This window comes from Myodes glareolus, chromosome 2 (genome assembly GCF_982192425.1).
Source record: "Myodes glareolus chromosome 2, mMyoGla1.1, whole genome shotgun sequence".
Taxonomy (NCBI): Eukaryota; Metazoa; Chordata; class Mammalia; order Rodentia; family Cricetidae; genus Myodes; species Myodes glareolus.
This window is the reverse complement of record NC_142027.1, coordinates 15230521-15374699: the sequence shown is the minus strand read 5'-3', so window position 1 is coordinate 15374699 and position 144179 is coordinate 15230521. Positions and strand designations below refer to the sequence as shown.

The 144179-nt window shown below is 38.8% G+C and overlaps 1 protein-coding gene across 1 annotated transcript; it reads right to left on the bottom strand.

Moving 5' to 3' along the window:
• Window positions 1-25726: 25726 nt before the first annotated feature.
• Cyyr1 (cysteine and tyrosine rich 1) lies at window positions 25727-123877 on the bottom strand. Its single transcript, XM_048422531.3, has 4 exons — window positions 123459-123877; window positions 118483-118585; window positions 44779-44936; window positions 25727-30275 (listed from the first exon to the last, which is right to left on the bottom strand). The coding sequence occupies exons 1-4, from the start codon at window positions 123529-123531 to the stop codon at window positions 30109-30111; spliced, it is 501 nt and encodes a 166-aa protein (XP_048278488.3). The 5' UTR covers window positions 123532-123877; the 3' UTR covers window positions 25727-30108.
• Window positions 123878-144179: the final 20302 nt, after the last annotated feature.

Below are 144179 nucleotides of genomic sequence, written 5' to 3'. Positions count from 1 at the left end.
CAGCGTTGTCAGTCCTAATAGATTCCTGTAAGAATTCATTGTAAAGTGAATAGAAAATGTAATTCACTGTGTGAACTGGCTATTTGAGACCATATTCATTAATCTTCATATAAAATGGATCCTTTTTAGACCTTACAGCTTTTGCTTAAAACATAGGAGAAATTTTTAATAGAAAAAGCCACTGTGCTTCCTTATAGACTTGGTGAGGGTATACTCTTTCCGTATTTCCTTTTGATTTGTTCTGCCTCTTCAATGAACACAATTCTCTAGTTAAATATGAGGCTGGAGAGTGACAGAAGACTTCTCTGTTTCCTTCCCAGCCAAGCTGTCCTCCAGTCCCAACCTGTATTTAGATACAACTTTGCCCACTAGCGCTCAGGAGTATCAGGGTTAGGTTGTGTACAACCCTGAGGCAGCCACACTCAGCCACCTGTCATGAATTTGTCCAGGCTTTTTGTAGAGATTTCACCCTGCTTTTCTAGTTGCTGTCATGTGAGCTCTGTGGGGCAAGCTGATATTTTCAGGAAGTGGTGTAGCTTCCATAGAAGGAAATCCTGTCATTGACTGCTGGAGACCTCATTCATGCTGACTTCCCAGGAACTGGCCAAGCTGCCCGCATTCCTGTTCCATCCAGGACACTGTAGCTTGTGTAGATCTATGCCAATTGGCCTGCAGATTTGAAGTAGATGAGCATTGTCTATCTCAATAAAACAAAGCAATACAAGGAAGAAAACAAGTCTGGTATATATGTGGGCAGGGAGGAAGCAAACTTACCATTAAAGTCAAACTTTAATCTTGACTGTGTGTCCAAGCTATGCTTGAGTCTTCCATACAGTGTCTCATAATGAAAGGAAAAATGACAGCTTATAGAATTTACAGAGTTGATAATTTGAAACTGATGATGGGTGGGATAATTGTTGTAAATTTTATTATAGAAATGAATGGGAAGGCCTAAAAATTGTGCTTACTGGGACTATAGGTACATTTATTCATATGATAATGTGGTCCTAAAGTAGGAACATCCGTGCTTTCTCAGATGATGAGGCATTGTGGTCTTCAGTAGCTGTGGTGGGACGAATACTAAGATTGTCACCCCTGGAATTGCTGTCATCATTAAGTAGATTGTCGGGGAAGGCCTATTCTAATCATGAAAATTTGGAAACCTTGAGCTTCTCAAGCTGAGAGTAGAAGAGGATAGTGAAGTCTGAGAAGGAATTTTCTGTTATCTATCTTTGGAGATGGAGGGGCCATTTGTGAAGTCCACAGAACAGTCCTTAGGTCCTGAGTGTGATTATGGGCTTACAGTTAACAGGATAGTGGGACCTCTGTCCCACTCTTTCCATCACTTAGACAAGATTCTTTCCCAACAAATGCAGAAAAATGTCAGGGCGGAAGCAAGGCTTCAGTTCCAGCCTTGTGACGTTCTAAGCAGAAAATGCAGCTAAGCACCCCATGACTTAACAAATGAATGTGATGTGCGGCTGCTAAATTGATGGTGACTTTCTCTATGGCATAAAGATGTATATATGTTGACCCTGTTCTTATTTGGGCCACTATTGTATTGAACAGATCACAAAAGGGAAGATACATTGTTAGGAAAGTTCTAAAAGTCCCCTTGTTGCAGATATATCTCCTGGGGTGGAGAGGGGTGTGTAAAAAAAAAAAAAACCACCAACAACAAAAAGTTCCTTGTAATTTAAAGCCTGAATGGAAGAGAGTGCTGAAAATTTTGAGTCATTGCTTTAATAGCAGGTCAATAGAACTGACTTTCATTCTGGAATTCCGAGTATACTTGTGTGGGAGAATGAATAATCCAGCTAGTCTTGTTGATACAAGTCTTTCAGCTTTTGGACTAGCTCATCTTCAATGACAGTAAATTTCCTAGCTACAAACTTTTGATATTCAAAGCAAAAACAATACCAAAAAGAAGAGGAAGAAGAATATAAGTCCCACATAAAACATTATTCCAGCTAGTATAAATTCTAAGCAAGGTTGACTCATGGTGAGTTTTGTAGTCAAATGCTAATGGCGACTCATGGTTTTATATTCACGCTTTGATATGTTGCTGGAAGCAAATTAGGTCTTTATCTTCATCTCCCTTTCTTTTGAGAAGTCTACCTGAAAGAAAGAATTGTTCCTCTGACATTACCAGACAGATTTTTCTGAATAGAATTGAATACTTTCCAGACCAAGGCTTCCATACACAAGAACCTGTGTGTCCTGTGTGTGTGTGTGTGTGTGTGTGTGTGTGTGTGTGTGTGTATAAAATACCCTTGTTAATTTAGCATTGTGATACAGAGCTGTTTTAGTTACATTGTTTATCACTGTGGCAAACAGCTGAGAAAAACCAAAAGAAAGTGGAGGATTGCTTGTTTTGTCTCAGTTTCAGAGATTTCAGTCTGCACATGCTTGGCTCTCTGTGCTTGGGCAGATCATCATGACAGCAAGGACATGTAGTAGGTTAAATTGTTGTTGAAGACAAGAAACAGAGAGAGAAAGAGAGACAATTGGAGACCTGGCCCAATGTGTAAAGAATAGCATACCTCCAGTGATGCATTTCTTCCAGCTAGGCCCCTCCCCACAAAGTTTCAATAAGTGACCAAAATTGCATCACTATCTATTGAAACAAGTATTCAAAACTCAAGGCTGCTGGGGTATTTCCCATGGAAATATAATAGTGATAAAAGTACCTTTCTGCTTTTTGATGTATAATAAACGTTGAGAGTACCAGAAGCAGTTTCTAGTCTACAGTTTCCTGGCCTGACCTAGCCAACTTTGTAGTCTCTCAAATTCAGCAAAAGTAAAGCTCTCACCACGAAGGAGAGGCAGAGTGAGTTATCACCTGCAATGAGTCTTTGTGAAATAACAACTGCCATTAGAAAGTTAAGCCAAGGCAGGGCAGAAGGGACTTCCGTCACATGGGACATGGGTATGATTACACAGAGTCCACAAAGTTAAAGAGGGGATGGGAAAATGCAGTTACTTAGATTTTTGGGCAGAGAAAAATATTACTAAGCTCAAATAATTCTAGGAAGAGATTCAGATTGAAAAGTTTCAATTTTGGGCTTGATCTTTCCTGGGAATTATAAACAATACAGAATTGATCGCTTTGACAATTTTAAGCTCAGATGTCAGCAGCAGGAAGTACATAAACATTATCATGCAACCCTGTGGGCATTTGCAGTTGAATAACATGGCAGAAGTTTTCAAAATTTCACTAACACTGAAGTCTGCTGTTTTATGCTTTACTTTGTCACTTACATTATTATGTAAAAGATATAGCTTTGAAGAGTTTTGTTAATTTCCATTCTACAGATACCTAGCTAATAGATGGTATTATGTGTGCAGTGCTAAATCTCCAGAGATGACTAAAATCTCTTGGAGCAAAATAATTGAAAATATTCATTACAAATTATTCCTAACACACAATGATTTGACTTAATGAGTTTGACTTTATAATGGTGTAAAAGTCATATCCATTAGGATTTTGAGTTTAGATCTCCTGAGCTAGTGAATGGTAGTTACATGTTTTATTATGTTGATGCAAAGTGGCTGTCAGCCATAACATGGAGTCAGCCTCACAAGCATAGGTATGAATGACCGTTATTCTATGGTGTGCTGTGTTGCTAAGTGATGATGCTATTTGAAAGTTTATGCATGTTACATATATTTTCAACTTATAATATCTTCAAATTAAGATTTTTTGTGTTGTGGGATATTTTTACACTGTATGAAAATGTGTCACTGTGACTGGTTTAATAAAGAGCTGATTGTACAATAGCAAGGCAGGAAGAGATTAGGTGGGACTTCCAGGGACAGAGAAAACTCAGGAAAAAAGAAAGGTGGAGTTACCCACCAGACACAGAGATGAAATAGGAGGTGTAAAATGGAAGAGAGATAATGCCACGTGGCAGAATGTAGATTATTATAAATGAGTTAATTTGTGTTATAAGAGCCACTTGAGACAAGTCTAAGCTAAAGGCCAAGTTTTCATAGTTAATAAGAAGAAGTCTCATTTATTTATTTATTTATTTCTCAAAGTTTATTATCTATGTTGTTATTTGAAGCTGGTAGTACAGAGAAAGAATGGTTACACTTTTGGGGTACATAACTCAAAATATAAAGGTCAAAGAGTGACTGTATCTTGTGTCTGATATTTAAGATGTGTTATTGGTATGTTAACTTTTGGAACATACTGAACTGTGTACAAATCATGCCCAAGTAAAAGATGGATCCTGGTACACAGATTTCATTTTTTCTTTGTTTCTTTCTTTGTTTCTTTTGTCCTCCCTCCCTTTCTTCCTTCCTTCCTTCCTTCCTTCCTTCCTTCCTTCCTTCCTTCCTTCCTTCCTTCCTTCCTTCCTTTGTTCCTTTCTTTTATTTTATCCACTCTAGGTTCCTAGACCAAGGAACTGGGCAACACTTAGGGTAGATCTCATCTCAATTAGTTTAATATAGACACCCACTACAGAAATGCATGGAGGCCTGTCTAGATATTGTCAAGTTGTCATTGTTTACCTTCATACAAGTGTATTCTGTTTATATACTGAGTGGTACAGACACTATTTTCCCTTTAAATTGATAATTCTTGGGTGTTGAGGAACAGAGGGTCCCTTTGTTTGTCCTGGGCTGCTAGCTTACACCTGAAATAATCACACAGAAACTATATCAATTAAAGTACTGCTTGGCCCATTAGCTCTAGCCTCTTCTTGGCTAGCTCTCACATCTTGATCTAATGCATTTCTACCAATCTGTGTAACACTACAAGGTCGTAGCTTACCGGGAAAGATTCTAATCAGAGTCAGTCTCAGGCAGGAGCTTCATGGCATCTGCCACTCAATCCTTCTTCCCAGCATTCTGTTCTGCCTACTCTGTCCACCTAAGTTCAGCCCTATCAAAAGGCTGAGGCAGTCTCTTTATTCAACCAATGAAAGCAACACACAAACAGAAGGACTTCCTATACCACTTGGGAGCTAGAAAGATGGCTCAGAGTTTAAGAGCACTAGTTACTCTTCCAGAGGAACTAAGTTCAACTCCCAGCACCCACATGGCAGCTTACAACCATCTGTAATTCTAGTTTCAAGGGATACAATGCCCATTTCTGGCCTCCACAGGCAACAGACATGCATGTGGTAAACAGACATACAGGTGGACAAAACATCTATATGTAAAATGAAGATTAAAAAGAAAATCTAAATGCACAATTCTTTAAAGTGGTTTTTGCAAAAATGTCTAGACAATATACAATAATCAGTCATTTCTAAGAACATAAATCTAAATTCTCGAATAAGAAAGTTTTTGGTGAGAAAGAAGAAAATGTTTATGGTGAACAGGAGTGTTAGCAGCTTCCAAGGTATTTCATGTTTTGTCATTTTGTATTGAGGTGTTTATTTGGCATTGAGATATCAATGAATTCAATAAGAACTATTATTAGAAGTCACTGTTACAGCAGTGTTTCTCAACTGGGGATTGTTGACATTTGGGGTTAGATGATTGTTGTGTAGTCTATAATATGTTTACCAGGAGTTTTGTCCCTACCTACTAAAAGGTAATAGCTCCCTCTTGAGTGTGAGCAATATTCTTTAGAAGGTCTTGAAATGCACACATGCAATAATCAAGCCTGAGAAAATATACCCATGATTAGGGCATTTCCAGAACTAACCACAACCCTAGTTACAAAACCCAGGGTGTAGTGAGAATGAGGGGCTCTAATTTATGTTATTCTGAGCCCAACAAATTCTTCTTGTGTTCTCCCCTGGCTCCAGTCCAGGCTCATTACCACCTTCTAAGTACACAGAAACTCAAAGACTAAAGTTTGGATAAAGCACAGAACCTTTTATATTTTGCTGAGTTTTATCGACTCATATTTATTGATTTTATCCTGGTATGATTAATCTTGATTGCCAGCTTCATTGGTTCTGAGTCAACTAATGTCTCTGTGGGGTCTTAGAGTTAATCCTGAAAGGATTAATGGAAGGGAGTGGAAGACCCTCCCTCAGAGTGTACAGAGCTTTCTGTCTGTGGCCCAGGTACAGAGGTACATGAGAGAAAAGTGGTGTTAATTTCTGTCCCCATTTGTACTTGTTGGTGCATCTAGCCATTTTTGTTGTTGTTGTTGCTACTGCTACAGTCCTTTAGAACCCAACTTCTTCGGGCTTCCAACATAAACTGAAGACCAGGGATTCTCTAGGAATCTTCCAGACCTTCCCCACTAGACGGGGGCTGCCAAAGCATCCACTTCACAGAATGAGCAGCTACAAGAGTCAATGTAGACTGCAATCGTGTGTGCATCAATCCACCAAATTTCCTGTTGAAATATCTGCTCTGTGTTTCCAAAGCACCCTAGTTCAATCTCTCACATTTTTTTTACATGACCCCCCCCCTTGCAACTCAGAATCAACTGTACTGATTGCCCTGGTCAATCATATTTGAATGCCTTGAGCAGAAAATGCTTGGTGTGATCTGGCAGGTGTTCCCCGGTTTTGCAAGCATCCGTCTTCTAAAATGACTGAGTTCTTTATTATCCAGTACATGACAGGGCATATCTGACTTGTGGTTCATATTTTTTTAGAAGACCTTGTTTTGAAAATCAAGGGGGAAATATCTAGAGAGAAATCTCTACACCAGCTAACAAAGTAAAAACAGCTCCAGCTGAGATGGTAACAAAAGCTTTGTCAAAGTGTACAGCAGAGTCACAGCAGACAGTGGCTGGAGTCGGTCCTCGTGACCCCTAACCGGCTCATTGACAAGACACTGACAAACGTGCTTGGGAGCTCGGTGAGACCAGACAGTGTTCTCATTCGGAAGATTATTAAGCACTTGATTTCAGGGAACTTTGTTTAGTTTTAATGGGAAAAAGATTCTACTCCTGTAAGACATTAATTACAAATTATTTTCTAAATCTTGAATCTTCTTCAAATGGAAGTATTTATTTAATGTACTTAAAAGTGAAAAAGTGTTTTTATTTGAGAAAAAAAGGTAATGATCTATTGCTTTTATTATAAATGCCAATGATTGTTTTTATCTAGATTATTATTTGCTAAAAAGAATAGAGATATTTCATCCAATGGATTAGACATAATATTTTTCATTAATTTTTTGAAACTAAAATATAAATACATTATTTTCTCACATTTTTCATCCTTCCAACCTTCTCCCATGCACCCCTTGCTCCCTCTCAAATTCATGGCCTCTCTTTCTTTAATTACAATTGTTACATGCCTAAGCATATAAACACAATTTGTTCATTCTATTTAGAGGTACTTGTCTGTATATGATTTCAGGGCTTACCTATTAATTAGGATTGGATAAACAATTGGGCAACTCTTCCTTGGGGAAGACTCATTCTCCTTTTCTAAGAATTTCTTAGTTGCCTATGGAATTTCTGTGTTTAGGGGTGGCACCGTGTGAGATTGCTACCTTCCACTTTTGTTGTTGATTGTTTTTACTCTTTCCTCTATAGGCTTTGTACTGTTTGGGGGTCTGCCACCCAGCTCCCAAATAAATCACACAGCAGATGTTTCATTACTTATAAATGCCCAGCCTTAGCTTGATTTGTTTCTTGTCAGTGCTTTTTAACTTAAAATCCTGTCTACCTTTTGCCTCTGGGCTTTTACCTTTTCCTATTTTTGCATACCTTTCTTTGCTTCTTACTCCATGGCTTGCTGTGTAGCTGGGTGGCTGGTCCCTGATGTCCTCTTTTTCTTCTTTTATTTCTCCTTCTATTTTCTTCTCCAAGATTTCCCCTCCTATTTATTCTCTCTGCCTGGAAGCCCTGCCTTGCTTTCTCCTGCCTTGCTATTGGCCATTCAGCTCTTTATTAGACTAATCAGGTGTTTTAGACAGGCAAAGTAGCAGGACTTCACAGAGTTAAACAAATGTAACATAAAAGAATGCAACACATCTTTAAACAATTATTCCACAGCATAGACAAATGTAACATATTTTAAAATAATATTTCACAACACATGTTAGCAAGGACTTGTATTTAATCAGCTCTTATTTAGGTAGCCATATTGTTGAGGTATCCTGAGTGTAGCTTTCCTGTTGTATCTGAGAAACATAAACACATTTTCTGATCCTCCTGTTCTTACCATCTTTCTACCTCCTCTTCCACAATGTTCCCTGAGCTTTAGATGCAAGACTAACATTGTATCTTTTGGAGCCAGACTTCCCGTATCAATTGTTATTTGCCCTTTGACCAGTTGTGTTTTTTTTTCTGTAATGTTCTCCATCTGTTGCAAATAAAAATTTCTTTGATGAGGGGTAAGAGTTACACTTATCTGTAGGTATAAGGAAAAATGTATAGAATAGGATAAGGCATTATGTTGGCTTATTAAAGAGGTGACAGAAGAGTCTTCTCGAAGATCCATGACTTCACTAGCCTGGCAAAGTTGGGTAAGTTTCCAGTAGGAGGCTTGCTTTTCCTTCTGTTGGGTCAGGCTTAAGTCTATTTAGACAGCGGTTGGTTACTACCAAGCCATAAGTGCCACTGTTGCACCCTTAGTGTTCTCTTGCCATATTAGTCATTGTTGTTGACCAAAGCATCACAGCTAGGTAGAAGTATTGATTACTTCCCTCCTTTGGGAGCTTGCATGGCACCTATATGTCCCTGTCTTTTTAGGCAGATGATAGAATTTCTGTTAAACACCAGTAAACTCTCCTTTTTCTGTTTTGTTTTGTGAAGCATGTACATCATGTAGTTTTATATAGCTCCATTGTGGTAGATGTAGACCATTTATGATGTGGTTCATCATAGTGTGTAACTTTGCTGATTTAATGTTACATTCAACATTGTAACTACAGGACTAATGAGAACGATTTTGCATATCTGTCCTGTTGTTTCCTGTAGCCGTCTACTCGAAATGGAGCCATAGAGGTGACAATGGCACATTTTGCACTGCAGAGTTGAGGTGTTGTCCTCCAAAGACATGCTGCCTGCATCTGTCTTCCGCTTCTCTAGACACATATTTATTGGCAGGAAATTTGTTTTCTTAGCATTAAGAAGACTGCCCAAACTGAAGTCTTGAATTGATTTAATTCGACTGCAGAGTTCCGTGACAGTGTTCTAAAACAGTGATTACATCAGTGTTTTCTCAGGTGAAATTTCCTCAGTCGAACAGACAATAGGAAGTTGTCAAGTGAGGAGAGAATCAAGTTGTGTTTATTGGGTAGTCACACTGCATCCATCAATCTTATAAGATGTGTCACCCCTGGAAGGGAGCTAACTTCAGTTTGAGATTTTCCTTGGATTTTTATGTCGAGAGGTGAGGGTGTCCAGGGAACTGTATTATTTTTATTGCATTTGCTGACAAAGAAAACCTTGACCTCACTTTTCAGTATTCCTTTGATTGGACTATTTTTGAAATCCTTCTCTTTTTTTTTTTTTTTTTTTTTTTTTTTTTTTTTTTTTTTTGAAGCCAGAGCCCAAGTGAAGCACAGCTTGGTCCTGAACTTGATGTGAGCTGATTTTCAGAAACTGGGCCAACAGCTATCTCTTGAAATCAGTGGCTGTAGCCAGACTAAGGCCCTCTCTTATGGTATTATGATACCTTGGTTGGGGCTGCTGATTTCTGGGTCAAATGGTGGTTAGTGACACACTGACTTCATTATTATTTTTTCCTTTTGTCATGAGCAGCCCCTGTGGAAGCACAGTGGCAAAAGACAGATCGACCCCTGTAGTTATTTCTTCATAGGACTCCCTAGAACGGAATCTTTCTTCTCTTCACACCTTCCCTTGATTCCCCTAGGAAGACAAAAAGGCAAAGCCAGTTTTCATGCGGAGATGGTTTCATTTGTGTTAGGAGTAGGCAGTAAAGCAACCCTGAGAACTTACGATAGCCTTACATTATATGGATCAAATAGCAAGATCAGACAATGTATTACTGCGTCTACAGGAAACAGATGCTGTTGTATATGTGTGTGTTTTCCCCATTTATTTTTGGAGAACTTCACATGTGAGCACTCCATCTGTACCACTCCTGCTCCCCCTCTCTTCTTTACCTCCTGCTGTGTCCCCCCAATTTACAATCTCCTCTTAAATTTTTATTGTACATATACATGTGTATAGAAAACTTACTGATTTCATTTCACGTTACTCACCTGTACACATGTCCAGGGCTGGTTGCTTGCGGTTGGACATTATATGCAGGAACTAATCAAAGAAGGGAACTGATTTGGCTTCTTCCAGGAGCCATTGGCCCCCTGCAACTCTTCATGTACTGGTGGGACAATGTATGTATTTAAAAATAGAGGATCATGTGATCATTAGGGCTGCCAAGTTTAAAATGTTCCATGTGGAGGTTAAAAACTCTTCACAATCTTCATCTTGAAGTCTAAGAATTCCTTCTTCCTCAGGATTCCTATTTGCTTTTGTGTCTTCAACAGATTAGGTGAGGCCAGCCCATACCTAATGATCTGCTTTGCTTGCAGTCAATTAATTATAAATGTCCATTTCATCTACAAATATTTCCAGAGTAACATACGTTAGTGCTTGAATAAACAACTGGGTACCATAAATAGATGAAAATCATATAAAATTAAATATCAGACAGCTGGGTATTGTGGCCTAGGCCTACAATTTTGTCACTCCACTTACAGGAGGACCTGAGAAACATAGCCAGGAAAAACAAAATCACAAATAGCTGTTAGAAATATAAGCCAGACTACGATCCACACTATTTGGTTATAACTCACAGAGGGATAAACTGAGGCTCTGGAAAGTTTTGTCACTTCAGGAAGGTCCTGAAGCATCTCAGGGATGGAACAGAGGTTTGGATCCATCTCCCATTGATTCTGGAGATCCTGGTGTGCTCATTGGCTCATATGTGCTGAGTCTGATGCGTATGCAGCAATACACTTGGTTCTTGTCTGCTTTCAACTACTTCCTGCAGAGCTTACGGTAGAGTAGAAGAAACCTGTCCCAGATTGCCTCTTGTTGCTACAGATGTCTGAACTATGGGGTGGTGCTACAGGGTGTGCACCAACTGAATCAGAGAGGAAGATAACCGCCACAGGTAACACCACATCCAAATTTTGTTTGGGTCCTAATTTTATAAGCCCCTCTGACAAAGATGGAAATAGTTCAAGGATCTGAGGTGATTCTTGTAAGCACAGAGCTTGAGAGAAAAAAATACTACTTACAACAATGGGTGGCAACAACCCACACTATGCCTCTGGGAGGAGTGGACTAGAGTTGTCTGAAGCACTTTATTCTGGTGAGCCATTTAAATAACCCTTGTATAAAATCCAGGCTATTTACCTAAGTCCCCTACTCACAGTGCAAATGCACAGTTCTGAGCCCATTGCCTGCAGGAGCTTTTTCAAGCTGTGTTGAGACCTCAATGACTTCTAGGCTTCTGCGGTCCTTCGCTGCCCTTGTATGAGTAGACCTTACTTCCTGTCATGTGCCTTGTTGCTAGTGTGTTCTGCATCACAGGGCAGGAAAACAGGTAGGCAGTGCACAGTCAATAATACTTTCCACTTTTGCTTCATGTATTCCCAAAGATATGCACAAAAGATATTAAATATATCACAAATCACAATACCAGTGTAAATGAGGGAACAGAGTTATAAACTGTTTCTATCAGAAAGTTGACAAAAATATTCCATTTGAACATTTATAAAAGCCACAGAATTATCATTCCTCACTTTATCTTATCTGGCATAAACTTGATTATCTTTATCTACCATTGACACAATGAATGAAACCAACCACATGTTTTATTCAGGAGCAAACTGCCCATACACAAGTAGATACTAGGTAGAACCCACAGAAAGGGACCTGGTCTTTGGTCCAGAGACAGCAAACAGGCTGCAGACATTTCAGAGAGAAGTCCTAAGTAAATTACTTTTTTTCCTTCCCCTCTCTCCCCTGTCTTCCTTTCTTTCCTTCCCTCATTTCTTTTACCTCAGACAAGATGGAACCCAGGGCCTTGCATGTACTTGGCAAGTGCTCAACCACAAAGTTACCTTCCTAGCTCCCCTTAAGAAATTTGAAAAAGTGAAAACACACAAAACGCAATTTTCAAACTAGTCTTGTCTTGTTTTGGAATTTTATTGCTGGACACATACACATTATATATATATATATATATATATATATATATATATATATATATATATATATATGGCTCAGAAAGTTGATAAGTTATTATTAAATTATTATAACATTATTTATTTGGCATTAAGGGATATTTAAATAAAATCTATTTTCAGGGAGCTGTAACTCTTCTTGTTAAGAATTCCTTATTTTATTACAAGAATATATTCCTATCTCCCATTCTCAACCACTACTCCAAAATCTTCCTGTGTCTCTAACCTCTTCAAGGTCAAGCTCACTGAATTTCCTTTATCTTCTGTAGTATGCAATCATTATTTGTAATATTGTGGTGGTACAGATAGTCAGCAACTGTCAAATAGTCCCTGACTACATGTTTGTATTAACTCAGTTTCTGTGTTCTCTCTCTCTCTCTCTCTCTCTCTCTCTCTCTCTCTCTCTCTCTCCATCTCCCTCACTCTTGTTCTCCCTTTCATTCTTCTCCCTACTTCCTATCATCTACTCTTCTCTCTCTATTATCAAGCACCTCTATGAGGATAGTGGTGATTGTAACTAGAACCCCACTGGCATCTGAAGAACAATATACAAATACTGCATATTAAAATGAAGTAATATGTATTTTCCAATTTTATCATTAAGTTGAACACATTATTAGTAATAGATTATATATATCTTTCATGTATCTATCTTTCATCTATCTATCATTTATCTGTCTATTATCTATCTTCTATTTTTCTCTTTTGTCTCAATACTGTCTTGCTGTGGGAAAATGGTCTTTTATCCTGTCACTTGTATTATTTTTAATAAAATGCTGATTGGCCGGTAGCCATGCAAGAAGTATAGGCAGGGCAGCTAGGCAAGAAGTAGAGGTGGGGCGACAAGAACAGGAGAATTCTGGGAAGAGGAATGGTCAGTCTGCAGTTGTCACCCAGATGCAGAGGAAGCAGGAAGAGAATGCCTCACTGATAACAGGTACCAGGCCACATGGCCAATATAGACAAGAATTATGGGCTAATATAAGTTATAAGAGTTAATAAGAAGACTGAGATACTAGGCCAACCAGTTTATAATTAATGTAGATCTCTGTGTATTTTGGGGGGACTGAACTGCTGCGGGACTGGGTGGGACAGAAACCTTTGCCAACAGAATGGAAGGTGCTGTGGGAGCTCCTTCTGCTCCTTCAGTCAACAGCCTTTAAGATACCTACCCACTTGGGTGTGGTCTCTTATACTATAAGTGCAGCTGTAAAGTATGCAATTGCTTTCTTTGCTTCAGGCTCTTGCTTCTGGCTGCTAGACTCTGTTCCTGTCATGCAGAGGACTGTGATTTAGGGCAGTGATCTGTGTATCTCCCCTGAATAAATAAGCCTCTATTATATGTAATTCTGAACTAGTGTAGGGTTATTTTGTGTCTTCTACCATCACTGTCTGTTGTGGGAGGTCACTTGTTTGTTCCCAGCTGCTCGGCCCTGAAATAATCACACAGAAACTATATTAGTTTTTATACTGTTTGGTTGATAGCTTAAGCTTATTTCTGGCTAACTCATATCTTAAATGAACTTATCTCCATTAATCTGTGTATCACCACGAGACTGTGGCTTAACATGTTCTGGTATCTGTTCTCTGGCAGGGCTACATTGCTTCTCACTGTCTCTGCCTTCTTTCTCCCAGCATTCAGTTTAGTTTTCCCTATCTAGCTAAGTTCTGCCTTGCTATAGGCCAAAGCAGTTTCTTTATTAACCAATGGTATTGCAGCATACAGAGGGGAATCCTACATCAACCGTCCATTAATTTTTCCATTTCACTCAGAGTAAACTCCTAAATGCTTGCCATTCTCTTACTATCTCCAACCTGATTTTCTTCAGCTTATTATGTCCCAGCCTTAAAGGACTCTTTGCTTTTCCTTAAATAAGCTGTGTCCCAGCCTCAGGCCTCTCAACATGTACTGCTCCTTTTTCCTATGGGCTCTTGCACCACTATGTCTCCCTCCTCACCTTTAGTTCTCTGTTTAAAAAGTATGGCAGTGAAAGTCTCCCCAATTTCCTACCAAATGCAGCCTGCTATTTTTTACACTAATTGTGGTCTCTCTTCATCATTACTTTTTGTCCCCTAGATATTTTCACAATGGATACACTACTTTTTCTTTCATTTATTATCCTTTTTTTTAGAATGAAGTGCTAAGGATTTTTGCTCTCTGGAAGATCACAGAACCCACAGCTGCAATTGTCACACAAGGTTCTCACTTGGTATTTTTTATATAAACCAAAAAATGCTAATGAAGATTCACCTTTGTAGTACATGTAGCTCTTTTTTGGTTGCTGAGATGATGGTTTATGTCAATTTTCTATTTAATTGTGTGTGTGTGTGTGTTTGTGTGTGTGTGTGTGTGTGTAACAGCATGTGTACCAAGGCTTGTCAGTGGGTAGGTCAGAGGCCTACTTTGGGAAGTCAGTTCTCTTCTGTAATCTCTGTAATCTGGAGAGCAAATTTAGCTCATTATGATCAGACTTGATAGCAAGCATCATTACCCACTGAGACATCTTGCTTGTCTGGTTTCAATCTTTATAAAATTTTTCATAACCTGCAAAATAGATGAGTCTTTATTACAAGTAAGCAACCACCCACCCAGACAATCAACAAGCAAACTATAGCTTTATCAATCAACAGCTAAATAAATGAAATGGAAACATTATTGTATTTAAACCATAAAAAGTGGAAAATGGTTAGGTAAGAATATGGTGTTAAATGAGCATTATCTAAAACAAATATAAATCTCTATTTTGCCTCCAGGGTCCTGCCAAGCATGCACACAGAATATTCCATTGTCTTCTTTCATGATGCCCATGCACTAGTACATTTTTGTTCTATAATGAACTATCTGAGGTTGGGCAGCTAATAAAAAAATGAAGTTTATTCGGCTTACATTCTGTCACTTGGACTGTCTAAGCAATGTGAAGTTTTCAATCTCTTGGTTAAATTCCAAGATGGAAAAGAAGAAAAAGAGGAGCTATCTGCTTGCAGAGTATTCTGTGTTTGGAGTACCATGTTTTGTAACAACTCATCCCTGTGAAACTTCCTTCTGTGAGGTCAGCACCAGTCCCTACTCAGTATAGTGCTCAGACCTTCTTCCTTCCTGCCAGGCCCCAGCTATCAGGGTGTCACCTCATAGTGTCAAATTGCCACACTGTGAATGGATTTCCTAGAGATTGCAGTAAAACCACTAACACATACACATGCACTTACATATGTGCACGCCTGACACACACACACACATGCACACATATACACGCATGCACACAGGTTTTTACCACTCTTGCCTTGGAGATCATACTTTGAGACTTGGTGACTTTTGGGACTGCCTTGTAGATTGACCTGCAACTGACTGGAATTAACTTTTTCGTAATTATTTTGGGTGTAATTCATACACGTTCTATTTCTGTTAGTCAGGATGCCATGGCCATTTTCTTCTTTACTATTACTCTAGTCTCAAGGTCTAGTATCAAATAGGCTCTAGACTAAAATCTGTTGATTGAATCATTATTCAAAGGCATGACATGAAATGAATTTTACAAGCTTAAAGAGACTATCTGTAGAGGTACCAGACTGATTTTTTGTAAACTTTCTAGAAAAAAGGCTTTATCTTGTGTGGATTCTATCAACTTCATTTTTAAATTTATTCTCAGAGATTTCGTTTTACCAAATGATATATATTACTGAATGTTTCTTCCTAATATGAATAAAAACGTGACTTTTTATATGTTAATGGTATCTTAGAGTTGCCAGGCTTAAGTCATTTAAGCCTATTCCTAGAAGCATGTATCAGATCTGGAGCCAGGAAACAGCACTGCTGGGTTGGAATTTCTCTTCACAAATGAAAATCCCCAAATATTTTGTCCAGTATCAGCTATTCATACTCCAGGATCTCTCCAATAGTAAAGTGTAGCTTCTCCTGGAATAGAATGTAGCTTGCTGAAAAAAAAAAAGATCCTGATTTGATCAATGACGCTTTGTCTTTTCACCTGGGAGGTAGTGGTGTGGAGCCATGATTTGGGTGAGGCATTGTTGTCATGGTAAAACTGTAGCAAGAGCGGGGAAGGCACCACTAGGGGTGTTATCACCACGTAACTACCAATCCCTGAAGCCTGAAGAAGAGAGTGGAACTTAAACCTCTCTCAGTTCTCCTTTGTTCTCCAGATCAGCACAATCAGAGAAGCACAGGGTTACTAACGACACATTTATGGTCATTCATTACACATTGGTAACATTTCTACAGCAATGATGTCATAGGAATTAACTGTTAATCTTTCAGGTTTTCTTCATGGTATCTTCAGAAATCAAATCGTGAAGAAAATGAAGCCCTCACCCCTTGGTACCTAGATAGGGTTATGTTTCATGGTCTATTATGTATTAGTAATATTTCTCTAGGTAATGTACCGATTAACGATCTACCACAGGGTTCCGATACCTGTGGTTGTGTGGGTTGGTCAATCCCTCCCTGTGAGCTATGTCTAGATGAAAGGCAGCATGGAGGAAATTAGGGGAAGGGAGAGATCTTTTCATGATAAACACTTCGAGTATGTGTGCCTGCATGCATTTGTATATGAGTGCCTTTGCCCTTGGTTGGAACAGATTTTGTTGTTCACAGCTGCATATGTCAGACCTCCCATCTCTCTACTAAAGGACTGGACATTACAGACGCATGCGATCATACCTAGTTTAACCTGGGTCTGGGGCATTCAAACTCAGATCCTCCTAGGTACATAGCACGTGCTTCACACATGGAATCATCTCTTCAGCCTGTGATAGAAACTTTTCATGGAAGAAGTTTGAGCTTAAACTCAACTTTGCTTCTATTAGAGCCAGTATTATAGTTCTGTTAGACACATTAGATAATTAATTCAGCATGTTCTGTGTTATTTGAGTGCCTGTATGGCGTCCCTAGAGCTATGCATTCAGCAGGCATACCCTCATTCTGCTATCATGGAATTTAGAGTCCAGTGGAGAGAGAATACAGAATAAAAACAAATAAATGCTGCACATTTGGTTAAACGCCTATATCTTTGGGCAGCACATTAAGGAGCAGAAAGGAGTTGTTGGAGACCTATTCAGATGGAATGTACGAACTGCAGGGAGTAGAGAAAGCCTCCAGTGAATGAAGTCCCGGAGGAATGTGTGATGCAGACAAGGGCACGGCCATGTCAAGGATCCTCGCCTTAGGACCCACATGGAAACGCAAAGTCTTTCCCCCTGGGTACAACTCTGAGGTACCACAAAGGTTTCCTCAGGGCCGTGTGCAGGTGTTGACAGCATTTGCAGAAAATGTCTACCACAGTTTTTTTCCCTGGATGTTTATGGCCTGAAGACTACTCTATATGCTTACAGAGACTGCTCCTTCTGAGATTAGCTAAATCTGGCTCCTTGTTTAGTCAAATCCCATAAACCCTGCCTCCATATTTATATGTATGTAATAGACGGCCTTGTTCAGCTGCATGTAATAACACTGTATCCCTGATAAACTCTATATTAAAAAGCATGTTGAGCTTCTGGGGGTGATGTGTTTCTCCCCTAGAGAGGCCAGTCTACCCAGCTCTAACTTTTCCACGTGTCCTTGTGTTTCTCCCTTCTTCACCTCCCCATTCAGGTCAGGACAACACTAGACAGGATACAGATACACACAAGTCCTTAGTTTTCAACACTCCATGAGCCAGTTTCTTACCCATGGACAACTGATTGTTTTATGACCAAATGAGATGATGCTTGTTGAATGCTAAACGCTATGTGTTTGTTAAAGATGAGGTAAATAAGAAATGGAGTAGATAGGTAAATAATCTTCATCAGGTTCGTCTTCTTATTTAGCTTCTCTAGGATCACGAATAATAGGCTCAAAGACCTTTAATTATGGTTAGAATCCACTTATGAGTGAATACATACCGTGTTCCTCTTTTTGGGTCTGGCTTACCTCACTCAGTAAAGCGTTTTCTATGTCCATCCATTTGCATGCAAAATTCAAGATGTCATTATTTTTTACCGCTGAGTAAAACTCTAATGTGTATATGTTCCACACCTTTTTTAACCATTCTTCTATTGAGGGGCACCTAGGCTGTTTCCAGGTTCTGGCTATTACAAATAGTGTTGCTATGAACATAGTTGAACAAACGCTTTTGTAGTATGTTTGGGCATCTCTAGGGTATATTCCCAAGAGAGGAATTGCTGGGTCCTGAGGGAGGTTGACTCCCAGTTTCCTGAGAAACCTCCACACTGATTTCCAAAGTGGCTGCACAAGTTTGCATTCCCACCAACAATGGATGAGTGTTCCCCTCATTCCACATCCCCTCCAGCATAGGTTATCATTGGTGTTTTTAACTTTAGCTATTCTGACAGGTGTAAGATGGTATCTCAAAGTGGTTTTGATTTGCATTTCCCTGATCGCTAAGGAGGTTGAGCATGACCTTAAGTGTCTTCTGGCCATTCGAAGTTCATCTGTTGTGAATTCTCTGTTCAGATCAGTACCCCATTTTTTAATTGGGTTAATTAGAGTTTTAGTGTCTAGTTTCTTGAGTTCTTTGTATATTCTGGAGATCAGACCTTTGTCTGATGAGGGGTTGGTGAAGATCTTCTCCCAGTCAGAAGGCAGCCTTTTTGTCTTACTGACACTATTATTCGTGATCCTAGAGAAGCTAAATAAGAAGACGAACCTGATGAAGATTATTTAGCTATCCGCCAGGAGGTAGGAAATTGTCAAGAGTCCCAGGTAACCTTGGGTGCATGGGGGGTGGGGTGGGAGGGTTGTTGGAAGGGGAGAGGGTTAGAGAGAAGGGAGTAGGGGAGGAATGGAGAAAGCTCGGTTGACCGGGATGGGGGGAAGGGAGGAAGGATGAATGTGGGATCAGGGAAGAATATATTTCAACTAAGGGAGTCATATTAGAGTTTACAGGAAACTTGATTATATATGGGATCCCAGGTCCAAGGAGAGATCCCCAGATTGTTCTCTGGACAGAGGAGGGGGTGCCTGAACCGGCCTTGGCCCGTGACCATACTGATGAATATTTTGCTTATCACCATAGATCCCTCATCTGGCGTTGGATGACGATACAGATGGAGGCCCGCGTTGGAGCACCGAACTGAGCCCCCCAAGATCCAAACGAGGAGCAAAAGGAGGAAGAAAATGACAAAGGACTGCGAGGGATACTATCACCCACTGATACAAGGGGTCGGATCTAATGAGAGTTTACCAAGGCCAGATGGACCGTGACTGAACGAGCATGTGATCCAACCAGATTCTCTGAATGTGGCCGGATTTTCTGAATGTGGCTGGCCTGCAGTCTTTCCGAGAAGCCATTGACAATGACACTGGGACTGGTTCCCTCTGCATATACTGGATTTTTGGGATCCAGTCTGTTTGGATGCTCACCTTCCTGGACCTGGAGGGAGGGGGGAGGAACTTGAACTTCCCACAGGGCAGGAGACCCTGACTTCCCTAGGGGACAAAGAGGGAGGAGGAGAGGGAGGGGGGGAGTGGGAGGGCGTTGGGAGGAGGGGCGTAAATGGAAACTTTTTATAATTTAATAAAATTACAAAAAAAAAAGAAAAAAAAAGAAAAGGCATACACTGCAAAAAAAAAACAAAAAAAACCAAAAAAAAAAAACCAAAAAAAAAACAAAAAAAACAAAAAAAACAAAAAAAAAGAAATGGAGTAGAAAGAAGGAGGTGCTGGAGATACCACACCAGGACTTGCTCAGCCTTGGTCTTGACTTCAGTGACTGCATTAAGGTCACTGTCCAGGGCTTGTTATAATAGTGGATCATGTCCTCTCTTCTTCCGTTGTTCCTTTGTTCTCGTATGTTACCTTCTACCATAGTTGATGTATCTGAAGGCCCTCACAAGAACTGCGGCAATTCTCTAGGAATTCTCAGACTCCTGAATTGTGACTCAAATAAATTTCTGTTCACTACAAATTACCTAGCCTCAGGTATCCTGTGGCAGCAGCAGAAGACAGGCTAATGTGGTTATTTTTGAATTCTGCTATTTGTGTAAAACTATATGTAAAACTAGTTAGCTATTACTCTCATCTTAAAGTTACTTCTTATCTATAGTAATATCTAGTGTTTTGGTATATATGTACACACATACATCGATATTTCTTTTAATATTCTTTAATGATCTTGAACTTCTAAAAATGGATAACACAATGCCAACTACTGATTTCACAGGAATATTTGGACAAATTAGACCTGCCATTCAGTACATGTCTGAAAGTACAGATAAAACTAAACTATATAGTCTCTGCTTTTACCTATAAATACATGCATGCATATATATATCGTTCATTCTTTGTGGTATCTAATATTCAGGTATTGGACACCTGGGGAAAAATTTATTAAAGCTGGGTGTTGGACCCAGATGCTGTCTCAGAGGCAAGAGTCCAATCACTCTCTTGTCTTGCCCATATTGCCATAAAAATTGGAACCAGTGCAGCAAAAGGAAGATTTACAACGGATGAACAAACGGAAGGATGTGAGTCATTAAGACTGTTCAAACATGTGCAGGAATTTACTTGGAATTCAAACCTCTCCACCAGGCCCAAGTCTCTCAGGGGCAAAGTTTCCCAAGGAGCAGGTCTAGATGTATTCATTGATTTACTTACTTTTATTTATTCTTACTGAAAGAATCTATTCTTTCAGTTTATTCTTACTGAGCATTTATTATTACTGAAAGAAATGCGTTTTCTTTTGAACTGCAAAGTCAGTGCAGTTTTTAACTGTGAAAACCTGAGGATGTTCATAGAGTTGAGCAGGGTCAAATGTAATTTGAATGTGAAGTGTGTTAGAATAGTGCTTAGCATACACCTGCCCACATCCACACACACAGGTGTTTGTCATTGTTGTTGTGTGGTGTGACATTTGGAAGGATGAGTCTATTGAGAATCATTTTGCAAGGGGGGTTCTGCACTTTACAATGTGGGTCGACACACTATTGCTCTCCATATACTCAATAATAGCACAAAAGATGCTTGCCATTCGTTCCTCATTTCCAGCCCGTTTTAACTGATTTTGCTTCTTTTCATAATATTCAGTTTTTTTCAGTTATATCCGTAAGAAATGGCAATGAGCGAATCATGGTGTCTCATTTTTGTACAAATACTGCAGAGTGAGTCACTTGTACACTGTCACTTAAGTCTGAGTGACACCAGATTCCATTCTATGGAAATGTGACTTATGAAGCAATTCTTTTTTATGTGAAATATGAAAACTCAATTTCAATGTAAAGAATTAGATAAGTGATTCTCCCAAGCTGGCCTGTAGTTTTTTTCCCCTTTAAAAGGAGTCAGTCAGGATGAGTACCTTCATTCACATGGATAGGCATGGACATTGTACTTAACCTCACAGCTCACTCATGTCTGGGTAGACATATCATCAGCTAGAGACTACTAAGCTCCAGCATTGGTCCATTTCTTTGATCCACACCTCAGAATCTGGACACCAAGTAGACATGTAGAATATTCTATTTACCATTAGCTCGCCCCATTGAAACCTCAATTTTTGTGTGTTTGTGTACAAGTGTTCATGTGTGGGGGTGCCCAAGTGCATATAAGGTGAATGCCCACACGTTTTCTTGTATGGGGAGGCTAGAGACAACCTCAGATGTTATTCTTCATGAGCTGTCCATGTTGTTTTTGGAGACAGGATCTTTTGCTTTCATCAGTAACTTGGGAAATGCAGGCTGGCCTCTGAGCATCAGATCTGCCGGCCTCGGCTTTCCCAGTGCTGGAATCATGTCCTTGCTATGATGTCTAGTTTTATTCTTTTATGTTGGTTATGAGGGTGGAACTACGCTCTTTACACTTACACAGCAAGTAGTTTACTAACTGAGATCTCACCCCAACTCAAAATTAACATTTCAAAATGTCAAACACACTTCTAACTGGATATTATCACTCTTGCGTCATGACCTAAATGTGTGGTTGTCCCAGGAGCCTACAGAGAATGTCCAAGAGACAATTTTTGCTTTCAGAGAATTTATAGGCCAAAGGGGAGAGAGACAGATAATCCTGATGATGAAGAATACAAAATGGGTACAGAAGTGGGCAGAAGAGGAATTCTGATAAAACAAACACAAAACTACTAAAGTCTTCTCAGAGTTTGGGCCTTTTAGTTATATCTGGAGGAATGAAGGCATTTCCACAGAATAAGCAAGAGAATTATCTATCTCCAATGCTACCATGTAAGGAAACTAATGTTCTATGTTCACATGGTGGTGAAGGGCTCTGAGGGTTCTTTTCCAAAGCATTTTCAGAGGTGTTGAATTCAGATCAGCTTCCACCATGATCATCAGAGAGTGAGAAGGTACAGAAAGGGGAATCATCTCATTTATGTCTCTGGATTTTAGTCGGGAAAAATCAAACTATCCGTGTTTCAGTCCATAGAAACAAGTCCAAATCTCTCATTCATTTACCACCCACAGCCAAATACATGTAAAAAAATGATGTCTCTCCACACCCAGAAGTCACTCATCATGGCTTAGAAGAGGAGAAGCCCAACAGAAGGAACCAGATTTGTAAGCCACTTAAGAAGACAAAGATTCCTACCACATTTGTACAGTCTCAAGCCTTTCCCCGACTTATTGTTTCTATTTTTACGGATGGTATTCAGGCTTAGGCTAAGGAACAACTTGATGCATGAACTTCCATCTAGAAGCTTGTCTGGGAGTTTGCTTGGTAAAGATGACATACGCATCCTGGAATGAACTGAGAACAAGCGGTTAGAATTTGGACCTGTGCTGAGACGTGTTTGTAGAGGTATGTGTGAGCTGCTATGTGCTGTACTTTGTCCTCTGCCAAGTGCAACGTGCAGAGCAGATGAAACTTAGGAGAAACACAAGCCTCATGTGTCTCCTTCAATATTACCTACGAACATGGTATTTAGTTAGCACGGCCTTTGATTGTTGCCAGATCTTTCTACGATTGTCACTTTAATAAAAGTAGTTTGATTATAGCTGGACACAGCCCTGGGATTTCTTTAGCTGTTGACTCACTATGTTCTTGTTAGCAGGAAACATTTGTTTTTCTGTGTCATCTGAAGTACAAATAGCCACCACAGGAGACCGTGATAAAATGCCTGGCTTGTGGGAAAGAAGGCCCCTGGCACTCCCCACCTATTTCTTTCTGGGCCCGGTGTGATTCCTCTTTTTTCAATGTGAACTGAACCCTGTACCCAGATTCTAAGCAATAGCTATTTAGATATGGAAGTTTCAAAACCCTGTGATTTCAGTCCTCCTGGTACTCTGTATTTATTAATACCTTGGATTCTCTCTTTTGCTTGCTCTGTGGGGAGGCCCAGAGGGTGAGAAAGTGAATGCAACCTCTAGCCAATGGTCAATGTGCTGAGGAGGTCCTCAGTCCAAATGCCTTCCAGGAACGTATTTTCATCAACAGCTCTGCCTGGGAGAGAGCTTGAAGCAGACCTCTTTAGTTGTGTGTTGTTACACTGCAGTTTGGGAGAACTCCTGTGCCCCAAGACGCAGGGGAGGTGACCTGGAGTCCTGATCTGTTGAAATGGATTTCATGCCACTCAGTTTTGAGATGCTTTGTCACACAGCCACAGGTAATTGTATCATTGATTATAGCATGGCTTCACATGGGCCACAACGCTGGAAAGTGAATCTATCTATCTATCATCTATCTATCTATCTATCTATCTATCTATCTATCTATCTATCTATCAATCATCTATCTATCTGTCATCTATCTATCTATCTATCTATCTATCTATCTATCTATCTATCTATCTATCATCTCTGCTTGTATTAATTGCAACAACCTGGCAATGGTGATATTGATTATATTTTGATACACACTGATGATATATACGTTTTACACACACACACACACACACAGAGTTCAGAACATATAGTTAAGACATGGTAGAGACTGAAACGGAAATCAAAGAGTCTCTGTTCTCAAGCTGGGCTCTTAATTTGAAGGGGGGATAAGAGCTGGGGACAGGGTTAGTGAGGGTAGAAAGCAGGCTTCTTGAGTGAGGGTCTATTTAGTCACCCAAGTCACTTTCCTTTCTTAGAGATCTGGATATCTTGAAATGAAACCTAACATAAAGGAATTGACCATCATGAAAACACAGCCTTATCACATACAGACTATGTCTATAAACAGTTAATATGTATTTCACTTTCTAAGCAGCCTCTGACTGAAGAGCTGAAAGTCCTTAGACACTTCTATGGTGATTAGCAAGGGGTCCTGTGGTTTAGAATCTGGTGTTAGATTGTTTTCATGAAGCTAAAAAATAGGACAACAAAATATCATGAATAATAAATATATGAAACAAAAATTTAAATCAAAGAGAAATAATAGCATCCAGCACTCATACTTTGATACTGATATTGTATTATGGGTGCTAGACCTACATTATCTACAACCAAGATTTGTCAAAATGGGCTTGGCTAGACAAAGACAAGATTGGATAGTATAGAGGCTTGCCATGTGCTGTTTTTATTGTAGAAGAATATAGAAAAGAGAAGAAATAATATAATGATGTTCCCTAAGAAGGCGACGCTGGCCCTGAGTACTCCTGCTGTATCTAGAGCTGAGCTGGCATTTGCAGAATTTATTTGACTCTGAGTAGTTGCTGAGGTTGTCTGACCAGCTCCAACATGAGACCCATGGTCTCTCTCTGGCCATTAGCTCATTAACTCTTGCAATAGCTTCCCCAACTCCATTCTGGAAGGAGCTGAGAGGCTATCATTGCTCATGGCCTCTGCACAGCACAGCCTGTAAGTATTGCAATACTTTATTCCAACAATATTTAAGGTCGCTACAATTAATTGAGCAAGCTCCCCAGTTGAATGTGATTGAGATCTTAGAGTCTCATTGTTACCTCGCAGTTTTCACAGATATTTCTGTGAAATATCTGTTTAGAAGGGTAGACCCTGGTCACACAGGTGTGGTGGTTTAAATAGGTATGATTCCCTTAGACTCATGTGTTTGAATGCTTTGCTTACAGGAAATGGTACTCTTAGGAGATGTGGCCTTGTTGGAGGAAGTGTGTTACTGCTAGGGTGGGTTTTAAGGTCTCAGAAGCTCAAGTCAGTTCACTCCCTGCTGCCTTTGGATCAAAATGTAGATTTCTAAGCTCCTTCTCCAGTACCATGTCTGCCTACATGTTGCCATGTTTCCCACCATGACAATGATGGACTAAGCCTCTGAAACTAAGCCAACCCCAATTAAATGTTTGCCTTTATAAGAGTTGCCATGGTCATGATGTCTCTTTACAACAATAGAACTAAAACTAAGACATAAGACTATACATCATGAAGAATTTTTTTCACTTAATTTAATTTTAATTCATTTAAATCTAAATGCACAGGTCTAGAGGCTGTTATTTTATTGCAAATTTAAAATTTAATTTGGGCTCATATGGATAGTATATTTTCCAAATCCCAGGCTCCAAACTAAAAATTTTTGCATATATTCATAGTTTTCAATAAACCCATTGAGACCCATTATTTTATTCATATTTCATAGAGCAGAAATTTAGCTATCACAGGTAAAATAGGCTTCCTCAAATCAGGTGAGAGGCAGGATTAAACAGTCAGTGTGGGTCCATACCTATTTCTAGTGCAGAGAAATAAAAATGACAAAAGACAGTTTAAATGAGGCTCTTGCTACAATAAGTTCTTTAATTTTATTCCTTACAATAAACAATTTAGCCATGACAAATGTTAGTTTTTAAATAATTATAATCTGAAATTTTACATCAAATATTGTTTTCCTCCATATACATCAGTGAACTTTAAACATCAATGATATATTTGTTTATGGTATTATAACACTAAATAAAAACAGTAAAATACTTCATCGATTGTAAATGTATAGGCTTGTGGTATACCTTAGGGGAAGCCATAAACCACTCGAAGAGAGATGGTGTGGACAGAAATGGTTTCTGGGCAGGTAATACTTACAGACCATAGGAGGCACAGGGTGGATCTACATTAGCGTGTCGATGAGTATTCCATTTCAACAGCCTTGCCTCTTCATTTTTCCTTAGGAACGTGTAGTGCATTTGCAAACAACATGCTCAAATCCCAGAGAGTTTGGCATTGTGAATTATAGCTGTAGAGTAGACACTAATCACATTTGCATGGGAAAAATAAATTAAAGCTTGTGGACTGTTAACACGATGCTAATACTTCCTGCGAGACATGGAGCCTTTCACCAGAACAGTCAGGAGCCCCTGAAGGCTTCTCATCTTCCTAAGATTATCCTCGCCTAAGCCAAGCAAGTCATTCCAAACAAATCGAGCCTTAATACCTCACTGCAGACCAGGTTCAGACAGATCAACACATTTCTAATACAGATATTTGTTACAATAAAAGCCACTGCTCACTCATAGTGTTTCCCCAACTATTTCTTTTGGTTATTTGTCAAGTTTCTTAGTGTCATTTTGGAATGTCAATGAATTATAATCATGATATTGTATTAAATGTTTTAGGCTCCCTTTTAAAGAGACAGAAAAGTCTCATCATCTATACCCAGTGTTCAGCAAACAGTTTAAACATACACAGAAGGACCGCCATAAAAATACAAATGTTAAGGCCACTGGCAGTAGACTAGAGCACATTTGAATTATTTATTGACTGCCTTTACATCCAAAGGTAAGCACTTCATAAAAATCTGTACTTGCATAAAAGATAAGGGTGCCTCCTTATTTTTTCCATTAATTATGTAACTTTTCTAAAAGAATAGATTATTTGAAGTTTATAAAATATAAAAAATTGGCTATTACATTTGAGCATATTTCTATAGAAAGAAATCAAATTTTATTTTCCCCTTTAAAAAAGTCTGTTGTATATGGTCAAATTCTGGCATTTTATTACTGATATAAAATCTCTGGGAACATGGTTCTCAACATTTATTCCACAGTTAGAGCAACTTCATCACATTAAAGACTAAAGCCAAGGGGTTTTTAGGAGGGGTTTGTAATAATTAAGGTGATTTTAGCTCCCAGAACCTGTTGGGCACCTTTTATTTTATTTAATGAATTAGATTATTTAGTGGATTCACAAATCTTATTTAGTGAATAAGATTAATCTACTGGAGATACAACCGGTCATTTTATATCCTCCTAAAACATAAGCAAAAAAAAAAATTGAAGTTGAAAGGACTAATCTGCTCTTTAGAAATCCTTTCTAGAATATTTCTTTACTGCATAGCTAGACTTTGTTTGAAATCTTAATGGGATGACAGGGATCTTCACAAAATTTATAGTCAACAATAATCCTGCTGCAACTGTTTGTATTTTTTACAGGTGGATCTTAGAGACAGCATTGGTTTGATCATCTACCCTTATCAGCAATACTTCTTCCATGTCCCCAGTGAAGCTGCCTGAGTTTCTTGTAAGGCAAATTTCACAAGAGAATCACAGAATTCACAAAAGAACACTTTCTGCTTTCCCAGCGCACATTAAAGTTATGTTTAGACTGCATTTATTAAGTTTCTTCAAAGTATTGTATACACCTGTATTAAAAATATTTTATGGCTGATAAAAGGCCTGGTGGTTGCTGAAGCTGGATGGCTGTTAGTTCCTTCAAATGACAGTGAAGCCTGCTGTCTACAAATGGCTTCTCTGTAGCATGTGATGCTCTTTGGTAGCTTTTAATAAACAGTGTATCTTCCTTCAAATTAGTAGTCATCTCCAATTCTGCTGCTGACTTATCAAATGACTTAAAAGCCAACCCTGTACTATCATGTCATCTCTGCCCACAGCACTTTCTCCAGGAGTATATTTCACCCAAAGAAACCACTTTTCAGGGCTCACTCATAAGGAGCAATTGTTCATCTGGCAGTGATATCACAAGGTGTAATTGAGTAAAAACCTTTAAATTCTATCTCTAATTCGGCTCCTTTGTGGTTCTACCATATCTGTAGGTTCTTCCTCCACCAAAGTCTTCAAATTGCCAAAATTATGCATGAGGGTTAAAAGCAACTTGTTCCAGATAAATATTAATATTGACATTCTGATCTGTTTTCATGAATCATGGATGATTTTAATGGTTTGTACAATGGCGAGTTTTTTCCAGGATGCCTCTAATGTATTTTGTCAAACCTCCAGAAGATCCCATTTTTATGTCAGCTATGACCTTATAAAAGACAGTTCTTAAGTAGTAAGGCTTGAAGCGTGAAGTTACCCATAGTCTATGGGACACAGTAGGCCTTGAACATGAGTAACATGAAAACATCTTTGTCTCTTCTACATCTCCATGTGAGCTCTTGGTTGACCAGTGCCTTGCCAATGAGCAGGAACATTTTGAAATGAATCTTGTTTTCCCCTGAGCAGTAAATCCCAACACTTGGCTTAAAATATTCATTAGACTACATTGAAAATTGACTTGCTTGTTCTATATATAGACTGAGTAGATTTAGTATATTCTTAAGAATTTTTGTCTAGTAAATGAACATTGGGTATTGGCTTTATCTGAAGGTTGCCATTTGTGTCGTAGACACTAACAAGAAAGGCAGCCTATGTTTCAAGGCTTTGGAGATAGGATGGCTTCTTTCTGCTGAGTGTGGAAGTTCTAAAGGCCTTGTCTACCGACAGTAGTGCCCTTTACTTTCATCTAGACTTCATTTTATTGTAACTATCTTTATGTGCAATCCTAACTTGGTCTGTGGGAGAACAGGCTGAGGCCTACACTTTGCTGTTGGAGAGGAAGCTCCTCTACTTCACTTCAGGACCTGATCTCTTGACCTACAAATCTCTCTCTTACAGCATTTTCACCCCTGCCCACCTCTGTAGGAGGAAGAGAGTTCAGTCCTAACTCTGAATTAAGCTTTATGACTTAAGGGAATGTGGATGTTTTGATCTGCTACCCATACCACTAAAGAGTCCTCCTTATGAACAATGGGTCACCTGTCTCTTTCTTTACACGTGCTTGGAAAGAGATAAGTTTAGTTTCCTTCAAGAAATCCCCATTTATGTTTGGAGCTTAGTTTACCATTTATGTTTAGAACTGGTATAAGACACCAACCTTTCAGCCTATCCCAGACCAAGCCTTTCTCACCGAGATGAATCATTTCCAGCTTTGAGTTTAAAGCAAGAGCTACATTCCTCTTCTTTTAGCTTCCACACTTAGAGTTAATTGTTGGATTAATAATATGCCTAATTTCAATACTGTTCTCAGAAAAGAGAGGGGAAGGGTGGAGAAAGAAAGGGTAAGGGGAGGAGTTTTTCAGTGGAGCAGACACAGTGCACACAATACTTATGAATGTACTAAGCTCGCTGTCTTATAGGGACAGAGTTCAAAACAAAGCAGAAGACTACTATGGCAGCATCAACTGTTAGCCAATCACAGATCACCATAGCAGACATAATAACAACAACAATGGCATTTGAAATTTTGTGAGAATTACCAAATGTGATACAAAGATAGGATGTGAGCTCCTACTGCTAGGTGAATGATATTGTTTGGTGCAAGGTCACCATGAACCTTCATGGTGTAAAAAATGCAACACCTGGAAAGTGCAAAAGGGCAAAGTGCAACAAGATGAGGTATGCCTGTGCTAAAACCAAAAGTTCCTTCTGGTTTCTTCCATCCAGTGCCTCTAATGGTGCCGACACAGAATAGACTTGAAGGCACTTAATGCTTATGTGTGGACAAACAAAATTATGAGCAATTATTGTTCTACTAAAGCTATACGGAATACACCTGTTTCCTGACAGAATTCAGACTATCCTCTTTTCTTCTTTCTTCCAGGTTCAATGTTAAAATTTCCTTCAGGTAGTTCTAAAGCAGCAAGATTAGCTGAGGGCCTGCCAAGCGCATTGCTCTAATCTGATAGTGCTTGTGTGGATCAGTAGATCCTGTAATATGTGACTGCAGAGAACCAAGCAGAAATCTACACGTAGGGTCAACTCTGAGCAGGGTAGAAACCCTGGTATCCACATGGGCATTCTGCCTGAGATATTATCTGTCCTTAACCAGTAGACAATCATTTGCTTTACATGTTACTAAATCAAGGCATTCCGTTCTGGCAAAAAATTGCTAATTAGCACATATTCTGTTGTGGGAGGAGGAATGTTTCCTTGAAGTTCCAGGATAAGGAGGAGGTGGGGAGCGCTGGGCTGAAGCTTGAGGGGTCGGAGAGTATGGTGGAGGCAAGTCTGTACAATATTCCATCTCGTGGTCATAAGTATAGGGGGGTGGCGCCACTGAAAAGAAAAGGGAAAAAAATCAGGCATTTAGTAAATATGTCAGTTACTGTTTTAAACCAGTGTGCTAGCTACTTTGAGAAGGGAAACACCCTTTGCTTCCCAAACTATTAATATTTGTTTAGAATGTGCACAGGTATGGTCGAACAGATGTGCTTTCTGTAAGATGCTACCCTGGTGAGGATATTTGGAGTTGGGGCTTATGGAAAGTTTCTTGGAAATAGGATGCTGAAAGGGCAAAGAGTGGAGATGCAGATGGGAATTTGAGATTGGCTGAAAGCACAGAAGCAGGAGGGTTTGTGTATTTCAGCAGAATATTGAGAAAAAGAGACCTGGAAAAGGAGGCTGGGAGCTGGGTTCACGATTAGCATGCTGGGCTTGATGTCATGGTAGATTCGGTACTGTGATTCTTAGAAAAGAAATTGTAAAATTTACTTCTTTACAGTTTTTTTCCTTGTATATATTCACCGAGCCCAATACTGTTTATGAAAGGACATTTTCATATAAATGTGTATAGTACACTGAACATGTTCTTCCTTAGGCTTCACCCTCCCTTTATTCTCCTTTGTTGTGCTGTGGGACAATGGTCTTGTATTCTGTCACATGTATTATTTTAACAAAATGCTGATTGGCCAGTAGCCAGGCAGGGCAAACAAAATCAAAAAAATTCTGGAAAAACAAAACAAAACAGTCAGTCTACGGTCATAGCCCAGACTCAAAAAAAGCAAGATAAAAATGCCTCACTGATTAAAGGTACCAAGCCATGTGGCTAACACAGACAAAAATAACAGATTAATGTAAGTTATAAGAGCTAATAAAAAAGCCTGAGCTAATAGGCCAACCATTTTATAATTAATGTAGACCTCTGTGTATTTCTTTGGGACTGAATGACAGTGGGACCGGGCAGGACAAAAACCTCTGTCAACACACCTTGTTTGATTTCTGCTTTCATGTCATAGACAATGTAAGGTTTCTATATAAAATGTAGGAATCACAAATAGGAGCCATGATGTCTTTCTGAGATGGGCTGAGTTCCCTTAGTAGGATGCTCTCCTGTCATACCATTTCCTCCCAAACAGTGTAACCTAGCTCTTCATTGTGACTTGATGCGATCCTACTGCCTGTGGACCACATTCCGTCCACCTCTGTGTTGCTGGGTGCTGGTTGGTTTCATAACCCTGGCTGTTTCATACCATGGATGTGAAAGCATCTCTGTGGTACTTAGAAAAATAGATTCGTGAATGTGTTTTGGTGAAATTACTCCCTCAGAGGGCAGAGGCAGACTGCAGAAAGGTGAGGTGACGGGATTTAGAAGACCTTCATGACAGCAAGGAGGAAATGTTCACAAAACCCCCAGTGGCTGAGTATAGGTCATTGAGAAAGCAGGAAGACGTAAGACGTTGAAAGTGGGCGGCCAGCACAAGGGCTTCCAGAACTTGCAAGACAAACAAGTTTGGGAAAGAAGATGAAGTATTTCCAGAAAATCTGTCTTAATTTTATTTACTGTAACGTATGTCACCACATAAAATAATCACATTCACTATACTTGATAGTGATTTCTCCTGCATGCTTATATTGTAGTGATCCTAATTCTGTCTCCAGGGGAGGAAGAGAACCACCTGGGAGCTGAAATTCATCCATGTCTTCATGATGATAAACCAAAAATAAAATCACCCCCAGGACTCAGATCCCACTTGGCAAGTGACAGGCCTTAACTGGTCACTGTGAATGTAGCACGGATCTCAAGACTAATGTCACGGTAATGAGACGAAATCACCAAGCTTTTGGCATTGCAGTGACAGCAGAAAATAGCTAGCATTTCAGCAAACTGCTCTTTCCCCAAGGACTTGACAGCTTTCTGCAAAACAGGCACACAGGAGGCCTCAACCACTAACAGGCACACGTGTGCACACAGGAGGCCTCAACCACTAACAGGCACACGTGTGCACACAGGAGACCTCAACCACTAACAGGCACACATGTGTACACAGGAGGCCTCAACCACTATGAACATGGAAGCAATGCTTCTCCTGGATCCCTCTGGTGTGCCTCTTTTTACAAAGACCTTGCCCTTTGGAGTTATGTACTTACTTCCCTATAGACAGAGGAAGTGAGGAAAGAGAGTTAAAGAAAAGAGAAAACATGAATACAGATGCACCCAAGTGAGTGGCTTGTTCCCAGAGAGGGCCCTGCTCTGCCGAGAAGGTGTTCCCTAGTGCACGGGGGATACAAAATCTTTCGTCAGTCAGGGAAGTGGGCTAAGTGATGATACCAGCAAAGATGCTCTAAGTTTCTTTAACCTTCCTTCAGACTGGCCTGACTGTACACTCTGTCTCTACAACAAAATGGAGTAATTCCTGGGGAGAGCAGACACATTCTCCTGGGATTTTGTGCCCATTTCCTGGCTCTGTTAAATACAAGAGGGCTGATAGAAAGGTTTATGGTCTCGAGCATACCAAGAACGGAGGCCCTACAGCCTTCACATGAACTAGCAGATCCCAGGAGGCTCCCCGTCACACTGGCCCTTGGAAACAGGTGGTTTCACCTTGATATTATGCTGAAGTTTCTCCTGCCCTTGGTGATGTTAGAGTATCCTCTGTGTGCTGTGATTACTGTTATTGAATAAAGAAACTATCTAGGCCTGTTGATAGGGCAGAACTTAGGTAGTCAGGGAGGACTGGACTGAATGCCGGGAGAAAGAAGGGTGGAGTAGGGGAGAAGCCATGGAGCCACTGGAGACAGACATGCTGGAACTTTGCTGGTAGGCCATGACCTCATGGTGATATACAGATTAATAGAAATGGGTTAAATTAAGATGTAAGAGTTAGCCAGTAAGAAGATAGAGCTAATGGGCCAAGCAGTATTTTAATGAATATAGTTTTATGTGTGATTATTTTGGTTCTGGGCAGCTGGGATGAATATGAGGTCTCCTCCAACACCCTGGCATAAGGAACACAGATTGACTTAGTCCACAGACTGCCTCCCCTTAATCCTCTGTCACAAACCCATGACGTGTGTTTATGCCTCTGGGACAGTGCACATATGCTCTGCCACAGCACAACGCTGCTCATGGAGAGTTTCCTGACAATCCTCAGGGTTCGTGCTGCTGTGTGTTGAACATAGCAGTCTCTGCTATGAAACAGAGGCCTCTGAATCACAAACCTTTGAGCTCCGATGAGATGACCACAGCACTGGGGCCTGGCGCTTTGAGTGCTAATAATCATGAAAGCAGCACATCTTTTGTAACACAGTCACTGGAGGGCATTTCTGAAATCGTGTCTAATCGACAGTGTCATCTTTCTTCATGAGAGTAAAGTCTCATGAGGAAGTAAATATTCAAGGTATCAGTTTTGGAATTCCTAATCAATCCTAAGGGGTTTGGTTCTTTTCAGTTGGGAATATGATTTCTGGAAGGTGAGTGGATGGCTTTCTAGAGACATATGCAATATGACTGTTACATAGATGGTATTCCAATCCCCTGATGTAAGTAGTATAAATATGTTATTGCTCTTTAATGTCACATATGGGTGTCTATAATATTTAAAAACAGATGTTGAGTGCGGTCACCTGTAATCCCAGAATTTGGGAGGCTGAGGCAGAAGGATCTTGATTTTGAGGCCAGATAAACCTTGTCTCAAAACAACTGGCTACATAAATGAATAGATGAGTAAGCATATAGATACTGGGGGAAGATATGAATTTCAGAGAAGAAATACAGTGTTTTCAATGTGTTCAAACAATGTTTCAAAAGGGGCAAAAAAAATAAGGATGCAGAAGAAAATCATTCTGAATTTTGCCCCCTGATAATGAGGTGTCACCCCTATAGCTCTGGGGTATTTACACCTTTGCAGTCACATAAATGGCGCCATCTTTGCCACCTTGTATCATAGCATTGCTTGGATTGCTGTGTAATCTCACCAGTGTTTTATTATTCATGGGTGTGCATTATTCCACTTTACTCTGAAAGTGACATCTTTATGATTATAAATGACTGACAAGCATCTTCTCACAGGAGACTTCATTGCTGGGAATGATTCCTTTGGAATAAAATTCTAGAAATCTTCTGGATTAAACAGTGCCTAAGTGTTATTATTTGCAAATGCAGGCCATGGTGAATCTATTTACGAAAGACACTGGCATGGCACGGACAGGCTGTCATTTGGTATTAGAAAATTCATAAATGAGAAAACATGTCTTTTTATCCATCATTTCTCTTATCAAGGCTGGAGTTTGCAGCATCCACATTCTATTGTGTTCCTTGGAATTCAAACTGGGTAGTTTATGTATTTACTCACCTTTGTTTCAGTCTGGCAACTTATAAATAGATCTCTTAGAGTTAAGAATAATAAATAACAAACATATAAATTGCACGTTTTCATTTTAAGAATAATTAGTCGACTGGGTGTGGTGACTCACACCTTTAATCCAAAGGGTCAATACAAACAGGCAAATCTCTGAATTCAAGGCCAGCCTGGTCTACACAGGGAGCTCCTGGTAACTCAAGGCTTCTTAGTGAGGCTTTATCTCCAAATTCAAACAAACTACAAAACAGAGTAATTTATTAAGGCTGCTTATTTTATTACATAATTTTGGACATTTCAGAGCTTAAAGTTGTATATAACAAAATGTTTTTTTACCTTTATTTATCTGTGATACGAAAGTATAAAATCAGTCTTATTTTCACATATCTGATTCATAACCATTTTATTTCTGAGTTTACCCTGCTTATTTTATATAATTATACTTTTTTGAGGCAGGATATTTCTGTGAAGTGTAGGCTGACAGAAACTTAGAACATAGTCCAGGCTAGCTCTGATCCTCCTGCCTCAACTCTCCCCTGAAGGCTAGGATTATCAAGGTGTGGGCCACAGTTTTGTGTTTGGTAGATTTAGTGAAATTTAAGATTTTTATCTTGTCTGAGCCATATATCTAAATATCTAAGCCTATTAAATAATCCTTACCATTCACATTGTTATATATCTGTTAGAGAATCTACTTGCTCTGTCCCTATGGACCAGGTGTATCTGTACCAGACATGGCTTATCATAATTATTATTGATTTTAAATGGACTTACTATCTGGTAGTACTAGTGAATCACATAGTGTGTATGAGTGTGTGTGTGTATGCACATGTGTGTCTGTATATATGTGTGTATGTGTTTGTGTGTATGTGCAGTGTTGTATGCACATAGTTTATATATTTGTATACACTTTTTTACATTCAAGTTTTAGTACTGTCCCGGCAAGGCAGTTCTTCTCTATTCCATCCTCATGCGCCCCACCCAGACCGGAAAGTTTACACAAAGGCTCCTGAGTGGCTGGCAGGATTTCCACAGCTCCACCCTCTGACACATCATACAAATACAGCTGTTTCTCCTCCACATAGGTCCAGAATGCTATTCCCCTTCCTCCCAGATAACATCAGAACAAGTCAACTCATGTCCTGCATCCTTGTATCCCCATGAGAAGGACAATCTCCTAGGCTGACATACATTTTAAACTTATAATGCAGGAGGGCTTTACACACCTCGTCTGCCCAATTTTCCAAGCTCCCCACACCCATTTTGCTGTGTGCTCTGTGGAAAACAGAGCTGGGCATAGAAGAGTCCTAGGTGTTGGTTCTTCATCCGTTCAGCTAAGGAATGAAGACATTCTTTTCCAACCATGTCTCTTTGGTGCTGTGTGCATGCATGCATGTGTGTGTAGATCAACCACACACGTGAAAGAGACACATAGTGTCTCCTCCTCACTCACTGAGATGGGCTCTGTCACTAGGACCTGGAGCTCACCATTGACTGGGTTAGGCTAGCTGGCCCTTTATCAGCTGCTGCCATTGCTCACAGAAATGTGAGCTGTTGAGCAGAGATTTGCTGCAGGCTCAGGGGAGTTTTGAGTTTGGGGAAGGAAGAGGAATGGAAGACTGTTATCTGAAGGGTATGGATGTGAACAATGGCTTCACATTTGTTTCAAATTAAAAATTTGATTTTTGCATTGACAAAATCGGTTAAGGTAATAAGGGTGTTTGCCCCAGAAACCTGGCAACTAAGTTTGATCCCCAGAACCCACCAAAACCTACCTAGGAGAGCTGTCCTCTGGCCTCCACATGTGTAAAGAGACATGAGCACTCACAAATATCACAGAAACATATATAATAATAATAATAATAATATATTTTTAGGTATCTGGTTTTCCTGCCAAAGATGGCTTCCTCTGCCCCACTATCAAACCAGAATTATGATTTTTTTTTCTCATACTACAACCTGCAGGGCCAGAACATATACACACTTATGATGTTAAAGCCGTTTTTCAAACCATGATCCTATTATCTTTTTAAATATCTGAGCTCTTTTCAACCACACAAGCCATGGGAATCTAACACTTTCATCTGAAACCTGTCCTGTCCCACATATGTGTTCACTGAGGACTTAGCATAAGATCCATGGGTAGTGATGGCCTCTAAAATGTCCATGTGAGCCTGCCTCTCATCCCTGGGACATTTACGCTTTTAGTCATCCTTTTCTCCCCCTTAGCACTGGCAATTGTAGTAATATTTTATAAATCTTTATTTTAAAATACGATTTCTGTTTTTTATTTTTCTGGTCTATTCATTCCACTAAACTTGGTCCTTATGTTGATTTGTAACATATTGAGGACAAAAATTAAAGAAAACTATTTAAATTTGTATCACCTCTCTTCTGCCCGCTTGTCCTTTATCAGCTGGTATTTATCTACCATTACTCAAATGGCTCCTTTGCATCTGTTGTCCAGGCTCTTATGCCATCCTGTCTCTATGGTAACCATGGTGGGAGGAATGATTAAAGATAGACACGTGTGAGTCTTCTTAGACGATCACTGTGTCAAAACATGGACCACTAGGAATTGGAATTTCTCCCCAGGGATCCTTAGCTGAGAGTCCAAGGATGAAGCTTGATCTCAACCAAAGGAGGAACTTGACTCCTGGAAAGAGGTTTCACACAATTTTGGCAAGTCATGATGTCACCTTGTAGGAAAGACTGAAGCCAAGACAAGAATGGTTCAATGATGGGTGAGACCACACCTTGGCCAGGACTGCGAAGCTGTGCATAATTCTTGCTCTCTATTTAAATCTAATCCTTATGTTAGATGCCTAAGGATGGACTGATGGTGAGTGGGAGAGATCCTTGACTCCCTTTATTTTTCCCCCTCTTCTCAGTCTGGTCACAATGAACAGATACCCTTGTTTTGTTTTTCATGATTGTCTATTTAATTGGCCCATTGAGGACTGATGGCCAAGCATAGCTTGTTAGGGCTGCCAGGGCACAGGATCTGAGAGTAACAACTCTAGCAACATGACTGCCTGGCAGCACTCAGACTCTGATGAAGTCCAACATTTAAATTACCCTTATGTGTATGTAGGAGCTTAATGCTGCTAGACAAGAAAACAACCATCCAGCCTGAGCTCAGTTTAAAACAGTTCTAGAAACTGTTCTAGAAAACATGTTCTACAGCAGGCATTCTACACACCCCACATCCTGAGGTGGGTTTTATGCTCTCCTCACTCTCTTTTCCCTCAAACATATCCTTATCCCTCTTTACTCTGTGCAAAAGACTGGGTTCTTGTTTCAAGGGGAAAACGGGAACAAAGTGAAGAAAAGATTCTCATATCTGACCACTAAATTTATTGCCTCTAAGAGAAAGAGAGTACACCTTACTAATATATGAGATCCTACTCTCATGCTCAGACTCTTATTTCTAAAAATTAAATACATCATTATGTGTCTATGATGTATATTTGAGCGTTGTGGGCTCTGGCATACACATGGGTCAGAAGACAACTCGGTAGAGTTAGTTCTCTCCTACCAACTTTGAGTCACAGGGATTAAACTCAGGTCTTCAAGTTCATCACACTCTAAGCCATACCTCCAGGTAAGACTCTGATCTTTACTAGTGCCTCCTGTGCTCTACACTCACCAACTTCCTCCTTTTTATTTTATATAAGTATATTGATTGCTAAAATACAAGATATCATGAACTACAGTTCTCTCTGGAAGAAATCTAGCTCCATCTCTATCTTCTTGATCCACTTTAAAATAAAAGCTAAAGAAATTTGTGCCTATTTCTCTACTTCATCACACAGTTCATTTGTGGTGGCCAATATAGACACCCCCGTATAAACTCATGACATGACTCTTCCATGGTCGGGCTAAGGGGAAGGTTTTTATTATAGATATAAGAGATAGCTAGAGCCATAAAGATGGAGAGAGAGAGTAAGAGAGAGGGCAGAGGGAGGGTGGGGGTGAGAGTGAAAGAGAGAGAGAGAGTGAAAGAGAGAGAGAGAGAGAGAGAGAGAGAGAGAGAGAGAGAAAGAGAGAGAGAGAGAGAGAACATTTATAGGCATCTGGAGGAGTCTAAGCGAAGAGAGAAAGAAGTCGGCTGAACATGGCCAATAGACTGCACATGGCCAGGGCTATCTGTGAGAGAGGAGAGCAATGGGGGATAGAAAAGAGAGAAAACATAAAACAGCAGGTGTAGGAGCCTAGGGAAGAGCCAGATTATAAGGAGGATGAGTAGTTGCTGGGTGGAAGGGTTGGTAAATTCACATGCTGGAGGGACCTTAGGGTAAAAGACTGAATGAAAAGGTGGTAGTTTGAATGTAGTTGACCCTATTAGCTCATAGAGAGTAATACTATTGGGAGGTGTGGCTTTGTTGGAGTGGGTATGGCCTTGTTGGAAGAAGTGTATCACTGTAAGGGCAGGCTTTGAGGTTTCATATGATCATGATACTGCCTAGTGTCTCAGATGACTTACTGTGGTCTGTAACATGTAGGACTCTCAGTTACTTCTCCAGACCCTTGTCTACCTGCATGCCACCATGCTCCCTGCTATGTTGATAATGGATTGAACTTCTGAATTATAAGTGCTGAGTTATAAGCAGGCCATTCCAATGAAATGTTTTCATTTATGAGAGTTGCCATGGTCATGGTGTCTCTTCACAGCAATAAAAAGTGTGACTAAGACAGAAGGGTTAGGATGTCTGTAAGGACATAAAAATGCCGATAAGTGCCACAGGTGCGGGTTAATTATAGAGCCATCTGTCCCTTTTGCTGGAGATAAGGGAAATGAGTCTTTTGGTAGATGGGAATGAGCGCTACACAATCCTGAGGAATTCTGACTTTTATCTAACCACCAGACATCCTCCTAGAGTCCAGATTGGGCTGTGCTAGACTTGGTATTGAACAAGACAGTAGGTCTGCCCTTTCTTGGGGTGAGGCAGGGTACCCTTTGTGTCTGACAACCCCACAAAAAGGCTCTGGTATTTGATTACTTAGTCCCCAGTTGGTAGTCTTGTTTAGGTGGCTTAGGGAGTGTGGCCTTACTGGAGGAAGTGGGTCACTGAGAGCAGACTTTGAGGTTTCAAAGCTGCTGTGGTTACCAGTGCGTTGTCTCTGCTTCCTGTGTGTGGCTAATGAGCTCTCAGCTGTGCCTGCTGTCTCCTGCCTCCAGCCATAATTCTGTGACCCAATGGATTCTTATGCATCTAGAACCATAAGCCTCAAATGAGCCCTTACTTCTGCATGTTTCCTTGGTCATAATTTTTTATTATAGAAATAGAAAAAAGTAACTAATACATTATACAACACAAAAAACTTTGCTGCAGCATCAGTTTTGGTTGTATAATTAATAAAACAACAATGGAAGCTTTTCCAATTCATGCTTTGGTTTTTACTTAGCTAAACAGGTGAGGTCTTGATCGACACTGTATCAATTTTGTTTCTCTTTGCATGAGTTGCACCTGCAAATTCATTGTAGCACTATTATTTTATACCAAACATTTCCAGTATCAATAAAAATTACACATTATTCTTTTATCTATTTAAATTTATTATCTGTTTTAAATTATTTTATTTAAAATTAGTCTTTTAGCTATTTAGTGTGTGTGTGCTTGTCATGACACAGCACATGCAGTGGTCGGATGACAGCTCTCAGGAGCCAGGTTTCTCTTTTCATCTCGGACCCTGGTAATCAAACTCAGGTCATTAGACTTATTTGACCAATGCCCTTACCTACAGAGCCAAGTTGCCTGCCCAGAAAATTCCTTTATGAGTGTGTGGTATCTAAGGAAGTATGGCAAGAATTCACCGGCTTTTCACATAAAGAGTTAGGCCCGTGGGCTGCCCGTGGTGGTGTGAGTGAGGAAGTGCAATACAGCGATTTCTTCTTTCTCTTTTTCTGTAAATGCGTATTTTGCCTGCATGAATGACTGTGACCCACAAGAGTTCCATGGAGGCTGGAAGCAGGCATTTGTTCCTTAGCAACTGGGATTACAGAGGGTTGTGATCTGCCACACAGGTGCTAGGGATGGAAACCCCAGTTCCCTGGAAAAGCAGTCAGTGCTCTTAACTCCTGAGCTATCTTTCTAGCACCCAGTGTTGATGTCTCAGTGATTCCAGGGGGATTTTAAAGAGTATAGGCTGGTGGTTTTATGGAGCATGAAAGAAATTCAAGGCACCAAGAGGAAAGCTCAGACTCTCTGGAACTGTGAAACAGGAAGATGACTACATTCACACTTGTTAAAAACCAAATGGCAAAATGTTCCAGGTGGCTGGATACCAAATGGGGTCAGCATATCTCACCTTCAGCATTTCTCAGCTGGAGTACCTTGGTTAACTAACCAATCATAGTGGGTTTGAGATTTAATATATATTGGCAAGCAATGACTGGCCCCTGCAAACATTTTTCAGAAACCTCAATTGAAAAACAAACAATGTGACTGTCAATGAAGGCTGACTGAGAAGCCAAGGACAATGGCACTGGGTTTTGATTCTATTGCATGGACTGGCTTTGTGGGAGCCTGGTTTGTTTGAATGCTCACCTTCATAGACCTGGATAGAGGGGGGAGGACCTTGGACTTCCCATGGGGCAGGGAACCCTGTCTGCTCTTAGGACTAGAGAGGGAGGGAGAGTGGGGAGGGGGAGGGAATACAGAGGCGAGGAGGAGGTGGAAATTTTTAATAAATAAATAAATAAATTTAAAAAAACAAACAAATAAAACAAAACAATTTCCCAGTAGTGCTCTGATTCACTCTATTCACAGAGTAATTGCTTCACCCCTCAATTCCTTAACAAGAATGCTCTTCATCTTGAGATTGCTAGATACTAGCTAGTCTCTTACCCTAAGATTCAGGCTGTGAACCTCCAGCAGAGCATTATTACACGTATGGAACTGTGTTATCTTCAGAGGAGCACACAAAGAAGCTGTGATTCCCCAGTATGAATGAAGCACAAGACAGATGCCTCAAACCCCTGGTAACAAACACATGCTTTTGTGCTAAAATGACGTCTCAAAATCATCTTAAAATGTTGGTGCTGAAGAGATGGCTCAGTGGTTGAGGCTGCAAATGGTGATTCCCAGCACCCATGTCAGGAAGCACTCAAGGAATCCAAAGCCTCTGGCCTCTGTGGTACCTATATTTATGGGCAATTAATACCTTTTCTACACACACACACACACACACACACACACACATACACATACACACTCACTCACACACACACACACACACACACAAGGATTAAAATAAAAATTTTAAAAATTTATAATTTATTCCAAGTTTTAATTTGCAGAAAGACAAAATACAAAATGTTTCATGGAATATCTTAAACTGTTTGCAATGAGAACAGGCCCATGGATTCATGTATGTAAATGTTTGGTTGCCAGGGAGTGGCTCTACTTGAAAGGATTAGGCAATGTGGCCTTGTTGGAGCAGGTATGGCCTTGCTGGAGAAAGTGTGTCACTGGGGGTGGGCTTTGAGGTTTCAAATGTCTAAGGTAGGCCCAGTGACTTGCTCTCCCTGCTGCCTGCATGCTGCCAGGCTTCCCTGCCGTGTTACTAATAGGCTAAACCTCTGAAAGTATAAACAAGTCCCAATTAAATCCTTTCTTTTCTAAGAGCTGCCGCCGTCTTGGTGTCTCATCACAGCAACAGAATCCTGAATCAGACGCTGTTTAAAAATGAACATTACATTGTGTCTTCCTTTACAGATCAGGCCAACGTGTACCTAAAATGTCTACCTGCAGAACTGGTTCTACTTTCTCTCCAATTAACGTCTCTGTTTGACTTTCCGTTGTTTTCCTGGGTTATATATTGGACTGGAAGGGGAGCATGACGGAGAGAGTGAGGAAGAAAATGTAGTGCATTTCAAGTTTTCTTAGTATCCATATATTTATACTATCCACAGCAATGTTATTGGCAGAAAGGGAATATCTGAATTCACGATTTTTTTTTTTTTGTGAGTAAAACCTACATATTTCTAGGCAGAACTTTAGGTCAGCTTCCTGGATATTGACAAATGACAAAATCAAGTCTTGTGAGCTGTGTCAATTCACTGGTCAGGTTCACTGAGTCCTCAGTATGGATTCAGTCTGAGATTTAAAAGAAATAGATCAAGATCCCTTTCAAACAGAGTTAACAAATCGAAGGAGATGGACAGTCAAAAGTACAATACATGGTCTCTTAGAAGACAAAAAGTACCATGAAAAAAAGTGGGTCAGAACAAGGAGTCAGATACTGGAGTGGGAAAGGAGCAAACTGACCTTCAATCTAAGTCTTGAATGACGTGAGCAAGCCAAAATTTTAGGCAGAACCTTGAGATAAGAGACATGAGAAAATGTATTGTGAGCAAAGAAAAGAAATGTATCATTCAGCATGTTCAATTCTGCGTGGTGACTAGATATTCTATGTCCAATGAGTACTGAGATAAAACAAATCATAAGTGCATAAAAGCAGTTTGGGAATGGAGATGTGTGACTCTGGGAAGCATTATCACATAATTTGTTTTAACATGCGGCGTGAATGACACAACCAAATAAGGGCTAGATACTACGTGGAAGAAGACACAGCAGTGAATGGATGCCGGAGAAGAAAGGACAAATGGAGATGATATTCCTACACCCGTCTGAAATGTGTTTCTTCAAGTTGAGCAGAAAAGGGTAAAGATAAAGGAAGGATTGGGAGTGGATGTATTTATAAGGTATATTGTGTTGTTCCTTTTTTAAGGGACTGGTAGAAGAAACATGAATATGGTTGTGAAAATAATACCCTACAAAGTTATCAAATTTATAAATCACTCACTATATCTTTACTATTGGGCATTCTGTGAATTTATTATTTTTTAAATTTATATAGGTATACAAAAATATAATTGTATCTACTCACTCTTTCTTCCTCCAGTTTCTCCACATCTTCCCCTTTCCCAATTTCAGTTCTTTTCATCTTTTTCTGATAAACTACTGTAGTTAAAGTTTCTATTGCTGTGAAGAGACACTGTAACCACAACAATTCTTATAAAGGAAAACATTTAAGTGGGGCAGGCTTACAGTTCAGAGGTTCATTACAGTTCAGAGGTTTAGTCCAGTATCATCGTGGTGGGGAGTATGGCAGCCTTTAGGTAGACAGGGTTGGAGAGGTAGCTGAGAGTTCTACACCCTGATTTGAAGGTAGCAGGAATAGACTTACACTGGGCCTGACTTGAGAGCATCTGAAACTTCAAAACCCACCCCTAAAACACACTTCCTCCTACAAGGCCACACCTCCTAGTAGTGCCATTCCCTGTGAGACTATTGGAACCAATTCCAACCAGTTACATCTGCTAACCTCCAGAAAGTGTTGCTCATGTGTATATGGATATGGGAAACCAAAAAGCAGCCACATTCTCAGAGAAGAATAATTCTACCTATCGATCACTTCCCAGTTGTTCCTCAGCAAGGGAAAGAGTCTGGAGATCATCTAGTCATCTCTCATCAGAATGTGAACAGGCAATTACAGTTGCTGTGAGTTCATGAAACTGCTCATCTTTTATATGTTGTATGGTACATATAAAAATTAACATAGAAATACTAATAAGATTCTCTAACTCAAGATTAAGGGCTTTGTATGTAAAATCTTCTGCACTCAATATATTTATATGTAGAACTTCTAGAAGATTCTCAACATGTATTTGTCAAATTATTAATATATAACCTTTGCTCTTTATTGAGAATTTTACTGTGTAGAAGCTGTACTTTTTGTTTAATGAGGACTCTAAGAACTTTTTTCAATACTTTTCCAAGAGACATATGTATCTACTGCCTTAACACCAGTTTATTGAGACAGATTGCACATTTTCTCCATAATTACTTGTCAGAACTCATTGGCAGGTAGACACAGTGGATGTGAAATTTCTATTTATCTTAATTCTGGTTGACTAGCTATTGCAGTTAATGACACAGCCCCTGAGAGTATGACTATATTTAAAGATAAGATGAATTGTTTCTTTTTTTTACCCAGATCTCTGTTCAAAGCCACAGCTTCAACCTATACTTATTTGGGAATACTATAGAAATATAATATAAAATATTATATAAATATTTATATATTTATATAAAATATTTGACGTTATTTCAGTGAGCGGTTTTAAATGTTTCTTGAAGGAGTAGAGCCCAAGAAACCTGTTCTAGCCTTCAGAAGCGAGTCTCATGGCTTACCCGGATAAGAGGAGATGGCATTGATGTGGGCTGCTCTGATGACACCCACACGGGTCCCCCGGCTATTCTTCATGCACATGCAGATACATATGGCGATTCCTGCAATGACTCCCATGATGAACACGATTCCAAACACGATACCGGCAATTGCAGTGCCCCTAGGAAGGAAAACAAAAGCACGTTTGCCTCAACAGTCTGAAAGAGTTGAGCCTCAAGTACAGCTCATGGCTCTAAGTTAAGTTTTTCTTCACTATTCTGTTCAAGGAAACGTGTTTTGTTTATTAAGAGAAATATTTATATTAATTATGCAATTGGTCTCTTGTATTCAATAGGTAAGAAAAATTGAAAACTTGTAGGAAAGCTCTGTATGGTACCCTTGAGAAACTCACCATTCGGATTCTGCCTTTAAACCTTCATAAATTTTGAGTTAGAGAGATGGTTCTGCAGTTAAGAATGTACACTGTTCTTCTAGGGGACCTAGGTTTCCTTCCCAGCACCCAGAAAATGTACCTGTTACTCTAGCTCTAGGTGACATATCACTCTCTTCTGACCTTTGCAGACAACACACTTACATGCACATACCCTGCTACACTTATACACATATGTACACACATGCACGTACACACACATTCTTACATACACACAGAAATAGTCAAAGAATTTATAAATTTATAATAATATGAATCTCCAGTTATAAAACAGTAAATTAAAATAAAAATAATCTAAAATTATTTGATGTGTGAATGGCTATAGTGTAATTTCATTTGTATTTTAATAAATGAAGCTTTCCTGAAGATCAGAAAAGTAAAACAGCCACACTGGGCAGCTTTACAGATCAGGCAGCAATGACACACATCTTTAATCCCAGTAGCTACAATGACACATGCCTTTAGTCCCGTAGTCACACTAGCTTGCCATAGAAACCAGGCAATAGTGGTGAATGGCCTTAATCCCAGAACTACAGAGGATTATGAAATAGAAAGAGATAGCTCTCAGTTTCCTGGAGGCAGGATCACTATTTTTGGACTGAGATTGAGGTAAAAGGCAGGGACTGGTTGCTTTGCTTTTCTGATCTTCAGGTTGAACCCCAATATCTGTTTCTCAGTTTTTATTAATCATGCTACAAATGGCAAAACTGAGTATGTTGAGCAAGGAGAATATTTGTTTCAATGAAAAACCTTAAATTCAACTTAAAATTTATTCTTTATTAAAATGCTTCATAGAATAAAGGGGCTTTTTCCTCATAAAACAAAGAAAACTGAATGCAACAGCTGTGCTCCTGCACAAATAAAGACAGACAAAGGGCAGTTATGTCTCTATGAAAATGTAACAGTTTTTTTTTGCTTATTATAATGTAAAGCTTATTATAGGTATATCAAACAATCCTACAGGTCAGGCAGTTATAGAAAGGTACAATCAAACTATAAAAGACATATTCAACACACAAAAAGGGATGGAAAATTACCCCAGAATTAGATTGCATAATGATTTATTAACCTTGAATTTTCCTAATGTTAATGAGAAAGAAACAAAGGCAGCAGAGAGACATAGAATAATAGAAAAAACTTCTGAATTAAATCAGCCTGTATATTTCAAGAATGTATTGACCTCAGAATAGAAACCAGAAGATGTGCTACATTGGGGAAGGGGTTTTGTTCTTGTTTTCACAGGAGAAGAAAAGCTATGGATACCATCAAAATTAATAAAGATTCGATTTGAAAAGAAGGACCACTTTAGACAGAGAAATGACAGCTCATCCAAATAAGTGACAATTATACGGTGATAAGGAAACCTCATAAGGGTTGGGGCAGTGTTCTGTTCTTTGCAGGAAAATACACATCTTCACAAAGCCAAGAGACCTTGGACTTTGGATGTCGAAAGAAGAAAAGATAACTATCCAGAAGAGAAATATGACTTTTGAGTATCTGTAACTTAAAATTTCATATGTACATTCTCTGTACATATATATATATATATATATATATATATATATATATATATATATCCCAGTAGAAATATAAACTCACTTTAAAAATCAAAGCTGGCTTTGAAGTTGGACAATGGCTATCCTTCTCCAAATCCAAGCATGTTGTTAAAAGAAAAATTCAGAGATTCTTTCTCATGTTAGAAGTCATTAATATGGGACAGAAAGAAGAAAGATCTCAGAAAAAATTTTACTTTTCTCCATGCCTATTTTTTCTTTATCATATTTTTCATTGAATATATGTCTATATGAATAATCTTTAAGTTTTTTACAATGAAAAGTAGATTTTCCTGCAGTAATCTTCAAAGTTTCCAGGAAGAATATGTGGCCCCACAACAAGAACTCCAACTGGTTGATATGGCGTCATGATGCTGATAGCGCTACTTTAAGACTGGTTTGGGGTACCAGCTGCTCAAGATGATTCCAACTTGGTCAAGCTGAAATGGTATATTTTTTCTTTTCATTTCTTTTAAAACATTATTTCAGCCTCTTTCCTTACCTCTGAGTGTACTGATGCCATCCATATCCTTTGAAGCTTTCTATACTTCTTGTGTTTTATCCATCCTGTCTGAATTTCTTTCTTTTCATTGTATAATTTGATGGCTCCCATGTTTAGTGTTCCATTCAATGTCTGGTCATCCATGAGTCCTCCCTACTTTATTTTGGATGTGGCTAAGGTCTGTTATTCAAGGCACATGTGTTGGGAGCTTGCTCACCAGTGTGGAATGTGAGGAAGTAAAAGGATGAGACCATTGTGTGGTGGTCAGGTCTTTGAGGGTGTACCCAAAGAAAGGATGAATGGATTTTGCAGCCCCTTCAGAATTTCCCTCGCTTTCCTAGCTCCCTCTCACCTGTGCTCTCACCATGATTCCATCTGCAGTAATGTGACAGACACAGCTAGATGGGGCCTTCATAGAGGTGGAGCCATGTGATTTAGACTTTCGGATTTGAAAAGTGTGAGATAAACAACCCCCTTCCCTTTTTTCTTTATAAGAGCACAGATATTTTTTTTTTTTATAAAATTGAAGTGCAGACTAATGAACCATTCTTCCCAAACTTACCTCTCTGATCTCTGAGGAGTGGAAGGGGGGTGTGTTGGAGGGTAGGCTGAAGGAATGGGAGGAGAGCAAAGGTTTGGGAACTGGGATTGGTATGCAAAAGGAAAAAAGACGGTTTGTTTTCTTAAAAAAGAATAAAAGAAATTTTTGTAAAAAAGAGGTTCTGAATAGCCCCTTGTAAGCTTAGTGAGCAAGGCCAAAAGCCAGAATTTGATAAATGAAACTTGTAAGGTCAGTTTTCATATTTCTTTTTCTTGATGAGTTTCTTTTCCTCTGGAAAAGCACATTATTTTTATTTTCAGTTTTGTTCTGGGAGAACATGAATCTGACCGGAAATTCCATAAAGCTTGGACTTTGGGGTGGAGAGGGATTGAATTGTCACAGGGCCCTCATGTGTTTGCTTCAGGCACCCACTCTTGTTCTGCCATGACTGCTGCCTTTTACCTTTAAAACCGTGGCTTCTGAAGCCAGACTACCTTCTAACTGCAGCTTGGACAACTCAAACAAACTGCACAGCCTCTCTTCACCTCAGTTTTGTTGTTCTTGAAATAACAGCCAGCTTGGTGCTTATCAGCCTCTCCTGCCAGATTTCTTGTCCTGGATTTGTGTTCACGACTCATTTGCCGGATAAATAGATTCCTACTGCCAGGGCACTGTGCACATCTATCCCACGTCTTCTATGATTAGCTCATAGCCTCCACCCCAAAGCAAGGTATCTTATAAACCAGAAAGGTTGTAATGTTGGAAAGGACAATATGTGAGTGGCATATTGTATGACGGTCCCTGAGGTAGCCTTGTTGTATTCTGCGAACACTCCTGTTTCTACAGTGTGGGTGGGATGTTAATATGCACACATTGCCTAGAGGCCACTAGACAACCTTGGGTTGCTTCAAAGCCTCTTCTTGCACCAATCAATCCTACAGCACACTTCTGAAATCCTTAAATGCTCTAAAAAGTAAAAAGTACAGACAAAGGACCTGAACTGCTGTTACCCAGGAGACATTTCATCTCCAAGACTCTTACCCAACTCACTTAAGAAACAAAACACCACTGAGGAATCCAAAACACTCTTATTTACAGGAATTTGCATTTTGTTTTTGAATCACAAAGGTTGAACGGATGGCAAATCTGAAAGTGTTTCTATAAGCAGTTAAAGAAAGGCTGAGTCTAGTTGTTTAATAAACACTTCACTGCAAAGAGAAAGGCTTGTAGGCAGAGGTAATATGATGAAAGAAAATGGAAAGTTATCTGGAAATCTCCTTTGTATTATAATTTTCAGTTTTTGATGAGATTAAATTGGAGGACTTAATTTATGTCCCTGAAATAATCAATGGCTCAATTATTTAAGCAAAGAGTTTTCAAAGTCTGTGTTCTGCAAGCTGTAAGATATCAAACTGGACCCAATTTATGTTCATTACTTCTCTTCTCTGAAACAGAAGAAAGTGGGGCATGAGGTGCATTTTGTCCCTCTGTTGACAATTCTGGCGATGGCACATCCCCCTAAGGTCCTGTGGGTTGCAGCAGTGTGCTAAACTGCTAGATTTTTCTAGCTAAATGAGGTTGCTAGATTTTTCTGAATTAAATCTTAATTTTGGTGTCTTTGATCCTTTGCTGCCCAGTAGCAATTGTAAATTAGTGCCCAATACACTCTAAGTATAAAATTTATAGCGCCATTTATCAATTAAAAGAAAGAATAAACATTGCAATCTTTGGTATTTAAATAACTCGGTCAGAAAAGAGAGACACTTAGTCTGCAAAGTTTAGCATCATTATTACTTGAAAAAAACTTTTAGGGATTTTTTTTTTGAAAGAATGCTTTGCAAGATGAGCACATTTCTTCTCCCTTCAAGTTTCTTTGCTACAAGCTGCAATGTTATACAGTAATTGCTCAGCCATCTTTTCACAAGCGACTTATCAGAACCAAGGAATCTGATAAAGACTAAACCAAAAAGTAAGGCTTTTTGGAGTTATTGCTTTGTGAATAAGTAGCTGTCCTTTGCTGTAGATTTTTTTGCTGTAGCTAACTTCCTTTCTGTTATGTATTTGGGAATTATTTCTCACAGTTCAGAACTGTTTAGTGAAAAGAGGTTTCCACTACCATGCTTTATTCCTCTCTCCTAGGTAAGCGCAGAGATCTGCCTTCCTGCAACTATCTTTATCAGCAGGCATTTGGGTCCAGGCATAAAGCATCCCATCGAAGATATTCACAGATCTCCAAGGACATACAATTACTACCTGCCCAAGCTGCTGCTCTGGTTTTACCCCATAACACCCATGATCAGAACAGTTGATAATAGCATAGGCCAGAACTGATAATTTAGAGGCCTGGGTCTCTTCTCTTAGAGCAGTAAATCTGACTGCAGATGTAGGTCCATAGAAATTACAGTGTCCACTGTATGTGTTTCCTGATCAAGAGCCATCAGCTTCCCCTAGGTTGCCTAGTTAGCTGAAAGCCTCTACGCTTACTGGGAGAATAGAAATTGTGTGTCGATTTAAACAGTCTGTGCCCTATTCATAATTTTACTGAAAATAAACTACTTAGTTCTTTACTAACCACCTAAAATTCCAATGTAGTACACTAACTTTTCCTTCTAGAATTCCCTGATTGGTGTGGGAAGTCCTTCTATCTATGTGTTGCTTTTATTGGTTAATGAATAAAACTGTTTTGGCCAGCGGCTTAGCAGAGTAGGGCAAGGAAGAATTTCCAAGCAGAGAGAAGAGGAGAGAGGAGGTGGAGTTAGGAGATGCCATGTAGCTCCGCCGGAGACAGACTTGCGGGACAGATCATTACCCTGTAAGCCACAGCCACATGATGATACACAGATTAATTGAGATGGGTTAGTTTAGGACATAAGAGTTGACCAGAAATACACTTGAGCTATTGGCCAAGCAGTATTGCAATTAATAGAATTTTTGTGTGATTATTTTGGTTCTGGGCAGCCAAGAATGAACAAGCAGCCTCCTCCAACACCTGATGATTTAATTCCTTTCTTAACTAACTTTCTCCATTAAGAAGTTCACTGGATGTGTACAAGTCACTCCCATAGCACTCTCTCCCTGTGTGTGTGTGTGTGTGTGTGTGTGTGTGAGAGAGAGAGAGAGAGAGAGAGAGAGAGAGAGAGAGAGAGAGAGAGAGATATTTAAAAATTCATATGACATGAAAGCAGAGGAGAACTATTCAGAAAGAGAAAAGTGAGTGGAGGAGTGGAGGAATAATGGTGGAGTGTGATGAGGCTGGACATGACCGAAGTACATTGATATGTTTGTATGAAAATGTCATAATGATATCCACTATTTCATCTGCTAATTACATAAGTTAATTAGAAGTACACATGCACACCCTCCTAAACAAAAAAGCTTCAGAGAGCTTCTAGATTGGTATACACACTGAGGTACTGGAACAGGGGTATCTCATAAATGAGCATTGTTACAGGTCCCCAGACCTTAGCACAAATGACTCCATGATGGAGACATCATTCAGGCCTTGGAATCCAACACATAGGGAGCACTGCCTACCAAATCAGAAGAAAGACCTAATCCATCAAAGTTCATTGTTCAGGGAAAATCCCTAAACATATGGGTCTTGCTTTTTGGCTTCTGTAGTTCTGCTTCTGGCTATTCTTAATAACTGGGATGTAACAAACTAGGACGTGAACTTTGTGCTTTAAAGTTCACCCTGAAAAGGGCTGGAGACTGCACCAGGGTTCTGAACACCAACTATAATTGCCGGCCGACTAATAAAGATTTTCTATTGACTTGAACCTATGTCTGAGTGGTCTTCTCTGTAGGACACACAACAGGAATGAATCTCTGAAAGTGCTAACACCCCTTCCCAACACTTTATGCATCTTACATTTGGTTCTTTCTGACAATAGCCAATAACAATAGCATACACCAATAGCAATAGCATACACCAATAACAGCAAGCATGTGTTTTCCCGAGTCCTGTAAGTTATTCCTACAAATGCTCAAGGCCCATTGTGGGGAAGTAGGAAACTTTGTAGTCAAGGCACAAGGAAGTGTTGATAACCTGAGGACTGGATATTTGCATCTGGCACCTGAGGGGGAGGAAAAGCTTATGGGACTGAGTCCTTACCCATAGGAATCTGAAGCTAATTCCAGTTAGTTAATACTTCAATGGAATGGCATTGTAGGACAGCAAACTGAGCTTGGTGGCACGTGTCTATCTCCACAACTGGACTGGAGGCTGAGATAAGGTCAAACTTCAAGGCCTGCCTGTGCCAAGTAGTGAGTCAAGACAGCCTGAATGACCAAATGAGACTTGTTCTCCAAATGAACCTTAAAAATAATCCGATCTTAGGCAAGCTCAGCAAAGAGATTTCTCAGTATGGTGAAGGCCCTGGGTTCAGTCCCCAGTACTTGCATGTGCGTGGGTGTGTGGGTGCTTGGTGTGTATGTGTGTGTACGAAAGAGACATAGAAAATCGTATACTTCCTTCTTTTCCTTGTTGAAAACAAAAAAAGCAGCAACAACAAAACTCAACAATCCTAGAACAAAATTATTGACTAAAAGTTTATAACAAAGTGACATTTTAAGATAGAATCCGATAATTTGTTGCTGTGATAATATTAAAATTCACTTTTCCTAAGCTCAGCTTTGCCACAGCAATTTCGTACAGCTATCTTGACACTATTTTCCTATTAAGTGATATTTATGTAAAATAGTAAATATGAAGAAATTGCGTAGTATTTTCTTTCCTCTCTGACATGACTCAGTTTGTAAATACATATTACATTACAACATAATACAATATTTATGACTGTTCTGTGTAGCGATTTAATGACATCAATCACAACAAGGCAGGAGAGTAAAGAGAAGCCTTAGGAAAGCAAAGGCCCCCGTGAAAATATTAAGAATCAGAAAAAAAATTCTGGTTAGGAGAAATCTTTCATATAGACATAAGAGTTTCTAAGAACTGTTGTGAGAAACTTCTCCAAGAGTGTGTGTGTGTGTGTGTGTGTGTGTGTGTGTGTGTGTGGTGGGGGTGAGTGTGTGTGTGTGGGGGGGGACTAGGCAAATCTACCTGATTTCTTCCTAAGTCTTCTTGACAAAACACAGAAAATTACACCAAAGTTTACTGGGAGGAGTAATAAATTTATAGTATTTATTTACAGAGCAATGGGTGAGGTGTTATAGTCAGGAACATGGGAGACTTTAAAGGAGCCATACTGGAGGGTCTAAATCCAGCATGGATGAGGACTCTCCCATGGGTAGATAGAGCCCCTTCCCTAATTCTTCCCAGCTCTACACTTCTGGCCCTTCCCTGAGACCACATACAATTAGGGCAGAGTTGCCTTCCACTGGTTGGACAGAGGGCTGTGTATTTGGATAAGGTTCCACAACCCTGCCATCCTTTCCTTCTTTGAAGAAAAGACAAGAAGCAGTAAGTCTTACTGTAAGAATCCTTTGCAAGTGAACACAGCTGAGCTCAGGTTGACGGCAGCAGTGTAGCTGGAGGATATTCCTGTATAACAATAGTAATAGACAGGTTTTTTTAAGAGTGGGCTTGCTGGTAAAAAAAAAAATCAAATTTTCACAAGAATAAATTTAAAATGAGTTCATTTCTTATCACAACAAATTAAAAGTGAGTCAAATTGTTTAGTCCTTTTCCACGGAAATTAAAGGGCCTAACTCATTTATGATAATTGATACATGATGTGACAGAATAATGTAGAAAATCATATTTCAACAAAGGAAGAAGTAAGATATATACATAAAAAGAATGAAGTGTGACAAAATTACCCAATGCAATATTCCAATTACTAAATAGTCTGGGGTTTTTGAGCAATGGATTAGAGTAACATCCTTCAAAGCCAAAATTTTAGCAAAACATTTTAGTAATTTATAATAAGGTATATAATTTAATAAAATTTCAAGTTGCCTAACTTAGAAGGAATGAATGTATTTTTCTATGATATTTTATTAAATAATCACAGTGTTGTAAGGCTAGTAAGACAAGTGTCTGGAGTCAAAACTCAGCACTTGAGAGCACTTGCTGCTCTTGCAGAGGCCCCAGGTTCTTTTGCCTGTACCCCAAAGTATCTGCAATTCTAATGCCAAGGAGTCCATAGCCCTTTTCTGGCCTCCACAGGCACCTTCACGCATGTTAATTCATGTCGGAGAGGAGGGAAAACATTACTCAATTTTTTTCAGATTTACTATTTTGCATAAGTATCACTTAATAGGAAATCAGTGTTAAGATATCTGTCCTAAATGGCAGTGGCAAAGCTGAGCTTAGCAAATCCCCAAAGGCTACACAGAGGAGCACAAGTCAATGGAGAACAGTTTCCAACTCTAACAGCGTTAGTTTTCAACACTTCCAATAAAGACTACAGGACCTCAAAAGTACTTTCTTATTCTCGTATCTATAACTACCTATATATACACATGAATGCCCTGTTAGAAGCCTATGATGTCAAGTGTATGGTCATTATTATTCCATGAAGAAACTGTTAGTGAAGGTTAGAATCACTAATATACATGATTCCACCAATGTTATTACTCTGGGAATAACAGAGGTAGGTTACTATAAATTTCCTAGGAGAAAAGTGCTACATGAAATCACGAAAAGGGATTCGCAAAAGAGAAAAAAGAAAAACAATCATTGTCTTGGCATATTTGTATTCATAAGGATTTTATTTTTCCCTTTTCACTTATTACAGGGTGGAAAATTTCAAATTCACTTGCACATTCACTGTCCTCTCCCTGACAGGGCAGCAGCTGGCTTTCATGGCGTACAGCTGAAGGGCCTACTAAGGTCTCCAAGCCTGGCTTGACGCTGGAGACCTTCCAGAAAGAACTGAAGGAGTAGGTGACAGATCTCGATGGGATAATGAGCCTAGGAGCCTTGGCCAGAGTTTGCTTACACGGTTCTGCTGATGGCCTGACTATACATTCAAACCTGGCCACTCTCCCAAACAACTGTAATGCTCTTCCTGGACCCTGTCTGTGCCTAGACAAACCTGTGATTGATCACTGTCTACTGAGGTTGTCTCCTGTCTACGGGGTGCCTGGATCTGACATTTATCCTTTGGATGCCACTCATATGAGCTGGAGGCTGCCCAGACCTGGCAGCTGCTGCCTTGTCACAGTTCTCTCCTGGCCGTGCTTGCAGGTTCACCTGTGCCAGCCTGCTGTGATGAATTGGAGCCATCATCTTTGGCTTCTTCCTAGGAGAAGCCTCATTCTCATCAAAGTCATTCATAAGCAATCCACCCTACCCAGGCCACTGTTTCATTTGCTCTCAGTATAGATGATTATATCTATATTCAAACTGTTCCTGGGTTTATATCTTACTATTATCTACTGGCAAAAACTTCCATTTTTATTTTGCTTATTTCAATAGGAATCAGTTGCAGAGAAGGAATGTGATTAGTTAGCTGGGAACAATCTCTAGATCACTACTCATAGCCAACGCCAGGGTTGTTTGGAGTGACCCAACTTGGATGACTTGCTTTCCTCAACCCTGCCATTTATAACCACAGAAGAAAAATGTAAGTGACATGACGGTGGTGTGAAAGCAGAAGTAAGTCACTGGCTAACAAAGGCAGAAATGTTCTCATATGTAATTAGATTTTCTTTGGAGTGCCAGCTCCCCCCAAAAAATGACACAGAGACTTTTTATTAATTATGAAATCTTGGCCTTAGCTTAGGCTTGTTTCCAACTAGCTCTTATAACTCAAATTAACCCATTTATATTATGTATATTTTGCCACGAGCCTGGTTACCGCTCCTCTGTACTGTATATCCAACTTCTTCTGTGTCTCACTGGTGAAATCTGCACCTCTCTGATTATTCCCCCAAGGTCCTCCCTTTTCCCTGAAGTCCTGCCTATCCACTCCTGCCTAGTTATTGTCCGTTGAGTTCTTCATTAAACCAATCAGAAGGTGTCTTGGCAGACACTCACCTTCACCGTGTACAAAAAAAGATTATCCCACAACACACATACACTGTAGATTTGTGTAGTTGGTAATACCAAAATTTCAGGCTGGCTTTTGGGTGGGAAGATTAGGGAACTCTTCAACGATGTGATAAAGGATTTGAGACTGGAAAGGATAGGAAACAGGGTGAGAGCTCTGGGTATGGATTGGAGTGAGTCTCATGGATTGTAGACAACACCAAGAAAGTCTAGTAAAAACAACTGCACAGTGATCTTGGGAAAGAACACAGAAGATTCAGCTTGACAATGGTCCAGGGAAGAGGCTGAGGAGGTGGGAGAAGAAGAGCATGAAATTCAGTGAGGGCTGTCTTTGACTCATCAAATCAAACTCCCAGAAACCTATTGCAACCATCTGCCACACTAAGGCACTCAAAGCTTTTGAATAACCCTAGTATTTAAAGGTTACTAAGCCTCTTTGTAACATGAATCTTGCTGTGAAAAGTAGGATTTTAAAATGTTCCTGTATGGCTATATATGATTGTAAGGTTTTAGGATGAGTTTAGTCTAATAGATCTTTTATAACTCCCAAAGAAAATTGCTCTACAGAAAGGGTATTCTGACCTTTTGTAGGAAACACAAGAAGGGTCAGACTAGGAAAGGGATACCAAGGCACAAACTTGTCCATCTTGATGCTTAATAGTTGGAAAATAGTGTATTTTCGAAAGGTGAATATATATTTAGAAGATACATCTATTTTTATCTGTATTCAGTAGAACTGTAAGATAACAGGCACATACCAATAGGAACTTTGCTTCAATCTATAATCAGTGACCTGGCAAATGACCTCTGTGTGCTTAAACTTCTGTGAATCATGAATTAAAAATTAGCTTTTGAGTTATTCTTATAACTCATGCAGTCTGATCTTGCTACCAAGTTCTTTGTTCAGTTAGAATCTAATTATTTTAGAGATGTTTGGGGTTCCCTCCAGCTCCCCAGCACCCTAATTAACAGAAATTCTACTTTAGTAACATGGTTGCTGCCGGTCAGCAATGGAAAATAAAGTAGATAGAAAAATCTTAACCTAATGAGCACTGAAATAGAAAAAAAGATTGAAATGGGATTAAATTTCAGTGTGATGATTAATTATGGAGCAATAGGAACAAAATTCAATGCACATTACTAGTTGTAAATCAAACTGTATTTATTCACATAATTCATTGGCAATATGTTCAATTTTGAGAGGAAAAATACCTCTTTCCATTAATTCTTATCTCACTTATACTCAAAGAAAGAAACAATCTTTGTCTTTGGAGATGTGATAATCCTATAGAAAGCAATAAATATTTCATATAAATAATTATAATTGTATGTTGTCATTGCCTAGCTAGTGCTTTAATCTTTCTCTCTCTGTCTCTGTCCCTATCCCTCTGTCTCTCTCCATCTCTCCATTTTTTTCTCTGTCTCTGTCTTTCTGTCTCTGTCTCTATCTCTCTCATGCAAACACACACATATGCACACATACACACAGAGTCTTAGTATGTAACCCAGATGGGCATCAATCTCAGAATTCTCTGGCATCTGCTTCCTAAGTGCCAGAAGTACAGGTAGGTGGCACTATGTATGTCACCAAGATGGCTCTTAAAATAATAATGCTTATCTTAGAAAGATAAAGTTTTATCTCAAAGATATTAGGAAAAAAACCAAAGCCTATACTATGATGGCAGATATTGTATATGACTCTTTTAATTTTAGATAATTAAAGAGCCAAGATATCAATAGCCCTATTTTCTCTTCCCACAATGTATATATGTATCGAAATGTCATTGTAAACACATACATTAATTATTTTTCTCATTTGCCAATTAAAACACATTGAAAGATTAACAAAAGAAATGGAGTACTCTTTCCTTAAAAGCAGAACATTTCCTTTGATAGATGTTCATAGAGATATTGATTCTGAGATTTCTGCTGGATTAAATTGACTGAATGTGGGTTTCAAACGGCTCTGTTGTGTCATTTGTATCATGCATTTTACTTGGTTTTAAATTTCAATCTAGCAGCTAAATTTGGTGAGTCATCCCTACATACTTTCCTCAGAGTAGTGAGGACCCCATCTCTTCATATAATTATCTGGTACAAGTATTTTTCTGTTGATATAAGGGTGGCCTAGAAGATAATGTCTTTGACCTCCACCAGAGAAGATGGACCATTACACAGCAGTTATATCTGATATCTGAGATAATAAGGTATTTAAAACCTTGTAATTAAAATCAGACATAAAAGATGAGTTATTTAAGGAAGAAAACTAAGGAACTAAAAGCCTATAGAAGCATGAAAGGATGCAAGGCTATTTTAAGAGCACAGAGTTCAACATGGTAGATGCTCTTTCTGTCTTTGATGGTACGAAGGCCACTGACTAATGGCTGAGCCCACACAGAAATTAGCTCATGGTCAAGAGGCTTAGAGCCATAGCTGTGTGGGTGGTAACAGAAGAGGTTAGGTGCCAGTGGCCAACCTGTGTTTCTGAAGGACGAAGGATGCAAACAGAAGTAAAAATAAATTGCAGGAGCAAGAACGGAGATAAGGACACCTGCTGGGATGTTGCTAAGTGACTGGGGTGAGGGAAGATAACGGCTGGTATAGTGGTTCAGTGAAGTGGGGGGGTCCCCACAAAAGTTACATAAATCCTAATCCTCAGATCCTGTGAATGCTATGGTGTTTGGAAACAACCATTGGCAGATGCAGTTCATTTAAGGATTTTGAGGTATTGTGATCATTTTGGGCAATTTGAGTAGGGACCGAGTCCAGGCAACTATTGTCATAAGGACAAACAAGGGGGATGTGACAAACAAAAAAGAAGAAGGCAGCATGATCATGACCGACTATGTGCAGGGCCAAGTCTCAGCACGGGCAGAGGAATACCATCGACACTGGAATATGGACTAGAGATGGCTAGAGGGTGTGGGGTGCTGTTTGACATCTGTTTCTGGTCTCCAGACCTTCAGGAAACACATTTCTGATGTTTTAAATTAGAAAGATTTCTTTAAGGTCATTTACTATGTCCGCCGCATGTTGGTGGTATTATAGTAAGGTGAGGGAGTCCGCAGGAGGAAGGAGGCAATTCAGGTAAGTGGGGATTCAGAGCAAGCCCAGCAGAGCAGGACATAGCTGTATGATGAATGAATAGCTAGAAGCCAGTTTGAGCAGGCATGCAGGCAGCTATATCGTGAAAAGCTGCTGGGTCAGAATGCTCCTATTTGAAGATCAGCAAGTGGATCAGACTAGCTAGAGGAAGATAATGTTTTTGAATAATAGAAAGCAAAACTAGAAAGGGAATAAAATTAAAGAGAACTCAGTATTTGCTTGGGAGAGTAAGAGTCCATAGCAGTGTAGTAATTCTACCATAGAACAGTCAGAATTTATTCCCTGTTCAAATGGAGAACAGTCAGCTGGGGTGGCTATAATTAAAATCACATACAAGGATTAAACAGGAGATATTTATTTCTTACAGTTCTGGAGGCTGATGTGGGGTTCCCCTCTGTATGCTGTGAATATGTTTTATTACCATTGGTTAATATAAAGCTGCTTTGGGCCTATTGCAGCACAGAGTAGAGCTAGGCAGGAATTACAAGCAGAGATAGGGGAGAAAAGTAGGTGGAGTCAAAGAGATGACATATAGCTGCCGAAGGAGACAGACACTGCGAGAACCTTACCGGTAAACCGTGAGTCTTGCGGCAGAATACAAAATAATAGGAATGGTTTAATTTAAGATGTAAGACCCAGCTAGGAATACGCCAGAGTCATTGGCCAATCAGTGTTGCAATTAATTATAGTTTCTGTGTGATTATATCAGATCTGGGCAGCTGGGAAATAAAGAAGCAGCCTCTATCTACAGGAGGCCAGAAAGTTCAAAGTGAGGATGTCTGCTTTCAGATGGCTGCTTTCCCCCTGTCTTCACATGCCTGAAAGAGGAATCTCTGATGTGTCTGTTGTTCCTTATGTTCATTCATCTCATCATGGGCTTCTACCTTCCTATTCTCATTTAAGTCCGTCGAAGACTTCAGCATTCTAGTATTACCATAAAGCCACCACTTTGCAAGCTGCACTCTAATAGAGAGGCAAAAAATCATGTCATGATGATGAGGAATTTGATGACCTGTGGTCTGTATGTTGATTACATAGCAGTAACATGTGGGACAGATTCTAACATACCCTCCTGAAAGAGGGGAGTTTGTATATATATATACACACACACACACACATGATGGAAGACCAGCAGGCGGCACATGGACAAAGGGAGAGTTATCACTTGGAGGTGTCTGCAAGTTCATGTTCTCAGGAAAAGAGAGGCTGTGCAGTGGGACACAGCTATAGAAGAAGCACAGCAGCCAAGGAAAGCATGTAGCAGTGCTGAGCTGCAGCCCTGTGTGGTTCTCTACTCTTCTTCTCTCCCGCACCTTGCCCCCCGCCCATAGTGCTAAGGTAGCTACAGAGTTATCTGCATCTCTCTTTTACATAACATGTGGCCCACCAACATGGCTTTGGGTGGCAGGTGCAGAGAAGCTTCACTTGATATCTGGAATGTTTGCTGACATTGTAGATGAGATACTTACATTCGTTTTGTTGTTGGAGCCTGCTTGCCTTGCTGGTAAGCCACAGCCACATGGCAATACACTGATTAACAGAAATGGGTAAATTAAGATGTAAGAGCTAGCCAATAAGAAGATAGAGCTAATAGGCCAAACAGTGATTTAATTAATATAGTTTCTGTGTGGTTATTTCGAGTCTGGGCAGCTGGAAACAAACATGTGGGCTTCAACAACATCTTTTGAGCACTGGTACCTTGAGACTTATAAAACCTAAGGATTAAGTGTGAGCCAAAAACTCATAGGTTCTGCTATATGTGAACAAGCAGATGGGGAAAACTTCCCGGGAACAGGTAGTGTGGTAGCTGAGACTTTCTCCTCCAATAAGCCACATGCTTATTCTATGTGTGTTGACACTGAGAGCAAAGGACAGACATTTCCTCCTAAGAGATGCTAGTGAGGGAAACCTTTGTTTAGAAGACAACCAACAAGGTGGCAAAGGTTCCTGCTGAATAGTTGCTTTCCTCTTCCTTGGTGCTGCACTCAGGATGAGTAAATCACAGGGTGCAGCCTGTGAGGTCAATCTCATCTCCTGACTGTGAGAGGATGTTTTACACAGAACTTTGGAAAGCATCACGTGCGGATTCTGTTTGTTTTCCAAAGTCAAGGGACAACTCTGTAGTAAGGTCCATGCAATATCCCAGGATAGAGAGGAGGGATTAAGATTCTTCTCCACCATTTGGCCACATGCTATCTTTCCCTCATCTCACACTTAGCTATCTCAGCATCATGTTCTTCACCCATGTACAGTGGAGATAATGAGTCCCAATTTCATTTCTTGTTATCTTGATGGAAGGATCCCCACAGTTAGACTAAATAAAATTCGGACACTTTAAAGTATTATAAGAATTAACAACAGTCTACTCAAGAACATACTGAGAGTGGGGAGGAAGGCGGGTCAGGGAGAGAAAGAAGAGGGGATGGATAGTATTAATAAGTGCCAAGGGATACACATATTTTAAGGAATGTGGAAAAAACCATACGTCAGAGGACTTTGGTTTGTTTGGCCCAATATCTCAGTGACTCATGGCAGAGCAGAATATGTACAACAATAACCAAAACACAAGAGCAGTCACAAGACCTGACCATCCAAGACAGTAGTAGTGAATTATTCTTTGCATCCTGAACAAGTAGCATCAGATTTTACATCACAGCATTGGTTTTTATACTCAGACTGAGATGAAATCCACCAGCCTGCCTGGGAAATTTGGAATTATCTGCATAGGAAAGCAAAAATGGAAGGCAGATATCCAGAAACAGCATCAAGACAAGACTACAGGGACACTCTGGTGCTCTGGATTCAAAACACACCATAGGAAGAGTTAACGTTTATCCATCAAATTGATTATGGCCTTGTTTATAATAATATAAAAGGGAATGAAATGAAGATACGTATGGAACTTTCCTAGAAAGATATCTTAGGGGCATGTGGAATGCAAAACAAACTAGGCAAGAAGAGTAAGCAATATTTACCTTGGCTACATGTATAGACAATACTGCAATAAAAGAATAAGAATGTGTTATTTGTGAATCTTAGACAGTGTCAAAGAAAATAAAAGTTACCAGGTTCCTACTATACACTAATTATTTCAGTATATAATCTCCCTGAAAAACATAAGCTACTCTGCCCTCCAAGTTTCTCTTGGTCTTTGCATTCGCAAGGGTAAGAAATAAATTCATGCTTCCTCTTTCCTTCTTCTCTTTCTTGTAGAAGACTTAGTTTCTTGTGTACATACAACAGACGTCCTTGTCAAGCCATAAATTAATTCTGAGTGTTTTGTGTGTCACATTATATGCAGGTTACAATACCCCAGTGCGCTGGAATGGGCACTACAGAGAAGTCATTTAGTCCTTTCTTCCTCAGAACTATGTGGAACAGGAGGGAATTCAACCACCGTTGAATATTTTTAGGACGATTTTTTCTTTTTATTCTTTATTCACATATTGCATTTATTTTTCCAAGATATTTATAACCTGACTGATAGTGATAGTCTGAGTATATTTGTTGCAGTTAAAAGAAACATCTATTCAATAATTAACTCTGAGGTAAGTGAGCCAAAGAAAATGAAAGTGGACAGAACTGTGGGAAGTTTAATGCTATTTTCTTTTCTTGTTTTCAGAAGACTCAGGTTTACAGTCTTATTTGATTTCATACAGATACAAAGCCACTCACTGTGACAACAGCCCTAATTTCAGTGTATCAATTTAACACTATGAAGGGTACTTTGAGATTCTATTATAAGAAGCAATTTGTGGAGAATCCTTTTTTCTAGAGCATTTGAAATATGGCCCTGAGGACCCACTTTTAAATATTTAACCACTTCTTTCAATATACAAAAAAAATGAGTAAAGCTACTTTATAATTAAATTAAATCAAACTTCTATTTGAAAAAATTATTGGAGATTACATAATTTTGATAAAAGGTAAAATGCTATAAAAGTAGATATAAATATAATCATCTATTTTAAGAAATTATTTGAAAATAATCTTTCATTTTAATTTTTTATAAAAGTCATGCACACACATGCACACAGAAGTATATATATATTATAAATATATTTATATATTTTTCTTCCTCTTCCAAATTTACTATCTCTCATCTTATTTCTGTTCTCAGCATGATTCTCCTGGAAACTCTGTTGCCAGGAGACCACTGCTGAAGACCATTCACTGCTGCTTCCTCTTTGAGATTTTGAGATTTAAGACTTACAGTGAAGAGTCACAAAAATTATTGGTTTGCTTCTGAGCATGTAACAGTATTTTAAAAGATAGAATAAAATATTTGTCTAGATATTAGTTATTAATAAATCATATATAACAATAAAGTAGAAGATGTAAGAAGAACTTTTAAAAAATTTCTATTGTATAAGAGAGAGAGAGAGAAAGAGAGGGTGAGAGAGAGAGAGAGAGAGAGAGAGAGAGAGAGAGAAAGGGAAGGAGGACAGGTAAAAACAAAATCTCCATCTTGCTTATGAGATGATCTGTATTTTGTTACGTACTTATCCTGACTTTCCACACTGTTCTGCAGATCTCTTCTTTCTCTGGTTCTGCTCTGTTATTTGCTCAGTACTATCCTGTTTAGTACAAAGGAATTTTGAAACAGCCAATTCCATGAACAGGAACAAGAACAGCCATGGGTGTGGACAGCGATCGAGGAAACAAAATGCAGTTATAAGAATTGAATACTGCATGGCTTCCTAGAATCTCATACTGGAGTAGAATCCAGAAACCAGGCCACCCACATGCCGCCCAGATAACTCACGGTATTATGAGAAAATGTAATGAAAATAATCCTGCCATCTAGAAACTCTCTGAATTTCAGCCCAACTCAGCAATGAAATCAGGGAAAACAGGACCTCTCGTTTTTAACCTTTTATGGTTTTGATGTATTTATTTTGACTCTGTGTACTTTGAGTTTCATATAGTGTTCATGGTTTCCAAAGTACAGGGAAATGTTCAAAACTAAAGTTTACTTCAAAAACTGTATCCCTATGTAAATAAACAACAGTTAAAGGCCTATACTGCAGATGAAGATAAACTTCAATGTAAGAATTCAGAGATGCTGGGAGATGTTACTTCCCTGGGGCCTAAACATGAAGTTTCGATGATCTCAGTTCTATGTGTCACAGTGCAGCCACATACCAGCTGTGCAAACTTACCAACCTTCAAGGTTTCTTTGAGTGTAAGGAAAAGGCACATTCTTGATGTTCTTCATTTTGGAGGTTAGTGCAAGAATCAAATGAGAGTATGTGTGAATATGGCATGCCCAGAGCATCACAGAGGATTGCTCTACTTTGGCTACGACTGTCAGCATTATGTTCAGGTTAATTGAGCTGCTAAGACCTTGAACTTCTGAGACAGTTTGTTCAGGGCAGTCATGGGGCCCAGATAGTCACAAACTTCTGCTCAGAAAATGAAAGGAAGTCACTGTCTATATAACACCATCTAAAGAGGATTAATCCTCCTTGAGGATTTAGGTAAATAGGAAAAATGTAACAAAACCTGTAGCTCATTTTGTAGGCATGAGGGAGAAGGCCACCTCTTCCTTCTTGGAGATTGGATGAAATCAAGGTTCTGCCTCTCTAAACTCTCCACGCACTATTTTTTTTAAACATGATCAAGCTTCTAGCATCCTGATGATTTTAATATTAGTTGCTACTATTCTCCTATTGATTTTAATAGTACCTAAATATTAAATAAGTTATTTGATGGACTTTACGGATTTGGGTGTGTGCCTATGGAATGGTTATCATACCCATTCAGTTCGTTGTCACCTCAGTGTTTGTTCCCAAACGGGTATCACCCCTGTTCAATATTTTGGGGTTTATAAGAGGACCTCGTGGTACCCAAAGCCACTGCTTTCCTCCTTGGCTAACTTTTAGTCCTCATCCACTAGTTTTCTTTTATTTACACCTAGATCACCTTGGCTCCATGCTGAAGTAATCCTCTTTCCAATATGCTCCTAATTCTAGTTCATCTCCACGAAGATATTTTTTGACAAATAGGATCTTTTCTGAACAATTAATTTCTAAGGTTTGGTGTCACCACATGTTTTTACCTATAAAGTTTATGAATATTAGTTTAGCAATATTATGCACTGTAAAGCAGCTTGCCCAAAGGCTTAGAAAATATTGGGAGAAAATAAATTCTAAGAAGACATGAAGGCAAACTGTAGGGGCAACTACAGTCTCAAACCCAGCCTTTCTAATGAAGGCCTGGTTCCAGTCTGGGATTAAAATCATCATGCAGCACTCTTGGTTAACTTAGCAGGATGCTGCTGTCCATGATTCCATATCAAGACATCCAGTGCCCCGGCTCTGACTCTGGAGATCTGACACACATGCTTATGTTGTGAATTTTTCCATTCTAGGAAAGAGAAACCACTTTAATTAAAAAGTTGCATGGACTCCTGCTGTGTTTATTATTCAATGTAGGTGTGTGCCCATTTGGTAAATAACCCTGGCCCCTCGTTTGGCCACTTGCTTACATTTGCTTGATAAATAAACACGGCCCTTGCTAAAAAAGAGTGGATCAGGTTTATGACTGATCACAGAGAAATATTACACTCGTTATCACAGAATTAGCAAGCCTTAGCTTAGAATAATTTCTATGCACTGCCAGAAAGGGTAGAGAATAATATAACACTAAAGTCTGGGGAGAAAAAAAGCCACAGTGTCTCTGAAAATGCTCCACCTACAGGTTGCATCTAGCTCCACTTGAGTGTGCTTCGGGGTTCTTTTTACTTTCATCTTTCAGATTCACAGTGAATCTTGACACATGAGACATTTGTCTCAATTCCTTACAGTACCAACCATGTGAAAACAGATGACTCAGCCACCACTACAAAAGCATGTAATTGCAGTAGAACATATGCTACCCTGTAATAAGAAACGTGGGGCTACATATAAATATCAAACAATGCTGCATTGCTGCTGTTGGGCATCTTAGGTATCTTTATGTGCATTACTTGACCATCGCTTCTGAGATAGCTCCCTCAAGAGAAATCATTCCTTACACAAATTTTATTACCAAGGGGATAATTTTTCCTAACCATTTTCTCCTTTATAGTCAAAGAATCACACAGTATGATAAAGTGAAGTCAGCCGTAGAGGAATTGTTATTTAATAATAACCACTGCAGGCCAATCAGAACTTCAAAGATAAATTATTCCTGGGCATAAAAATGTCAATGAACAGCAAAGTTCTGATAAACAAATAACAAACAAAACATCAATAAATCCTTACATTGTAAAAGACCAACTTTCATATTAAAATTCTATTTACTTTCAAGTTATCCAATAGATGACTGAAATAAATGCCCATTTTCCTTAAGGCAGTATATCAGAACCCGTTGCCCTTTTTTGTCTCTTGAGATCCTTATTGTGTGTTTAAATACACTTACCACATTCTCTTAGATGTGTCAACACTCAGCAACAGAGTAGTTTTGTATTTAGAGTTCAACAGTGATTGAGCACCTACTGTTTGCCTTTCTTTCAGAGGTTTGACTTTCAAAGAGTTGTCTTACGGTGCTGAGGCAAGTAAGTTCAAAGTCACCTCTGATCTAAAGAGTCCTGAAGCTGAGGCCGAGAAAAAATTCCCAAATGTTTTCACATATAACCAGAAGCTGAAAGCAGTTGGAAATTGTGAGATAGACAAGGTGTGAAAATCTTCCATTGAAGGGCATGGTGTTTGTAATGTCACAGATGTGTGAAATAGCTTACGGCATTAGGAAAACAAATGAAATTATATGGCCATAGCAGCCAGTGCAATCTAGAAGCCACAAAGGATGAGCTAAAAATACATCCAGGAATTTGATCATGAGGGAGTCTTTAAGCCCAAAGAGGAGGGAGGGGGGATGGCTTAGGCCTATTTGATTTGGGAGAGATACTGTGTGTAATGGTACAGGGAGATGAAGAGGCAAGGGCAGCTCCCTGGGAGCAATTTCCTCAATTCGCATGCCAGTAAGCAAGAGCTAACTCTGAGGCTGTAGGTTGCAGGAGAGGGGGATTGGAGAAACATGTTGGAGAAAAATCTTCTAGTAATGTCTGGAGCCTCTGATTGAGGAAGTCTAGGGAATTTTCCACACCAGAAAGAGCCATACAATGCTCATAAATCCCAGAGTTCTTTGAGTATTCATTTAGAGGTATGACAGTAAAGGTGAAATCAACACTTCTCTGTCATAACCTAGGGCATGACAAGTGATTGCTTTGTAATGTTATGGAATTATATTTTCTGATTATCTTTGTAATTTCTGAAAGATAATATTCTTGCAAGGATCTTTGACAGCTGTTTGGCAATATTTTAGGAGACTGCAGCTGAGGTTATAGGGAACTTAGAAGCCTTGTTATCATCACTACGATGTACATTGTGAACTTTCAGCTAGAATTATTTCTGGGTCAGGTGCCACATGATGAAACGACAGCATTACATCGCCATAGTAACTAATGCAAGTAACTGTTCAGCATAAAAACCTTGTGCAGGTTTTTTTTTTTGCATTTTCAAAATTTTGCTTGTTCATTATTTTTGTTTCCAAGAGAGAAAGAAAAAGAACACAAAGTTGGGTGAGTGGGGAGGTGAGGAGGATTGGGGAGGGTTTTGGAGAGGGGAAACACGATCAAAATACATGGAATGAGAAGTTTTTTTCCTCTAATAAAAATACCCTCTGGGGGAAAACTATCTAAATTCATGTAAGTTACTACATTGTATTTTATTTTTAATTAACTTACAATTAACTCAAAATAAGGGCCAAAGTTCTGACAGTTGCTTGAAATATCCCCTGTGCTGTGCCTCACTCCTTACCTCTCTCACCTTAACCCATTTCTGTGATGTAGACACATAGTCAGTCCAAGATTGCTGACATGGTCATCTGTTCACTTACGTTACCTCTCTGTACTGAGAACATTCAGAACCTCTGCATAAGCTGTGTGGAACTTTACAGTTTACTATTGACACCTATGTTGTCCTGCTGTGATGCACAAGATTAGAAGTTTCTTTCTGCTTCAAGGTTATGCCTCTGTATTGGGTCACACTCATTTATTTCCTTCCTAATAACCTTCCCAGGCTCTAATAATTAATATTTTACTTTCTACTTCTTAGTGTTGAACTTAGGAACCTCTACACCTACATGAGACCACGTAACATTTGACTGTTTTGTGCCTGGCTTATTTTAGGTAACATGTCCTCCAGTTTTTTTTCCATGTTGTTGCAAATGCAGAAATTTATTCTTCCTGTTTGAATAATATTCAACATTGCACATATGTCATATTTTTTTATCCATGCTTCCATTCGTGAAAACCTAAGTTGATCCCATATGTTGTCAATTATGAGTTGTGCACATATTTTATTACCTTACGATATCTACCTTCTAGGAGATTTCTGAATCATTTCAAAATCTTGTTTTTCAGGGAGAGGGCTCAATTATTAAAGTGTTTGCTCTCCAAGTGCAAGGAACTGAATTTGGATCCCTTGAACCAACGCAAAGAAAGCTGTGTATGGTGGTATGTGCCTGCACCCCCAGCGTTGGGGGAAGTAGAGATTGGCAGATTGCCAGAGCTCATTGGCCATCCAGAGACGCCCAGGGTATGAACTTTGGGCTTCATGAGTGACCTTGGCTCAAAAACTAAAGGTGGAGAGCAATCTTGGAAAAATGTGCAATGTAGACCTTGGACCTCCACATATATGAACTTGCTGCACATATATACACAGATGCAACCCATCACAGAGCTCGTAAGCAGAATTTCCAAATGTAGGCTGACATTCAAATTCAAATATACAGAGAAAGCTCCTTAATACACAGGAGAAATATGTTCAGATAAGATAAAACAAATTGTGTTTTCATTTTACATTAAGACTGATAAAGTTAGCTTACAATTAGGACCATAGGGAATGTTACTGTTTCCAGACGTGAGTGTTATTTCAGCAGCGAAGTAAGTTCATGAATTTACATTAGCTTGATTTGTTTCATGAACTGACATTAGTTGTTTTGCATTTGTGAATTGACATTAGCTTGTTTTGTACTTATGGAGCACAGGAAGATTAATTAAAGAATATAAAACTACACATTTGTCGACTATGAGGAAACTTTTTCTCTGTGTTGCCTCTGACTCTCAATGCACTCAATACTGGAAGTCTGTGTGTGAGCTCTGTGTGGGGATCCCCATCCTGGATAGATGGGTATGGCATACTTCACCAACTGCTCTTGATTCCTGGCTATTTAGCGCAGAGTGTGATGATGACCACATGCCAGGTATTCGAAAAGTCTTATTATGTTGTATTGAAAGGTATATCAACATCGTTTAATTGTATTACCTTTTATAGATTTGGATGATTAATGGATACATTTCTTGCTAAATATCAAAGTAAATTAATTTAAACTCTTGTCAGTCTTCCCAAGGTGGTTGTTGATGACAAAAGGCTAATATTAATAGCAGCAGTAATGATATTCAGTTGGCCATATTGCTATAGCCAGAAAAGAGGGAAAAAAGGAAAAAAACAGTCTCTTATGTACATTCAACTAAAAATGTAAAACTATGTGTATATATGTTATCTGCTCCAGCTCCTTGCAAAGCAAACAAGTGCTCTCTGTGAACAGTCCAACAATTCACTGTTTGTGTGCATCTATATCCAGCGGCAAGTATTTCATGTAGTAAGCTGATGTTTGCTCTGGGGAAACTCCACCTATTACTGCATTGAAAGATGTGCCTTGCTGCTAGTGGCTGTATTATATACACTAAACATGATGAATATCTTCAAAGTCATTAGAGAGCCACAGATAGGGAGCTTAAAGTATTAGAGATCATAAAGTAGCAGTTTAGGTTAAGCAATACACAGAATACAGATGAGAATCTTCTAATTAAGCCTTGTCATGAAATTTCCTGTTTTCTTATGGTCTACCTAGCCCAGCTGTGCTGCTTAAAAGAGAATGGACTTAGCCTGGCCAGACATCAATATCTGTGCCTCAGCCAGGCACGAACAGTCAGATGGCACATGGACACCACAGGGTCACTGCACCAGTGCCCTGAAATATGCCAAGTGATGACTTTTAAAAGCAAAATGACAGAGCCCAGTGCAGCGTGTTCCACAAGGCGCATTTTATGGTGCTGCGATGCAGAAGGACATGGTTGCTGCAAAGTGACTGCTTCTTTGCTTTTACTTGCTTAAAGCATATACTATTGTCCTCATTCAAGGATGTGACCTACTCCTCAGTGCAAAAGATTATAACCATGAGAACGGTTGCATCTCTTCTTTTGTTTTCTTTAGAATGATTCCACTGTCTTCTGCGACAAGAACAATACTCAGTCAGATGACTACAGCGCCCAGTTGAGGGCACATTGTGAAAAGTGTTTGAAATAAAAAGATTAAGAAAGTAGCTATGTAAAAATAGAAATTCCAAGATCAGAAGATGTAGCTACACACACATGCACACATACATATGCACACCATTTATACACATCACACACACTACACACACTATACACATGCCAAAAACATACCATATATATACATACATATACCACACATACACCATACCTGTACATACATACACACCATATACCATATATACACACCATATATATACACACATCATATACCACACACGTACACCCTCACACATACGCACCACACACACTGCACACTATACACATGCCAAAACCATACCACACACACACACACACACACGAACATATATATATATATATACATCACACATACACCATACGTGTACATAATACACATCACACACACCATATCACACCACATATACATACCATATACATACATACATCATACACCACACATACACACACATCCTCACACATACACACCGTACACATATGACAACAGCATAACTTGTTTTTTTTCTCAACACTGATGTTTTCCTGCTAGTCTGCTCTTATCCAGAGAAGCAGTAATGTACTAGACTTTGGTGAGAAAATTCTCAATGACTTTCTACTGTGACCTTTCATCTTACAACTCAAGCTGTACCATTTACATTGAGCCTATATACCAGGACTCACCAGGCTACAGCCGGAGAAGACAAGAATTTAGACTTGTTCCCTTTTTTTGAATGTTCAGTTAGCTTTCAACATCATTTTTCTTCACATTGTCAAAAAGTTGTGGGAATTTAATTCACAATAACATTTTGTCAAATTAAATTTTGCTATCCATAAATAAGTTTGGGAGATGTGTTCTAACATTTACTCAGACACTGAGTATGACTTCTTTTGAGCTACAAGGGCAGGGCTGACTAATTGCGCCCTAGAGTACACAAGCTCCACAGCCTAAAATGCCTGCTATTTGGCAACATAAAACACACAAAAGTTGTCAAAGCCTCAGTGTAATGACTAAGCCCCTGCCAGTTGGCAGTGTGTAACTTGTGTGGCTGGCTATGTCCCACCACGCTACCATCAAACATCTGTCATCCTAAGTGTTTTCCTCACTCAACCATTTCTGGTTTTCCAGAATCTGGATGAGCTGAGAATGTTTTTAGTTAACATTTCCACTCGCACCTTATTCTTCCCGTGGTACCACTTTACCAGCCCTGCGACTGCAATGCTGCTCTGCTCTTTACCTCCTGATATTTAACACTGAAAATCAGGTTCAAACACCACTTTCTTTATGGCAGTTTAGAAACATGGCAAGCTAATTTGAGTTTCTGATGCAAAGAATTTACATGGTACTTTGAACTTCCTGACGTACCTTCTGTATCCCATCCTTTCTGACGTATTTTCTGTATCCTGTCTTGCATGGTCATGCACCCAACTCCTATCCGCTCCTGGATCATATGAGTGTTGGCACTGTACGTGGTCATCTTTGTACCTTTAATGGTGTTTCAGATGTATGCAGGCCCTGTACCACCTCCATAGGCTGAGATTGAGTCTAGGAGTCAAGCCAACACTTAGTGAACTATCAATTCCATCCTTCCTTAGTTTAAGGTCCCAAGGAAATACCAGTGCCACTGTAAAACACACATTAGTGTTGTAATAAAAGTGTCATGTGCAGGCTGAGTTCTACAAGAAACAAGAGTTTGGAAAGGCAAGAGCCCAGATGTGAATCCAACAGATGGTACACTGAAGACCAGCTAGACTCTAAAATATGAGATCATACCACAAATTACAGAGAATCCAGTATAGAAACTCGTTTGAATGGAGCCTTAAACACTAAGGGTTCCTTAAATTACTTCTGATTCTACTTATATATATAACCCAAAGCCTGGAGATGAGAGGAACTGATGAAGAAAGAAAACTGTCCTTAGCTGCAGGTGAAGATGAGAGACACAGAGCAGAGAAGCAAGCAGCGTGTATAGAGGGCCCAAGTGGATGAAATTGACTTAGCACCCCCTACTTACTTACTAGAGCCCACAGGTCGACCATCACAATTTCTCATGATACACGTGCAATAACTGTATGAGGAAGCTGAATTCTCATGCTCTATGGGCAAAGAAATGCAGGCTAACAGAGATTTAGTTCTAAAGGCAGGCAAGCTTGAACCTAAATAAGTTCTGCTATATGCATCTTGCTACAATATTATACTTCATTAATAAATGCTACTAAATAAATAAGGAAGACAAAAATGTAGGAATGGACAACTTGCAAGGGTTCCACATAGAATGCCTGATAATGTTACTACTTTCCCCACCATGTTTCCTTAAGTTTTTCTTTGTTAGATAGCTTGTACTTTTTTTATAGCTGTCCCATGTAGGTTACAACTCATGTGAACTCTGTCCTATGTTACCCAAAAACAAAGGGAGTAATTAAAAAAAAAATACTGGATCTGGGCATGGTGCTATCTCAACATTCAGGAAGCTGAGGAAGGAAGATCATCAATTCAAGGTACACTTGGGATCTAACTCTACCTCACCAAGCAAACAATAAATAAAACCAAGTAAAAGAACATAGTGCTTGGGGGAACTGCTTTAGACGTCTGGCCATCAACCTCTTAGACAAAGTAGTTACACTGAGTTTCAGTGCCTTTGTTACTTGTCCCACGCTATCCTCGCCAGCAAGAACCACGCGGAACACTAGGATTCTTCTGTAGGAATGGCTTTAATACCCCTTGGGAGAGCGAGCATCAGCCAACATGGCCGGGGACCCAGAAATGATGGAACCCATCCCTTATATATGAAACAGACCCTGCTTTGGGACGTGTCACTCTTGGATTGGTCAATTGCCCATAATCCCAGGTGAATGCCTCGGGAGTAGGCGGGGACAGTAGTGGAAAATTACCAACACGTGTGCGTTCACCTGGCGGTGAAGCCGGATGTCAGCGCCATCTTGTGATGGAGAATGTGGCTGTGGCCCTCTGCAGTTACTTTGTTTATTCACCGTAGGGTCTTCTCAGTTAATCACTGTCATTGAGCATTGAGAGTCATGTCTCCAGTAGAACCCACTCCTGTCCCTGAATTCAGAAATGATCTTTCTTCCTTCTCCAACTGGGTTTGTCTACGCTATTTAGGCAGTAATGTACTTGATCTGAAATAGTAATTATATATATGCTACAAATGTCAAGAAGCATACGGTAAACATCCAATAATTTGGACTCACTCTTTGAATTTCACACATGCTTCTTGTAGTACCAATTATACAAAACCAGTGTTTCCAAAAGTCTTAGGTATTAACAATGATGCATAAATAAAATATCACTTTCTTAGGTCTTGTGGCAGTTTAAATAAAATGGCCCCATAGTCTTGGTTATTTGAATACTTGGTCCCCAACTGGTAACTCTGGGTAGGTTTAGGAGGTGCAACTTTGCTGGATGAAGTATGTTATGGGGGGCGGACTGTGAGATTTAGCAATTATGCGTCATTTCCTGTTTGCCCTTTGCTTCCTGCTTGTGATTTAAGGTATTAGCTCTCAGCTTGCTGCTCCAGATGCCATGTCTCCCTGCTGCATGCCTGCTGGTTGCCATATCTGCTTGTTGTCATGCCTACATGTTGCCCTCCTGCCTGTTGCCATGACTGCCTGTTGCTATGAGTGCCTGTTGTCATGCTTGCTTGTGGTCATGACTGCCTGTTGCCATGCCTACCTATTGCCATGCCAGCCTGTTATCACGCCTGCCTGTTGCCATGATGATGATGATGGACTCTCAGCCCTCTGGAACCACAAACACCAAATAAACCTTTCTTTCTGTAAGTTACTTTGGTCATGGCATCTTACAGCAATAGAAAAGGAACTAACATAAACCCCTTCATAGTTTCAGTTTTTCCTCCCGAAGTATATTTTGAAATACATTAAAATGGAATCTTGAGGTTGTTTTCATTTCATTCCTCTTTTCTGACTCCATTCTTTCCAATTCATGGTAGTCTTTCTTCTGACTAGTTTTGTGGAATGAAGCAGTTTTAAGAGATAGCAGAAGTTGGCATGAGTGAGTTAGAGTATGTGTTCCTCCCTTTCCTCTTTTCTCCCTTTCTTTTATATGATGCAGGATCTCATTATATAGCTTTGAATGATCTGCTTGTCTTAGCCTTCAGAGTACAAGGATCTTGAGAAGAACTAAGTCAAGTAAGTGCTTCTCACTGCTAATAGTATGTATAGTGTTGTTGGCATGAAATCTCATTTTCGGTCTTTAAAGAAACTACATTGATTGCATCCTAGGTTCATGGATGCTGCCAAGAAGTTCTATTCACATCCCTGCATAATTTACTCTACCACATAATTTACAATGCTGTAACAGTCTGGAAACTTAAGATACCATTTGAAAGACAGTTTTAACTGAAGGGCAAACCATATTGCCGAAGTTTTAAAGTATATTAAAAGAGAATTTTCTTCTTACTTGATAAATATTACTAACAGGTGAAAATGGGTACTAGATTATAAACAATCATCTTCATTTTTAGTGTCTGAAGGAATATTTACCAGTATTACAACAACATCCTTTGAAAAACTGTATCTTAAAAGGTACCGATGGTATAATATCAGACTGAATGGAATATTCTACTAGACAATAAATTTTTTACTTTTGATAGATTTACAGATGTCTCCCAAGATAAAATCAATTTTTAATTATCCACCTAACTAGGCAACAGTAGCTGACTGTATTGTGCATGATAATGTTCAAAGTCCAAGTTGCTTATATTGTTCACTAGGGAGTATTATACATTTGAGGAAGAATTTGCTTCCAAATGTTTTCCTTTCCATAATATTAAAATCATGTACAAGCTAAAAATTAATGAAGGAAATTATACCGAGGAAATAATAGGTAGAAGGTTTAGCCAGGATTAAGAATTTACTAGGCTAATGTATCCAATTATAACTGTGACTATAATCAAGGTTAAAAAATAATGGCCTCTCAATAAAGTAAATTGCTGTGGAAGAGTAACAACCTTATGCTAGGAACGTCCAAATCTGTCCCTTCTAGGATCTATTTTTCACTTTTCATGTTATTAAACATGGTTTTAATATGGTATTACTTCTAATCTTTCAAGTACTCTGTCAGATAAACTTAATTATTTTTCAGTGATGTGCGAGTAAAAGAAAATTGCAGTGGAAAACTTAGTCATTCATCTTATATTATTCAAATAATATAAGAATATTATTTTGTTAAAGGAACAGACTCATGGGAAATCAGAAATATGTTTAAATGCTATTAAAAGGGAAGGGAGGGCCCAAAAATTTGAGATAACCTAGATGGTAATTTTTTCTCGAAGCTGTAATAAACTCCAGATGGCTTTCACATGAACACAGGCAGGCATTTCTTGGCAACATGGTATTTGTTTGAGACCTGGAGGTGTGTAATTGTGGCTCTCACCGAGACTTGAGGTCTTGACACCTCTATCAAGGAATCTCAACACCTACAGTGATTGACAGGACACAGCCACAGCACAAAGGTTCCATCTTTGTGAGAGGATTGATGTCATAGACGGATGAGCTTACTCCTGAACTTGTGTGAAGGTAATACACATTTTTCATATGAAGATAGACCTTGATTTATTTTAATTAATGTTCAGTGTAGAACAACCACTCTACATTGGTGGAAAAATCTTGCTACAGTGATTTTTTTTTAAAAAAAAGAGCTGGTGATGATTTGTGGCAGTCTTTGTCCATTAGAGGAGATTCAGATACAACTAATGACCATATACCATGAAAAATCCTTTAGGAAGGTAAATTAAAGAATAGTTGATCCCACAGATACATGGAAATAAATGCTCAACTTGTTGGGAGCTGTGAAACCCCCAGATGCTGAATTTCTGGTAAACAACTTGTAATGCTTGCAGCTGTTCTAAGCACGAAATCCTCAGAAGTTCCTAATGGCAGGAAAGTGGTTTCTGGTGGGTTTGGCTGGGGCATGGCTATCAGTTAAGGATCTCTATATAAGCTGCCCCTGGACACAATAAATGGGACATTCTTGGGGCATTCTGGCAAAAAAAAATAGTTTAATCCCAAGGTTAACCAAAGTTAGCTGAAGAGTCAATTGAAGTGGAAAGATTAAGAAATTTATCCAGATAGAAATTAAATGTGTTCTGGGCACAAACAGCAGCAGATTTAAGAGTATGTAGGATCAGCTTGACAGAACACAGGATTTTTGACCCCGTGGTCATCCATAGGCTGCCCAATGACACTCTTCACTGCCATCACTCTCATTCTCCTTCCTACTTGCTTGTGTTTGCATGCTCAGCATCTCTTCCCTTCTCCCTGGTCCCTTCTCACTCATTTTCCTCACAGCAGGGTGTGCTGCCTGTGCCATTCCCTCCTCTCTTCCCAGGCTACAACAGTGTCCAGTTGTGCTGTTCAACCCAGTAACAACTAACCATAGGCGGCTATGAAATTCTTAGTGAAATTAGAAATTCATTCTCTTTATTGCACTAGCAACATTTCCAGTCTTCAAGTCATCGGGGCTGGCAGAAATAGCATTGTTAACACTGCAGTGGAGCCTGGCATGTGGCAGACAACTAACTACACATACTTGCAGAAGAGGTTAATAGCTGAATGAATACCCAAGAGGTCTGCCGTCTACTGCAGCTTGATGTCGCTGTAAGGGGCTCCTTACTTCTCAAGAATCAGTCAAAGTCCTGTTTCTTGCTTATGAAAGGGAAATGAAAGAAAATAAGGAAGGAGTAATGAAAGAAGGAAAGAGAAAAGTCAAAAGACTATGGTTTAAATATAGATTACATTAAGATACAGAAGATTAATGTCCAATTCGCTCAACAGGAATTAGGATTATTCTCACAAAAGAACAAAAATAAAAATGGAGAATTTTGATAAATTTATAATTGGGTTAATGAGATTTTTGTGAGATAGCTTGGTAAACTAGGATTGTATAAATAAATTGTCTTTAATAATTTATAATAAAAGTATTTTCTAAGGTTCAGATTTGACATTTAAGACAAACACACGCGCCATCTTACATACTATTTTTGCAGGTTGCGAGATGCTTATGTTTCTTATGCTTACGAATCTTATCCAGTGAAGCATAACTATCCAAATTTGTTAGTTTTATTCACCCTGCAATTCCCAACATCTCACCCTGAATGTCTGGGCCACTCCCATTAACATCGATGTTGTGGAAAGGGAAAAATATGTTTGATTTGAGCACATATGAAACCGTAATCCTCTTTCCTCAGCAACAAACTCTACCAGACAGTCTCAAACAAACTATCTTGCTGGAGAAAGAGCAGCTTAAGTGGGCTTTGGCCAACTCAGTGCAGCTAGAATGTCTAGAAACTGAAGGTGCTCCATCATCAACTTAGAAAACTCTCTCTAATTTTTGCATATGTGGTGTGAGTGTGTGTATGTATGTTTACATGTGTGAACATATGTGTACACTTGCATTTTTAGGCCAGAGGTTGATATCAGGTATCTTCCCCATTCTACACTTTTTTAAAAAAAAGAATTTAAATCAAGGCAGGGTCTCTTGGTGAACCCAGAATTTTCCACTTTCTTCTATTTAGCCAGCTTTCTCTGGGGAACTCCCGTGTCTGCCTCTGACAGCTCTTTGTTCTGCCTGGCAACCTGAGCCACAGTTCTTTACAAGCATGCTTGTGTGACAAAAATTTCTGTAATTTTTTTCTTTGACAATCTGGGCATTTTAATATTCTGCTTCACCAAACAAGGAATTTTAAACAATCGTATACCTACCATCTGGAATGAACTGACCTGAACATCTTATTGCTTTGTCTCAAGTATTTCTTTTCTTTCTTCCTTCTTTTAGTGTTTCAAGTCAAACTTCTTATAAATGTTGATTCTAGCTTCTAGCTGGGTCACATTTTCTGTTCTTTTAAAGGCCTATATCCCTAAGTAATAGCATTCCTTTATCAAAATTTTATCCATGAATATTTCTACAAATTAGTTAATTCATGTTTTTTTTTCTTTCATCACTGTATTGAATTCCATTGCCTGACAATCCACACTTCATTTATACTTTCTTAAGTGGATGGTCTTGTGTGACTTTATTGAAATATTTACCTGCCCATGACAAATAATGCTCCAGTAAATGTTTTTGAACTTGATTTCACCATTAATCAATAGTTTCTCTTTACATTTCTACTAGTAATGGGAACAAAAGATGTTTGTCTAACCCTAGATGGTCTGTCCTGTTGTCTTTAGTATTTAATTTAATTTTACACTGGTTGGTCTGTATGATACCACTTTCTCACTACTGTTCAATTTCTGTGTTGTTGCACTCTATAAATGCCCCCATATGTTCTTGAAAAAAATACAAATATCCTGCTTTTTCACAGCGTTTTTTTTAGTAAAATTCTTACCTACAATCTATTTCTTCAAATAGTTATCATTTATCTAAGTAATCTTTTCGTGAGATTTTTTATGAGGTCTCTTAACATCTCTCATGGTCATTGGGGGGGCATTACTCACTCCTCTTTAATATTCGGTCAATTTTGCTTTATTTCAGTCTAAGACAATGTTTCCAGTTTCAATGAATTAGGGCTGCACCTTTGCAACGCTCACTGTGCTGCTGGATTGTGCTTTCCTCCCATAGTTAGTGATCATATTATAAATAGTGCCTCTGCTTTCAGTTATGCCTCGCAGGGATTTTATTGCTGTTGTTTTCATTGAGATGGTTTGCCAACCTTTCCTTTGATTAACATTTGTGTGATATAGCTCTTCCACTCTCTTATTGTCAAAAATTTTCACCAGTTATTTTTTTATCTTAAAAAAATCAATATGTAAGTAGAATCTATCGTAAATGATTCTGACATCTAATGTGTGCTAATGGGTTTATTTTTATTATAATTATGACAATATGAGATTCTGTGCAGTGGTGTGTGAGCGTGTGTATGTCTGTGTACAGAGATATTTATGTTGTTATTGAGCAGTGCAGTTTCTTAATTAAAATGACATTATTATTATTTGCAGATGGGCTATTTAGGGAATTTACAGCAGTATATTGAAAGAAAACTTCTCTGCTTCCTGAAAGATTGGTTTGTTAATTAAAGGTGTGATTGGCTCTGTGACCTCCCTGAGCCACTATAATCATTGCTTACATTTAAATCGTTTTGCTGACTGTCTATGTGGATAGTCCCCATTGATTAAAGAATTCATTTTACCCCAACTGTTTTCTTTTTATAAACAATTTCCATTTTACTATCACCTGGCTTTATAAAACATATACTTTAAAAGTTTTATATGATAGAAGCTACTTTCTTGTTAAGCTCATAAAAGCCATTTAAGTTAACTGAGTAAATATAATGCAACTATGCTTAAAATGAAAGGAAAAAATTCCAATACAAACTAAAGACTCACTCCAAGAGCACACTGTTGACAGAGACTACTAGTTCATTTCCTGGCTGCCCAGACCTGAAATAATCATATTGAAACTATATAAATTGCAACACTGCTTGACCAATGACTGAAGCGTAATCCTAGCTAGCTCTTCGATTTTAAATTAAACCAGTTCTATTAATCTGTGTAATGCCATGTAGTTGTGGCCTACTGGTAAGGTTCTATCCAGTATCTGGTGTCTGTCTCCTGAGATGGCTACACGGCTTCTCTTTGACTCCACCTTCTTTCTCCTCCTCTATCTGCTTGTAATTCCCACCTTGCCCTATTCTGTGCTGCTATAGGCCCAAACAGATTCTTTTTAACCAATGGTATCTACAGCATACAGAGGGGAATTTCACATCAGCACATGATTTCACCTTGGGATTCAAATGCAGAATCTTGAAAACCCCTAGTTCTAGTCTGTAACGGCTTTTAATTAAGTGTATTTGAAACTTCATAAGCCTCCTTCACACTTTTAACTCTTGTTTTGCATTTTTTTCATCTTTAAGGTTGTAATAATCCCTGTCCTTGCTCCAGGGTCCTAGGTATCAAAGGGAATAAGAAAGGTAAAAATATTTTAAAATTCAGGAACTTTACTCAGGGACTGTCCTATGACCTGCAAACGCTATGACTTTGCTCATTTTATCTGCCTGAGAAAAGATACTCCCTTTTTTTCTGTATAAGAGAAGCCAGGAGTTTATATCAATCACTAAGAACGAAACAGAAAACAAAGTGAGCTGACTCCAGACCTGCAGAGAGACTTTGGATTTAAACTTTACCCCCAAGTGTCTGCTCTAATTCAGAATGTGCGTGCTCAGAAGTCAGACGATGGCTACCCTCTTGTAATTGTGCTACATAGGAAATAACAGCAATTTAGACATATGGAACTAGCTAAAGCCAGATAGTAAATACAGGATAGAAGTTCAGAAGGATTGACAGGTTCCACACTTTCTGTTTTTTTCTCCCCTTTTCAGACCAAAATTCTATGAAAATAAAAATCTTGTCAATAAATGAGGGTTTGTAATATATGACTAACCAGCATAATTTCTGAAGTTTTCCCCTACCCCCACTTGGTATTATGGCTGATGCACTTGATGTTTTAGTTATGTAAAATAATTCCAGTCATGCATTTAACAAATTAACTGCCTTTGTTTTAATTTTCACTCAGTGGCTGTTACATAAACCTAGAAAGTTGACCATAAAAAAGAGCCTAACAGTAGCTTTTAATGCTCTTTCTGGTTTTAGACATCTTTTTATTATGTAGACAATTACTAAGAATTGAATGGATTTATTTCCATCATCAAGTAAAGATGGTCAGTGGTTGGTGTGGGCACACTTCATCTCCTTGTTACAGCTTTGCACCTCGTTTGTGATGAGTCACACAACCAGTAAGACCCACAGTTCCTCTGGAGCAGGCTATTTCCATAGAATGCTGCTGCTAATTGGATTTTGAAGTATCAGAATCTTTCTCAGGCATCAGTAGGATATTTGGTTCAAATACAGCAGTTCAGCCATCACTTGGAAGTCAGACATAATGAAGGTGAAGACAACATCATTTGTTTTGTTGTTTAAAGTTTAGACAAAAAAGTGAACTCAGAAAAAGAACACAGAAGCTCACGACAACTCTACTTCTGCAGTTAGAGCCATTCTTGTAAATAAAGAAAAAATAATTTCTAATGACTAAAAATCCAGAGATTCTCTTTGCTAGAAATCGTGACAACTGTCAGTCAAAGAGGATCAAGAGGGACTATAGATAAATGATTTGACAATGTAGAGATAAATACATTTATTTTACACCAAAGCATTATTATTTTGTTAATAGTCTGAAGGGTTTCTTTCAAACATTTGTCTTAAATAATATTTTCTAGAAATGTATTGATGTAATGCTGGAATGGCCTTAAATGGAGAAATAAGTGCACATAAAATCTAAGCTTTAGTTGGTCTGTTGAGAAGGTACTATCTTTTAAACTTGAATCATTTTCAGATCAGAAATCAATCTGACTTACCAAAAAGTGTGACTACAGACTCCCGGTGGGAATCAGTGAAGGAAAAGGTTAGTGAAGGAGGCACACTCCATTAAGTCTCTTTAAAACCTTCTAACAAAGGTTTTCTCAGAGTGGGCAGATGGGCTAGCCCTCTAAGATTCTATTGGTTACTGCCCTTTCTCCACCCATTATAGGCCACAAGCAAAGGGCTTATGGAGAAAATATCCGCCGAATCCTTCTCAGCAGTTCTAAATGTTTCTCCACAGCACTGGCATAGATACTCATTCATAGTACTTAGGTCTTAGAACAATCTTGTAGGTATAAGTTGTCATCGCTGCCAAACATAGAGAAAGTGGGGTTCAAAAGAGTTTAGAAGCTTGCCTAAGGTAACATAGAAGTTAATGAAGCATTTCGATTTGTACCATGCGTAGTTAAGAGTTCCTCCTCTGTTGAGCACATTATATGTGCCCATTTTGCTTATTTGCAGTATTTTAGGAACTAATTTAGTTATTAGAAAATTAGATAAAGTAACATTTTAAAACCTAGATCTTTTAACATATATTGGAGACACTCATTAAATGCCAGACATTAGATTTGGAAAGTGCTCAAATACTGGCCTACATGAGTATTTTGTAGGCTTTAAATGTTAATGAATCTTCTTGGTTTTGAAAGAATGGGACTAAATCTGTACAAATCATGGTTTTCTAGGGACATCCATTAGCATGGTCTTGGAAGATATGCCCTGCTGTGCAGAACTGGAGGTTGGCTCAATCAGTATGACACTTAGAAACAGATCATGAAGGCACCGACAAGCACGTTTTGCAATGGCTAAGGACAATGACATCAATCCTAATTTTATTTAAGTTAAAGTAACCAGCTGTAGGCAGTGCTGCTTTTGACAAAGGTCCCCATGATTTACTGCAATTGGGTGTTATCTTATTAAGCACTTAGCTGTTTGCTACAATGACTAAGAGGGTAAAGATGTATCCAGAGCTTAAGGAGTCAGCCCTTTGATCTTAGGTGATAACAAATAAAACTGATCTTCTAAGACTCCTTTTCTGACAATTTCATTTTACTGCTGTTCATCCCATTTTCTTCCAGAGACAGTAGCGAACTGTGTTGAACACAAATATGCATCAGCAAGAGCATGGGCGTTAGAATGGAGCATTTCCTCTGGGCACTGACTATATCCAGCCTAAACTGTGTTTGTTGTGCATTGTGAAGCTGAGCTTTGCCATGCTCTTTGCTAGTGCTTGTATATTGTGAAAGTCACTAAACTTGAGAAATGGTTTCTGGAATTCAAGACACTCACATGAATGGGTGATTTCTTGGTCTATAATAAAATTATCTCTCATGAATGGGGTATTATAGACCAAATATTCCAAAACTGTCCATATAAACGTATTAGTTACTATATTAGAGTTCTTCAGAGAAATAGAGTCAACAGTACACATAGTACTTTAGTGCAATAGTATCTAAATTACAAACATTTATTCACAGGATTATGGAAGACTAGATGTCCCACCACCATCCATCTGAGAAATGGAGAAAAACAACAGCCAGTGGTAGATTTGACAAGAGTCTGAGAACCACAAGTTCAGGAGGAGTTAAGGGGAGGATAGCTGCTGACTGGAGTAAGTCCCGGCATCCACAGGTCTGAGAATCATGAACACTGAAGTCCAAGAACCAAATACAACCTTGTTCTCCCTCCACCCCTTTGTTCCGGCTGAGCCCTCAATGAGTTAAATGGTGCCCACTCACTCTGGCAGGACTGATCTCTTACTCTGGATGAGAATTGAAATGCTAATCTTGTTCCTAAGTGTTGCCACAGTGCAACTCAATTTTCCTTAGTGATTCAAGCACATGGTATTGACCTGTACAATCAGGTTGTTGGTATTGCTGCTACTGTTGTTGTTATTTGTGTGTGTATGTGTGTGTGTGTGCATGTTTGTATGTATGTGAGTGTGTGTGCCTGTGCATTGTTCAATACTTGGTATCATAGGAAGACTAAAAAATGAATGCTATAGAATACTCTTTTAAAAAACAAATAGGTGTCATGGTGCTCACCTGAGCCCTAGTTTCACCACTGAGCGATGGAGACTGGAAGATAAGGAGCTGAAATATAGCCTATATATAACCTAAATATAGCATGAAATATAACAAGGTTAAGTCCAACCTGGACTACAATAAGACCTGGTCTCAAGAACAGGACTATCAAACTAAATAATAAGAGTAAAAGAAAACACTATTTTGTTTGCCAACCAACTAAGGCCACATATTATTTCATGACAAAGGCTTAGAAATTTTGTTTAGTATTTAGATATCCAGATATGAGTAAGGGAAATTCAAAGAGTATGAAATTCAGTATTAAAATCAAAATGTACCTTGGACATAACACTCCAAGTACACATGACATGCCACTTTCTGCCATTTCTGGCACTGTGATCCCATTCATTTCTAGTCAGTTTAAGTAACTGGTCAACCAGAAGCTCAAACAGGAGAACTGCAAAATACTTTGCTGCCCATTTACAATTATTTCTTTGTTTCTCCATCATAGCAATCAGGGAGCTACAGTTTTCTACTTTTCTTGCCTGTGCCAATTCCTACATCAGTGGCCTCTCTCAGAGTCCCATCCTCCAAGACTATTTCATTGTCCTACCAGGCTCAAGATCAGAGGAAACCTGAGGCCTCGACAGTCCCATGTTTGGCAGACCTCTCTGGTGTAGGAGGTCCTTCTGTCTATGTGTTACTTTCGTGGGTCAATGAATAAAGAAACCGCCTTGGCCTGATAGGGCAGAACTTAGGCAGGCTGAGAAGACAGAAATGAATTCTGGGAGAAAGAAAGCAGAGTCAGAGAGAAGCCAAGGAGCCACCAGAGTCAGACACGCTGGATCTCCTGGTAAGCCACTTTCATGTAATAATATACAGATTCATAGACATAGGTTAAATCAAGATGTGAGAGCCAATAAGAGGATAGAGCTAATGGGCCAAGCAGTGGTTTAATTAATACAATTTCTATGTGGTTATTTTGGGGCTAAGCTAGCCAGGTGGCTGGGATGAACAAGAGGGCCTTCCTTATTACACCACTCCATCCAGGGTCAGCAAGTTTCATGCGTCCATTAGCATTAATTGTTATGTTGCCAGGGAAGCATAAGAAAGAGGAAGGGTAACACATTGTGGAAATTCACATAAGTATTAAGTGCTGCTTCCATGAACGTTGTCTTATTATACTTTTAACAAATGGGTGTCTAACCCATGTAGGTGAAGACACAGTGCACAGGATCAAACGAAAGAGATGTCAAATTATAACTTTTCAAAATCAGGAATGACAGCAGCTGAAGAGCCCTTTTTAGAAGGTATAAGTCATGTTAATCCACTTTGAACACCATTTCCTGCAATGCTCTGGGGTTTTCATGTTTGAAAGGCAGGGTGGGAACCACTCTGATGTGATTAGAAATGGCCTGGAGCTTGCTTTGAAAATTTAACATTCAGATGGAAAGGAAATGGTAACTTTTCTTCACTTTGATTTTTTTGCTCTCTATTTTTATAACTCTAGCTAGCCGAGACACCAGGAGGAAGTGTGTCTGCTCTGTGACATTACCGGCGGATCACTACCTGACAGTCTTTTAGTGGCTTTCATCCATTCCAGCATCTTTGTGTCTGCAGTTCCTAAGCCACATCATGTCTGTATTCTTTAGACTTATTTGGAGCTTTCTTGATGCTCCATTTGCTGGTTCATTTGTTCATCTAGGTCTGACTGTGCAGCAACCCAAGAAGTGGCTTTGAATACTGAATGTAGACACTCTGGCCAAGCCCAAGAGTCAACCGCATGAGTGACGATGCACTTTCCAGTGCTCTGCAGGTAAAGGCACTTGCTGTCAATTTTTGAGGACCCAAGTTCAATCTCTGGGGTGCACATGGTGCAGAGTGAACTCCTGCAAGGTGTCCTTTGACTTCCGAATGTGTCGTGGCACATAAGCACACAACTGCTCGTAACTAAAGAAAGACAATTTTAAAACTTTCCCCAAAGGAACGATGGTTAAAAAAAGAGAGAGAGAGAGAGAATTGGATTTGTAAAGGAAAACATATTATAGGAGTTTCTTTGCAATTATTTTTTAAGAAAATCTATGTACATGAACATTTTATTTCTATGTTTACCACATGTGTGCAGTACACATGGAGACTAGAGGAGGGTATTGACAGGAGTTACAGAAGCTCATGAGCCACCATGTGGATGCTGGGAATCAAATCTAGACCCTCTGGAAAAACAGCCAGTGCTTTTAACTTCTAAGCCGTCTCTCCAGCCCCACATTGTAGCAGCCTAAATAAAGGAAGCTTCCTTAAAAGAACAGAATTCAGAGGCCTTTCATGGAAAGAGATGTCCAGAAGAAAATTGAGGAACAGGGAGGCATAGGAGAAGGGCGTTTTAGGCAAGAGCTTATCAGAGAGAAAGGGTAGCTTCTAAAGAGTCCTTGCACTCAGGGAATGGTGCTGAAATCGGCAGTGCTGGACTCCAGCTAACAAATATATAAGGTAAAGGCTCGAACAGAAAGAAAATCTGGGTTTACTTTCACCTACTCTCCTTTTTTTGCATGTGAAGCAATTCCCTTGTGTTCATGTCTTGACCTATTTTTTGTTGCTATTAAAAAAAGAAATAAAAAAAAACTTAAGACCATGACACTTATATTGAAATTTATTTTACTCTGGTTTAGAATCTGGCAAGTCAAAACACATCTTTCCAGTATCTTTTAAGGCTTTCTTGCTATGTCATAATATACCATAGGAGATCACATCATAGCACAGCATAGCAAGGCCCAACAAGGCAGTTCATGTCTCCTGTCCTTGTTTTAAAATCACCAATACTATTCTAGAAGCTCCATCCTTATGAATTGATTTAATCTCAATGTCTCCAAAAAGTCTCATGTGTTAATATTTTCATATGGATTTGGGTGTTGGACTTTAAAAAGAGGAATCTAATGGGCAGGCAAATTCATAACCCACAATACAAAGGAGTGGATACATTGGAATAGATGGTTGTTCTTGTGGAACACAAACTACCGTAAGTAGTTTCCACTCAGGGTGGGTGGAAAGAAGGTTTATCTACTATTGTTCAACCTTTATGTATAGTCTGAGCTGGCAGGAAGGAGGCCTTTGTTCTCTGTTCTCACCCAGCTATTCAGCCTGGAGGAGGCTCCTTCACTGCAGTGGAGAACAAGTGGTACCAGACCAGATTGGGAGCCAGTCTTTCTCAAGGAGCATTATGCATTTGTTGGCTGCTGGGGTTTGAATGTAATGCTCATTGACTTATTCGTTTACATATGTGGTCCTCAGATGAGGGAGGGCCCCAGGGAAGAGCCTCGCTGTTGGAAGTGGGTCACTGAGAGTGACCCATGAGGTTTCTTAGCTCAGCCCTATTTCTAATCCTCCTCGTGTTTTCTGCCAGTGGTTGCCATGTGATTAGCCACTTCATGCTTCTTATCCATGCCTGCTCCACTTTAATGGTGGTGCGGGAGAATTGTCTGTATTCTGTAAATCATGTTTTAAATAAACACCGATTGGCCAGGCAGGAAGTATAGGTGGGTCAACCAGACAAGAAGCAGAGGCGGGGTGATGAGAACAGGAGTGTTCTGGGAAACAGGAAGCTCCCTCTGCAGTCCTGCCCAGACCACAGAGAAGCAAAATGTAACCCGCCCTGTTGGGAAAGGTACAGAACCATGTGGCTAACATAGATAAGAATAATGGGTTAATACAAGCTACAAGAGTTAATAAGAAGCCTGAGCGAATGGGTCAATCAGTTTTATAACTTATGGAGATCTCTGTGTGATTTTCTCTGGGGCTTGCTGGTTGTGGGGTACTGGGTGGGACAGAACCCCCAACAAGCAGCCTGGCCTTCATGTTACAGCACGATCTCTAAGCAGAATTGAATTCTTCCTCCATTAACTTTTTTCTTATCAAGTCTTTGGTCACAGCAATGAGAAAAGTAGGTAATGTAGTCACACAATAGCCAAAAGCAAACCAAGAGCAATGTTCAAATTAGAGAAGGGTGGAGCAAACCCACAATGAGCCTGTTAATTAGAAAACTGGGACTATATGACAATTCTTATAGATCCAGTGCTTATCCACCCTCTGGATTCTTATGGAAACCAAGTCTCTGATGGTTCTAAAAGGAAGGTAACCTTTATGTAGGTGATTAGTTTCTAAAGGTTAAGTCCTCAAGAACAGAATTAGTACTCTCATAGAAGAGGCCCCAGGAAGCCATGTAGGGAGCCTTGTACTATGTAGGCATAGGAAAAAGATACATGTGTGTGAAATGAGGCATTGTATCTACCAATGCCTTGATTTTGGACCTCCCATCTTCCAAAGCTACACTAAATCAATTTCTGTTGTTTGTATGATATCCAATTGATGGTCCTTATTATCACTGTCTGAATAGACTAAATCAGCGAGGAACAGTAGCAACGTCCACAGAGATGAGCCTTTCCTTTGTCAGATATTGATGTTCTGATAAAGAACGAATCACTGATACTGATGCCCTGCATGTATCGAAGCCATTTGGGGGCCTCTCTTTACTTCTGACAATATGTTTTTAACAATACTTGCAGGCAGGGAGTTTCATACAGAAGAGATCAGAAGGTGTTTACTGGGGTGCATAATGTTTTACAGATGTAAAGTAAGCGTAATATATACAATACTCTTCCACCCTTTGCTCTACTTTCTAGGTCAAGAATAATCTTGTTTGAAATTCTAGTCATTTGCTGAAGTTTTAGCTGAAACTATTGGCTTTAATTCCAAGAGCTACTTATGGCTCTTTGTTCGTGTGTGTATTATCCTGGCTTTCTTTTATGGATGCAATATCATTTGTATTTTTCTAAGGATATTAATTATTAAGTTTCTGTTGGTAGTTTACTTTTCCACCACTTTGTTTGTCTCCTCTTTGTCCTTGTTTGTTTCTTTATCTGTTCTGCTTCTACGTTTCATAACAAGGCTTTCCTCAAATGTCAGCTCTTTCTTAGGTGTCAAATTATTATTAAAAATGAACCCCAAGCTGGATCTGTTTGTGCATTCCTCTTATCCCACCTACTTGCATGGTTGAGGCAGGGACATGGCAAGTTCAAGGTCCACATGGGAAATTTAGTAAGGCTGTGCCTCAGTAAATAAGTAGATGAACAAACAAACAGGAGCAAAGGTAGTGGCATGGTTCCAAGGTGGATTGCTTGAGCAGCCTGTAAAAGGCTTTGTGTTCAGTCCTCAGTATAGCAGGAAGAAAAGGGAGAGGGGTCATAGGAATTGTATTGGGAAGCCTGAGTGAGGTTATCAGTTTATCAGCCTCCCTGTGTGTTTGTTACCATGAGATCATTGTTTTGATAGGGGAGACTCTAATAGCATGCCTATTGTTCAAAGAGTCTTCGGTGCTATGGCACTCTGGGGAAGCTCATGGCTCTTTCAAAATGATGTATTCAGATTGCTGTAATTTATAAAGGAATGACGTGGTTTTGAGAAATGCAGGAAGAGTCCTGCATAAAAAGCTAGCTGATTCTTGCTCTCACAGAGTCCTCAGGTGTGATTACATTGTGATGGCGTGCTGCTTGCATTAGAAATGAGAGACACGGTAACTTTTAAGGGCTGTGAGAACAGGATTGGATTACTGCTCTCCTTTAGGTTCACAGACTCACTGGTTAAAATCCCTGCTGTAGGATCTTTCTTCAGAGCGAATCGATTTTTCCGGGAGACAGCTCATCAACCTCCAGTCTCTCACGAACTATGCAGAGAATATACCTCTGCTCACAGGAAAGGCTTTGCTAATGACCCTTACACCGCACTCCATCTCCAATACATTAGCCATGTCCAAGTTCAGAGACTGTGTGACCAAAGCCCTCTAGGACTCCAGATTTCTTCCTGGTGCAGCAGAGGTTCACAGGGGACCTGGTGATCCAACCTCTCTTTGATTGTTCAGCAATACTTAAGTTTCCAGTTCCAATTTCTGAAAGGGCAGGTATATCTGCCCGCAAAGAATCAGTGGATTCTAACCTACATAATTCTGGGATTTTACACACAGATATTCAGGTCTTTAGCTTTTTGTCTCATTGAACTCAGCATTTTGGCATTCTGCCTTCTCTGGTCTGAAACAGATACCAGGAGTTGCACTGCTTTCCACATTTCAGAATGTTACTTTTCCATCTGCTGTCTTCATTTTGTCCTTGAGTTTGTTTGCTCGTTTAATTATTTTGTCATCCAAGCTTTGTAAAGATTCTGGGGGAATTATAGGTAGACATTTGCATTCAGTCAACACAAAGCATCCCGAAGCCTGGTGCGTTTATAAATAACTTATTTTTAAAAATCACACCTGAATTATATCCCTGTCCCAAGTAGGAGTTTATCTCTTTCTCTGTGGTTTAGTAGAAAATTAAATAGGAAACAGGCACAATGCATCGTAGGAGACCAAACGCAGGAGGAAGTTGGAGGTGAGCCAAACCACCAACCCAGACTCACATGGAACAAGAAAATGCTCAGGAACAAGATTTTCAAAGTAATACATAAGAGTTTCCTTTCCTTTAAAAAATTACAATATTTTAATTAGTCCTTTCAAAATTTGGTGTGTGCATGTGACCCATCCCCATACTGGGGTTCTGATTGGCTTGGTCTTCTGCTGGTCCTGTGCAGACAACTACTCCAGTTCATGAGCAGCACATTGTCATAACCTGCAGATACTATTTTGCCCTGGTCTTCCCTGACCACTGGTTCTTACATGCTATCTGCCCCCTCTTCCTTAATGGCTACTAAACACTGGGGAGGGAGTGTGACACAACTCCATTTTTAAAAGGAGAAACAGATGAAATTATCCAGTAGACCATTCCTAAAAGAAGAATGCAAGTTCTTCAAGAAGAGGGGAAATTATACCAGATAAAAGTTCAGATTAATTTGTTGGTCCTCTGGGACTTGGACCATACACGTGCTGGCAAAGTGCTTACCCACTGGGCTACCTTCACAGTCTCAACATTTAGATCTTCATTTAATAAAGTAATTGTGCCTGCTTAAATTTAAATGATAGCATGAGTAACACATTATGTGAAAACCATTGTCTAAATTACGGAGAGGGTGGAAAAGATTTATAAGAAAGCCATTATGCTTTACAAGAAGTCATGGAACATTAACTTTCAATATGCTGAAAAATTAATGATACTATATTATAATCTATAGACCATTATCGAGATAATCACAGAAAGAAATAATCTAGAAAGCCAATAGATAAAATAGAATCCCCAAAGCAATTTCAATGATTTCAAATGTGGCAGGAGAATGGCAACCAGGAAACACAAAGCAAACATAAAATGCAGAGTGAGCCAGCAGATCCAACTGCAACAATGATTACACTGACTGGAAATGACGAATGTCAATTAAAAGTATGGACTACCAGAGAAACTTTAAAAAGCACAAGTTATTTGCTGTCTAGAGGCCTGGTACTTTACGGAAACTCAGGAAGATAAACTCTAAATAGAAAGACTCATTTGGAAGCTGGGAAGATAAAATACTACTCCCTACCACAAAAGTTGGATAAAGTAGGGAAAAAAAAGGGGAAGGGGGGAGGGAAAGGAGAGAGAGAAGGAGTGGGAAAGGGGGAGGGAGAGAGGAGGGGACAGGAGAGAAAGAGGAGAAAGAAGGGAAAGGGAGGAAGAGAGAGGGAGAGGGGAAGAATGTTTTCCTAGTAAAGCAAGAGTGATGTAAATTTTGAACATCAACCATTTAAAGTGCTTTCCCAGAGAACTAAAGGTGAGCTCTTCGATCGATGAAAGCGGCACTTGATGAAGTTCTTCATCCTTTCTAAGAGGCCCAGGGCATCGTATGCAGAAGCCAGATGCATCAGATAATTCCCTCTGCCCACTAAGGAGGCTCAGTTAAATGGTTAAGGTCACACTTAACTGAACCTCTTTCCCCAGGTTCCATAACAAGACAGACTGTCTTACCTAACAAGTTCTATTCAAAATGTCCAAGTAATGAAGGTAAGACAAAGAAGGAAAAGATATATGCTAGAAAGAGGAAGTAAAGTCCTATTTTACATGGTATATATGTATATTACTTAGAATAGATAGTAGGAAAATATATAAATAATGCACGGAGAATCTTATCAATGTGCCAAATCATTCATCAAAGCACAAGGTTGGTGTGGGAGAATTGTCTGTAATCTGTCAATCATATTTTAAATAAATGCTGATTGGCCAGGCAGGAAGTATAGGCGGGTAAACCAGACAGGAAATAGAGGTGATGAAATGAGAACAGGAGAATTCGGGGAAGCAGGAAAATCCCTCCACCATTCCTGCCCAGACCACTGAAAAAGCAACATGTGAGCTGACAGCTGAAAACGGTTCCAAGCCATATGGCTAAAATAGATCAGAATAATGGGTTTATATAAGCTATAAGAGTTAACAAGAAGCCTGAGCTAATGGGCCAATCAGTTTATAATCTTATGGAGTGCTGTGTGTGATTTTCTTTGGGACTTGCCAGCTGTGGGGTACTGGAGGGGACAGATACACCAACAAGCCTGCCCTTCATGTTACACAAGGTTAATTTAATAAGGTTGTTGCATCCATAATACGTAAAAAAACTTGCACTTTTATAATCTAGCAGCAAACAACTAGGAACGACAGTTCTCTATATTAGCATGTTAAGAAACAAATTAATATACCAAATTAGTAATGCATATAATATTATATTTTATGTTGTACTTTAAACTTTACAATTTAATTTTAAAATAAGGTTTTTAAAATAAATGACAACAGTATTTTAAAAAAGACAAAGTTTTAGTTACTTATATAATGAGTGACAGAGTGTGAACAACATATTCAACTAATTTATTCAAAGATCAAAGATCAAATACTGTTACTTTGCTATCAAAGGAATTCATTGTTGGTTTCAAAATTTAGAAGTTTTGGGTTGAAAGATAGCTCAGTCAGAAAAGTGCCTGCCATGTAGGATGGGTTCCTGATTTTGGTGTCTAAGACTCCAGTAAAAAGGCGGCCATCATGGAGTGGGCTATAATTCCAGTGCTGGTGAGGTGGAAATAGGGTGATCTCAGGGGTATGCGTCCAGTCGGTGGACACTAATTGGCAAAATCTGGGCCACTGAAAGACACTGTCTCAAATAGCAAAGTGCTTAAAAGGTTGGCTTTTGTCCTTAAGGCACATGCATACAATGCACGGGCAGACTTGCACTCAAAAGAACTTTCTCTCCCCTCCCCACCTCCACCCCCCAGATTGCATTCTCTCTCATTTACTCGTCAGTGAATAAATGTTTCAGACTGTTTCAGGGACTCATGGTCTTCCCTTGGTATCACTGGACTTGAGCTCATTTTGCACTCTAGACAGAATAAGGACTGATTCTGCATGTGACCAGGTCATTGGCTGAGAGTTTGGCAGTAGCATACACTTCAAGAAAGACAGTGGAATGTCTATCCTGGGACAGCATGGTACTCTATTACAACTCAAATTTTTATTAAGTGAAGGATTTTGACTGAAGATTAGGAAACAACCAGTGGTTTCTGAGCTACAGGTGCTCACTGATTGGAAGAAACAATCAGGAAAATGTTTAATTGCAATTTAAACTTGCGAATACTTAGAAATAATTAGACACATTAGCATTATCAGTGCATTTGTAGCTCATTTTTACTAACCTACCAGGACACCTAGAAAGTTCTATTCTGTTAGTTTTTTTTGTTTTGTTTTCTTTTGTTGAGATCTCATACTGCAGCTGAAGTTAGGATAAAAACCCTGTATCTTGTCCAATTTAGTCTTCTGACCACTGTTCTGACTTGCTTCATCCAGTACTGGGATAACAATCCTAAATCACTATACCTGCCTCTGTCTGGTGTTTTATTTACCATTGAAATTGCAAGTAGAAAATCAGTTTTCTTCACTCAATCCCTTAAGTAAAAACACATGAGACTCACTTCTAAGTGCTGATCATCTAGAAAATCAAAAACATGCTGAACAGAATTTATAAATTACACGCTAAAGCAGAGATTGTACGGTAAGATTTGTGCCTGATCAAATTAATAGATTTTTTTAATACTGACTCATAAATCAACCTCTGAAATCCCAAGGGCAACAGAAGCATTTATAAATCCAAGCTTACTTGGGATTTACTGCCCAAGTGACAAGCAGAGGGAGCTATGTTTACAAATCTCTTTTCAGTTTACAAAACTAGATGTTTATAAATTTAGACACCCTGTTTGAGGATCCTTATCAATGTTTTCTGGTGACACTTGGGACACACTGACACACTGACTAAAAGACCATGTCAGAAGGCAAGTCATTTGTCTTAAACTATTTAATGATATTCAACATTTTATAACAAAATAATACCTACCTATATTTTAAAGAGTAACTTTATAATAAAAACATATCTGTTTGTTATATACTGATAAAGATAAATTATTATTTGAACATAAAGTGGCATGTAATTGTTTGTTGAACTAAATGCCTAAAATATCTGAGAGCTTGTTAAATGATTCAGAACACATTAAATGGTAAAAATCTGCCTACTATGTATTGTGGTGTGTGTTTAAATTTTAATTAGGCAAATATATTTGCTAATATTAACATAATGCATTTTGTTATGAATATAAAATGCTTAAGGTGATTTGGTAACCATTCTTGTAAAAATGGTATTCTAAGGAGACATTTGTGTCTCTGAACCTGACTACCAGATTACAGAAAAAACAATGGATTCCAAAGAAATGGGAATTTCCCCGGGAGTCTCATGTTGGGAGGAAGGTACCAGCCAGAAGGGGACTTGTCCTCCTGAACGAGAGTTCAAACAATTCTAGCAACATGTCAAACCATTACAGTATGAAACTGAACCATAAACAAGATGGGTCCGAGTTGGTCGGGACCATACCTTGACTGTGACTGCTTAGACACCCATCTTGGTCCTCCCTCTGTTCAGACCCCTGAAGATGGATTTGAGGGTTTTCTGCATTTCTTTATCCCTCTTCCCTGTTTGTCCTATTTAATAAATCTATTTTTTTCTGCATTCCACTATTAATTTGCCTCTTTTTATTAGCTTTTGTGGACCAGTGTCTAGACCTGATTTGGGGCACAGGTAGGGACCTCCCCAGATCAATGATATCAGAGCACATTTAATGATAAAATTCATCTGCTGCCTATCATAGTCTCTCTTTAAATTTTAATTAGGCAAACACATCTACTAATAATAAAATCATGAGTTTTGTTCTGTTCCCACTATAAAATGGTCTATGTGTTTTGAGAAAACACATTTTTTTTTCCAGATTCAATTTTCTCCACGGGATTTTTCTACTCTGCGTCTTAGAAAGTATTTCCTGCATGTTCAATGGTATTCTTCAAAGCATTCCATGGACCACCTTCTCATTACATTCAATTCTCTGCTCTTAAGTCCCCTCCTCAGCACTTGTCCCATTAATCTGTACTTTCTTCACAGAAAGACGCTAATAAACAACTCAATGGTTTATGTGTAAGTTGGCAGATCTTTCAAATAACAGCATGCATATGTCGGTGCATTGTGTAATGGTTTCTAGCTCCTGTTTAACACAATGGTTATTATTCATATTTATTCACATTTATAAAAATATCCATAATTACATTTATAATTAAATAACATATTTCTATAAAATAAAATTAAAGAGAGTTTATATTATTTGTTGTAAGTAATGAGAGTCAAAACATATATAACTTAGCATGCAAATTCTGGATTTTCTAAGGAAATGGATCTTACTATCCAGGCTACATATCAGAGATTTCTTAAAATGTGTTCTCACAGTTTTTAAAATTGAATGTGAATTAAGTAAAAGTTTCAGAAAATCAATAGTTTGTATAATAGTTAATATATGAAAAGTTTCGCCCTCTCAAATGCTCATGTGTTAGGGGCCTGGTCACCAGATTGTGGTAGATTCTAGAAAATTCAATAGGTAGGAGCTAGCAGGAGAGCAGTCACTGGGGGCCCTCTCTCTCTCTTCTGTCCACAGTGAGGTAAAGAAGCTCCTCCCTCTACCACATGCTGTCATCTCCATGGTGCTCTGCATGGTGTGAAGAACCATGAGTAAAAATGAAGCTGTGAGTCGAAAGAAATCCTCCTTCCTGTACTCTGTTCCTGTGAGGCATTTTGTTATAACAATGAGAAAAGGTACTCACAAAGCATGATTTTAGGTTTTTGAAAAGATAAGTAGTGTTTCTATAAGCTTCAATTCTATTGACAATAAAAATAAAACACATACACAGACAGACAGACAGACAGACAGACAGACACACACCATGTCACAAAGTACCAACATTTTAGAATATCATTAGTTTTTTTAAAGTAAATTTTATTAAATTATAAAAGTTTCCATTTCCGCCCCCCCCTCCCAACACCCTCCCACTCCCCCCACTCCCCCCCTCCTCCCCCTCCGTCCCCCAGGGCAGTCAGGGTTTCCTGCCCTGTGGGAAGCTCCAGCTCCCTCCCCCTCCCTCCAGGTCCAGGAAGGCGAGCCAAAGCCATTGACTATGACACTGGGACCTGTTTCCTCTGCATATGCTGGATTTTGGGAATATCATTAGTTTTAAAAGGAAGAATTTGAGAGAACAGATTTGAAGCAGAATATTTAAAAGGTATGAAACTTGCTTATTCTAATAGTAGGCCTGTTTCAAGACTGACTCTTCTGAAATTTGGGAGCTTTCTTTGAGGAAAACAATACAATAGATGAACTACCAGTCAGAGCCTGGTACCACAAATTCCTATATGTTTTATTGCAATTTTTAGCTACAAACATTCTGAACTTGTTTTCATGTGACTACAGTATCTTTATCTAAGGGGAGAAGAAAAACTAACAGTATTGTGCTATGATCATGGGTGCAATTTGCTTTTAGCTCATCTTAATTTTTTTAAGCTTTTATGTTTGTCAGCAGCAAAAAGTCAGTATTTTAGGATATTATCAATTTTTGGAGCTGCCCTTAACTGGAATGGCCAGCAGCAACTTAGCTACACGCAAAAGTGACTATCACCCACATGAAAACACACTAAATGTAAACACAAATCCTTTTCCCCAAGTAGGATATCCTACATCATGCCATCATCTTAAGCCCATTTGAAGGAAGAGGAATTGAAGATTAATGGAACAATGGTTTTGAAAAAAATGATTAAAATACCTCTTTCTCAATTACTATAAAATTCCTTGTCCTGTCTTCGTCACGGAGGACGAAGCTGTTATGAGTGGGATATGGCTTTGTCCCATAAAGTTTCAGCTTGCTGTGCAGCAATTTTCTCTAAACTGAAACATTCCATCCCAGAAGGAAGTTCACTAAGATTCAGGAAATTCTAAAGGAAGACTTCTCGCGATTCAGGAAACAAACAACTTGCAAGTCTCAGAAAGTCCCTGAAAGTGACCGGAAGTACAGGGCTCTTCTCTTCTTCAGGATCATATAAGCAGTTAGAACTGACGAAGAGATTCAAAGCATCAGAGCCTTGAACTTGAACTGCCAGCAAGTCTTCCAGAGAGCTACAAGTTTACAGCTTTTGTGATTTGTCATCCATGCTGGGGTGGGTTTTAGTGTTGCAGCTGCCTTTGAGAGTCCCATGATTCTCCAAGTAATCTCTCCTGTAACCGACTCTAATAAACTCATTGTTACAAAGTTGGATTTTGGTAATATTGTCACATTGGTCTTGTCATCGGTTCTTGAGATAGGGTGAACAGACATTTTTACATGTCTTTCCAAGAAGAGTGTCATCCACAATGTGGTAGAAGCTTGGTCTCCCCTTGTAATAATTTTAGTGAGAAACGCCCCCCAGGGGGTATATAGAAATACTTGCTGTCTTGTTGGTGGTATTAATTGGCATGGCTATGGAACCTTTGGGTCATGAATCTTAGTCAAGGAAAGTATTTCACTGGGGGTAGGTTCTGGGAATTTATAGCTTTCCCACTTCTAGTTCACTCTCTTCTTGCATGTGAATGGATGCGATCTCTCTGCCCACCAACTGTCGCAAATGCTCCAGTGTTTGGGACTTTCCTTCTGGAATTATATGTCAAAATAAACTCGTCCTCCCACAGATTGCTTTAATCATGCTTTTTTTTTGGCACAGCAGCAAAGAAGTAACTAATGTTACTGCAACAGTATTGAGGCCACAGTGTCTTTAAAAGATGATGATTAGTTCTTTAAGAGAAACTAGTTTTACTCTCATTAGAAGTGAGTTAAGTAGAAGGTTGTTCCTATACTCACAGAACTAATTCTTCAATATTTTGCCATAGCAACATACAACAGGCAAAGATAGGACTTAAGGTGGAGAGGAACACCGAAGAGAAAGATCTATATCACAACAGACTCAGTCCATTGAGATTACTACAGCAACAGTAATATCTACCCCAGGAGTAACTTGGCAGGTGCTGGAAGGGAGCTCATAGGATTTGAAGCTGTCTCAAAGGAGATTAAAATGGCACATAAAATCCAGTAGAAACATCCACTTGTGGCATCAAGACACTAAGAACCGAAGTAGCCCTTGAGTATTAGTTATTCTAGTATCAATTCTCAGCTTACTCCATAGATGTGTTGCTTTCTTGTTACATGACCAAATTACACGACATCTCAAAAACGGAAAGGTTTATTTTGGTAGACAGGGTTTAGTCTATCAAGGCAGAGAATGCATGATGGTGGCAGTGGCTCTGTCTGTGGCCACAAAAGCATGCAGCTCCCAATCCTTACATCATGATAGGTAGGAAATAGGGAAAACAGGTCAGAAATAGAAATGATCATATCCTTTAAGGTTCACCTCTGTTAATCTACTCCTGCCAGCCAAGTTCTATCTGCTGAAGGTTCTAAAACTTTCAAATTAGTGCCACAAGCCAGGGACTGATAATTCAAAGCAAAAGTTTGCAGGGAACATCTTAGATTTAAACCACAACAGCCATCATGTCAATCCTGTAGGAACCAATGGGTAGATTCTAATGACATCACCATTTTATGACTGTCAGTTTAGTAGAGTCAATGCTTTATAAATTTGGCTCTTTTTTTTCCCAGAGGTTCTGAGAATTCATTGCTCTCCTTATTCTATTCAACTACTTTGACCAAAGAGAAATGAATCTTTCTATTTTACTTTCAGTACTCTTCAAAACAGTTGCTATAGTGATTTGAGATAGCTCTTCATGTGCAGTCTACTTAATTGGAAATAATCTATGGTTTATGAAATCACTGTTTAGTTAAGTATCATATTTGATAACGAAGTAGATTACTATGACTCTGAAATGAAATGATTTGGGGTATGGTTTATTTAAACTGGCATGTTCCCAGGACAATTTGTTCTAGGATTTTCCTGTGAGAAGAGGTGGTGGCAACAGATCTGCTCAGCCCACATTTTACCTCCTGTGTCTGAATGTCTAGAATAAGTCTTGGGAAAATGCCTTTTTAGAAGATACTCCCAGTAGAGTTTCATGAATATCACCTATTGGGAGCTTCTACTTTAAACTAACTTAAATACTGAAAAAGTTTTGATTTAGTTTTTGCTGAATAAACACAATGAAGACTGGTGTTTATGAATGCTAAAACACTTAAAAACCTTGTATGCAATTTAAGAAATGGACACATTTAATAAATGGATATTATTCTTATATGTGGAAACTGAATTGAAAGCATTACTTGAAGTAAGTGATGTTATGCAGAAAAATAATAACTTACATGGTTTTCTAGGTCTTTAAATCAGACTACTGATTAACTGAGACACCTGGGTGTTGGAGTGCCCAATGGCATAATCTGAAAAGCAGAACAGATTATACTGGCTTTGGAAAAATCGTTCCAGGGTAAGTTTCCCTTGAGAATCATATTTTTCCTCTATCCAGAGATGCATGAATTTAGGAGTCTCTTGATTCTATGTGAGTGCTCTCTTCTCTTAAATATTTAGACTACAAAAAAAGTCAAGAGAAATTTTTATAATTTAATGAATTGTTTAAAAATTTATGAACATAGTTTGGAAAGCTTGCCAGTGATTAGAATGTTGCTGTCTTCCTTCCCAAATAGCAATAAGACCTTTCATGAAACATTATTTTCTCTTAATAAATTTACTAAAGTCATTTTTACTTGTTTTCATCATGAAATTTAATTATCAACATTTTATTCCATGTTGCCTATGGGCTCCCTTTCCAAAAAGCATGTAAACTCGATATTTCAACTATTACTACATGGGGCTTCCAATGAATTATGGGATGTACAGAGTGACATCCAAAGGTCTCAGTTAGTTACTGAGGTACTGGCTCATACAGAAAATGATAGGAAGTGTTCAGATTTTGAACTGGAGTAGAATGGCAGAAATATAAGTTGTCCTGGTATTATTTATGATCTACCAGCATAACATTCAATTGAAATTAAAGATGTAATAGAGAGGGCTGGAGGTGGTGGCACATGCCTTTATTCTCAGCACTATAGAGGCAGAGGCAGGGGTAGAGGCAAAGGCAGGGGCAGGGACAGAGGCAGAGGCAGAGGCAGAGGTAGGGGTTTCTTTGAGTTTGAGGCCAGTCTGTTCAAAGAAGAAACTTCCAAGACAGCTAAGGCTACACAGGGAAACTCTGACTCAAAATCCAAAAATAACAGCAATACAAAATTATGTGCTAGAGAGATAATTAGTCACATGCACTTCAGCAGAGCTAGGATGGGTTTTTTCCCCCTTGGAAGATGATTTCAAAACATGAGGTTTTTCATTTGCTGCTTATAAAATCCAGTGTCCAAACTGTGCATTTCTGCTTTTGATTTACTAGAAAAGGACTCATGATTTTTTTTTCAGTTAGGATCTTTCCTATAGTAATACACCCTGGGAGGCCTGGTGGCCTTGGTGGGCAGTGAGTAGTTCAGCATTTATTTTCTTTTGAAAATTTTAAAGCACTATGTCTTGTGGGCTAACAAAATGGGTCCAGGCAGTTCTTTCTATTCACCTACCAAATGTAACAGTTCCGTCTTTCTGTCCGTTTATGTTATTACAGGGCATTCTGTTAATAGAACATATGGTAACAAACATTTTAGTAACTCCCAAGAGTGACATTTTGGCCAAATATAAGCAACTGTTAGATATTCCTCATGAGTAGATTTATACCAACATAGGACATATGGTTCTTATACTATAATGAGTCATATAATAATCAAGCAGTTCAGCAGGGCATGGTGGTGCATGCTTTAAATCTTAGCACTCAGAGGCAGAGACAAGTGAATCTCTGTGAGTCTGAGGCCAGCCTGATCTACAAAGAAAGCTCTAGGATAGCCAGGAGTGTTATACAGAGAGACCCTGTCTTGTATAACCAAAATAATTAATTCACTTATTAATTGATTAACTAATTAATTGGCATCATTATCAGCATTTCAATGCCCCATGAAAGTGACATTTTAGTTTAGAGTAAATAATTGTTATCTATTCTTTGTAAGTTTGTTGAGCTATCTATTAAAAAAAAGCTCAGAGGATTTTTCTAAATGCGTCTACACAACAGAGCTACTAAGAACCCTAGACATGTCCTAGTACAGGTCAGGGTTTCTCAGTTTTGCCACTTTTGACATTTTGAGCCAAATCATTCTTTGCTGTGAACACTGACCCATGTGTTAGAGAATGTTTAGCAGCATGTCTAACTTCAACCTACTAGATGTCAATGACACCACTTTTCTTAACTATTTTTTAAAGATGTTTGTCCACTGTAGGGGCAAAAATCTCATCAGTTGAGAACCGTTGCTTTAGATATTTCTAGATAATTTTTATTTTTTTCATTTAAAGCCGTCTAATTTCACTGCTGTGATATATCTTGGTATATCTTACACAGAGACCATTGTTGAATAATTTTCTTCTGACTTTATATTCAGTCATCATATACAGGAAAAACTTCTTATATACAACTTCAAGACAGTTTCATGTGTAACTGATATGGATGTATTATAATATTATACATGTTCATTATAACAGAGAGATATATACATTTTATAGTGAGGAGATGAAAATGAACATAAATTCTATGGCTTCCCACTAACAACTCAGGGACTCATCTTCGCAGATCTTGAGTGAACACAGTTGGGGAACCACCCTTGTTAGGCATAAGTTTACACTTTTCAATAAAAATATGCCGTGGGTGACAGCACCCACCATCTATGGATCCACATAGCTACAGAGTCGAGCACTGCCGCTGTGCAGACTTTACAGGATTTTTCAAGTTCATATTATCAACTCCTTTGAAGTAAGATGACATTGAGAGTTAGGGGAGTAAATGAATTTGACCACTTAACAGATAAAATACTGCCAGGAAGGGACCTGACTCTGTTGGTCTCCATAGCTCTTTCTTTCTGTATCTTATAAAGGAAGATTTGTTTACTTAAGTCTGTAAATGTCTATTAAATGGATGGCATTTTTTATCACACTCAAACTGGGTCATATAATGAAAAAAGAGACATAAAAATGAATATAGCATGCAACTCCTCTCAGGAGTTTCCAGTCAAGTAGTGGTATCTCAGCTGGCATGCAAATTGAAGGAGCTGAGAACAAACTGTTTGAAAAATACTGAGAAAGGGATTAAATGATTATTTATTGTCTAGATGGACAGAAAATTCTTAAGAACGAGAAATAATTGAAATATGCATTCCTTGATTTAAGTTCATTTTGCAGCTTGACGTTTCTCCATTTTGTGGTTATTTATCCTAACTGTGGGAGTAAAATACTTTGACATATTTTACTCTTTCCTAACACTGGTAATTTATGTCTCTCCCCTCCCTTTCCCCGTGTTCCTAGAAGCTTGTCAATTCTATTGATATTTTCACAGGATTTCTTTTCCTACTGTTCTTTTATCTTCATGCTTATTGATTTTTGCTTTGTGCTTATTTTTTTGTCTTTCCCTGACTTCCAAAGATGGAAGCAGATTATTTAGTCAAAGAATTAATTTCCTAATATAAGGTTTAATGTTATGTATTTCTTTTCAGACACTGTGTAAGTAAGCATCAGTCTTTATTTTTTATGTTCAGTTTAAAGCCTTTATTTTTTAAAATTGGTCTTATGCTTTCTTCTGGAACCATGTGTTAATTTTGTAGGTAGGCTGATTGGCATACCCAAGGTCCCAAGTATTTCCTTCATCAAATTTCCTCTTGCCTTTTTGTTTCCTGATTTCCAGAATATTTATGTTACTGGCAAAATGTGCACTTCATTCTTTTCAATTGGAAGTGTGTAACCGCGGATATGGTCTATCTCATGGCCTATCTCAACACACATTTAATGACAGCACTTGCAGAGAATTCTGGCTTCTGTTGACTCGAATGTTCTGCACATACCAATTAGTTCCACAATGTAGGTCAACTCTTCTAAATCTTACTGGTTTTTTATTCTAGGAATTCTGTGTTCTGAGAAGGGGGCCCATCCTAAGCACAGACTTGTCTTTTGCACATCCCAGCTTTTCCAGTTTCGGTTTCACGAACTTTTGGTCTTTATTATTAGCTGCATGTACACTTAGGATGGCCACATATCCTTGATTAATTGACTACTGCATCACTATGCAGCACCCTAATTTATCTTTGATAATACCCTGTGCTCTGAACATCATTTTGCATAAGTTAATGCAGCCACGGCACTTTCTTTCAATTACTGGCTCAATGGTATATCACTTTCAATCCTCTTGATTTTTTTAAAAAAATTTTTTAAGTCATTATAATTCAGATTAGCTTCATATAGATAGCATAGATTTGGGCTGGTATTTTGCATTTTAAAAAGTCATTTGTTGTCTTTTATTTGGGATGTTTAGGCTGTTAACATAACCATTAGTATTTCTGGAGTTAAGCCTAGAATTTTACAACTCAACGTAGTCTCTTTCGTCTATTTCTCCTTCATTTCATTCCTTTTCAGTCCTTTGTTCTTGGCATACAAACATGTCTGAGTTACTTTTTTTCACTGCTATGACAAAATTGCTGACTAAAGCATTTGAAGAGTTCATTTTGGCCCATGGCTTGAGGGCACAGCCCATCATAGTGGGGAAGGCACAGAGGCAAGTAAGAAATGAGGAAGCTAGTGGTGCTGCATCAGAAGTCCTGATCCAATTCAGGGCAGACCTCTCCCGGTGATACCTCTCTGGAAAGAAGACCGACTCAGAGGTGTATGGCTAATGCTTTTAAGTCAAGTTGGCAGTGAAAATTATTCATTATCAATGCCATTCCATTTTAATCTATAGATTGTGAATTTCAATATATCACTCTATAGATTAATGAAACTGTTGCTTTTTAGTGGGCGCTCTTAGGGATGCTAAAAGACAGACTTGTCTGTATTTTGAACGAGTTTGGTTATCCCTTTCATAGGAAACCCTGTCATCAAATCTCCCCGTTTGCTGCACTAGATATTGTGCCTGCCGTGTAACAATGCTCATTTTAAGTGCATTATAGGACATTATGCTTTTCCATGTGACAATCAACTGCATTTTGAAGACTACAAGGAGACAAAAAGCAGGCTAATATTACCAAATTTTCTTAACCTGAGTTTCTTCCCCATATTTCAACTTTTTTTTCTTGTATCATCTGCTTTTTTCTTACCTTCTTCTAGTAAACTTTTTGACCAGATCTTCTGGCCTAATAATATTGTCAGTTTTTCTTAATAATGCAGCCTTAGATTTTCTTAACCTCCAAATGGCTCTCTTTGCTGAGGGATAGTTTGTCTGGGTACAGAATGGTAGAGATATAGTTTTACTATTCCAAAACTTTAAAAAGTGTCACATTTCTGTGTCCCGTGATTTCTGATTAAAAAAAAAAGTTATGTGGGATATTTGATCACACTGTGACTGTTAATAAAGTTAACATTGAGTCAGGGGCAGAGTCAATGACTAGCTGGTTGGAATTAGACATAGAGATTTTGGAGGACATAAGAAAGAGTTGCAAGGGATTTCGAAAGATTCCTAGGCCATTCCAATCTGAGCAGTGTGGAGAGAGAGGGCTAGCAGCACTTTCTTGATCTATCAGACTTTTATACAAATCCAAGTTTTTATTAATAATGGAACAATTTAGATAAACTCTTCATCTGGTACCACACATGGGGCACGGGATGACAAGGTGTCTTCTGCAGCAGCCAACTCTGCAGTCACAGGAAGCACAGCTGCTCACTGCCAGCTCTGCAGCTGCCTGAGTTCTCCTTCACAGACATCTCTGTCAGTCATGGGGTCCTCACACCCTCACCCACCATGTGGGCTTCTCCTGTCCTCTCCCCTACAGCACCCAGTATTTTCAGGTGGTCTAACCAGGCATGACTCTGTTTAGCATGCGAGATCAGTTGAGAACGGGCATATTCAGGTTGGCACAGTCATAGATAACGTCAAAGTGGTTAGCTAAGATAGTCTAGCCTCATAGACTAACTACTCCAACCAGGACTTCAGATAAGCCCTGAAATTTCCTGTCATACTGAGACTGGACAATGGCTAGCTCTCTCAGGACTTGATCGTTATCTTAATTTTTTTCAGGGTCCACTAAAGATGCCCTTGCCCTCAAACAGCAGGCAGTAAGTTTAAGAACACAATGTCCACAGACCATATTCCAAAGATGTGAGATGAGTATTTTTTTGGTAATTTTGTGAGTTATGGATGTTTGTCATCATTTAGGAAGGTTGGTTGCAAATTGTTATTGGTCATTTTCAGGGAGGAAACTAAGAAAAGGTTAGGTACAGGGATCTCTTCCTGAACAGATAGAAAAGGGGGAAGATGGGAATGACAGAATAAAAGGGTGTATTAGTGAATCTACTTTTGAACTAAAAAGCAAATATTAACCTCAAATATTTTACATTGGTATGAATTTTTGTATATTGATACAAATTTAAGGTTATTTTTGTTATTACGTACTGTGTATGTGTTTATGTATATGGATATGTATGTATATGTATATGTGTTATAGTGTACTGTGTATGTTTCTACTCTTGTGTAAGGTATTGCAATTTAAAAATGTAACATAAAATTCTAGCCCTTGAGAGCTATTATTATAAACTATTTAGGATAGTTAAGAAATGCAGCTTAGTAGTTAGTCATCTATAACAATCTAGCTTGTAGATAAATAATAGGGTAATTTCTTCTAATTTGCCAAATACAAAACATGTAGTTTTACTGTAATAGAGGCAAAAAGCCTTTCCTTTTTATTTAGACAAAAGGAGAAATGTTGTGAGATATTTGATCCCTCTGTGAAACTCAGAGACTGTTAATAAAGCTAACTTTGAGTTGGAACAAAATCAATGACTAGCTGATTAGGGATGAACCGTAGAGATTTTGAATAACCCAGGATACAATAGAGAGGAAAAAGAAAGAGTAGGGATGGGCTTAGAGAGATTCATCAGCCCTTTTGATTGGAGAAGCATGGAGAGAGAGGGTAAAGTATTGGTTCCTCCAATACTTATTTGATCTATCAGGTTTTTAGCCAAGTATCTAACTTCTGAGATTTTAATACTAACAGAACAATTTAGATAAATGCATCAAAGAAGTATTCAAACCACGGATCCTCTATAGTAATGTTTTTTCAAAGTATTTTCCTTAGTTTTTAATTTTTTGTTTCTCTCATTTCTTTCTCAATCCATTTATCATCTCTATAAAGGAGGGATACTGATTTTTTTTATCTTGTATCCTGTTACATTACTGAAGGTGTTTATAAGTTGTAAAAGCTTTTTGGTAGAATTTTTGGGGTCAATCCTGTAAACTGTTATATAATCAGCAAATAGTGAAGGTTTGACTTGTTTTCTGATCTGTATCCCCTTGATCTCCCTTTGTTGTCTTATTACTCTAGCTAGAACCTCAAGTGCCATATGAATAGATACAGAGAGAGTGGACAACCTTGCCTTGGATTCTATTTGCCAGTATTTTACTGAGCATTTTTGCATCAATGTTCATGAGTAAGATTTGTCTGTAATTCTGTTTCTTAGTAATGTTTTTATGTAGTTTGTATATCAGGGTAATTGTGGCCTTGTAAAAAGAGTTTGGCAATGTTCTTTCTGTTTCTATTGTGTGGAACAACTTAAGGAGTACTGGTATTAGTTCTTTGAAAATCTTGTAGAATTCTGCTTTGCTTGGGTATAAGTTTAAATGGGTTTTTCCTATTTGGAATTGGCAAAGATTTTTGAGTATGGGGAATCTTTCACCAAGCTGGACATTGCTTCAATGTGTCACACTGGTCCCATTTTCCTCAGTGAATCTGATGACACATTCATGTGAGATGTGACCCTGCAGGCACCAAGGTTTCTTCTTTTTTGGGGGAAATTATCTGGCTGGATAACTTCTATTGGTTTGTGTTTTGGTGCACAGGTTCTTTACTATGACATCTCTATTTTGTCACAGAGCACATCTAGAGAATTTATTTTAAAATGGTGGCTGTACTTTTTGTTCTAAATTTTTTCATTCTGTTCATTGTATTTTCAGCACTTTAAAATATTGAGTCTCCTCACTAATTGCAAGCAGTATTTTCCCTTTTATACCACATTTTCAGTATCTTCTCTGCATTTTCTGGCAGATAACCCCAACATCCCTGTCATGTTTTCTTTGTATTCTTCCTTGTGAGATGTCCTTTTCTTGGTACTCTGTATATTGGGTAATGGTGCATTTGTATCTTGGACTTTATCAAGTCCATGTCATAAGACAGAATTCTGTTAGAAAATGTAATCATTTAGGTCCCATTGAGAGAACAGATCCCGCTTCTGTGAATAGCAGTTATTGTACAGCAATTTCCTTTAAGTTGCAATGTTCTATACTGCAGGGAATCTCTTTAAGACTCAGGACATTCTAAAATGACAGTCCTTAAAACTCTGGGTGTCAACAACTCAGGAGTTTCAGGAATTCCTGAGACTGACCAGATTTACTAAGCCCCTCCTTCTCCTCCATGAACCAGCACCCTTGCTGTACATTAGCATTTTAGTGACGCAACTGCTTTTAAGTCACTTTTGCACCCTTAAGTGACCCCTCATTCCTATTCCTGTAAGTAACTCTAATAAACTAATAAAGTTCAGTCAATTTGACTTAGGTGGTATCTTTATTTTTGTCTGTTGTCAATTCCCTAGCTGAGGTGACTAGGCATTTGTTCAGGAGTTCATATGTAATTATAGGAACCCCTTTTTAGTTTCTTCATTGTCATGATCTTCATAGCATTTTTTTTGCTTCCTTTAACCCCTTTGGGATCTCTTGCCAAGTGATGTGCTTTAGTTACCCAGTTCTTTCAGTATATCCACAATGGACTCATATGTAGGAGGAAAGGGAGAGAGGGAGGAAGAAGAAAGGGAGACGGAGCATTAATTGGGAAGAGATTGAGACTTACTCCTTAGAGACTGGAGATGTATCCTTCTGTCCTGTATCATTCTGGTCCTGTATCATTCTGATCCTGTATCATTCTATCAGAAAGTCAGGTCTACATTACAATTGTCTTAGTTTTGAATCCTGCTGGACCTTATTGTTGTTAGTGTACCTGCTGCTGCTTCAGTGTTTGAAGAATAACCCAGGGTCTTGGGTACAAGAGATTAGAGAGAAGAAAAACATTACAGAATGTCCCCGAAGACCTGAGTGCAAAGAGACTTTGCTTGCCCAGCTAGAGATAGAGAGCTCCTCCTGTAGTACTGTATGATACTGAGGTCCACCTACTTGTCAGGGCTATGTTTGGTCCATAGTGGATTAAATAGAGGAAGAAACCTGGCAAAGGCAAAACCAGTTACAAAGAACTTCAAATTTGGCTTGAATTTGCCAAGTATCCATAGCCCTGAAGTGGCTGCTGCACATACCTTGTCCAGGGAGGAGAGCTAGTTTGGGTGTCGACATGGGGCAGAGTATGTTTTCCTCCATCTTGCCCAGAATCAGAACTAAGGTTTACAGTGGAAAGTAAGGAGACAAAAAATGAAAGAAAGGAAAAGGAAAGAAAAGAAAAGAAAGAAAGGAAAAAATTACCATAAACATGGCACATACTTTATGACATGTGTAATATGTTAACTGTACAAAGTCATTATAAAGCCAACAAGATGAAAGAAAAAAATTGTTTTAGTCTTGATAAATCTCAGTCCTTTGATTTGGCATACAATCTGGCTCTTATTTACTACCCCTGGAAATGGTTTCTGTCTGGGAACTGCTGTGATCATAGAATATATATACCATTTTCATGGCAATTTGTTGTCCTTACCACACTTGTAAGTTTTATAAGCACTGACTTCTATTGAGAGAACTGCTGATTAGTGCAACCTTTGAAAAGCCTAATCCAGGCAATTCTGAACTGCTACACACAAAGGCACACTTGTATCTATAGATCAACATGATCATACTGCAGAAATGCACAGCCACCAGGATGCTGTTGCGTACATTAATCATTCATGTCTCACTAGAGAAGAGCCAGAATTGTTCAAAATAGATGCCAGAGCACTTGTGAATTAAATTTTGGAAAGGAAATTAATTAGAATTCTATAACAAATCCATTTGTGAAGCAAATCTTTACTTCTTGGCTTTGGCTATTTCTCTTCATAAATAAGAGTTATGTATCTTTATTTAGACCTCTTCCTGCTTCTGACTCCGTGTTCTTACTCCCTGGTCAGCCTATGGTAACATGGCAGGCATGTCAACTTAGGATGCGTGACTTTCACTGACCTGAAGAATGCAACACTTATTGAGCTGCCTTCTAGTCAGCAGATTATAACCACGTTTGTTGGAAAGGGAGGATTGCTTCCCAGGAAGACCGAGGGTGCGCTCTGTGGCAGAAATGCTCCAGTGTCAGCAGGTGGCTGTAGCAGATCTTGGTAGTCCAGAGGGCCACGGAAAGCCCTGACTTCTTGCCAGTGCAGATGTGTACAGAAATATGGTTGAAGTAATTTGTGATATTTTCTGTAATTTTGTGTGAGGTGTACAAACACAAGGATTCCTCTTGTTGCAGCTAAGGTCTACTTCTTTCTGCCCCTTTCCATTATAATCATATAGAAACCTCAAATTCTGTTTGTCTTGAGTTGCAGAGATTCTATGGGTTAAATAGCCCAGACTTCCACCCACGGTACTTCAAGATGGAATCTTATTAGACTTTATGAGGTTATCCTTGCCTGCTGAAATTTTCATTAGTTATGAATTGTGTTCTTCCTAACATCCAGGAGTTGAGAAACAGTTGGGAGACACTGTTCTGGGCGCAGCTGGCTGCCAGAATTCTTCAGATACAATGAAGCAAAGAAAATCACTGAGTGTATGTAATTTTTCCTTTCTCAATAAAACATTTTATATCCCCAAATTATGGAAGGGAATAAAGACACCTAGGAGCCCCTTGGCATAACAGACTATGGCTGGTGGATCCTTTTGCCTCATTGATGGAGCACACTCACCAGGAAATACAGACGTTAAATCATTATAATCAAATCAGCATTTCAACTCCAGTTCCTCTCATATAATTCTAATTTATCATAAACAGTGTGATTAGGGAGTGATGAGTGACTCTCATTCCCTTTGCTATGATAGCACCTAATCTATATTCCATGGAAGGATAGTCTCAGAAGCCAATAACATATTTAAATTATGATTTGAGTTTTCTAAATAAATATTTATCCAGATGAGGCATATTAATAATTCAGTGCCCACAAACTCTCAAGGTGTCGTGCTTCAATGGAGGATTGACTCACATTAAAATGGTATGTTATCAGTCCCCTAGAGCCGAGAGCTTTGATGGTGGGTGGGCAGATTGACTTCTTACCCTTGCAGGGCTTGGGGATTGAGGGCAAACAAGTGACCTTAGGAACTGATGGATAATAGGGTAGAGAGAGAACAGTGTTATAGCAGCAGAGGATATTAGGGTAGAGAAGTAGCAGAGAAGATAACTTTTAATCCGGATATTGAGGTCAAGAAAGGGAACCTCCCCAAGTACACCGTTGAGGTCCTCCTAATGATAGTGATGGATCCTTTTCATTCATCCCTATCTTGTGACTTTCATATCTTCAGGAGCTCCATCACGGCAATGGAAAGCTGAATGCCTATATCCTATAGAACAGTCAAGTTCAGCTGAGCTGATCTTAAGTCAGCCTTGTAGACTTATATTAATCTAGAGTTAGCTAAAATTATCTTAGACAAAGTCCTACTCCCTTAACACACACACACACACACACACACACAGAGATGGGCACTTTGAAGACATGATGGGATATGAAAACACAATACTACAGTTCAGATGTGGAATATCCCCAAAGCCCATGTGTTAAAGTGTGTTCATCTGTTTGATGCAATTGAACATGTGAGATTTCAGAGGTACGATTCAATAAACGGAAGTTGGGGATGTGCCCTTGGTGACAATACTGTGACCCAGAACTCTCTCTTTCCCCCTGGGCACTATGAGGCAACAGTCCTCTTGCCTACACACTCTAGTAATGATGTACAGTGCTGCCTCGGGCTCAAAGCAGGCAGAGAAAGTAACTTTGGAATCAGAACCTCTGAAAGTCTAGATCACGGTAAGCCTTTTCTCTTACCATGTGGGATGTATCCAGGTGTTTGCTACAGTAATGAAAACAGTTACCACATAAGAACCAGGAAGTGCTGGGACCGTGCCTTGTCCAGCACCAGGTGCTTCTGCTGTGATGGTGGCCTCACCAGGAGCTGTGCCTGCTTCCGCTGTCACCACACTGAGGTGGTGAGGTACCGCTCATTGCGAGCTTAAGAGCAAAATCAGAAACTCGACGTGCTGTTTATATTGAATTCCTATGATTATTGTACAATAAATTAAGTGTATTTTTAACTTATAGGACACATACACACATAGGGATTACACACGTGACTAGATGCATGTATCCTGGGCCATTTATATCACATTCAACACATCATAGTCTCAAGCTTGTTGTTTCTTCCTAGGGAAAACACTGCAGCATTTGACAACATAGGTTATGAAGTTGCTCTCTGCCCATTTGAAAAGCCTGTAAATGCCTGCATTTGTGTTATAGCCTGGGAAAGCAGCTGATTTGGTGGACAGCGATGTGCTCCTCCTCTCCCATGTTTGTCCAGCCTCCCTCTTCCCTGTTGTTGTCAGTGTTGCTTCTCCTGTTTATCACATTGAAACCATCAAATTTCTAAGCCCTACATTCTTTTGATTTTTCCATCACTAATAACACACAATTTATTTTTAATAAGCATATTTTATTTTTAAATTTATTGTTATCATTACTATTTATTATTATAGTTGTGTGTATGTGTGTGTGAGAGAGAGAGACACACGCACAGGGAGAAAGAGAGACAGACAGAAAGACAGACAGAGATACAGAGAGAGAAAGAGAGAGAGAGAGAAAGAAGAAAGAGAGAGAGAGATGACAGCCATGTGTGTGCAGTGGGGCATGTGTAAAGATCAAAGGACATCTTCAACACTAAGGAGTTAATTCTCTTTAATTCTCTCTTTCCACTATGGGTTGTGGGGCTCAAACTCAGGTTGCCAGCCCTGTTCAGGCAGCACATTTACCCACTGAGATATCTTACAGGCACTATTTTCCTCTAGAGAAAGGAGCTCACTATGCTTCCCTGCCTAGTTTTGGCCTCATGCTCATTCTTCCTTGAGCCCCTGAGTAACCAGGATCGTAGGGGTATGATAAATGTTCCTATCTCTCATGTCTACAGGAAATGTCTGCTTGCCCTGCTTTTATGACAACCATTTCCAGTTTTCTAAGCTCTTTATCACACATAAACCTGAGAGCCAGTCTCCCAAACTCAATAAAAAGCCATTCTGAGGATTTTACCTGAAATGACAGGGAATTGACAGAGAGCCCTGGAAGAACTGGCCAAGTCGAATATATTGACATACCTACAATATTCTACCCACAGAAGAATGCCGCCTCTCTTCCCCACTCATCCGGATGTGGTCTGAAAAAGAAATGTCCTCATAGGCACATGCAGTAGAGCCTAGGTACCTAGTTGGCGGTGCTGTTTTGGCAAGTTCTGAGAATTTGAGGAGGGACCTAACTGGAGAAAGGCGACCATTAGAAACAGGTCCTTGAAGGTGTGTCATCCTTGACTCCCCCCTGTCTCCTCTGCTTCCTGCCAAAGAGCAGTGAAGATCTCTTGCCACACACACTCTTCTAATCCAGAGATTCTGCTCAAGTAGAGTAGTCACGCAATCAGGTGTTTTGGCCACAGTGACACAAAAATAAATAATAATATTGATCTTTTATGTGTTTGTGTTTCTTGGGAAATGTCAAGCTTTTATGGAGTTGTTTGCTATTTACTTCGAGTCTATTGTGTATTGGGGGGTGTAGGGATGATGGGCTGGAAGGCAGGACATTCCGCGTGCAAGGCAAGTACTCTGCTGAGCCTTAACTCCCCTCTCTTATGGTCCCAGGGTGCTCTGGGGTATTTGTTTATATACACATTGTGATTCCTAATATGTGTTACTGGTATTTAGCAGTCCACTGACTTCAGTGCACAGATTGTGATATTCTCTTGTTAGTTTAGAAAGTCTTCATAATGACAGTCACATCATTTAAAAATGGTGACAGTTTTTGTCTTTCCAATCATTTTATCTTTTTTATTGCATCTGTGGGTCATACAGATTAAGATTTCTGGTACAATGTCAAGTGGCCACAGTGACCGACAGGCTTGTCTACTGTTGGCTTTAAAGGGAGACATCAATTTCATACCACTAAGTATGGGTATTATGGCAAAGTAATTTGACTTTATGAAGATAATCTATCAATCAAAAATTCCCTTCTGTCCTTAGTTTTATAAGTGTTTTAACAATGTGGAATATATTTTTATCAGTTCCTTTCACTTTTGAGATTTCTTTACTTATGACAGAGTGTCCTGAAGGTTGGGTGGCTCTCAACGTCTCATAGCTGAAGGCGGCTTTGAACTCCTGACCACTCTGCCTCCACCTTCTAATGCCTGACCCTACAGGAATATACCACCACACTTGGTTTGGGCGGTGCTGGAGATCCAAGTGAGGCTCTTGTCCATGTGAGTCAAGCTTTCTAGCAACTATGCAACACTCCCAGCTCTTGAGGTTTATTTCACAATCACTCCTCTCCAAGTAGCCTTCAGAGCACCCTTAAGTCAAAGTGAAGCCTGTTTTTCTTTGGTTATGCCAGACTTCCATTCCAGAGCACGGTACTGGTCGCTGGTAGCTGGGAGTGCATTTGTAGAAATAATTTGTTGGGACTGTGTCCTACAAACTTCACTTATTTTTTCTTAAAGCCAATTATATTTATGATAAGTAGATTTCATATACAAAGGCAATTTGAGTAGATAATAAATTTGACTGAAAAGTTTCATTTATTAATGCACTCATATTTCCTGTTAATAAAATAATTCCAAACATATAAAACACCTTCTGGAAGACATCTACTTTCTTTTTTGATATTGTTATATTTTCAATCAGGTTCAACTTATTTTAACACTATTTTTTGTTGTTGTTGTTCATCATGGTGTTATTATTAAAACAAAAATGAGACTTTCACTGTCTTTGTTCGTATTTTCTTTTTACCAGCTCAACAAAAAAATAGAGTCACCTAGACATAGGGAGCTTTAACTGAAGAATTGCCCCCAATAGAGTGACCCCATGGGCATCTCTGTAGGGGCATTTTATAGATCAGTGCTTGATGTGGGAAGGTCAAGCCCACTGGAAATGGTGCCACATCTGGATCGGTGTTACTGGGTTGTATAAGAAGGCAAGCTGAACAAGCCACGGGCAGCAAAGTCATTCCTTTACCATCTCTGTGGCAGTACCTGCCTCCAGATTCCTTTCTTCACCTCCCTCTATGACAGACTGTGTAAACCAAATCAACCCTTTCCTCCGCAAATGGGCTTTGATTGTGGAGTTAATCACAGTAACAGAAAACAAACTAGAATAGTCAGAAACTTCGATTTGCTCAGTGCTTACTTTTCATAGTTATTTTTCTCATTTCTGAAACTAAGATCATTTTATTTCACTTTTTCAGCTGTTCTTAACAGATGCACAAGTCTCCTGAGTTTAATTAACATCCTCAACTACTTAGTGATCACAGGACCACAAATGCCATTTGAAAATGTAAAACCTTTATCTGTTAACTTCCTCTTACTCTCATGCATAGCCTGGCTCTAAAATCACAGTCGTGGTATTTATTGACTGTCTTTGTAAAACTGTGGGTAATACATTTTTCACATCTCATTGAGAAGAAAAGAAACCGAATCCTTCCAGGTTCTCCATTATTAGTTCTTTCTGTGGAAATTATTATTATTATTATTATTATTATTATTATTATTGGTATTAGATGATGTGTTTGAGACTAATCTTACAATGGCAGACTGGAAAAACAAAATCTTATTTTTGAGATAGAGATTTAAGTCCTACATCTGATGGTTGGCTCACACTACCTCCCAACAGTCTGGCTCACATTGAAGATTGCACACATTTAAGGTTGTACAATAATTTTCTGGCATGGCAGGGTGTCATTATTTTCAGTAACAAATTTTTAGTTTTTAGTTTGCTACCGTGGATCACAGTAAATAGTGACTGGGTAACCCCCTGTGTTCTCTTGGATTCTGCCAGTTCTAAGGAGCACTCTACAAACTCCAGCTTTACCCTGGGCTCACTTGTAGGGAATGTCAGCTGGGTTTGATCAGCAGCCTGAGTGCTGTCACCTCCTCACCTCTTTGCCTGTCCATCACGGTGTCTGCCCCGCCTTCTCTGTAGGAGAGTTGCTGAATGATGCCTGCGAATAAATCTGATGGGAAACTCCTTATTTCTAATTTCAAATTAAACCAAATTTTCAGTTTTTTTTTAAGCAAAGAGAGCCTTTTAAACGTCAAGTGGTTGCTCATATTATCAGAAATCTCTTAAATATAGAAAACCTATCAGCTCATGTACTTTATCCAAAGTGTCCCACATAATGCCCAGTCTCAGAGGATACGTTCTGATCTTTTATCAATGGAATACTCTTACATACTAGGGATGATGGAGATCATCTTGTTCTCTATGTTCTTGGTGTTATCTAAGACTCTGGCCACACTGCATAAAGTCAGATGTATACTTTTACCATGGAATACGGATTATTTCATCTTAATTTGAGGAGACATAGCCAATAGGAGTCTCTTAATAACAATTCATCTTTTATTGGACCCATAATTTTCTATCTTTGAATCCAAAATAAACTCTCCCTCACTCCCCACCCCCAGCCCCTGCCCCAGCGACTTTGAACAAGAGATCATTTCCTTGCTTCTATCTTTGGCTGCATGTGTAGGAGTCTCTCTGTCTGGAAGGCATTTCCCTTCCTTCACCGTCCATTTGTGTGAACATGCTACCCTTTCTTCAAATCTCTTATCAGCTGCCATTTGGGAAGCTTTCTCTAAACATCTCACTGCATACTCTCTCCCTCTCTGTCTCATTCCCCCCCCCCCACTCTCTCTCTCTCTCTCACACACACAAACACACAGCACAAGTTTTTTTTTAAAAAAAACAAAAAACAATGAGTCTCTATCCCCTTACCTGCTATTGCTGCAGTTGCAGAGGGAGCCCCAGGAAAAAGGCCCCATAGACCTCACTTAACCTGTTTACAGACATTACAGAATGCCCTAAGTTATCTTCCCAATTCTTCCTCATTGCTTTCAAAGTTCATTTAAAACTAAGCCAACATCTTTATTTTGAAAATAAACCATGAGGCAGAATCAATTTATAAAATTATTCAAGATATATTTTATTATCTCAATTGCTTTCTTCTTTTCTACTTTTCTGCTAGCATAAAAGTTTAACTTTCTGTTAAGATGGTCCAAATTATTTAACCGAATGTGCCAGATGCTTAAAAGAGAGGAAGCGTAGTTTTTTAATTCCAAACCAGAAATATTGGGAAATCTGTGCATGAAAGAACTCTTGTGAGCATTCTTAGATTGCCCCACCCCCCATTCCCCCACTACAAAATAACAGAAAAAAATCTTGGGTGGAGTTGAGAACTCTTTTCAAATGTAAAACAATGACTGGAAATCCTGAAAATGTATCCTCCTTCTTCCACTGGGAAAAACACTTTAAAGGTTTTTTTCCCCCTAAGTATTGTTTAGCAAGAGATTTACTAAGAAGTTTCTATTTTTGACAGAAAGTTCAGTTTTAACTGCCTGAAATATAATGCCATCTGTGTTTACTTTTCCCTTCTAAAACACAATTCCTTGTCCCCTCTGTATGGAACAAGCACATGGTTCTAATAACCCAGATAAATGTGTTGACCAGAAAGGTGTGTAAATTGCATTTTTTGAATTTAAGCCACAGAAAGCATATCTTCAAATTAAACATTTTAAGATATTTTGGCTAATAGTTGAGTCCATGATATTTATTTCCATCTAAGAGGGAGCGAGGAGCCAGGACACTGGGCACGAGGCGCATTGGAAAGCTGGAAAGCAAGCGGTGACTGCACAGATGATGGCCTCCGGGCCGCTGAACCAAGTCCCAGACTCGCTCACTCCTGCCCTCACTGTTTCCACTCACATATCTACATGGCATTCAGAAATCATTATAAAACACATGATTTAATAATCAGAAGCTTTATATTATCTTATATTCTGTGACATGATCTGAGTTACCCCATTTCTGTAAAAAAATGATTATTGATGGACAATTAATTGCTTTCCCAATAAATCTTCCATAAGGAAAAATTCATAAATTTGACTTAGTTTATATTTCATTGAATATTTGATTTCTACTGAAAATTAGTAAGTCATTTTTAAAATTTCATGCTGGAATTTCTTCCATAGCTAACAGTCATCAATAATATCCCAAACCAGATGTTTGGGGAGTGAGGTCTATAGTCTAACAGATCTCTAATATCAGGTCTAGCACGAATTCTAGAGAGTTTCTGTGTCAGGTTTCCCTTTTGAGAAACAGAGGATTTTGTTGTCAGCATCTCAGTGGAAATGTTCCCGGAAAAGCTGGACCTGCTGAACCTAGCCTAACACTTCCTGCTTCCTCTTGAGCCTTTGGAAGGCAGAAGCTAAGCAGAACTACTTGAGAATGGAAGAGTTCCTCCCACTCTATCCATGTGCACGTAAAAAAGAAGAGCATCAAAGGATAGAACATGGACCAGCTCATAGCTGAGAGCGCACCAGAGGAGAGTCTCACTGCAGGAAGGGCTTTTTCACTGCCAACTTTATGGGCAGAGGAATTGCAAGCCCACACTCATGAAATAATTTCCTAGCTTTTCAGTCCAAAGGCAGGCTTTACCTTCATTGTCCTCTGCTCAGTAGCAGCAGTAAAATATATTTTGAATCCAATACAGGAAGCTACTTACCATCTGTACTTCTCATGTGTGTGAGGTATGATTACATATAATTCATGCCTGCCTTCATTTAGGTTCTAAGTCTGTTCCTCTCAGTTGTCTTATATACATTATGAAAATAACTAAGATTTCCTATTACAATTGTTTCCTTTATTCACAACCTGTCCTTTTCCTTAACTAGTGGATGTATTAGACAGTTAGGGCACAGTTGGTAAAAGAAGCTGGCCATCATTAAACAACAAATGTTAGTTTATACATCCTTCAACACAGGACACAAAACCATATCATGAAAGTGTTATCAATAATAAGACTACTTAGCGCATTACTATAATACGCATGAGAAACAGTGAAAGGATCCTTTTCAAACTCCCCACTAATAGAGGTAATTTTTATTAATTTACACATCTGTCATCTAAGAAGTTACACAAGTTATTAATGCATGTTTCCCCTCTAGTAAAGATTTTAAATCAATAATAAATGTGTGTGTGTGTGTGTGTGTGTGTGTGTGTGTCTGTGTGTGTGTGATGAAATCACACATAGAAGCTGAGACTAGACTCGAACTAAAAATATTACACAGGCTAGCTTCAAACCCATGGCAATTCTTCTGGGTCAGCCTCCCCAGTGTTGGAATTACAGGCGTGAGACACCATCTTCTGCACCAACCTTCATTCTCCAGTCTGCACCTGTCACTTAGTGTTACTTGAAAGTGTAACTTGACCAAAGGAATAAGAACACTGTCCATTTGGAGCACTACTCACGAAAGAATGTTTCCAATGTAGGCATAGTAGGAGCAACAGTAGGGGGTGCTTCCATCGCAGCAGTAAGACCTGCAGTCTTTCCCGCACTGAGCAAGGCAATCCTCTGCAAAGGAAAAAGGAGAGCAGTTGAGTTGTGAAGTCACAGCTTAAAGAAAATTGATTCTCTTCGTGTCTGAGTCAGTCAACCAGTTTTTAGCACATCGATGTTCATTTTCACACTCTAAATTCCAAAACGTTTCCAAGGGTCTCAGTTGGCTTTTCTCCCCAGTAGACTTAGCTGGTAGAAATAAAGCCTTCCTCCCAAGTCCTTGCTCTGAACACTCTAACTGTAGTTGACTTTGGGTGAACAAGATTAAGATGAAAAAAATGCATCAACCCATCAGTCAATAAAGTTGTCATTAGAGTTCTTATCATAGTTTCTAAACAACACAGTTTCATGATTTTAGAGTGTTGATTCTCTATTAACTTCAATTAATAGAAATTATCATTGACATAGGTAATACCAATAGTAACCATTGAAAACTAATATGTACATTTGCCGTGGTAATTCATTTATGTGCTTTCTTTTATGTTGTCATTTTTTACCTCTGCAATTATAGTTCCTATACATACAATTACATAGTTTAGTATGTATGCTGTTGGTCCATTAGACTTGGAAGATAATGAGTTGAGTACCAAAGATGTTCATATAAATAACTTGTAAATTGACAGCTTACTTAATGCCATATTGAAGAATCAATAAGCTATAAAACAGTATAATGTTAAGCAGGAAATTTCTGATTAAAAAGATATGTTGGACCTAATATGACCACATTGCTTTTTCCTTAAGTACTTTTCAACAAGAAAATTTATATGAAAATATTTAACTGACCTTCAACAGCATTTTTTGTTCTACCTAAGTGATTTACTTTTCTGTATAGAGTTACCATTAAGCTTTGACAATTATGAGGATTAATTATGGTGGCTGGGTTTCAGGTACACATCTCAAACACTATAGTTCCAGTTTGCAGTCTATGCTCAAGAATTTCAAAATAAGCCATTTTCAACAGAACTACTGAAAGCAATGTCAATTGTATGATAAAAATTAAATGAAGTTTTTGGTTTCCTGTTAAGGTTAAAATAGTGAAAATACGAGGTATTATACTTATGGTCACATGTTCTTTTATTCCTGTCTCTTACAAAGAAAACTTTAGCGAGTTTTTATGTCAGGTTTTTCTAAGATGTGATCCAAATGGAGTACATCCTGTCTGACTTCGTTAATTAATGTGGGTTTTGTGGAGCAAGTGAGAAAGGTCATATTTTCTTCTTATTCGTTTTATTTCTATATCACAGATCAACAAAATGAACTTTAAAGGTTTCCACTTGACTGGAGAGGGAAATTATTTTTGCTATTCTACTTAAATCCACACAAGAAACATAATAAATCATATAGCTCCAAGAGAGGAGCTTCTGCATTAACAATAGTGTTTTCAAACAAAGTGCACCATTTCTTTTAAGTTTCTTTGGTTTGTTTTATAGATATACCTTGGTAATGTAGCCCAGGCTTGACTGGCTACATGAATGCCGAAGATGATATTTACCTCCAGATGTCTTGACTTCCCCTTCTGAACACTGAGATTAGATTCGAGGTATATGCCACCTTTCCCATCTAGGACATCATAATTTTTTAGCCTTCTTATTCTGCAGTGTTCTTACTGAATTTCTCCGCTCAATTTTTTGTTGTTGTTGAATTGATTCAAGTATTTAGCCAAGTCAGCCACGTTCAGAGTTTAGAGATGTGCCACTGTTTTTGTCTTTTCCAACTACTCAGATCATGAAGTCATGGTGTTGGGGGCAGTGATTTACAATTCAGCTGCCCTGGAATTAAACGATTCAACTGTCCCCCATTGCACTAGGTGCTGCTGTCATAAGGACACAGTGTTATCAAAATACAGTGAGCCAACCTAACAGGAAGCCAAGCCCCGGATTTTCTGGCTAAGAAACTGGATAATTTCTGCAGCAAACATCCATGTCATGTCACACACTGTTCAGTATTTTTATGGAATTTTCTAGCCCCGTTGTCTACTTCCCAGAATTAAACTATGGAAAAGGGTAAATTTAGTAGCTTGATGAATGGTCTAACAATCATAGCCCTTGCTAACCAAGGCTTCAATCAGACTTCAAAGCTTATTGTATTATCATAGTTTCTTTTTCTCATATTCTGAGGATAATATGATGAAGATTATAGTTTGGACTACACGAGGCTGACTCTCTCTTCTTCGTGAAATAATCACAGAGCAGTCCGGTTGCCCTCTGAAGACAAAATAACATCATTCCTAATATCCAAATATCCCTGACAGTCAGTTCAAACTGTCTTCAAGCATTTTTTAATGAAAGGTGAGATCTGGAAAGCTCCCCCAGAATATTTGCCCACCCCACCTTCAGGAATGTGTAGTCCTGAATAGCACTATCTGGCTAGAAGTCTTTGCTTAGAAATGGCTTCTGTGAGACTAAGACAGGAAGGAAAAGGAGGGGCAGAAAGCACAGGCTGAGGCCCGGAAGGTAAAACCTTGATAGAATCCTGTCTTTGTAACCTGCAGTGGGGGTTGGACAATAACATAAACACTTCATCAGGATCTTTCCAAAAGCTCCTCCACGAAAAAGCGCGATGTGTTAAACGTAGAAGAATTTACTCTCATTTGCCTAACCAAATAGACCATTACTGTATTATGCTTGCTTTGTGCAATGTAACTAGGCCATAGTCAATGTATCCACTTAGGTTTTGTGTGTGCATATGTGTGTGTGTTGTGAAACCAGCAAATCACTTATTGAATATTCAGGCATCTAACCACATGTGTCCAGTTGCATCTCTTAATTCCAACCTAACTGAGCTACCCATTGTTGGGATTTCACATTTTACCATGTAGCGTTTCCTAAGTGCACATTGACTGAGCCCTTAGCCTTGCCTGTGGGCGAGGCTATTCTGCTGAATAAAATAAGCACGAGCAGAAAGGACTTATTTTTTTGAAATAGCAATATGGCTGCCTTTTTTGAAAGTGCTAGTACAAGATTGTACCTGTTCTGTGATACACGCTTTTCCACATTAAACAGACCTAGGAGCTCACCTTATCCCCTCCGAAAACTCAAAGCATGGCCTCTGCACTAGAATCAAATGAATATGGCAGCTTTAAAACAGCCTCTGGCTTCTGAGGTTCAGGTTCCACCAAAGAACTCATCAATTCAGCATCCCTTACATGAGATAATAGGACAGATTAGTGTTGGCTTGCAAGTACTCTGTAGCTTATTAAGTAGGAACTTAGGAGAGAGCATTTTAACGTGGAAACTCCCGATAGAAACCACCCGGCTAACTGCTGTCCAGTGACATCGGTTCCCTGAACTCTGGAGGAGCCGTGGGTAGTTCCGAGAACTGGAGAAGGGCTACAGCAGGTGTGGAGCCTGCCACAGGGGAGCGACTCAGAACACACAAACTGTGGCTCCGTGAACTGACTGAGTCAAGGCAACAAGGCCATTATAGCTCCATTTGCTTCTTGTTATTTTCTTGTGTTTGTGTCTCTTGGATAAGCTGAAGAAGTGGGAAGAATCGAATCATTGCTTTCAAGAAGCTAGGGGAGAGACACTGATGTAAAATTCAGGAATGCAGTTGATTCTTCGTGCCGCCCAACGGGGAAGCTATATACAATCTAAACAGCAGGAACACTGCCATCACTAGAATTGGAACTATTTTCATCAAGAGGCACTCTCCCTACTTGTAGTAATTTCTTCTATTAGAAGGTCAGCATTTCCCCTGTAGAATTTTTAATGTGATAACTCTTAGACAGTAATTCGCTGTTCACAATCTGCTGATTTTTGAAATGGAGTCTCATATATCCCCGGGGTCAGGGAGACAGGTCTCAGACCAAACATGTAGCTGACAACGCCCTGGAACTTCTGATTCTTCTGCCTCCACCTCCCCAAAGCTGGGATATCTGACATGGGCCACCACAGTTGATTAATGCCCTACAAAGGCCTGTACTCAATCCCAGGCCCTAGTTTGCCTTATAATAGATTAAATTTTTCTACAAGTAAGGACTCTTTTCTGGCAGAACTGGGGTGGGTGTGGGATTAGGTGGGGGTGAGGAATTCAATTATTTTGCTGCAATGCTGCAATTCGATTATTTGGCTGCAGCTCACAAGGTTGAAGAACATTGCTTTAGTTGCAATGTCTTGGTAGGTATGGAGACGTAAACAGTTCTGCAGATTCATCATTCAGCCTGTGATTCATTGTCATAGAAAGTTAGAAACACAAGATGTTTTAAACTTATACTCTGTGAAAAGGTAGTTGCAAGGAGTGTGTTTGTAATTAGCTTTATACTTGAGTAAGCAGCAAAAGGCCACATAAGGCTCCCCATCAATCACAGAACAAGAATACCACTCTGCTTCATTAATTATTAGCAACTGCCACTAAGAATAATTATAAGGAGGGAAATGAGGGGCTTTTCACAAACAGGTGCCTAATCACACCAAACAAGAAAGAAACTCTGGCGAAATAGTTCAGAGCATCTGATTGCTCAGACTCAAGGCTAGACCCAAGTCCTTGTGGGTCTTCTACAGAATACGGGAAAGTGTCTAAAGTATCTAAGAGGAAAAACTGGATTATTCAGAACGGGGGCAGCCTGACGGGAAATGCAAAAGTCACTAATGCGTTTGTTTTTAATAACTTCGCCTTTAAATTTCAAGTATTTTAAAAAGTCTCTGCAGGCCCTCCACCAGGGTCCACTTAAGATGTGTTTTTATACTAGTCAGATTAAATCCCCTTAAAAGAGAGTTTCTGAGTTGTTTAGCAAACAGAAAAGAAAGCAGAAGAGTAATGTTAAAGGAGAAAAGGGGTTTCCAGCATGAGGGCAGCCGGAGTTGCCTCCTAGGGGGATCTCCACTCTTACTTTACTGCTATGGCCCCAAGCCCCAGCACCCTCTCTCCCTGTTCCGCTACCACTGACCTGCGTAGACAAAGAGCAGAACCAACTTCGGAAGCAAGACCCCAGGACGCCGGGGCAGCCTCAGCACGTCCATCCAAGCCGGTGGCACCAAGCTGCTCTGTAGGACAGACGGGTAGACCTGAGAGAGGGTGGAGTAAAGGGACGGCCAGGAAACCCTGCAGCCAGGAAACCCTGCAGAGGAGGATACAGGGTTGTTAGGTGGACAGGGCTGTGCTGCCGAGAGCAGGGTCCAGAGCAGGCCTGGCCATGACCCTAACCAGAGCCCTGAAGAAGCCTGTTAGCTGCGGGGAGCTGGCGCCAGTGGTCCTTGGCTGGCAGAGCTGCAGCTGGGGTTTTGTCCCGCCCAAAGGTGCTGGCTCTGGCAAGCAAAAGGCAGCTTCTCTGGCGTCCTTGACCACCCAGGCTCACATTTCATCTGTGAGGGTGGCACCAAAGTGGGATGGGGGTGGGGAGGTGACAGACTCCTCCCCATTTCGCCGAGTTTTCCTGTTGAATGACAGGGTACTTGGCTCAGGAAGGAACTTCTGAGTTGTTTGGCTTTTGTTACCCCTGGGAACTACTGTCTCCTTTGGATTAACACACTTCCCATCTGCCTTGCAGCAATGGATGGAGACTTTAGCTTCCCGTCTAAACAAATGAATATGGGAATTTTTGGATTTAGAAGGAGATTGCACAAAGGGTGATAGGGATGGTTTCCCGGAATGGGGAACTAGAAGGACTGCGCCCAATCTCCACCGAAAGCTGGCACAGTGTAGATTAATCAAATACTTGAAGCTGTCAACTAATTCAGGGAAAACCAATGAAACAAGAGGTGTCTGGCCACCACCACTGCTCTGCAGTTCCTGTCTGATGCGATTAGATAGGAGAAACAACAAAAAATTTTAAAACTTGGAAACAAAATTATTAGCAAATCAGGTGTTCATGGGTGGGGGGATTCAATCACTGCTGAAGCTCTTTCCTAAAAAACCAAAAACATCAATAGTGTTTAACACTATGCAGAAAGGGAATCAGAAGAAAATCAAAGGAAATACTTCTCTTCATTAAGAAAAGCAGCAAAATGAAGTGTTCGCCTAAAGTATTCCTCAAATTGAGGATGAAATAGATCTTAATATAATTGTCGACGTAAAGTTTTTCAGGTAAATTGGATTTCACAGCTTTTACCGAAAATGATTGTGTAAGAGCAACGAAACAACTAACAGAAAACCGGAGATACTTACAGACAACTTGCTACATAGGGCAAGGTCATTTTTCTTCTCCTTTAAGCACTAAATTTATTGGAAGACATTACTTGTTAAGTGTAAAACCAAATAACTAAAATACTGTTTTTAAGAAGCAACATTCACTTCAAAAGTGAAATATGTCTGAGCCTTAATTTAGTCAATCTTCCTTGAAGAATTTTTACCTAAGAACGTGAATCAAAGATGACATTCTGAGACTCTACAGCATCTCTGACTAAGTCTAAAGTCTGAGGAAGACTCAGCATTCCCTTCTCCCAAAGAACGCTCATCAATTCCACCCTCACCTCCAGCCAAGCACACTGATGTTTTAATGGCACAATTCATTCATTGTAATCTATATAATATTTTAATACATTTATTTTATTTAAGGGATGTGTGTATGTGTACATATGGAGGCCCAAGGACAACTTTCTCTTTTCCCAACTTGTGCATCTCGGAGAACAAACTCAGTTTGTCCCGCCCCTCAGCGGGCACTTGTCTGCTGTGATGTTCTGATTTTAACATGTTTCTCTCTGACACTAGTCCCTTGCAGTCTTCACTAGAAGTAGGTCTCCTGCCCCAGAAATACTTGCCCCTACAGTTTCGTTTTTGTTTTCTTAAGCTACAGAATAAATCACATTCACTTACTGGAGTACACATCAACGGTTTTACTCTTATGATTGGAACCTGGAGAAGACCTCATACATAAAGAATTCAGTCTTTAAAGAAGAACACAGCCGAGCTGGGATGTAGCATTATAGCCTTGGGGTGGGAAGATGATTGCTCTGCAGATAAAGTCTGCAGGGTGAGGGCAGACACCTCGGCATGGAAGATGTGATCTCTCCTATCTCTGCGTGTACACAGCTCTGGAAGAGACTGTTAGATTAGAGATCAGTGGACCCCAGCCCGATTTCAGGGGGTAAGAGGTAGGCCAGAGAACCTGCATCTTCAATATTCTCCCTATTGAAGAAAATGATGTGTCAGCACCATAGTGAGCGCCACCGGCTTAGAATATTCTGACACACCACCACTGATGTCAGTAAGAAGGTGCAATGTTGCTTAGAGAAGTTTCTCCCAGACCCTGAGAACAGAGAGCCTTATATGGTTCAGAAGATTGATCAAGTCACCGTGCTAGCTAGTTCCCCACAGTCCAAGAGCTTCTATCTTGCAGTATTCAAGGTATCATTACCCTGTAGTATTCAAGACTGTTTATGAGTGAGAAATAAGATAATCTACAGGCAGAAATGTTTCTGAAAAGTTAAAAAAAAAAGTAGCTTAAGATTTAAAAATAAAAATCCAAGGAAACTATTATAAAATGGTCACAGATGAAAAGTAATTTTCATTACTTGATCAAATGGATCAGATTTAATAATATAGAAATACTAAAACTCCAAAGACACACAACCCACTTCTGAGAGCTGTAAGCAAGCTAGAAGCAGTTTCAGAAGTGAAGAAGCCAACATCAAAGAAAGCTCTAATTCTAAGCTATAAAAACACTTTGACTTTTAGACTTTAAATGGGACTTCCAACAGAGACTTATTTGAACAAATAGAATTTAACTTCATTTTTAGAAGTTTACTTAAAATAAGAAAAATATCAGTCAGATAGCAGAGTTTTATTTGCAATCTTGAGATGAGAGGGGGGAGAGGAAAGAGGGAGAGAGAGAGAGAGAGAGAGAGAGAGAGAGAGAGAGAGAGGAGATAGATAGGTTACAGTTTAAATAACCTAGTCTTAAATCATAATATATTACCATGTGTGTTCTCTCCCCCCTCCCCACAACTAGGTATTATGGGATTGAACCCAGAATGTCATTCGTTTTAGTGGTCAACCACTGAGCTCCCTCTCAACCCTTCTCAAAATTTCTTGAAAGATGTATGGTTTCAGGAACTTTTTTACTGTTTCTTATTAAGCAGTAACAATCTACCCTTAGTAAGTGTCAAATGCCATTGAGTTCTGCTAGCAGGTCTAACAACTGCAACACCACTACTATGGTCCTATAGCTTAAACCCACACTGCTTAAGATGAATGAGAGTGCATCAGTATTATCGAAAGGCTGTGAAACGAGAGATTGGTGAATCCGAAGCTCGGATTACAAGGCAGAGGACGACCTGATCATCTGTATTTCCCACACATTTCCTTCTGTAGTCCTGCTGTGTAAGAACCACACCAAGCCACCAGTTCAGAGAACTCTATCCTAGGGACTACTGCCCCCTGCATCATGAGATGAACTGTGTTTTTCAAAAACAATTATTTTTAATTGATCCACAATAACTGCACACATCTGGAGTATAGTGTGGGTATTTTGATCAAATTAAGATGATTAACATCCCTGTTCTTGTACGCATCTATCAATTTTTCGTGGTAACATGCATTCTTTTCTGGCTGTTTTTGACTATATGATATTGTTGACTGTAGATGTCACCCTACTGAGTAGTAGAGTTCTAGAGTCTACTCCTGGTACCTAACTGGCTGATCTAATTGTTCTCTTCCTCCGTCTCTGTCCTCTTCAGTGTCTGAACCATATTTCCCTTGTGATCAGTTGTTTTAAATTCCCATAGGAGTAGAGAGAGTGCTGTCTGAATAGGTCTGGCTTATTTCACTTGACATAATACTCTCCAGGTCCGCTCCTGCTGCTGTGACTGATGGAATTTTTAGTGTGCCATCAAGCATAAATATCACACTTCCCTCACCCACTAGCCCACTGATGGACATGTTGGCTATTCTGAAGTATGCTACAATAAATACTGGAGTGTTACAGTCAGGAAAAAAACAGTTTTGAACTCATGATTCTGTTTCTGGCTGCATGTCTATTTTAGTGTGATGCTATGTCATTGTGTTTAGCTCTTGACAGCCATAAAAATTATACTCTAAATGTATTCATGTTTGTGTTTCAAAAAAGATTTATGAATAGCACAAAATTAAAATTAGGCTTTGAGATTTTATGTTTTTGTTCCCACTCAATATTGCCCCTTGAGCTTTGTTCAAAGAATTAAGAGTAAGAATTTGTGTTCAAATGGTGTATTTTGAAACAGTAATTTAGTTTCAAATTTTTATTTTAATCTTTATGAAAAATAAATTTAAAATTTACTTTTAAAGGTATGTGGGAGAAACTTTCTGCAACTCATTTTGTGTGATATTATGTTTAAAACATCACAATATTAGAAAAATGCTAATATTTCCTCTAGGCACAGGATGCAAGCAATTTTATGTATTTTTTTCAGACATACAATCCAAAATTTCTTTATATTTATAGAAGGCATCCCCAAATTTGTACTTCATAAAAGAAAGGTGGAAGACAAGCCCATAGCTTTATATGAATAGTTTCTTTTTGTTACTTTGTTTTGAATGTTTTTTTTCTTGCAGCATAGACACTTGTACACACTCAGGATAACTATGAAAATTGCTTTTTGTAGGCTTATTTTTAAACCTTTAAAAGCATAGTATCAGTCAGAAAAATTTCAGGAGTAATACTTAAATACAGTCTCTTTTACCTAGATTTCCTATTTTTAACATTTTGTCCCATTTATTCATTTATCTTTTATTATTCTTTCTCTATACTTGTACACACACAGTTTCTGAACTGTTCAAAGAGAAGTCTGGCTATTGAGTTGAAAGGTAAATACATCCCTAGTTTGGTAAGCCTTGTCACATTTCTCTTTGGGAAGGGATGTTATATTTTGTTGCTACAATGAAAAGATTTCTTTTAAAAGGGTGTATAGTATCCTGTTGTGTACAGATTTTGGTTTTGGTTTTCGAGTTTTGCCAATTTAATGAGAGAGAATGTTTTTCTTACATTTCTCTAATTATGGATGAAACTGGACATTTTCACAGACCTGTTATTTCAGATATTTCGTGAGTTTTTATTCTTATTATTCATTGCCTATTTTCTGTAAGATTTTGGATTCTGCTATATTAAAAAGTTCTTTGTATGCCATAGAGAATAAATCTCTTTTAATATGCTTTCAAATACTTTATATCATTTTTTGGTTGCCTTTGCTTATGGTGTATATGTCAAACAACTAATTTTAATTTCTTTTATTGTACTAAGGCTTGAACTCAAGGCCTTGTTCACGCTGGACAAGTGTTCTCCCACACATCTACATCTCAGCTTATCATTTTAACTTTCACACTTTTAATTACATTTTAATCTATTTAGCATATGTGTCTGTGTGTGTGTACTTGTGTGCACATGTAAACACACATGACACAGCATATGTAGAGGTCAGAGGACAACATTCAGAACATCAGTGTCCCCTTCCACTGTGTAGGTGCTGGGGATCCAACTGAGATTTTTGACTTGGTAGCGTAGCAAGTTCCTTTACCCACTAAATCATAATTTTAATTTTAAGAGGTAAAATTGATTTTTTTATATAGGACACTCAGGGTTTGATCTTTAGCAGACTAAAGAAAAATATTAATCTTTTGGTCTTTTTTATATCTGAATTTCAAAATTATCATTAACAAATCTTGTTTTTTGCTAAACCACAGATTATAGAAGAATTTATCCTTAATAGTAATACTTTAAAAGTTTAATTTTATTCATTATTTGGTAAGGCAACAAGAAATAAAATTAGCACACATCAAGCTATGATACTGCAGCCTAGAAGTCCTAAGTACTTAGATGCTGTTTTATGTCCTCTCCACGAGCGAACTGTTTCATAAGGAGACATGAAATTGAAAGGCCAACGCTATTGTCCACTTGGTGCTTGGATGCATCAGTTTTTAGTATAACTGAAATGTCCATGTCTTGGGGTTTCTATTGCTGTCATAAAACCTCATTACCAAAAGTGGCTTAGGGAACAAAGAGTTTATTTCAGCTTACCAGTCCATGTCGTAGCCTGCCATAAAAGGACTTCAGGATAGGAACTAGAGCAGGCAGGAACTGAAGCAGAGACCATGACAGGGGGAGGTGGGTACTGGCTTTCTTTTCATGGCTTGCTCAGTTGTCTTTCCTGTAGAGCCCAGGCCCACCAGTGCAGGCTGACACTACCCAGAGTAAACTGGGCTCTCCCACATCAGTCATCAAGAAAGCTCACCATCGGCTTGCTCAGAGATAAGTCAAGAGGAAGCATTTTTTCAATTGAGATTCCCTTTTCCAAAAAGGTCCTAACTTGTGTCAAGTTCACACACATCTAGCCAGTACCGACTACGACTGGATGATCTCTTATTTGTGCTTGAAGAACAAAGATGGGATGCCTTTTTGTATTAAAACAAAACAAAGTGAATTTTAGTCTGCAGTGAAAATCACAAATAAAAAAAAATTCCAGGAGCGGGAAAGAACTCTTTCATTTAATTAGAACAAGTTTCTCAATCTGTATTGTAAAATGTTACATTAATTTAAAAATGGAAAAGGAAGAACACTTAGTTTGTATTCTCGCTTTTGTCAGGTATGTGGTCATAGCAACCAGAAAAGTAGATAATACAGCTTCACAACATGAAGATGTTACTTGTGCTTCTTGAATGCCATCCTCCTTTGCCTCTTAGAAATAATGTGATTTTATTCATTTCCTTTGGGTGTATAAGTTTTCTGCATGAATATATGTATATAAATATGCCTTTGATAAAAATCATGACCTCATCTTCCTTTTTAGTTAACACTGCATCGTGAGTGTGGTGGTTTGAGTAAGAGCCACCTCACAGCTTATAAATTTGAGTGCTTAGTCCTTTGGGAGTGGCATGAAGAGTAAGTGGCCTTACTGGAGCAAATACAACTTTGCTAGAGAAAGTAAGGGACTTGGGGGCAGGTTTTGGGATTTCAAATGTTCAAATCAGACCCAGTGCCATTCTCTCCCTGTTGCCTGCTGATCCAGATGTAGAACCCTCAGCTACCTCTTCAGAACCATGTTTGCCTGATTGCCACCATGCTTCCCATCTTGATGATAATGGGCTAAATCCCTGAATGTAAGAAAGCCCCAGAGTTGCTGTGGTCATGGTGTCCTTTCACAACAGAAGAACATTGACTAAGACAGTCGATTTTCCAAATTAGAAATGGTGCTCGCCTTCATTATTTTCTGTAGCTGTTGCTATTCTCCACGAAGCTGTTTTAGCATACTTACTTAGACCTCCCTTTATCGTGACAGAAGTCCATTTTCATGCTTGATCAGCTCTAAACAGCTTTTTTGATTTTAGCTATCCAGTCTTTTAAAAATGAAAACATAACTGATGTGAAATTCACCTTTTTTTGCTGTGGATACCAATAAAGAATCTTCTACAGGCCTAGTACAGTGTAGAATAGGGTAAGCTGGGAATTTCAAGCACATAGAGGAGGAGAGAGTAGGCAGAGTCAGGGAGGAGCCATGTAGCCACTAGAGAAGAAAGACATCAGAACTTTACTCAGTAAGCCACAGCCACGTGGTAATACTCAGTTGAACAGAAATGAGTTAATAAAGATATAAGAGTTAGCTAGAAATTTGCATAAGCTAATAGGTCGAACAATGTTTCAGTTAATATAGTTTCTGGGGTCTGGGGGCCAAGGAACGAATGAGCAGTCTCAGCCTACATATATCCAAATCTTCTGCTCACCAAAACTCTTTCATGTAGTCTCTTTAGAATTAGAGTACAATTCTGATTTTCTATGAGACCTGGCATTATGGATATCTTAAATTGCATCTGACTTTCTATTTTTTTTACTGGCCAGATCTGACAATGTAAGTCTCCTTGAAGTTTCTCATATGAGAGTGTCATTTTTTTCGGCCACATGTTCCATCTTGGTGCAGTTGCCTTCCCTCCAACCTACACCTATAAACCACACCCAAATTATGATTTTCTCAAAGCTCATTTCTTTATTAATTGTTCACTCTTCTTGATCAAACATACAACTGGTTTAAAAAAAACTTCCAGGTAATTCTCACAGATGTTAATTTTTGAGAACAACTGATCTATAAAATTTCTGCCCAATAAAAATATGTGAACCGCATATGTAATTAAATTTTTATAGTTTCATTTTAAAAGTAAAATAAATGAAGTAAAATAAATTTAATAATGTCTTTTGTTCAACTTTATCAATCCCAAACATCATTTCAAATTATAAGTAGTATAAATAATCATTTTTGACATACTTTATAATGCCTTTTCCGACAAAGTCTTCAAAATCCTTTGTGCATTATGTTTACAACTTATCTCAGTTTTGGCTTTAAAATTTTTTTCAGAGATATAAAATCAATATTTAGAATATCTGTGCAGTAGCAAATATGGGGTTGCACAAAATTTCATTCTGATATTCTTGACATTTTCTAGTAACTGAAGGAATTAGTTTTAGGTTAAAACATAAATTAATTAAAATGAGGTGAAGTAAAGAGTTTAATTCATTAGTTACTCTATCTAACTTTGATTTAAGTATGCTATTGATCTGTTTGTTTTTATCAGGTCCTGTAAACCTGCTTTGTCTCATTGCGATGTGCAGTGAGTTTTGATTTTAAAAAATGACATTATGATTCACACAAGAAAAGTTAAACCAAGAAACATAACATGTAGTTGCTTCACTGTCTGGGAAACACATCAGCTTCCATCTTAGCCTCCTGGGAGGAAGAGGTATATTAGTTTCCTGGCTTCTAACTTTTGCTACTGCCAAGACTGCTTCTCTGATGTCTTCCAGGGATTTTTCTGGAAGGTAAATTAAAAATGGAACATGGAGCTAGCAAAGCTCAAGGACAGGGACTCTTGAGTGCATACCCAAGATGCTTTGGTTCAGATCTCCAGAGCTATATCACTCAGGGAGCTTGTTTGCCCACACTTTTTAAAGGAAGCTGACCTGACAATAGACACACAAAGTAGTACACATGGGACCTACAAACAGACCTTGCTTTGCCAACTGACCTTTTCTCTTATAGTGTTCTTTCTTAGATTAGAAAGGGGCATCCAGTTTCAATACTCATTTCCTAAATGGTCAAACAGCTTCCGACATTGCTTTCTGTGGTTCTTCATGTGAAATGTCATCCGTAGTCCCAGGCACTTGGATGCTTGTTGTCCAGTTGGTAGCTCTGTTTGGAGAGACTTAGGAAGTGTGATCTTGGTGGAGGAAGTGTGCAGTGTTTTGATTTGGTTTTGTTTTTTACTCTTTGAGGGGCCTGCCACCCAGCTCCCAAATAAATACACGGAAACTTATTTATGATTGCTAAGCCTTAGCTTGACCTGTTTCTAGCCAGCTTTTTTCACTTAAATTATCCCATTTCTCTTTAACTATGTTTGTCTCTGAGATTTTTACATTTCTTTTTTCTAAATACTTTTCTTTCCTTGTTACTCCATGGCTGACTGTGTGGCTGGGTGGCTGGGCCCTGGTGTCCTCCTCTCTATCTCTTTCTCTTGCTCTTAGTTCTTTTTTCTCTCTTGAGCCTAGATTTCACTTCCTGTTTGGTCTATTTGCCTGGCAGACCTGTCTATCCCTCTCTTGCCTAAGTACTGGCCCATTCAGCTCTTTATTAGACCCATCAGGTGTTTTAGACAGGCAAAGTAACACAGCTTTACAGAGTTAAACAAATGCAACAAAAATAATGCAATACATCTTTGCATCATTTAACAAATCTTCCACAGTATAAAGAAAAGTAACATATCTTAAGCCACTATTCCATACGGGAGTGTGCTGCTGTAGGCTGGCTATGAGGTCTTAAAGACTTGAGCCATTTTCTGTGTTCACTCTCAACTTTGGAGTTCCGGACGTCAGCTCTGAGCATTCTGCTCCAGCCTCCACGCCTGCTGCTTCTCCATCACAGCCGACCCTCTTCCTCCTCTTCTTCTGGGACCGGAAGTGAAACGAACTCTCTCTTTTATAAGTCACATTGGAAAAGATTTTTTGTCACACAACAGAAAACACTTATAACAAACATAAAACAAACTTGTAACAAATGCACTTAGGGACAAGGGAAGAGTGGCACACTGGGTTTTAACACACTGGGATTCAAATCAGAAAATACACAAATAATAAGTCATAGTAGTGAAGGAAAACCTGCAGGACCTTGTTTAGGAGCTTTAGAAAAGTGGCAAAAGTAGGTGCTCCTCTTGGAGCCATGACCTCACCAATAACAGATAGTTGGCTAGGTTTGCAGTGTTAGGCATTTATTCCTTCTTATCAGGAGGGATTTAAGATACCAATCTGGTTATGCCCATGCTGTGAGTGCCACTTTTGCAGCATTAGGCATATCTAGCTCTGCTGGTAATTGTTGTGGTTTGTGGAAATGATAGCTGGTATTGATAGCTTGGGCAGCACCTTCTAATACAATGTCCGTTCCAGTTCAATTCCTTCGAGTTCTGAGTCTGAAATGTGTGGCAGCTTGGGAGACAACTATAGGGCAACAGCGATAGCCTGTGTTATTCTGCAAATCTCTTGGACTCCTCTGACCAATGACTCAAAGGGAAGGTTCCCATGCCTGGCTTGGTTTTTCTGTTATGTAATGTGTGTATGTGCTCTTGTGAGGGAACATTATCTCTACAAGTTGCATAACTTCATTTAAACTGCTTACATATATGTGTGATATTTACACATATTATATATATATATATATATATGTTCATTCTTGTGAATGCATGCACTTTATGTAAATATGAAATAAGCTTTCTATAGCCTTTTTCAGTCACCCTTTGTATTCTTCATCCCTCTTTCCCTCTCTCTCTTAGTATCGCTCTTCTTTCTCTCTTTCCAGACAAAGTTCCTCCCCCATTTTTGCTATTTTACTTGTTACCACATCTGTGTCCTATTATCTCCTTCTCCAGAGCTCCTTTCCCTATCCCCATGGTCTCCATTTTACTTTCCCGGTTTCTGCCGTTAATCTAGGCAAATCTGGAGATTTGAAGATGAGACCCACAGCTGAGCTAACCTGTGGCATTTGTCCCTCTGGGTTTGGGGACATGACTCAGTGGACAGTTTTATTTTCCAATGACCTCAGAGTCAGTTGGGCATCTTTAAGAAATCTAAAATTTTATCTTGTCTGTTCTCTGCATTGTATTATAGATTTCAATTTTAGATTAGAATCTTTTTCTAGATTTCGGCTCCCAAACTAGGATCAGCATTTTCTCTCTTCTAAGGTTAATCCACCTAGGTATGTTTTGACTTTTGCTTCCTAATTATCATGTCTCCAAGAGATTTACTTTCTGTATGTTTCCTTATTCTGCATTTTTGGCATGTCTTTTTTCTTGGCTCTTTTCCCCACTATGTAAATATGACTGCAGATGTTATAAACTAGGAAACTATATAGTCTCTTTGGTAATTTTAACTGTTATGCATAATTTTTTGGCGATGCTATGTATCTATAGATTTTGTTTGTCCTTGGAGAAATTTTCTGTTTTATGAATATATTTATATTATAATATGCTTATATACTCTAATTTATTCTTGGAGATTGCATGTCTTCTTTCTTAAATGGCTATTTTCTGAAATGAGGCTCTTATTTCTGGTAAAGAGAACTTCAAGAGAATGGTATAGGTATCCTTTTTAACTTACATAAAAAAGAAACAGAAAAATAAGGGCATTAGTTTGCAGGTAGCATGGGCACTTTATTTCTCGGTCTTGCCTAAAATCAAGTAACTTAGATACTCGGAAGTAACTTCATCCAGGGCTCCTGTGTTCTGAGATGATAGTCCAATTGAGACAGAATGAAAGGCTACAACCTTGTCAGGGTAAGATCTCTCCTTCAGAAAGGCATTCTTGGTTCATCAGCTAGAAAAAATGAAGAAGTCTTGAAATAAGGTCGACCTCAAGACAGGTTGGAAAGAACTTTTCTTTAGTTGGGTTCTTAGGACAGTGAGATTTTGTTCAGCCGTTGCAACTGGACCAAAAACACCTTGAAGTCCTCTTAATTCTTAGATTCATTACTGGTGTTATAGATTCTTAGACTGGGCAGGATTTTATTAACTGCCCTTAGCAGTTAAATAAAAATGAAAAGTAATTGACATTTTAGGAAGGAATGCCTCCGTTAAGTTTACAAGCTATCTGTCTTTGGGGTTGCTCAATTTTTTTTAACACTTACTTCACTTTAAGATTGTGTCTTCTACTCTCCATCAGTAAGTAAATGAGGGACTGAAAGAAGTTTTAATATTACCAATTCCATGAGAACAAAATACAATTACAAAAATATGTGAAGCATTAAAAAATAAAATCCTGTTGAGGCAAATCAGTAGAAAATTATTGTTTTAATTATATGCTCATGAGTTATGTGCTTATAACATCCCAAGAGAGAAGGCTTTTCAAGTCTAGATACTCACCTCAGTGCTGCGTCATTAGACCACTGAGAGGTGTAAAAGGAAATGAAACTCTCCTTCTCCCTTCTCCTCTTTTTATTTCATCTGTGACTCTGACTGTGAAAGTGATAAGAATATGACCCTCACTGCCACCAGGCTCATATCTATTCCCCTTCCCAAAGATCTACTTCATGGTGGGAGGTGTTGGGTAGGGGAAGATGTATTAGATAATAGTACGTTGTGGAGAGCCTCAAGCATTCCTCCTGCTTGGAACCCCATCTTCCTCGCACACTTCTATTATTCTAAAGGACTGGTTGGTCCTCAGCTTTTTCTGGCAGCTAAATCCATTATTACACACATATCTGCATTCTAGATTTTTAAACTGTTAACTGCATGGCCTGTTCTTGCCCCTACTGCTCTCCATCCTCAGAAGATTATGATGTTCACTTTTTTAAATCATTTGCTGTTATTTTGGTCAGATTCCTAGAGGCAAGAGTGAGAAAGTGCCTCCATGCAATCTGCCACTCTGGAATAGATACCCTGGAGAGTGTTTTGAAATAGAGGGAAATAATCTTTGGAGTCTCCAACCTTTCTACAGACTTTCTCCTCACGCTTTGAAACCACTTAGGTCTTAACAAGCTGTCAATTCATGTCCATAAAGGAAGTAACTGGTAGAAGCTTATAGAATTAGCCTGTGTAGGAACATTATACATAGATTCTTCCATCCTCCAAAAAGAACACATTTTCTTCTCAGCAAGTAAAATTATGCAGGGGCACACAATGAGATGGTGAAATGCCTTTTAATGGGAATTCAAACAAAAAGCAGATCAACACAACCAAGCTATCAGTAAATCATGACTGAGATTTCAGGCTGTGCCTATTGCTTAGAGATGGAATATCATCATCTAATATCCAGATTAACCGGGGGCAATTCAAATAAACAGTGTTCCCCATTGAGTTTCCAGCAGCTGCTATGCTACCAAACAAAAATTTCTCTTTGCAGATAAACAACGGTAAGTAAAAAAATAAAAGATTATGTAAAGAAACACTTGTTTTCCAAAGCATCAGTTTTTTTAAGAAAATGATAACCTAGGTCTATTTTTCATTGATCGACTAGGTAACGTTTCTAAATAACATTGATAACCTAAAAGATTAAGAGAAAAATCTCTTTTCTAAATGTCTAAAAATTGTGAAAATACATATTTAAAAAATAGCATGAGTTATGAGAATAAACACGGGGAGAGCAAATAACCCATTAGGTAGTTGTGCAACAAGTTGCTATCTTACATTACATTTTGGGTTAATCATACTTTATGGAATAGTGTTTGGAGAAGAACTGGAATGAATATAAGAACTAAGAACTGGAATGTGTTTATAATCCCTTGAGAAAACAATTTTTGAGTATATTATTTCTTCATAAAGTAGACAGAAAATGAAGCAAACCTCCCAATTCCCAAAGAAAAAATAAACAGTAATTAAAAATCTATTATTAAACAGTAAGAGCGGTAAAAATTTATCTTTATGGCTCTGTGGTAATAATGGAGGTGTTTGGTAAAGCTCTAAGTGTAACAATACTTAAACTAGCCAGCTCAGTATGCAGAATGTTCCCAAATGAAGTCTTGAGAGTTTTAATCTGATAGTACATCTTTAGCAAAGAAGTTGACACACTCATACTGTTAAGACCGCCTTGGCATACCAGACTTTTCAGACTCTCATTTTGCTTTATTTTGAAAAGAACTTTCTAGTCTAGATTATTGTCTTAAAATTGAGCTGGGGTTGGAGATCTTGCTAAGTGGTCTTTTCTTCATCATTGTTTTCTCTTTCTCTGGGTACTGCCCTATTCTCATTAGTCTCTTTGGGAAGCAATACCATGCTTTCCCTTAGGTTGCAGAATTGTGATGGTGCTGTATCTGAAACCCATGTAGAAATTGTCCATCTGTGTTGAAAGATTGGAGAATGGACAGTGAAAGATGTGTTGATCCAGTCTATTTACAAAGGTTGGTGCAACAGTTGATGTCCTGCAGTGGTCTACCCACTGCAGGGTTCATCCATCCTTCCCTTGAAGATATTGTGAATAAAGAAAAACAAATTTCAGTTTGAGGCCAAGAAATACTAATACAAGAAGCCATTTTTGGAACCATTGACCTTGCAAGCTATTTGGATATCAAATTTGATGCCTTGTGAATGTTTGTTGCTAGTATAGGATTAAGGGGAAATTCTTGTGATTGGTAAGACCTTTAGCATTGAAAATGACTTAATTGAAGAGGAGACAGTACAAGAAACGAAGACCCTATGCCGTGCAGGGAACAAAAATGCTATCCTAGACTCTGTGACACCAGAAGAACTATTCCAAGTACCAGATGCATTGTTTACAGCTGCTACCATTAGACAGAAAATAGACATGTGTGGCCTGAAATCCATTATATCAGCAGCGCGTTATCCTCACCTGTGTGTGAAGTTTGAAAACTGATTCCAAATCTATGGCTATGATTTTATTTCAATAACTAAAAGTTTTTCTTTGCTTCTCTCTGAATAAAGATGAACTGTGGGTTCTCTCTAGACAGTGACCTTTTGGACTTTCCCTCTTTGTGGAAAGCAATTCTGCTTGCTTTATTGTCTGGTGAGCCTTAGCAAGCTTTTAAAAGTTGGCAGTGTAAATGAAACAACTTGCAAAACATTTTTGAAACAGATTGAGTTGAAAATGAAAAAGGCTACTTGAAGCAAGTGTCTCCGGATACAGTGCTAGGAGGAGTGAGCTAAACTGCGCCTTTGCTATTGATCAAATTACAGATAACAGGGTTTCTTTAATTGGATCTGAAAATATGTTGGTTCTGTTTAAATTTTGTATAAGTTTTTTAATACATGTATATAATGCACAATATGGAAATATGGAAATATGGAAAGGACCTGTCTGCAGACCTCATGGTTGCTACTTCAGTCTCTGAAAGTCCCTATGTGCCCTGCCTAGTTGACTTGGTGGGCCATGTTCCCCTGGTGTCCTCCATCCCCATCTCCTACAGTCTTTCTGCGCCATCTCTGGGAGACAAGGCTAGCAATGTCTTGAGACTCCATTACTAGCAATCTTCTCTCATAAATCCCAGGAAGTTTCCATTGTACTATGTTTCCACACTGCCCTCCAAATAACCCCCAAATTCCACCTGTCTCTCCCGGCACTCTCTGCCTCCTTTCTGTCTTCCTCCTTCCAGGTTCCTCTGGCTCCCACCCTCACACATCCCCATTCTACCTGTCTGTGTTTCCTTCTTCCTCAGGGATCTTTGGCCACTGGATTGTGAGGGAGGAGGGAGCACAGACAATGAACAGGGTCTAGAGACTATGACAGAAATAGCTTTTCAGGAGTTTTCAGTGAGACAGCTTCCTCAATCCTATATTTTTCCCTTACTCTGAAATAAAGCTTTAGGCAGCCCAATGGATCCTACATACAGCTGGAGCACAATACCTAACTATCATACAGGCAGTGGGGCAGAGGGTTGGGGGAGTGTTTGCAGGGAACTTTGTCAAAGGTCACGCTTAAATCAAGCATCCAAACTCAGATAAGGTAAGGCAGACAGCAGGAAGTCCTGCAGGCAGAAGGTAGTCTTCCATTTGGACAGAGCTCAGAGAGCTGTCCGAACCTGAAGCAGCAGACTCCTTCAACGTACCTGAAAAATCTATTCTATTTCCCCTTCCCCTAGAGATTGTTGTGTCTGCTCCCCCCTCCGCCACAGCCCTCCTTTTTACCTAACTTCACTGGGTCTACAGATTATAGCTTGCTTATCGTTTACTTAGCAGCTAATATCCACTTATATTTGAATACATACCATATTTGTCTTTCTGGATCTGTGTTATCTCACTCAGGAAGATTTTTTTTTTCTAATTTCATCCATTTGTCTGCAAATTTAAAGATGTCAGTTTTTTTAAAAAATAGCTGACTAATGCTCTACTGTTTTTGTTTAAATGTACCACTTTTTTTTAAAATCAATTCTTTGGTTGAGGTTATCTAGGTTGTTTCTAGTTTCTGGCTATTATGAATAAAACTCCAATGAACATAATTGAGCAAGTGTCCTCATGGCAGGATGGAGTGTCCTTTGGGTACATACACAAGAGTGATATATCTGGGCTGTGAGGTAAGTCAATGCCTATTTCTGAGGTATTGCCATGTTGATTTCCAAATAGGTTTGTGGTGTGGGACAAATGTCTATATTCTGTCAATTATATTTTAAATAAATGCTGATTGGCCAGTAGCCAGGCCAGAAGTATAGGTGGGACAAGCAGACAGGAAGTATAGGCAGGTCGATGAGAACAGAGGAATTCTGGGAAGAAGGAAGCACAATCCTCAGCAGTTGTGCCCCAGCCACAGAAGAAGCAAGATGTGACTGCCTCGCTGGAAAAGGTACTAAGCCATGTGGCTTACAAAGACAAGAATAGTGAGTTAATTAGTATACATTGTAAGAGTTAATAAGAAGCCTGAGCTAATAGACCAATCAGTTTATAGTTAATGTAGACCTCTGAATGATTTCTTTGGAACTTAATGATTGAGGGAACCAGCCGGCACAGGAACTGGGCAGGACAGAAACCCCGACAACAAGTTTGTACTCCCAACAGCAATTGAAGAGTGTTCTCCTTGCTCCACATTCTTGCCACCATGAGCTGTCAATTGTGTTTTTGTTCTTAAATATTCTGACAGATGTAAGATGGAATCTCAAAGTAGTTTTGATTTACATCTTCCTGATTTCTATGGTTGTTTAATATTTCTTTATATGTTTCTCAGTCATTTGAGATTTCTGTGTTGAGAATTCTCTGCTTAGATCTGTACTCCATTTTAAAATTGTCTTATTTGAGTCTTTTAGATTTCTAGTTTTCTTAGTTCTTTGTATATTTTGGATGTGGAATTGATAAAAATTATTCCCATTTTGTAGACTCTCTCTTTGTCTGATTGATAGTGTCCTTTGCCTTACAGAAGCACTTTAGCTTCACTAAGTACAATTTATTAATTTTTTATATCACTGCCTATAATGTTCTTTTTCAGAAAGTCTCTTCCTGTGCTGATGAAGTCAAGGATGTTCCTCCACTTTCTTTTCTTTCAAGTTCAGTGTCTCTGGTTTTATGGTACCTTTTTTATCCAGTTGAACTTGTTTGGTGCAGGGTGATAAGTAGAGAGTTATTTGCATTCTTCTACATACAGACATCCAGTGTGACTAACACCATTTGTTGAAGATGTTGTCTTTATTTCCAGTGTGTACTTTTGGCTTCTTTATCAAAATTCAGGTTTTGTAGTACAACATGAAATTGTGGATGGTGATATCTCCAGAAGCTCTTTTATTGTTCAGTATTGTTTTTTCATATGAAGTTGAAATTGTTGAGAGTTGTCCTTTCAGCATCTATAAAGAATTGTGTTGTAATTTTGATGGTGATTATATTGAATTTGTAGATTGCTCTCTCTAGGATGGGCATGTCTGTGCTAATGCTACCACTCTATGAGCATGGGAGACCTTTCTTTCTATCTTCTGATATCTCTTTCAGTTGTTTGGTTGGTTAAAGTTATCCCAAAATACTTCATATCAGTGGAGACGATTGTGAAAGGTGTTGTTTCTCTGCTTTCTTCCTCAGTCTGCTTGTCATTTTTATCTAAGAGGGCTACGGATTTTTGTGAGTTAATCTTGTATCCAGCCACATAACTGAAAATGTTTATCAACTGTAGGAGTTTCCTGGTGGAAATTTTAGGATCACTTATTTACCTTATTATTTACAAATAAAATTACTTTAACTTCCTCATTCCAATTTGCATCCCTTTGATTGCCTTCAGCTGTCCTATTGCTGGAGCTAGAATTTCAAGTATTCTATTGCATAGATATGGAGAGAGTGGACAATCTAGGCTTGCTCCTGATTTCAGGGGAATTCTTTGAGTTTTTCTACATTTAATTTGGTGTTGGTTATAGGCTTGCTGTAAATTCTTTTTATTATGTTTAGATATATCCTTAGTATCCCTAAACCCTCCAGAACTTTTATCATAAAGTGGTTTTGGATTTTGTCATAGGCATTTTCTACATCGAATGAGATGATAATATGTTTTCTTTCTTTCAGTTTGTTTATATGATAGATAACATATAATTAGTTTTGTATTTTTAACTATCCCTGCACATATGGAATGAAACTACTAGATTATGGTAGATGATCTTTTGATGTGTTCTTAAATTCATTTTGCAAGTACTTATTGAATATTTTTATATTTATGTTCATAAGAAAATTGGTCTGTATTTTTTTTCTTTGTTAATCTTTAAGTGGTTTGAGAATCAGGGTAACTATGGCCTCATATAATGAATTTGATAATGTTTTGTCTGTTTATATTTTGTGGAATAATTTGAGAAATATTGGTATCAGCATTTCTAATGTCTAGTAGAATTTTGTACTAAATCCATTTGGACATTTTTTTGGTTGGGAAACTTTTAATGACTACTTTTTCACTAAGGTTATAGGGCAACTTAAAATGCTTATCTAACCTTAATTTAACTTGGATAAGTGGTACCTATAAAGAAAATTATCCATTTCTTTTAGATGTCCAGTTTAGTGGAGTATATATTTTTAAGGTATGCCATTCTGATTCTGTGGATTTCCTTGGTATTTGTTATTTTTGTCCCCTGTTTGCTTTTGATTTTATTAATTTGTATCCTCTCTCTGTCTTTTAGTTGGTTTGGAAAAAGTTTACCTATGTTGTTGATTTTCTCAAGTAATTAACTTTTTGTTTAATTGACTTCTTGGATTTTTTTTACTTACTTTTTATTGATTTTACCTGTCAGATTCTGATGTGGGATTTCCCTCTGCATGCTGGGAATATGTTTTATTGCCATTGGTTAATAAAGAAGCTGTTTCAGCCTAACAGAATAGAGCTAGGCGGGAAAACAGAAAATAAAACTGAATGCTCAGAGAAAGAAGGCAGCGTCAAAAAGAAGCCATGTAGCTGCAGCTGGAGACAGATGCTTCTCCTGGAGCCTGGCAAAACTTTGCCAGTAGGCCATGACCTCGTGGTGATACACAAATTAATGGAAATGGGCTAGTTTAGGATATAAGAGATATCTAAAAATATGCTTAAGCTATGGGCCAAACAGTATTGCAAACAATACAGTTTCTGTGTGTTTATTGAAGGACCTGGCAGATTAGTTTTTGCTGTCTACTTCTCTTGGGTATGCTTACTTTGTTTTGTTCTAGAATATTCACATATGCTGCTAAATTGCTAGTATGAAATTGCACCAGATTTTTTCTTAAATGCAGGCACTTAGAGCTATTAATGTGCATCTTAGCACCACTTTCATTGTGTGCTATATGTTACATTATGTCATATATTCATTTTCAAAGAATTCTGGAAAATCTATAGATTTGTAAAGTTGAATGCTACGCATTAGAGATTCAAAGCTAGGATTCACGTATGAGGGAAAACATAATATTTGTTTCTCTGATCATTGATTTACCCCCCAGTTCTATCCATTTGCCCATAATTTTTATATTTTAGTTTTCTGTACAAATTAATAAACTTACATTCTGGATATATACCACATTTTTATTATCTATTAAGTTGTTTGACACCTAGTCTGATTCCTTTCTACTCTGAATAGAATGATAATGAACAAGGATGAACCAATATCTCTATAGTAAAATATCTGCACATATTCCTAGGAGTAGAACAACTGAGTCACATATTAGTTTTGTTTCTAAGTTTTTGAGGAATGTTCAACTGACTTCAACAGTAGTAGTAGTTTCAGTCTTCACTCCCACCAATAGTGAATAAAATTTCTCCATATCCTCTCTCTCTCTATCTCCATTTTTCTTCCTTCCTTCCTTCCCTCCTTCCTTCCCTCCTTCCTTCCTTCCTTCCTTCCTTCCTTCCTTCCTTCCTTTCTTTCTTTCTTTCTTTCTTTCTTTCCTTCTTTCTTTCTTTTTGAGACAGGATTTCTCTGTGTAGCAGCCCTGGCTGTCCTGGAACCCGCTCTGTAAACCAGCTGGCCTTTTGAACTCACAGAGATCTGCCTGCCTCTGCCTCCTGAGTGCTGGAGTTAATGGTGTGTGCCACCACTGTCTGGCTCTCATATACTTTGTAGCTATTCTCTACTGAGAGTAGAATCTGGTAAAAATTATATTCATAAAATCCTCAAACAAAGAAATAAACATCAACAATAACAAAATGCTCAGAACTAACCTAGTCAGGAATGCAAAGACCTCCACAATAAAGTTTTTAACTCTCAACAAAGAAATGAGGGAAGACACTGAAAGACAGAAAGACTGCCCATGCTCATAGCATATGGTGAAAACTATAATCCAACACCAAACAATTTACAATTCAGTT

Bases quoted from the DNA above. Each gene is read 5' to 3' on its own strand.
- Cyyr1 (XM_048422531.3), bottom strand. From the start codon at position 123,531: ATGGACGTGCTGAGGCTGCCCCGGCGTCCTGGGGTCTTGCTTCCGAAG. The intron at 118,586-123,458 runs GTCAGTGGTAGC...TTTCCTTTGCAG, and splicing joins TCTGCTCTTTGTCTACGCAG to AGGATTGCCTTGCTCAGTGC. The intron at 44,937-118,482 runs GTGAGTAGTGCT...TTTCCTTCCTAG, and splicing joins TACATTGGAAACATTCTTTC to GGGCACTGCAATTGCCGGTA.